Source organism: Artemia franciscana, chromosome 6 (assembly GCF_032884065.1).
Source record: "Artemia franciscana chromosome 6, ASM3288406v1, whole genome shotgun sequence".
Lineage (NCBI taxonomy): Eukaryota > Metazoa > Arthropoda > Branchiopoda > Anostraca > Artemiidae > Artemia > Artemia franciscana.
The window spans coordinates 8,295,938-8,440,116 of NC_088868.1; the positions used below are offsets into that span (position 1 = coordinate 8,295,938).

The window sequence follows — 144,179 nt, forward strand, 5'->3', positions numbered from 1 at the left end:
CTAAGTTGTCATTTTGTTCTTCAGTTATCCTAAAGCCGATACCTTGTCTCATTAGGGCTCCTGTAGCGTCAAAAACATTTTTCACAATTTTTCCTGTTTGTTTCTCCACGTTTTGCTTGCTACAAAACATTAGTTTGACTGCTTTTATCAAGTAAGAAATCCCCACGACGGCTGTTATCGACAAAATGACAAAAATAGAAAAGGTGCTTTTTGTTACTCGTAAGAGAAATGACTTGCCAGTTTTCCTTTCTTCGCTCTTCCTTTTGTACTATTGCCACAGACTTTATATTCCCAAGTTGGCCCACAGACTAAAATTCGTCATAGAACATAGTGACAATTCATCTCCTTGGATAGTTGAACTTTTCAGCAGCCTTGATGAAATATACGTCGTATTCTTTTCATCTACTTTATCCTTTTTTGTATTGTATTGTATCAGATTAACGACGCTTCTTGACTACTAAGGTCCCTGCGTCGGCCCTGCAGTGCATTGCTGCAGCATGATTCGATCTCTGGTCCCGTATTACCAAACTAAGGTCAAACCCACTGCGCCACCACAGGACTCTACGTTATCCTTAAAGGATAACACTCTTCGATGTCAAAAAAAAAATCTTAATCTCCGAAACTTATCACGGACTCGATAGAGGTAGCGGCCTTCTGAAAATGATTCGAAACTTTATACATGTCTTATTCTCTTCATCTACAAAGCATTTTGCCACCCTTAAAGGATAACACTCTTCGATTTCTAAAAAGCTTTAATCTCCAAAACTTATCACGGACTCGATAGAGTTAGCGGCCTTCTAAAAAGGATTCGAAACTTTGAATTTGTTGCTTCCATCATCTTTATGACAAAATCGTGTACAAGATCAAGATAACAAGAGAAAAAACTTGATGAAGAGGAGATCAATCATCGACGCAATCGAGATACTCGAAGCTACGAAGAAACTTTTCGAAAGAATATCGGAGGATGAAATAAACAGTTTCCTTGACCGTGCAAAAGTTTTGCCAGAAAGAGGGACATGAATCCCTACCGACAGGGTTGAGAAGGAAAAAAATCGGGTAGCATAACGATAGTAGCGCTATGATTCTCTAGCTGCAGGCTTGGGAAGTACAATTCTTGTCAGTATATTGAGACTAGCGCCCCAAACTCCCCTAGCGGCAAGGTGGAGAACTAAAATTTCTGGTAGGGATATACAATACTTTTGGTAAATAAGATTTCCTAAAATTCTAAGAATAATACATCATGCAAAATGTAAGAACATATTTTCGATGTAATTTTGTTTTGTGGGAAGTTTGAATGCTATGTAGGTGGGCGTAGAAATAGGTTAAAGGTCAGACACCGTCTAGATGTTGCCTTTCAGGTTAATGGTCAGAACACATGTTTATCGAACTGTTTGATTATCGAATTTGTATTAAATATTGCTTAACTTGACACTGATCATCCATACAACAGTTCCAATTCGTAGCATCTGGTTATGAATACGCTTTTTAATGATAATTTCTGAACTCATACTCACCAACTAGATGAAAAAAAAATCTTTTTTGTAGGATATACAGAATATATAAAGATCAATTACTTGAGTTAATAGGCATTTAATTACTTAGTTAATAAGCATATTTCAGGAAATAATTTAGGCTGGCTCTTTTGCCACTGAATATGCATAAAGTCCTTCCTGTCAATTTAATAGAGCATAATATCATTTAACAGATTTACAAGGCATTAAGTGACTTTCACACTGCGTACATAATTTTTAAGCTAAATTTCATTGGGCATAACACTTGAGAAAAAGCAAGTTCTTTCACAGTAGACTAACGTAAAAACTAACAAAATCAAGGGATCATCGTCTTAAATCATTACAATCTTCACAAGAAAACTAAAATGTTTATAATTAAAAATGGGGAACGGAGTTTCAAGCTCTGAAGATTATGAAACGGTAATTAAAGCGTGAGAGACTTTCTTTGGAAAGTTTATTTATTTATTTTCAAAATCAGTCTGATCCTGAAACTCTGTTCTAATGCTACTTTGTTGTCTTTCCATAACCTAACATTTTTCTACATTTACGCAGCGTAAAGACGTGATGCTGAGCTCTGGTCTACTTGGCACTGCCTAAGTTAGCAGCAAATATGGCCCCGTAAAATTATCTATCGTACCAAGAAACTTTGAAGGGTTAGACGATGAAGGGTGAAAGAACAATAAGTTAACATACTGCATATGTTTTCCAATTTACACACTTCCGACTCATGATTTTCAAGTTACGAAAAAAAAAAATAATATACGCTCTGCTCAAGTCACAACAAATCACGGAAAGGCGATTTAGGTACATTACGTTTATTTTTACTAGTAATTTGCTTTTAGCCCTAAGTCCTTACTTCTATTACTGTAAATGTTTCGTCAATTTACTGGACACTGCCTTAATATAAAAATTATAAACAATTGTGTATAGTAATAACTGATTTTATGTCATTTGAGAATCTATCAAGTAAGCTGTTCAAAGAGTTTTCTTTCGTTTTGGGGCCTTATCTAAGTCTATATCAGATTTATGACACGGTGTTCATTTCTGTCTCTTTAACATTCTTTCCAAATTAGATCTTCTTTTCGTCACATTCTTCGTAATTTTGCTTATCTGCCTTTTGTTTCTTTTTTTTACGACTCAGCTGTTTTTTACAATTTGCATTAAAAAACAAAAATCATTTATTGAGTATAATACAAGATACAAAAAGACGAGGAAAACTTTATCCATTGCATTGTTTTATCCCTGACAGCAATGGAAGGTAAAGATACAAAACATCTAGTAAACATGAGACACTACTGATACTGAAAAAAAGAGCTTAAGCTTTCTTTTTCAGCCACCGACTTATAGTCTGTAAAATAACCTGCCGAGCTTCTTTCAATTCATTTGTATCTTCATCTCTTGATGGGTACATATCAGCGCAGTGTGAAGTATCTAAAAAATTACATAATAAACATTAGCGTCATTTCTATAAATAAATCTTGACAAATTAAAAAAAAAAAAAAACATTGAGAAATATTGTGGGTGTTGTCCAAGAGTAAAGAGAACAGGAGTGTAATTTCGTCAAAACCTTAGAGGGAAGGAAGGGCATAGTTGGAGCATATTCTCCCAAGTCAAGTGAAAATGACAGGGAAAAATTAACCATATAGTACCATAAAGGGAAAGGCATACTAAAGAATAGTCTCCCTGGATAGTTGAATTATGTAGGTCTATCTTCCTTTGACAAGATTTCTGAAGAACCTAAATTCCACTAGGGGGTGTAAATTGGGGTCTAGAGGGATATTTGGCCCACCTCCTACCGTAAAGGAAATTACGACCCTGAAAGAAAAGGAAAAAAATTTCCAAATACATATCATTTGTACAGTTGAACTTTAAAACGGGAAGGGATAATTCCAACTAAACTTCGCTTAACTAAATCGACGTTAAAAATAAAAATAGATTGACTTTATAATAAAAAACAAGTCACAATATATTTGAAGGTTAACATGCATATTAGTGAACAGCTTTAATATTCTAGAGGAGGAGAGGAGGTCTAGAGGAGGCGAGGTAGAATCATATTATTTCACATACGGTAGGTTATCGTTGCGAACTGCTATAGATTGAGGTTGCGATAAAAAAAAACACAAACAATTACAATACGTCTGAAGTTTAAATAGGCTTAATTAAATACTTTTAAGCTTTGACGAGAATACCAAGAAGGAGAGATTTATTCATTATACGTTATAAACCTCATTCCGTAAGTCTTGATTCTTAATATTAAAACACAGTTTCTTCACGGAACTGTGGCGTAATGCACCAAATATATGTCCTGGTGCCACCAGTTTTGCCTAAAAGGTGAATTTGAGCCCTAAAATTGAGCTCTCTCAAAATTTTCATTTGATGCATTTGATGGAAAGAGGATGTTTGTTTCAGGGGATAGATACCCTCAGTTAACTTTTGACTCGTAAAAAGGTAACTAGAACCTTCAATTTCCAATCAAATGAGCCACCTTCGATGTTTATGCGACCACCCCTTACATAAAATCCTTATAGGCTCCAGGACACAGCTTAAAACACTTGCCCCTGGGCTCTGGGGGAATGTGTCCACCCCGGAGTCTTTGTTATCTGATGTGTGAACTATTTAAAAGAACTGTCTATCTCAAAATTTGCATCAAATGGGTTTGGAGAAAAAAGGGCTAGAGGGATCTAGTTGCCCTAGGATCTCTTTTGAATCTTAAAGAGTGAACTAGAACTTTCAATTTTCAACCAAATGAGCCTTCTCCAAAGTTTGTACGAGCATCCCTTCCATAAAAACCAGATATGCCCCCAGAGCATAACTTGAAACACCTGCCCCGGGCTTTGGGGGTTTGCGTTGACACCGGGGTTAGCGTTAACACTGGAGTTTTTAAATTTTTATCCAATGGGTTAGGGGAAAAAGGGTGTGGAGGGGCTACTTTGCCCTCGGATCTCGTTTGGCTCTTCAAAAGTGAACTAGGATATTTCAATATCCATTCAAATGAGCCCTCTCTGAAGTTTATATGAGAATCTGTTCCATGAGAACCATACATGCTCACAGGGCAAAACTTACAACGCCTAGCCCCATGTCCAGGGGGTGTATCGACATTTGACTAAATTTTTCAGACGGGTTTGGGAAAAAAAGAGAGTGGAGGGGGGGGGGGCTAGTTGGCCTCGGATCTCTTTTGACTCTTAAAAAGTAAACTAGAACTTTCAATTTACAATCAAATGAGCCCTCGCTGAAGTTTATACGACCACCCCTTACATAAATAACCTTATACGCCTCCAGGACAAACTTAAAACACTTGCCCCTGGGCTCAGGGGAATGTGTCGACCCCGGGGTTTCCGTTATCTAATGTTTGAACGATTTAAAGAAATGGCTATCTTAAAATTTGTAGGGGGGTGTACAGGGGGTGTATCGACATTTGAGTAAATTTTTCAGACGGGTTCGGGAAAAAAGAGAGTGGGGGGGGGCTAGTTGGCCTTGGATCTCTTTTGAATCTTAAAAAGTGAACTAGAACTTTCAATTTACAATCAAATGAGCCCTCGCTGAACTTTATACGACCACCCCTTACATAAATAACCTTATACGCCTCCAGGGCAAACTTAAAACACTTGCCCCTGGGCTCAGGGGAATGTGTCGACCCCGGGGTTTCCGTTATCTAATGTTTGAACGATTTAAAGAAATGGCTATCTTAAAATTTGTAACGAATGGGTCTGGAGAAACAAGGGCTAGGGTGGCTCTAGTTGCCCTTGGATCTCTCTTGAATCTTAAAAAGTAAACTAGAACTTTCAATTTCCAACCAAATGAGCCTTCTCCAAAGTTTATACGAGGATCCCTTCCATAAGAACCATATATACCCCTAGAGCACAACTTACAATGCCTGCCCCAGGCCCTGGGATTTGCGTTAACACCGGAGTTTTTCTTACCCGATCTTTGAAGTATTTTTAACAAAATGGGTATCTCTAATTTCTTATCGGATTGGCATGGGAAAAAAAAGGCGAAGAGGGGCTACTTTGCTATTGGATCTTGTTTGGCTCTTAGAAAGTGAACTAGAACTTTCAGTTTCCTTTCAAATGAGCCCTCTCTGAAGTTAATACGATAATCCTTTTCATAAGAACCAGATATGCCTCATGGGCATAACTTATTACAGCAGTCCCCAGGTCCTGGGGAGGGGGGCGGGGTGTTTCAACAGCGGGTTTTTCGTTATCTGACCTTTGAACTGTTTTACAAAAAAATTGCTATCTCAAAATTTATATCGGATGAGTTCTGGGGAAAAGGCGTGGGGGGACTAGCTACTCTTCGATTTCTTTCGACTCTTAAAAAATGAACTAGAGCTTTCAATACCAATTCAAATGAGCCCTCTCTGAAGTTTATACGAGTATTATAAGAACCATAAGAACCATATATGCCCACAGGGCATAACCTGCAAGCCTACCACCAGGCCCGGGAGTGTATTGACAGCGGAGATTTTTTTATATGACCTTTAAACCATTTTTAACAAAATAGCGTTCTCAAAATTTTTATCAGACGGGCTCGGGTAAAAAGGGTGTGTGTGGGGGGAGTCTAGTTACATTTGAATCTCTTTTGACTCTTAAAAAGTGAACTAGACCTTTCAATATCCAATCAAATGAGCCCTCTCTGAAGTTTATACGAGCATCCCTTCCATTAAAACCATATATGCCCCTAGGGGACAACTTACAACACCTGCCCCCGGGCACTGTGTTGTTATCTGATCTATGAACTATTTTTAACAAAATGGTTATCTAAAAAATTTTCAGCTGCAATTGGGGAAAAGGAGACGTGGAGCTAGTTGCCCTCTGATCCTTTAGACTCTTAAAAGTTGAACTAGAACTTTTTCCATTTCCAATCAAATGAGCCCTCTCTGAAGTTTATACGACCGTCCCTTCCATAACAACCATATATGCCCCCAAGACAAAACTTGCAATGCTTGCCGACGGACCCTGAGGGATTGCGTCGACACAGGAGTTTTTCTTACCTGATCTTTGAATTATTTTAAAAAATGACTATCTCAAAGTTCTTATCGCATACCAAATGCATCTGATAAAATATTGAGATAGCCATTTTGTTGAAAATAGTTAAAAGATCAAATAACAAAAAATCCAGTATGGACAAACCCTCCAGGGCCCGAGAGGTAGGTACTGTAAGGTATGTCCTGGGGGCGTATATGGTTCTTATGAAAGGGATGCTCGTATAAACTTCAGAGAGGGCTCATTTGATTCGAAATTGAAACTTCTAGTTCATTTTTTAAGAGTCAAAAGAGATCCGAGAGCAACTAGTACCACCCCACCCATCCTTTTCCCCAAGCACATCCGATACAAATTTTGAGATAGCCATTTCGTTAAAAATAGTTGAAAGGTCGAATAAGAAAAACTCCTGTGTCAACGCAAGCCCCCAGAGCCCCCCAGGGCAGGCGTTGTAAGTTATGTTCTGGGGTCATATATGGTTCTTATAGAAGAGATGCTGGTATAAATTTAGGAGAGGGCTCATTTGATTAGAAATTGAACGTTCTAGTTCAATTTTTAAGACTCAAAAGAGGTCGGAGGCAACTAGCCCTCCCTCCACGCCCTAGTTTTCTTCAGACCGATCCGACAAGAACATTGGAATAGCTATTTTTTGTAAATCAGTTCGATGGTAAGATAAAAAAAAAAACTCTGTTGTCAACACTCCCCCCTCCCAGGGCCCGGGTACTGGAGTTGTAAGTTATATCCATGAGCCATATACTGTTCTTATGAAAAGGATGATCGTATAAACTTCAGAGAGGGCTCATTTGATTGGAAACTGAAAGTTCTAGTTCACTTTTTAAGTGTCAAAAGAGATCCGAGGGCAAACTAGCCCCTCCACACCCTTTTTTCCCCAAACCTATCCGATAAAAAATTTTAGATACCCATTTTGTTAAAATAGTTTAAAGATCGGATAAAAAAACCTCCAGGGTCAACACATCCCCTCACAGCCGGGGGGCAAGCGTTTAAAGCTATGCCCCGGAGGCTTATAAGGTATTTATGTAAGGGGTGGTCGTATAAACTTCAAAGATGGCCCATTCGATCAGACATTGAAAGTTCTAGTTCACTTTTTAACAGTCAAAAGAGATCCGAGCCTAACTAGCTCCACGTAGCCCTTTTCCCAAGTCCAAACATCAGATCATGAAAACTCCAGGATCGATAAAACCCACCAGAGCCCCGGGGAAAGTGTTTTAAGTTATGCCGCGGAGGCTTATAAGGTTTTTATGTAAGGGGTGGTCAAATAAACTTCGAAGGTGGCTCATTTGATTGGAAATTGAAGGTTCTAGTTACCTTTTTACGAGTCAAAAGTTAACAGAGGGCATCTATCCCCCCCTGAAACAAACACCCTCTTTCCATCAAATGAAAATTTTGAGAGAGCTAGTTTGTTTGAAATAGTCCAACGATAACATAACAAAACTTCGGTGTCAACATACCCCCCCCCCCCCCCCCGAGCCAAGGGAGGGGCTGTAACTTATGCCGGGACATAAGAGATTTTTATGGAAGAGGTGGTCATATGAGCCTTGGAGGGGACTCAAACGATCAGAAATTGAGAGTTCTAATTCACCTTTTAAGAGTCAAAAGTAATCCAATGGCAACCAGCCCCCCTCCCTCCCAGCCCTTTTCCCCAAATGTGTCCAATCGAATTTTTATACAGCCAGTTTGGTCAAAATAGACCAAAGAAGATATAACACAAACTCCAGGGACAAAACAGGCCTCCCCAGAACCCAGGGGCAAGTGTTGTAAAATGTGCCCTGAGGACATATAAGGTTTTATGAATTTCCGAGAAGGCTTATTCAATTGTAAATCATAATTTTTTGTGCCCTTCTCAAGAGTCAAAATTGATCGGAGGGCAACTAACACCCCCCCGCCCTCCCAAGGCCCTTTTTCCCCAAATGCATCCAGTCAAAGTTTTTAAGATAACTATTTTGTTCAAAATAGTTTAAAGATCAAAAATAAAAACTTCTGGGTCGACACATCCCCCTAGAGCCCAGGCAGGAGTTGTAAGCTATGCCCTGAGGGCAAAGAAGGTTTTATGTAAGGGATGGTTGACTGGTTGTATAAACTTCAGATATGGCCCGTTTGATTGGAAATTGGAAGTTCCAGTTACTTTTTTAAGGGTCACCAAAAGTGATCGGACGGTATCTACCCCCCCCTCCTTCCGCACTTCTTTTCCCCCGAATACATCCGATAAAAATTTTCACTTTTCTTGAAAACACTCCAAAAATGAAATTACTATAAACAAGGGAGTTGAGAAATCCTCCATACCACCCAGGACAAGAATTGTAATTTATGTAAGTTATACGTTCTTAAGAATCGAAGTGATCAAAAAGTAACAAGCCCAACTCCCCCTTTGAATTTATCTCCAAATGCATCTTATCAAAATTTTTAAACAGCCATTTTGTTCAAAATAGTCCTAAATAAAAATTACTATAACTTAGGGGTTGAGAAATCTTCCCTAGCCCCTGAGGCAAGGATTGTAACTTTTGTAAGTTGTCCATTATTAGAGTAAAAGGTTATGTGGAAGAAGCGGTCGTATTAAATTTTGAGGAGGCTCATTCGATCGGAAATTAAAACTTCTAGCTCTTTTTTAAAAGTCAAAAGTGATCAATGGCTAACTAGACCTCGTCCCACTTTCCCAAAGGGCATCCGGTCAAAATTTGAAAATATCCATTTTGTTCAAAATAGTTCAAAGACCAAATAACTACACTTCTGGGGTTGACCCCCCCCCAGCCCCGTAGAAATATCTCTGAGTTACCTAAATCAAAATCTTGTTTTGAAATGAGCAGTTTTTTAAAAACTTGAAACGTTTTGCAAACAAAAAATAGACAAAAATCAATTTAAAAAACTTTCCGAAAGTATTTTTCTCATTTTTTTCCCGAAAGAATTGGGGTTACGTACTTCTAATGAATGGTGTCTACACTACAAACAAGAATATGGCTACTGACAGTTTCCCTAACGGTAAAAGTAATATTCTCTTAATTAAATAACCGATTTACTTAGAATTATCACTCTCCTACTTAAATGGTTACAAAGTTCTGCGAAATTAGTTTACTTTTTTTTTTACTATAGTAACTAGAGAACAGAATTGAAAGACAAGTGCGAATTGGATCAAGGATTAGTTGTTAGCCTGCGGTCGTCTTGAGGGAGTAGGCGTTATGTGCTTCTAATGAATGGTGTCTACACCAAACAAGAATATGGCTACAGACAGTTTCCCTAACGGCAACAGTATCATTCACTTACTTAAATAACCAATTCTCTTACTTAGAATTATCATTCTGTTACTTAGGTGGCCACAAAGTTATATAAAATTAGTTTACCTTTTTTTTTTATTATAATAATTGGGAGAACAGAATTCAAACACAAGTGAGAATTAGATCATGGATTGTTTGTTAGACCGCGGTCGTTTTTACCGCGTTAGGGGTTATGTACTTTTATTGAATGGTGTCTTAAATAAAAACAAGAGCATGGTTACTGACCATTTCTCTATCGGTAAAAGTATAAGGCCTACTGCATATTTGGCGCTTTACTAAAAGGAATTATATTACAAATATTTTCTTTTGTTCTTATTACAACATTGAAAATGAAATTACAGTGAAATCAGAACAGGGTTTACTAGCTCCACTAGGTCCTGCGGCTTTCACTATTTTCGTAGTTTTGGAGATTTCCCCGAAAATCTTGCAAAAAAAGCGGCAAAACGCTTGGGCCTAGAGGCGTCAAAGCTTTAAATCCGGCCTGGGTGAAAAAATATTCAGCTGGTGAGATTTCAGCAATTAAATCCAATGTTCAGTTTAATTTATTAGTTCTCGCCAAATCTATCAATTTATTTTGGAATAGAAAATATTTTGAAATAGGGAATTTTAAAAAACTTGAAACTTTGGTCATCAAAAACGAACAGATATTAATTAAAAAGAATTTCCGAAAAAGAGGTTTTCTAAAGAAAAAGTAAGACCAGAAGAAATAGAAACCTGCAATAACTTAAACTCAAAACAACCTGAAATTACTAGTAAAGAATAAATGAAACCCAAATATAATTTGTGTGATATAATTCGTCTTCAGTAAAGCGCCAATGACGCAGTAGGTTTTAGACTTTTACATTGAAAGAAGTACGCAAAACCCAAACTCTTCTTTGTAGAAATCTTTGTTCGTTTCAAGATGAATTTCATATTCAATTTCATTTTCACTCGTTTTAAGATTCTATTCACTCATTTTCATTTGTAACTATTGTTTCTTTGTTTGCTACGATTGTTTATTTAAATTTATTAGTACCTGTTCATGTTTTTGCCACGATTGTTTATTTAACTTCTGTACGTTTTGGGTTTCATTTATTCTTTAATTGTAATTTCTGACTGTCTAGAGTTTGAGTTATTGTAGGTTTTTATTTCTAACAATCTTAAGTTTAATATGGCTTTATTTTTCCTTATAAAACTTCTTTTTCAGAAAGTATTTTTTATATTAATACTATATAATAGTATACAATACTACACTATACTATATAATACTACAGTACACTATGCAATACACTACAACACATTATACTATCCAATACACTACACTATATAATAATATACAATACTATATAATATAATACTACAATATGATACAATACAATAAAACTATGCAATACAATACAATACATTATCCTATCCAATACACTACACTATATAATATTATACAATGCTATATAATATAATACTACAATACGATACAATACAATACACTGTACAATACAATAGGAATTAGCCTACAAGGAAGGAGTTTGCCTTCAATGATCTTCGGAGTTGGCCTTCTATGAGTGCTACGTTAAAAAAAACTAAAACTATCGGGGATAAATAGTGCTTCTGCTTGTTTTCTTATAACACTCGACAAAAAAAGATTATCTACATTGACAAGTATAGTACTGAGAGATCTAAATTCGCTCCGTTTGTGTCAATAGCTCGGTGCTGGGATGCTCAGAAGGATCTTATTGATAAATTTTGCTCTATCCATTTAATAAAAAGGAAACTTAAATTTCATTTAGTTCAGGATTATTTTTAATTGAGCATCTTTTTAATAAGACAAAGTTATTTGTATAGTCTGTTGCTCTGGGTGAATGTGGGCCTCTCAGCTATCTTCTAGAATTAATTTATATTTAATAATATTGAAGTTTTCAATTTTTTTCAATAATCTTTGCCGTCATTTTCATCTTTATATTGTAGTGTAATTTGCTATTGTATCCTTGTCTAGGCCTAGTTTTTCGAGCTTGTCTCCTCATGGGCCTATGTCATATATATACATGTATGTGTGATTAATAAATAAATGGAACTGAAACTTGAACTAGGTCAAAATAGCTCTGAGTAACTTAACATAGTCTAAATGTGAATAGTTTCAGCAATATAAAGTACATGCAAAGTTTGAAAGACCTACCAACCATAGTTAATATTTAAGGGAAAGGCCATCAGTCTACCATATTTTTTACACCTACACATAATAGTAGTTCACCTACTTTGAGAAAAGACAATTAATTGTGGATACTAGGTTAAGCAATGGAAAAAACTTACTGGGGATAAGTATTGCTTCTACCCGATTTTCTTTTCCAGGACGGACAGATTTTGTGAAACTTAGCACATGCCAAGGGTCAATAGCTCCATTGACAAACAGCACACGTGAAGCTTTAAAGGAAAGACCTCCATAGTTAATGTTTGTAGCCTTTATGCCATCTTTGATTGAACTGTCAGTAAACCTATAAAAAATAATTTCAATAAAATGAAGGCACGAGCCAAAGCGAAAACTATCACTGTTAACAGAGCTTATGGAAGAAATTATCTCAGCCATTGATTTTCCTTGACCAGGTTTGTCATATCCTAACCACATACAAATTGTGCCTTACATTCTGCTCTAGCCCCCCTGGCTCCCCTTACTTTTTTTGTATTTTCCCCAACATGTCACTTGACAATCCAGATAAGCATAAGGAAAAACAGAACTTGCTCAAATAGGAGAGGGGTGGTAGAGGCTGTGGAAAAAATTTAAGGGAAGTGAGAATTAAACGAGAAAAAGTATGGAACGAAGCCGTCAACAAAGTTAAGTGAAATGGGAGCAGCGGAAATATAGAGGGATGGAGAAGACTCCAAAATCAGACAGAAGGGGCAGTTAAAGTTTAAGATTTTTTGTATATAAATTTTCGCGAAAATCAAATATTGATCAAAATTCAATTCTAGCTAAACGAAGGCTATCAAATCTCTAGGCTACAGAACGGTCAAGCGAAAGCAAAAAAAAAAACGAAATTTCACGAAAACGTAAACGATCGCTAACGAAAAGAAGACCGAAACGAAACGTTAACGAAATAAAAACAATCAACAAAATATTTACGTTAACATTTCGTTTAGGTTAACAAAACGAAACGTAAACGTAACGTTAACGAAATGAAAACGAAATCGTTAAAGAAACGAAAACAGTCACCTTAGTTACTATAGCACAACTTTCAGTCAATCATGCTTTAATCAATCTATGTTCATATAAGTCATAGTAGTTGACAAACTACTTGATCATATAGACTAAAATAGCCAACTAATTTCGTTCATAATGGGATATACACTTTGTCCTATCTTCCACATCTATACTTTGGTCTCGTAACCTTTGGTCTAACCTAAATATAAAATATTTTTGCCTATATTTAAGTTCATATACATGCTCAAAAATTTCAGTCAGGAAATTTTTTTATTGTTTAAATGGAAGCAAAACCAGATACTTTCTCATGGCACCAGATATTTCTCTCGGCGGAACTGTTTCTTTGATTCAAGGAAGGTTCAACATTCAAATGGATTTTTTTTAGTACTTTTTCAAATGCTCAAGATCTCATAAGCTGAATAGTTTCATAAAGGTCCAATCCATCTATTAGTGGGAATTTTTCAGCTGTTCTTGAGTAGCTCTAAAATAATATTAGGTTATTTTTCTTTAATTTTGTTTATTATTCTCAGATTTTTTTTTGCCAAAAAATACGTTCTAAGACCATACTGGCTATGCAAGACGTATGAAAACAAGAAAAGAAATAATAAATGAAAAGAAAAAATCAAATAGGTGAAAAACGAGGATTTTGTCAGCCAGTAGTAAAATGTGAAGATGAAAATCAAGCAAATATTTCGACAAGGACCTTCGCCAAGTCGTCCTCAGTGCTGAAGAAGAATAGGAAAGAGGAAAAAAAAAAAAAAAAAAAACAACAACAAAATCTAACCTTCTTAAGTGAACTCTACGAGAGGAGAAAAGACGCTTAAAAGGAGAAAGACACTTAAGAAGGTTTAGATTTTGTTGTTGTTTTTTTTTGTGTTTATTTCCTCTTTTTTATTCTTTTTGAGCACTGATGACGACTTGGCGGAGGTCCTTGTCGAAATATTTGCTTGATTTTCATCTTCATATTTAGCTACTGGCTGACAAAATCCTCGTTTTTCATCTATCTGATTTTTTTCTTTTCATTTATTATTTCCTTTCTTTTTTCATACATTATTTTTGCCAAGACTTTGTCACGCCTCTTGCTTCTATTTGGCCTTTCAGTTAATTACTGGTCTTACATCAGCTAAATATAAGAGTAAAGAATGAAGAGTATGAGAGTCTGGTAAGGGAGGTCACCTCGGAAATGGAAAGTATGGGAATGTGAATTTTGACAGAACTCTATTGGTCAGAACTAGAAAAACTAAAAACCACCTTTAATTTCGCTTTATTATATTAGGATTTCAATGAAGACTAAGTTTTTGAGACCCATAAGTAACAGTCTGAAAACATGCATGTTTTTTGTTTAAAAATTTCAATCCATATTGAAATATTTAGGAATAGGCTAGAATCTACAGCACTGACTATTTAAATTAAGAGGACCGAAACGTCCTATTTGAAAATTGTTGTCTAAATAATTTTGTGTTTTTTTACTTAGCGATATGTGATGTGTTGTTTGCCAAAGCCGGTCCTTATATTTAAGGCCTTGCGTAAGGCAAAAGTTCGAAAAAAAAATGAATAAAATGTAGTTGCTATTTTTTAGGTAGTTAGGTTTCGATGAGTAACTCTAAGGTTTTCCTTGGTAATATTAGAGACAATTCCTAGTTTTTATCCTTGGAGGAAAATATTCAATATTGTTTTATCAGTAGCTTTTAAATTGCATAGGTTTTTTTCTATGGTTAAAATATAAGATGCCTTCTACTAGGTTGACAGGAATATTTTCATCATTTCAGCTATTACAGTTAAGCATAACTAACAATTTTTTTTTATTTATTCATATTTCCTCATGAGAGCAATTAAATGATACACGGGACACACATGAAGGATGGGGGAGGGGGTGGTGGTCTAATTACGCCTACCTAATTTAGCTCAAGAATGTCACTCGTTTGGTAGTTCCAAAAGAATTTTGAAATTTTTTTTAACGTCCTGATATTTTATGTTTACAAATTTTTTAATGTCCTTCCGACTGACCACTTCCAATACCCACAATTCAGGTACCTCCTCCCTTCTCTCTTTTTTTCCATTTATATATTCTACTTGCTTTGATTGGTTTGGTATGTTTTTCTCTTTTTTTGCTTTTTTTTCTCTTTTTTTTACTATATTCATTTATTAATTGATTTTAGCACATAAGCAGATATGTCATTATTTTGCTTTTGTTGTTTTTCGTTTCTTTTCTTTTTTCTATATTCATTTTTTCCGCTTCCTTTATTAATTGATTTTGCTATGTAAGCATATATGTCATTGTTTTGTTTTTAGGTGCTTTTCTTCTATATTAATTGATGTAATGTTTAGTGCCCCACCATCACAGGCCAAAGAACCTTTGTGGGGTCTAATGCTTTGTAATTTTTCTTTATTTTCTCTTAATAAACAGATTGATTGATTGACTGCTTAATAATTCATTTTATAACTTACTTCTTTCCAAAGATGTCTCTGCATTGCTTAGTACTAAATTCCAAACTGAAGTTTTTGCCGAAAGGCTGATTCAAATTATCTGATGTTTGGTAATAGCCAAATTCTGTACAAGTTTGATAGAGCCATTGTCTTCCTAAAAATAACATAATACAATTAAATTTTTACAGTGTTATCGTGTAAGAAAAAAAAAAATCAAATACAGGTCTTAGAACTTCATTAATTAAAAACAACTGTCCAAAATCAAAACTGGTGGAAACTGTAAGTGTTCTGTGTATGGTTTTCAACAATGACAATTTCAATGGTATGCTTTTGTTTCTATATGACACCATTTTCGATGGACTATTGCTTTTTTTCAGAATTTCTGCAAGTTTGTTTTCAAAATAACATTTTACTACTAAGATTAATCGAATAATAATTCTCATTCCTGAATCAGCGAAAAACGGTAATTTTTTCTCACAGTACAGGTTTTTAACTTTAAAACTAAATTTTCTAAGGCTGTTCAATGCAGCATCATTTTTGGCCTTTTTCTTTGCTTATTTTATGTTTACTTTTTTTTTTAATTTGGCGTTTGCTACAACTAAAAACGCTTGACTACATTCGGGTGTCTTTTTCATTAGAAATTGAATTCCCGGTTATTTTTTCCTAATTTTTAGATATTGTAGGCTATGTAGTTGTGAAAGTTTTCACAAACAGTCAGATTTCGCTTCCATTGCCTTTGGTACTTCACATTTTAAGCTTAAAAAAAAAAAAAAAAAAAAAAAAAAAAAAAAAAAAAAAAACCAGCTGTTTTTACCAAAATCTTGTATTTGTCTTTTTGAATTTTTTCATTAAAAAATTTAAAGGGTAAAAATAAAGAAATTAAATTACAAATTAAAACAACTGACTGAAATAAAAAAAAAAACAGAAATTAAAATTTAAAAATAACCATGCTAGGTTTTGGCTCTGGTAAACCTGTAAAATTTATTTTTACCCTTATAGGCACTAGGCAATAAAGTTGCAGTGATAAAGTAAAAATACAAAAATAAAAAATAAAAAAGTAACAAAAATGATGATAGGGCAATTATGGCACTAACACTGTCATGAGGAGTGACCGTGGTTCACTCCTTACTAGGTTACATCTGTTTATTTTTTCATTTCTATCAAAATTAAGGGGTATATAAAATACAAAAATGAAATACATCAGCAAACTTTTAACTCTTGGGTACTAGGGACTATTGTTCACTCCTTACTAGGTTGCATATATTTATTTATTTCTCTCAAAATTGAGGAGTATATAAAATAAAAAAATTAAATACAACAAAAAACTTTTAACTTTTTGGTACTAGGGACTATTGTTCACTCCTTACTAGGTTGCATATATTTATTTATTTCTCTCAAAATTGAGGAGTATATAAAATAAAAAAATTAAATACAACAAAAAACTTTTAACTTTTGGGTACTAGGGACTATTGTTCACTCCTTACTAGGTTGCATATATTTATTTATTTCTCTCAAAATTGAGGAGTATATAAAATAAAAAAATTAAATACAACAAAAAACTTTTAACTTTTTGGTACTAGGGACCATGGTTCACTTCTTACTAGATTGCATCTATTTATTCATTAATTTCCCTCAAAATTGAGGAGTGCTTAAAATACAAAATGGAACACATCAACAAACTTTTAACTTTTGGGTATCAGGGACCGTCTTTCACTCCTTACTAGGTAGCATCTCTTTACTTATTTATTTATTTCCCTCAAAATTGAGGAGTATATAAAATACAAAAATGAGATATATAAACAAACTTTTAACTTTTAGGTATTGGACACCGCGGTTCACTACTTACTAGGTTGCATCTATTTATTTATTTCCCCCAAGTTGAGGACTAAACAAAACACAAAAATGGAATACGTCAACAAACGAAACAAAACAACTGATTTTAAACAAGCAAAATCTAGTAAGGATATTGTTGAAAGGCCTAACTTCCGTGAGCACTTGAGACACCATTGCCTGCAGGTTTATGAATTTTGACTCTTTTTTTTCTCTAAAGTAGTTCTATATATTTTATACATTTGTTGTTTTGCTATGAAATGGAAACCCGAATGCAGTGATGTAGATTAATGCCTATTTTAGAGTGGCAATATAAGCCTAGGTTACTGGGCTTCATTCTTTCTTTGGCTGATTTTTTGTGAATAAATTATGCCTCTACTGAAAAAAAAACAAATGTCAATAAACTGTGTGACATACTAAAAATTTTACTGACACTAACCATAGCTGCAACAAAACTGTATCTGTCAATTGCATAGCAAAGAATAAGCTTTGCTTGAATATTCACAATCAAAATATTCACTGCAAAAAATAGAAGAGAATTCAAATGATTGATATCACATAAACATAACATAAGCAAAGAAAACACAAATTACAAGAATCTACTATTTTGCTCCATAGCCAACATGAGAAAATGCCATAAAACATTTTTACACTTGAAAACAACCATCCCTCATTACATTCAACAGCCGTCTCTCATCGAACCTACACTTTCCATATGCTTCATTTCTTGCAGAAACCATAACATTTTATGATGATTTCTTCAGTTTTGTGAGAAACACAAGTGAAAGCATTGGTGTAACGGTTGTTATAATATCCACATTATTCACAATATGCACAATCAGAATCAGGATGTTCTTGAATTTCCCTCATAGTCTTACCAATAATTATAAACATCTCTTTAAACAAAATTATTACTTGTAAGTTCTCCACTCATCTGGTCTCACAAATTTGTTCGATCTTATTCTTTTACTCCCTGTGATAAGAATACATGCTTGAATAATTTGTTTAAAAATTGCAGAGCGTTTAGGTGAAATTCTAAAGAAATTACTTATTTTTTCGAAGTTCCTAGACAATTTCTTATTACAGGTATGTTGTACAAATGATTCAGGGCTAAGTTTAAGGAGGGATTTGAACAGTGAACACATACTACCCGGGGAACATTTCACGGAGGATAGAAGCGCAACCTTGAAACTGGCCACTCATATATGAAGCTCCATCATAACCTTGTCCCTTAAATATTTTAGTTGCTTTCCATCCCAACTAAAATTTGTATGAATTAAGGTCTGCTATCAACTAATTGTTTCTTTTTGAAAAGTCTATAATTTTATTTCCGTTTTGAAATGATGGACGTCTAATTAACAAACAGGTGAATAGACTTCTATATAAACTCTGAAAAAACAAAACCGTGATTTAAATTAAATTTAACGACCTTAGGGGCCCGAGGTTATAACAGCACGTGACTTACTTGGCAGCAGCCTGGCAATGTTCCCAACTACATTTTCACAAAACAAAATTGTCGTGTGGAGATCGTCACACATTACTTACTTGTTGTGCATTCATTACTCTACATCAATTGGAATAAAACCCAAAATGAATTTGGTTAGGTTTTAAGACAGCTATTTTTTAAATTTTATTTTATAAATGAGTAAATCATTCAGTTTTTATCCTCATCACAATAAGATTTACAAAGTATATTATCCTTTTGATCTATAAGATACTCAAGATCTATAAGAATATTGACCCTACAGGATAATTTCAGGAAGGGGGAATGTCTCCTTGTTATTCCCCCTATTTATCCCCATTTCCCTCATCCTTCAGAGTGGGCACAGCCGAAGAACAACTTTTTTTGCGTTTTCTGGCTCTCCCTACAAGTTATAGGAATGGCAAATATCGCACTTCCGACCTGCTTCGACACGTTTTCAAGTACTTTCAGTTATTCTCAACGCTCAAACATCTGTGACAATTTTAAATCTAGATTAATTTAAATTATTAATTTAAACCATTTTTTAATTTAAATTAATTTATTCCATACCTCCTTCTGAAACAGAGCTGTTCCAACTAGTTTTTCTCATATCCTTCAGCATCTTCGAATATTTGAAATCCAAACACGACTGATTATAAGCTTCAAGGATAATTCTCGTCACATCTTGATATTGTTCATATTCTTTTCCTGGATACAGTGTAAGGGTGTTGCAAATCAAATCGATAGTTAAATTCGTCCCTTTAGCTCCTTCAAATTTCGATTGCCTTTGTTATATTGAACGATACCTTCAAAATTACCAGCCAGAGTCTCAAACAGATTTGAAACATCGTTGGTCTCTTTTAAGTAAATATCGTCACACAGTCTAAAAGATTTGACAAAATTATAAAAAGGAAAACTCACCAAAAAAGACAATATGATACACAATATTTGGTCATCACATGCACCCCTGAAATATAATATTTTGGGCCGAATTTTAATCAAAGCTTCTATGCCCAATTTTTTAAGCTAGTTCGAATGTTCTGGTTCGTATGACAATATGATACGCAATATTTGGTCATCACATGCACCCCTGAAATATAATATTTTGGGCAGAATTTTAATCAAAGCTTCTATGCCCAATTTTTTAAGCTAGTTCAAATGCTCTGGTTCGTATGACAATATGATACGCAATGTTTGGTCGTCACATGCACCCCTGAAATATAATATTTTGGGCAGAATTTTAATCATAGCTTCTATGTCCAATTTTTTAAGCTAGTTCGAATGTTCTGGTTCGTATGACAATATGATACGCAATACTTGGTCGTCACATGCACCCCTGAAATATAATATTTCGGGCAGAATTTTAATCAAAGCTTCTATGCCCAATTTTTTAAGCTAGTTCAAATGCTCTGGTTCGTATGACAATATGATACGCAATGTTTGGTCGTCACATGCACCCCTGAAATATAATATTTTGGGCAGAATTTTAATCATAGCTTCTATGCCCAATTTTTTAAGCTAGTTCGAATGTTCTGGTTCGTATGACAATATGATACGCAATGTTTGTCGTCACATGCACCCCTGAAATATAATATTTTGGGCAGAATTTTAATCAAAGCTTCTACGCCAAAATTTTTTAAGCTAGTTCAAATGCTCTGGTTCGTATGACAATATGATACGCAAGATTTGGTATGTCACATGCACCCCTGAAATATAATATTTTGGGCCGAATTTTAATCAAAGCTTCTATGTCCAATTTTTAAGCTAGTTCGAATGTTCTGGTTCGTATGACAATATGATACGCAATATTTAGTCGTCACATGCACCCCTGAAATATAATATTTTGGGCAGAATTTTAATCAAAGCTTCTATGCCCAATTTTTTAAGCTAGTTCAAATGCTCTGGTTCGTATGACAATATGATGCAATATTTGGTCGTCACATGCACCCCTGAAATATAATATTTTGGGCAGAATTTTAACCATAGCTTCTATGCCCAATTTTTTAAGCTAGTTCAAATGTTCTGGTTCGTATGACAATATGATACGCAATGTTTGGTCGTCACATGCACCCCTGAAATATAATATTTTGGGCAGAATCAAAGCTTCTATGCCCAATTTTTTAAGCTAGTTCAAATGTTCTGGTTCGTATGGTCGGTTACCAAATTATAAAAAGGAAAACTCATCAAAAAAGAAATTGGTAGTTATGCGTGGTTACTATATTCGGAATCACCATAAAATTTTAATTTCTTTTTATGTATGTATTGCTATAAAAATTCCCTTTTTCAGAGTTTCAGCAACTATTAGTTCGTGTGGAGAGCCAATCAGATGGATTTTAACTTTTCTTTCTTTTTACTGGCTGACAATATCAAACAAGAGATTTCAAAATATAATAGGTCAAATATAATATATAGGTTTTAAAAAAGCGGAGTTCCTTGGTTTTCCATAAATAATGAACAGCCTAGTTTGACTGGCTGAAGGAAATACGTCACAGACGTAAACCAATGAAATTGCAGCATTTCTTTTACCTTGAAATTATACGAAAGTAATTTCTAATTTTTTTCTTTGACTGAACCAAGGGGCTAGAGACTGGTGGTTACTCAGATCAGAAACGAATAACATCGCTCTTGTAAAAGAGGAAGAATGCTCTTGTCAGCATTTTAGGAAACGGCCCGTAGCAACTACTTCATGACTGTGAAACTGTCATATATAATCTTAAAATGTTGCATAGTAATAAAACGAAAAGGAGAATTTATTACTATGCGTGGTATCGTCATACAGTCTAAAAGATTTGGCAAAATTATAAATAAAAAGTTTATAATTATAAATTATAAAAAGGCAAACTCATCAAAAAGACAATATGATACACAATATTTAGTCGTCACATGCACCCCTGAAATATAATGTTTTGGGCAGAATTTTAATCAAAGCTTTTATGCCCAATTTTTAAAGCTCGTTCAAATGTTCTGGTTCGTATGAATGAAATAAACTACTTAAAAAGTTAAAAAAAAGCAAATAAAGCAAAAAATAAAGGTCGCTTGACCGATGCCTACAGAGAGAGGCTACGCTGGTGGATACTTCTTTGCTTCACATGTGACCGCAAGTTCTTAGAGGTAATCGTGGATGAGTAACATTGTTGCTTTATGTGCTAGACGGTGCGGGAGGGACTAAATAAGTAAATAAGTTTCTTAAGTTTTAGAAATATTCTTAAAATAGTGAAAGAAGGAACGTGTTTAGGGGAGGGTAAACTTTAAACTAGCCCCCGACCTAAGAATAAAATTCCTTAGGTCCAGTTCGCTAGACGTGACAAAGAGAAATATCGAAAAATAGTACCAGGATTAGGCCAATGTGAAACACAAAAGGCAGTAAACATTTAGAACTTACATTTCCCGAACTAGGGGGCATCAGTTCACGAAAATGTTTAGTTTTTTAAATAGGGGGAAGATATTTTATTACTTTTCTATTTTTTTTTCAATGACAATGTTGAAGAGCATATTCCTCAATACCGAGGAGGGGGGAGACAATGCTCTTCCTCTTCGATTATCATCCCTTTTCCAGACAGGTTCGTTTAATATTATTTAATTTTTGCTTTTTTTTCGGTTTTACAGCTCCCCCTCCAAAAAAATTCATTATAAAGGTATTGAGTAAGATTCTCTGACGAAGTTATTGGCAGACGATATTCCTTATGTCTAGGCATGGAGAAACATATTTTTGACTGTTTTTTACTAATCTTAAAGAGCCCTCAAAACTACTTACTTTAAGTCTTTTCGCAAGGATTTTCTCTCATTGTTTAAAATTCGCTTCTCAATCTCCTTGGTTGCGATATTTATGGCTTGGCTACATTTGTCACCCAATGAAATGCTAACGGACGCCAAATAGTCTGAAGGAGAACAAATCCATTGAAAATCATTCATTTTGGAATACACAAATGCATTTCTGACAAAAACAATACATACTTCAACATGTCGCCGAACCACTAAGATAAAGGAGAAACTAAAAAGGTTGAAAAAAGGACTTTTATAGTTCTGAAGGTCAAATTTTCATGCTCAATTGCTTAGTAAAGTCTGTTGATCTATGTTTTTCAATCAATAGTTTTCATAAGAAATAAAATATGAATTTAATAATTGTTCATTTTTTTTAGTTCACTTCAACTTTATTGGTTTTGGCCCCCTTGAACTTTATGGTTATAAATAAAATGTCAAACAATCAAAACGCATCTCCTTTCACATAGCCCTTAGAACTCCATGAGCCCCTAAGCAAGGCGTCGGCTCTCTCCTCCCTCCTTTCATCAGGCAGCTGATCCTGGTTTGAGTCACAGTATTTTTAGTAGGTGCAACTGAACCGTCAGATGTTTGCTGACAAAAAAAAAAACCCAAAAGCACCAAAGGAAGACTCATCTATGCCCCTATTTAACCAACTGATGGAGATACTAGTGACTCTACTAGTATGTCCACTAGTGACAAATGAAATGTACTAACAGCTACTGAAATAAATATACAAGATACCATGTAGAAATAGGGTATATCTATTATGGTATTTAAATGCATAGATCGGTGGAATTAGGGATAAATGGTAGCCTAGCATGGTTAATTTCGATATGGATGGTAACCCTATTGATAATGTTATTGTAAATAGAAAACTGGCAGGGTCTATAAAAGAGATTAAGGCATAGAAGAGTGCAATTATTAGTGTCAAAAGTTAAGATAACCATCTAGTAGCGTCTAAAGTTAATCTAAATTGGAAATTTATCAAGGATAAGTACCTTCCGGGAAGCTATGACGATGGTAGACTGTAGGATCAGAATTTGAGATAAACTTTCCAGAAAGAGTTGGATACTAAACTGGAGAGTTGAAAATTTGACAATGTAGAAGATGGATGGAACAATTTTAGGAAACAAATCTGTGAAGTTGCTGATGGTGTCTTGAGGAAGAAAGTTAGCAGCTAGGAATATTAGTGAAAATACTTTATGCTTAGTAGAGGAAGAGGGGCTTGGACAAGAAGTATTTGAGTCATATATCCTTTGAAAATAAAAGGAACGTAAGAAAAAGTGGAGAAAGCATTAAAATACGAATAAAGCGGAAGTAAAGTGTAGACCCTGAATAAAATTGCCGAAGATCTGGAAGATGCAGAAGTAAGAGGGCATAGAAGTAAAAAGGAAGAGGAGGAAGGAAGTAAGGAAGAGGGCATAGAAGTAAAACATTGCACTGGCATGTTAATAAATAGAAAGTGAATAGTGAATCTGGACTTATTCCAATTAAAGATGGGTAAAGGGTCAGAATTAGTTATGTGGAAAAGTTGCAGTGAGATGGACAGAAGTTTTTTAGAATGTGCTAAACCATTATAAATTTACAGGAAACGATACAGAATAGAATTAAAAAATTTATGACATTTTGGAAATGAAGGAGGATTTATTTCGTGAGTAAGAATTAGTGACATAACTAAATAGACTAAACATAAAAAGGCCCCAGGTGTTGATGGTGTGGTACATACTATTTTTAAATACAGTGGTTGTTAAGTTAGAGACACATTTCTGAAGAATATGAATACGATTTTTGAATAAAGGGAAGGACCTAGCAATAGAAGAAAGGTGATGAGTGTGAGCGTGGTAATTATAGAAGCATTAGCTTGGTTGCTGTGGCAAGAAAACTACTTAATATGACGATAGTTTTTTGATTTACAGATGCTGTAGATAAAGTTTGGGAGAAAAACTGTTTGGTTTTAGGAAAGTTCTTGAGTCATCAAACCCCCACAGTCCTCAGCTTTACAGATCATGAGCAATCATTTAGTTGAAGCAACAGAAAAGCGTTAACGAACATCTTATCATATCATGGTACGACAAATAAATTTATTAAAAGTAATTATTGCTATCACGAAAATTAACAATGCTGCAATTAAGGTGAGAAGTGAGGTAAGTATCCGATTTCGTGTTAAATCAGGAGTTAAGCAGTTTTGCGCTTTATCACCATTTACAGGGGTCATTTTGATGGACTTAGTCGTATGAAGCACAGCAAAACCTGAGGGAGAGCACGGACACAAATGGGGAAGTAAAACTCTCTCCAAGAGTTAAGAATCCTAGGCTTAGGAAAATGAATGAATTTTTAGAGGTTTTACAAGTTCAGGGTACATGAATAAGTTTGAAAATTAATGCTAAGAAGACTAAGTCATTATAACAAGGGATAAGTAGTGGAGAAGAGTTGAGGTTCAGTAGCAAGAAGATCGATCAAGTGAACAGCTTTAATAATCTAGAACAGCTTTAATAAATAGTAATATTCAATATTAATAAATAATGAATTATTAATTTTATATATATATATATATATATATATATATATATATATATATATATATATATATATATATATATATATATATATATATATATATATATATATATATATATATATATTAATAAATGAATAATATAAAATTATTGACAAATAAATATTATTAATAAATACCATTAATAAATAAGGACAGCTTTAATTTACTATTAGTAAACGTTGTGAGTGCATTGAAGATGTTAAAATTTTGAAGACGTTTGAGGGCTCAGGGTGCGAGAATAGGTTTGAAAACTAACCTTCCCATAGTCCTGAGGGCAATTCGTTCATTGTTTACATAAAGTATTTGTTATTGAGAAAGGTATGCATTTTGAATTTTATATTCCAAAAGACGAAGGGCATTCAGCTGAGTCTTTCAGAGAGTGTTGAGTAGAGTGCTGAACTAAATTAAAACATGTTATCTGTATACAGTTTGTCAAATGGGCATAACTCAGGAATGACTGAGTATATTAACTTGGAACTTCAAGAAATAAAAAGGGAGATGATTAAAAAGGCAATGTTTGCATACTACCACCACTACTACTGCTACCACTACTACTATCACACTAAATTATTTACAATATTGAAGCGAAATTTGGACCTGATCAAAACATGCTATATGCATGTACATTGTCAAAAGAGTGTATCTTGAAAATTGACTTGGGAATTACGTTGCAACTTTCAGAGAATGCTTAAAAGGGTAGATCATCTTACCAAAAGGCAATATATGCACGCTATTACTGATTCTACTTATAGTAGGTGTTTCACCTACAAATAATGAGTAACACCAACAGTAAGTAGGTGTTTTCTCTTTTCCGCTAGTACAAAATACAGAGGACTGTAACTCAGGCCAGCTATCTGCCCAGATACCTGGCTAACTGCCCAATAGCAGACAACCATTCTCAAACTGATGACATTTCTTATTGGCGTAAACAGGTGATAATCGTTCACAGACTTAAACTTAAATCTCGGGTAAACAAGGGGGTAATTTTTGAAAAACAATAATTACAAACTAACCTGGTCAAGAATCAAACTGATAAACGATAGTCTCATATAAAAATCACGGACAGGTAAGTTAAGTAAATTTTATAAGACTTTTCGTAATAATACCGTTTCATTGTCAAAGACAAAACAAAATCCTTACCTTTAAAATTCAGTTTTGCTTGAACAGGTGCACTGGAAGCAATAGCTGCATGGATCAAATGCGGATATTTCAAACGAGCCCAAGCAGCCAGATTGCCAGGATAAGAGCCACCGAAGGCAATCCAACGACTCTTTTTCATTTGAAGTTTCGCTTTCATTTTCGTCACAAAATATGCTAGATCAGACAAAGCTTGTTCGCTACTCAAATATGCCAAGTAAGAAACGTCAAGACTCCTGTGGATAAAACATATCAACGTCGTGAAAAGGGCAACAAGAGATTTGGAGTGAAAGAGAAAGAGAGAGAGAGAGAGGAATAAGAGAGAAAAATACACCATATTACATAGTAAGACATATGGATAGCAACTCCTGTCAGCCATAAATAACTTTCCAAAATTATTCAGTTTTTACTTGGATTTTGTGTAAGATAGTAATAATCAACTTTCTAAAAGTAAGCTTTCTTTTTTTTTTATTTGAAGCAGAGTCACTCATAGATGCACACAGTCAAAATTCTGGTAGAAAGGAGGGAGACAACCAAGTTTCTTTTTCCAGACATGGGAAAAATCGGTTCACTTAACAGATATGTCACCGTGATACACTTTTTCTTATTCTAGAAAAGAATATTCTTTTCTTATTCTTATTACTTTTTATCGAAGCCTGTTTATATATAAATATTTTCAAAATTGTTTACCAATATGTTTTAAAAGTATGTTAGAATTAGGAAGTGATATTCATACACATTCTACGAGACAGTCCGATATAATTCGTCGTCCGCTTACTATTACCCGTAGATCTCAATTCTCTATTCGGCATCTAGGACCCCATGCATGGAATTGTTTACCAACGACTTTGAGAAACATGTATGATTTTCGTGAATTTCGGCGAGAATTATAGCTATTTTGCCTTAATATTTATAGTTTTGATAGTTGAGTGGACCTCAAGTAGAGCCAAGATGTTCCTTTTGTTTTAGGCGATACTGGTCAAGCGGTTTTAGTTTCTTTTTGTTTTGTCTTTTTTTAAGTGTAATTTCGTATCGATTGAAATGCCGGGTAATTGAATTTTTTTCTTCTTCTTTTTTTTCTTTTTTCTTTTCCTTTTCTTTTCTTTTTTATTTTCTTCTTCTTTTTCGTATTGTTTTTATTTGTATGTGTATTGGGTTTGTAAGCCCAAACAAGCTTTGCTTCGGGCCATTTGCTTTTTTGTTTTGTTATTTATGTTAATAAACCCATCTTTCTAAAAAAAAAAAAAAATGAGCAGGTCCCCACAGTTCAAATACCAAAGGGCCAACAATCCCTTATTGTAGCCAGCAGTATTCCCATAGGGTCTTTAAGGGGCCAGATAGGGGTTAAAATATTAGAGCTACTAGCCCCTCGAGACGTCATTACACGCACTTGGCCAATACTATAGCGCACGTGCATAGTACATCTATATAATAGGGAATGTTTTCAGGTGTCTGTTGCGTAATTGGGGTTGAGGGTGACGCAATCTTGCGTGACTGCTTCAGTATTTCTAAGATTATTCTTAAAAAAAACCTTAAGGGCTTCTTTACCCCGGTATTTCTAAGATTATCATTTAAAAACCTTCAGGGGCATGTTTATGTCAAGATCTATAAGATTGTTTTTTAAAAACCTTCAGGGGCTTATTTATGTCAAGATCTATAAGATTGTTTTTTAAAAACCTTCAGGGACATGTTTATGTCAAGATCTATAAGATTGTTTTTTAAAAACCTTCAGGGGCATGTTTATGTCAAGATCTATAAGATTGTTTTTTAAAAACCTTCAGGGGCTTGTTTAATTCAGGATTTATAAGATTGATCTTTAAATAAACCTTCAGAGGGCTTCTTCACCCCAAATTTTCCTTTAAAAACCCTCAGGGATTCTTTACTTCAGGATTATTAAACATATACCAACTGCTTTCGTCTGGGAAATCTAATAATTACATAAATGTATTTTATCAATGATAGAAGTAGATTCATCATACAAAAGAATAGCAAACAAGTATCCTTTTTCGAAAATAAAAATGTGACCCCCCCTCCTAGTTGTAACTCTGAAGTTCAGTGATTACCTAGCATAGTCTATTATACATATGTCTCGTAAAATTCTACTTTAGCTACTTTTTCGCTATGTTAAAACATACTTATGCTATGTCATACGCTACAAACCTACGCTATGTCTACACACTTGCCCTGAAAAGCTATTTAAGGCACGTGCCAAACTTATTTTTATAACCATTTAAATATGCACTTAAATTCTCAGAGGAGTGAATAATGGTAAATTCTTTAAAGCCTTTCTTTGAAAAACTAGTTGCATGACAATTTGAGGTTATGTTGAAATTGGATTCTAGTTATTTGAAAAAAAATATATATATATTACAAGAATTTTGATGATTTGCTTCAGGGCTGGAGCGCCTATGCATGAGCTAGTAGAACTTCAAGAACGAAATATGTATGATAAATGTTTTTTTCATTTACTATATTATAGAGAGAATAAAAAGGCAAGTTCATGTTCTATGATATTCGCTAATTTTCATTCTTCTCTTCCCTTACAATAGTTAATAAAGTTTAAATTCTTCATAGAGCAAAGTGTTACACATCGAATTTTCGAATCGACTCATTCCCCCCTCCCAGTTAAGGTGGGTGGGGAACAATGGGGTGATTTTTGTTTTTTCATTACGGTTTTTACTTTGTTAAAAGTAAAATTTTATTTCTTTTGAGGAAAATCTAGACCAATGTCCGCCACCCATGAAAAACCCAAGAGTATGCGATGCTGGAGCTGGTCCCAGCAAGCATGCTGAACTTGCAACCTCTTGTGTGCTCCTCATCCAAGACAAGAATGCTGCTCCTTTAAGACCTGCGGCCCCTATACATGGCGAAACTGCTGGCACTTCCGCGGCCCCCATGCATGGTGAAGATTCGGGTCTTTCTATGCTCCCCTAGCCTCATTACGAAGATGTTACAGGGCCCTCTGAACCCTCCAACCAAGACAGAGCTGCCAGCTTAAGCTGGCAGCTCACCTCAGGCACTCACCTCACCTCCATCCCAAAAGTCTCTGTCAATTCAACGACAATAGGCATTGTAAACTCAGGCTTTGAAAACCGCCACAGACATTGAGCATTTCATATTACTGTTAAGACAGTCCTCCCTTGCTCGTCCTATAAGTTTGAACACCGCAGCCGTTAAGCTTAATTATGTAAAAAAAAAGAAGTTTTTAAACTGAAAATAAGCAGCGACATTAAAACTTAAAACGAACACAATTTATTTCACAATGAAGGGGCTGTCCCCTCCTCAACGCCCCGCTCTTTATGCTAAATTTTTTAATGTTTTAAAAATTAGAGATGTGAAAAAGAGTCAAACTTTAGCGTAAAGAGCAGGGCGTTGAAGAGCAGACAGCCCCTTTCATATACGGAATAATTCTTGATCGTTTCAAACTTTACGGTCACTCCTTACTTTCAGTTAAAAAACTTTTTTTTTTAATTCAATTTCTGAATGTTTTTGAATTAATACAGGTCTTTATTTTGGCTCATCGTACATGACTAATTAAAACAAAATTTGTATATTAATTTTACCTTCTTTGGTTAAATGGATTTCTCAAAATTTTGACACAGAATCGTGATCTTTCTTTGGACAAAAAATACAAAATTCCACGTTTTCGCAGATAGGAGCTTGAAACCTCTACACTAGGGTTCTCTGATACGCTGAATTTGATGGTGTTGTTTTTATTAAGAGTCTATGACTTTTAGGGGATGTTTCCCCCTTTTTTTCAAAAATAAAGCAAATTTTCTTGGGCTCGTAACTTTTGATGGGTAAGACTAAACTTGATCAAATTTATATATTTAAAAACGGCAAAAAATGTAAAATTCTTTGGTGCATGTATTGGTATTATAAGTCCGTTTTTTAGAGTTTCGGGTACTATTGAGCCGGGTCACTCCTTAGTTAGTCCGTTACCACGAACTATCTGATAGCAATGAGTGATGGACATTTATAGTCTGACATGCAGGTTGCAGATATTCTCGCTGAGGCTTCAACTATGACAAACCTTGTCGTTGGCACAAAAGAAAACAGTCCCGCATTGTTTGGCATTTTACCCCATCTAAGATATTTAGAGACGATATTTAAGGCCTCGTCAACAGATGCATCGAAGTTGTGCAAGTTTGTACGACCAGATCTTTCTGTCAAACATTACAAACTAAATAACAACTCCAATTGTTAGCCTTCTTGTTATTGGCTAATAGCAATACTTTTACTCAAATGCATCCCCTCCGAGCTACAATTAACAGGCTTATGGTCATACAGCCCCCAAATTATGAGAAATACACACAATACTCAGACAAGAGTAGATCAGACAAGGAGACACAGTATAACTCATGACAGCTGTGCGCTCCAACAAATATACCCCTGTCGAACAAGTGACCAGTCTTAATTTTCCTAGCAGCCTAAGTATCCTAACTATCCCGCAGCCCTTAAACTGAATTATCCCTCTCGGTTTTTAACATACCAATACAATATTTTACTATTGTGTCGTTCAGTTCACATTTTTTAAATTCATATTTTAATGCTTTCTCTACTTTCCTTACATTCCTCTTATTTTCATATGATCTCTCACTCAAATACTTCCTGGATAAGACCCTCTTCTTCTCTACTAAACTTAAAGCATCTACACAATTGTTCCCCCCTGTGTTGCTTTCCCGCCCTAAGTCACGCTCTGTAGCTTCCCAAACTATTTTCCTAAAATTACTTAATCTATCTTCTACATTATCCTTTTTGGAAGAAATCTTTTTGGAGTGTGTCCAAGTTCTGCCTTAGAGCTAATATCAATAATTATAACCCTCAAACATTTAAACGTTTTTGTATAAGCTAAACAACCATTTTTGGGCACAGATGAACAAAACTTAAGAAATCAGCTCAAAATTCTAATTCTGAAAATATTTGAGTTTCATTTTTCTAGCTAAACTACTTATTTACCAAAACATTAAAGAATATCTGCCAGAAGCAATTGTTTACACTATTATTTTGTCCAAGAAAAGACAAAACATATATATTGCCGTGAAATTTTCAAACATCTGCAAACTATAGGGATCCTTAAATTCCACAATGCTATATTCTCAAGGGTGATATTTACTTTCAAAAATCCACAATTCTTTTTTGTTTTGAATTGACGAAAAATTAAAAAAAGTTGAATAATATCCGAGATATTCAATTGTGGTACTTTATAGTTTCCATTCTCTGTTTAGAATTTTATGTTAATGATTGCTTCTTTCTCCTTCTATACGGTAAGATACTAAAAAATCACAACATGATAAAGCTTACTGAGTCGGATGGCTTTTTCCATAGAAGCGATGTTCCAAATAAAACAAGTAGGCATTAAACTTCTTAGCAAGATCAATCCAGTTTCCTTGATGCATCCATACAGGGTTAGCTGGCCCCTCTCCACCAATCATAAGAAATACTGGCCCACCTGGTTTATAATGATCGCTGTTTGAAAAGTATCTCTGAAAAAGAGAAAACATTGAAGGCAATTCTATTCCCTTTTTGAAAACGATGAAATATAAATGACAAAATACATGTCAATTTTTAGCTAAAGGCAGACAACACATACTAGGACTAGTCCAGGAGTGTGTCGAACGAGAGGTTTAAAGAAGACGAAAAACGCAGTGCTTCTTGTGAGGATTGATGAAAACCTGTCACCTCAGCATACAATTCCAAGTGGGCATGACCCCCCCCCCTCGTCTCTCTGACTCCCAACAAAATTATCATCCCCAGTTTTGATCCCCAGCCAAAGACAAAATAGACAAACTTATGAAGAGTAAAAATTCTAAAATACTCATTTACGAAGAGAATAGATTCCACTGGAATCAAATTCTTTACTCATCTGCACAAGTAAAATATCTAACATATTTTTGGCTACAAATACGACTTTTAACCAAATCGGAATACATTTTGAAAAAAAAAAAATAAGATCAAAACCATAAGGCATGACCTCAAGATTGGAAATATAATGTTCTACATTCTGAGCTAGTTCAGCTTAAAGCTTGGTTTTACTATGTTTGATGCATCAATACAAACGGGTTACCTCAGCGGCACTACCATTTATGTAGAATATATTTAGCCAAATATCAGAGCTAGACAAAGCTATTACACAGCTAGTACACAAGTTCCAATTACTTGAACTTATATGGAATTTTGCTAAGGCCAATATAATACATTTTTTCACCATTTTTATTTAACCTAGTTTAAATTGGCCCACCTGAGAAGTCTTTAAAAAGTGGAGGGATCTTGTCTAAGCTAAAGTACAGCATTGGCTAAATTTGACATTAGTTATATGATATTGTGACGTATTTAGCAGTTTTTAGCTTTAAACTTGCGGTTTCCTCGAATAGACATACAATAACCAAAGGAAAATAGAAAGACATTTCCTTCAGAAAGAACCCACTATAAAAGAAAAGCAGGCTTTAGACATTATGTTTAAATGTATGTGCATCTAACATATGTTGAGGATTATGAAGGATTAAATAAAAAAAGTAAACATTTTCGATCCTAAATACAATTGCTGAAATCTGCAAAAAAAAATGTAAAACAAAACTATAAACTAGAAATTATCAAGCAAAATTGAGTATACTTGATTATAAGTCCTGATACTAAAAGCTCCAATATGGTTCACCTTAAGGTAAAATGGCAACTAAAAGAGCTTAGCCACAAAGTTTTTAGAGGGCAGAAGGTCGAGGTTAAGCTAAACCTCATTCTATCCCGTCGGAATTGACTTCTCAGTTAGGTTACAATATTTTTGATGGAGTTAAATCAAGTTCAAACTTTAAGTTGATAGGATATAGAAGAACCAACCCTTGCATAGAAGAACCATCCCACATTTACTTAACATATACATATGGCCCTACAACATTCATATAAACATTACTAAGCACGATCAAAAAAAAAAAAGTAATTTGGGGACCCCTTTGATCTAACTCCGTTTTCAGGAACGCTTTATAGTCTTTTACTGGCATTTGCAGTTGTTTGACTTCATATTTTCAATTCCTGGTATCCGATGTTGAAATAATTTATTATTTTCTCATTGATTTCTCAAGCAAGCATCAAACTCTTTCAGATGGTTCATTTTTTAGAAATCATTTCTTAGTCAATCTGAAACCGTTTTTTCTAAACTATTTTTGTTCAAACCATATAAAAGGCCCCAGATATCCAGGAATGTCTATGGATTCCGAGTCTCTGAGGATTAAACTAGAGGACACGTCAATCTCTACCTATATATGCACTTAAAAACTTTCAGTTTTGATTTTACTGAGAAAAGCTACATGAGATTAAAATCCCATATAGCTTTATAGATTTTAATGAGATTAAAATCTTATATAAAAGGCCCCAGATATCCAGGAATGTCTGTGGATTCCGAGTCTCTGAGGATTAGACTAGAGGACACGTCAATCTCTACCTATATATGCACTTAAAAACTTTCAGTTTTGATTTTACTGAGAAAAACTATATGAGATTAAAATCATAGTAAAAAAAAAAAGAAAGGAAAAGTTCAAAACCTATAAAAAATCCCTCAGATCCCTGATCATTTTCCTGCAACTATTTACAAGCTCAAAACTGTGCATTCTCATGTTTTATTGCTAAAAAGTGCTAAAAACTTTCAGTTTTGATTTTACTGAGAAAAGCTATATGAGATTAAAATCATAGTAAAAAAAAAAGAAAGGAAAAGTTCAAAACCTATAAAAAATCCCTCAGATCACTGATCATTTTCCTGCAACTATTTACAAGCTCAAAACTGTGCATTCTCATGTTTTATTGCTAAAAAGTACAAAAATGTATAGCAGAATAAAACCACAACTCTCAAGTAAAATTGAATTGAGCATACTATACCTGATTCCAGGTGGCATTGTGAAAAGCATCAAAATGGTCCAGCCTCTGTTCAAACCATTCATCTTCATTATCTATAGAGTTGGTTTCGACTTCAGAGTAGACACGTCCTCTTCCTCGGTGGAATATCTTCCAAGAATCAACATCCGAACAACAAAATACAATAGCCAGCAGAGCATAAAACAAACTCCTGAAATAATTATAATGAATAATCACAACTATAATAATGCAGGCACTGGCTACTCCAACACCAGAAAATTTTGGGGCTCAGATTGGTCCCTCACCTTGAAATCAATTCTTGGATCTCCAACCATTAAGAGTTAGAGCTTTGTATATCTATGATTATGCTCAAGTCATCTAAGTCTAAGGAACGATTTTCTTATATTTTTCTAACTGCAAAACTTTACCTTTGTTTGCTATTAAAAATTTGAAAAAAAAACTATGAAGCAAGTCTTACACTAAAAAAAAAGAAACTATTCGGATAATATAAAGTTAGTCACTCTGAATAGATGTCCAAATGATGGATCAAACAAAACTATCCAGATAGAACAGAACTACCCAATAGAACACCAGAATGAAAAAAATTTAGTGTGGGTTTGTCTAAAAGGAGGGAAAGAATTCTGTCAAGAAGCTGTTTGAAAGGAGCCTCAAATAAAAAAATTGAACCAGATGTGTTAATTGATTTTTATTTGCCTTATATTCATATGGTGGTAAAAGGGCACATCTGTAGGGAGGGTTTTCCACCTCAGACTGTAAAAAAACATCCAGACCCATCCTATTCTCCCCATATTTTCACTTTTATTCATTAATTCAGTTTTTTTCAAATCGCCCTTGCCCTAAATAACCTTCTCCATATGCTTTATAGCATTAAATATATAAAATGACTCATGTCTGTTATGTGTACTATTATATTTGTTTTGTTTTTGTAATTACTATGTTATTAATTGTTACTGCTGTACATTACGTGTTTTTTATCGTTACTTGTGTTTATATCAGGTGTTATAATTTTGTGTTCAAATGTTTTTTTCTTCTTTTGTTTTTTTTTGCCATGGTCAAAAGAGACTTTTGTTTCGTAATAAAATATGGTTCTACATCACTCGTTAAATTAAAATTATTCAGAGTAATTTTTAATTATTTATAAACAAAGGCAACAAAAATTTAACAGTTTAAGAAAATATACCTATCATTATCATGCCGAAAATTCAATATGCCGAAATAATATTCAAAATGCCGAAAATAAAAATAATAAAATGCCAATAAATTCAATATGCTAAGAATAAAAATATACGCCAAAAATTCAAGAACAGGATAGCTTAAGTTTAAGATCCTTTTTTTATTCTATGACTATAATCCAATGATGGGGCCATAATCAGGGCCCTATTTTTTCCTTTTTCCAATGCCGATTCCAGGATAATCACTCACATTCCCTATCTTGATCTATCATTCCTGGTGACAGCAATAGCTGCAGGCCAGTAGGGAAAAAACCATAGCAAATAGCAACCAAAAACTAAAATAGTGGAGAAATGGCAAGTGATAAAGATTTCCATTCCTAGCTGACTCAGAATTAGTAACAATTGTCTAAATTACTATTAACAATGAAGTACTGTTTTGAAAACAAATCTAAGGAAATTTTGAAAAAAATAGCCTGAAACCCTAAAAAAAAAGCCGTCGGATTGAGACAAAACTGCACTATTTGAATAACCAGGGTTAGTCTAAAAATCAGGTTCAGAAGACTTGCAGTTCCCTGGCTTGAACAAAAGGGAAAATCACTTCTTTTTAATAAGCAGCACTGATGAGTCCTCTTTTTTTTCTTTTTCTGTTCCTTCTCTACTACTAGCTGTCCATTGCAGCATCATAGAGGGCTGTTTAAAGGCTCAGTTCAAAGAATATTGCTATTTCTAGTGCAGTTTGTCAGTACTGAACTATAATATTTAAAATAAAAATTTAACAAGAAAAGCATCTTGATATACAAGATGATGAATGACGTCATCATCATAGGTTTCAACCATAGATGATGCTATAATGTAATTGTGTAATAAAGCAAATTAAAAATAGGATTTGTTCTTTATTAGATCCATCTAAGAAAAGGCTGGCACTCTTTGCTGTGTCTGATTTTTATACATAATATCTCACCATAAGAACTTAACATAGTTGGGGAGGGGGGTCAAAAAGAAATTAAGGAAGTCAAAATGAAGTACAAAGAGTCACAAGTAAGTCATAAGAGGCTAACATAATTTCAAAGATATAAGAAAAAAGTTGGAAGGGACTAAAGGAAGATCATAGCAATTAAAAGAGGTTGGAATGTACAATCGAAAATGAGTTAAGGATGTAAAAAAAAAAAAATTAAGCAAGTCAGAAACAACTATTTAATAAGATATGAAAGGAAGGCGGAAAGGATAAAAGTAATTTGGAAGGTACTAATAATTTCAGTAGACTCAAAAGGAAGCTCCAAACAAAAAAACACAGTTGGGAGGGCCAACAAAGACTAAGGAAGTTTATAGTGCTGAATAAAGTCAGAAAATACTAAGAACGTTGCAAGAGGCTAAAAAACATAAAAGGGATGAGGCAAATATTAAAGGGTCAAGAAACACTAGAGAAAGTCCAAACAGAGTAAATAAAGTAGGAAGGGACTGAAGGAAAATGGCAGAAACAAAATAAAGTCGGTAAGAGAAAGAATGAATATAAAAAAGGATGGTATTTAAGGTAACTAAAGGAGTTCTGAAAGATATAAAGTAGTTAGAAAACACAAATAGAAGCTGAAAGAGGGGGCCTAAATGAGCCAGGGGAAGTCCAAAAAGAGCAGACAAAGCCAGAAGGGACTGAGAAAGTGGAAAGAGGCAAAAGCAAGCTCAAAGGAAGTTAGAACAAACTACAAAAAATCAAAAAGGAAGTTAGAAGGTTCAAAGAGAATGATAAGCGAGTAAAGAAATCTAAACAGGACCAAACAAAGTTGAGGGGGCTAGAAAGGACAATAGGAAGTCGAAACAGAGTAAATAAAGTCGTAAGGGACTAAGAAAGTCACAAGGGGCTAAAGAAACTTTAAAGGAATCAATTAAATTTGGAAAGAATTGGAAATTCAGAAAAAATCAAATGAAGTCAGAAGAGACAAAAGGAAATTAAAAAGAATCAAAGAAAATTGGCTAGCTCAGAAAAGACAAAAGAGAAGTTCCGATGGAATAAAGTCAGAAAGGGATCAGAAAGTAATAAGAAGCTTAAAGGAGTTTAACAGGACCAAAAAAAGTGGTAAGAGTCACAAAGGACTAAAGGGAGTCAGAAAGGATTAAAGTATACAATACAAGAATACAAATAAAATAACCACTCACAATGAATCACGCAGTAAGCTAATGTGTTCTTTATTCATATTTGGTCGTTTAAAAATGTCTACTAGGAATTATCTGTTGCATCATGGACACTAACTTGATCTATATCAACAATTCAGTTTGTTACACAAATCTGCTGGTAATTTAGCCAACAGTTTTCTGTTAGCTTACAACACACAAAAATTCCAGGTAACAATTTTTATCACAACAATGGCAACACTACTCAACCAGAGGTCAAACAAAAAATTAAGCATACTATTATGAACAGAATTCACCATATCAAACAGTTCGTGGTAACGAACTGTAGTAAGGAGCGACCCGGCTCAATAGTAACCAAAACTCTAAAAAATGGAATTTTGATACCAATAGCTATATCAAAAGAATCGCATTTTAATGCTGGTTTTAAATATATAAGTTTCATCAAGTTTAGTCTTACCCATCAAAAGTTACGAGCCTGAGAAAATTTGCGTTATTTTAGAAAATAGGGGGAAACACCCCCTAAAAGTCATAGAATCTTAACGAAAATCACACCATCAGATTCAGCGTATCAGAGAACCCTGTTGTAGAAGTTTCGAGCTCCTATCTACAAAAATGTGGAATTTTGCATTTTTTGCCAGAAGGCAGATCACGGATGCGTGTTTATTTGTTTTTTTGTTTTTTTTTGTTTTTTTTCCCTAGGGGTGATCGTATCGACCCAGTTGTCCTAGAATGTTGCAAGAGGGCTCATTCTAACGGAAATGAAAAGTTCTAGTGCCCTTTTTAAGTGACCAAAAAAATTGGAGGGCACCTAGGCCCCCTCCCACGCTAATTATTTTCCCAAAGTCAACGGATCAAAATTCTGAGATAGCCATTTTATTCAGCGTAGTCGAAAAACCTTATAAGTATGTCTTTGGGGACGACTTACTCCCCCACAGTCCCCGTGGGAGGGGCAACAAGTTACAAACTTTGACCTGTGCTTACATATAGTATTGGTTATTGGGAAGTATACAGGCGTTTTCAGGAGGATTTTTTTGGTTGGGGGGAGGGGTTGAGAAGAGGGGGATATGCTGGGGGAAGTTTCCATCGAGAATTTGCCATGGGAGAAGAAAACTTCCATGAAGGGAGATCAGGATTTACTAGCATTATTTAAAAAAAAATTAAAAAATAAATGTGAAAAAGCTTTTTCAGCTGGAAGTAAGGAACAGCAATAAAACTTAAAACAAACAGAAATTATTACCCATATAAGGGGCTCACCTCCTTATGATACCTAGCTCTTTACACTAAAGTATTTTTAGTAATTTCAACTATTTATTCTACGGCTTTTGTGATTCAGGGGTCATTCTTAATGAATTGGGAAAAAATTTAAGCTTTAGTGTAAAGAGCGAGGTACTGACGATGGGGCGAATCCCCTCATATATGTAATAAAAACATGAGAATACAAAAGTTCTTTACGTAAGCTAATTTATAAGTTACGTAAATCTTTTACCAATAAAAAGATTCGTAAAAAATTAAAAGTTCTAGTTGCCTTTTTAATTAACCAAAAAATCGGAGGGCAACTAGGCTTCGGCCCCGCTCTTTTTTTCTCAAAATCATTCGATCAAAATTATGAGAAAGCCATTTAGCCCCCCCCCCCCAAAAAAATATGCAAATTTCGTTTTGATTATTCCTCTGCGGAGAGCCAAAATCAAAACATGCATTGATTCAAAAACGTTCAGAAATTAAATAAAAAAAACGAGTTTTTTTAACTGAAAGTAAGGAGCGACATTAAAACTTAAAACGCACAGAAATTACTTCGTATATGAAAGAGGCTGCTTCCTCATCAACGCCCCGCTCTTTACGCTAAAGTTTTTTACTGTTTTAAAAAGAAGAATTGAGAGAAAGAGTCAAACTTTAGCGTAAAGAGCGGGGCGTTGATGAGGAAGCAGCCTCTTTCATATACGAAGCAATTTCTGTGCGTTTTAAGTTTTAATGTCGCTCCTTACTTTCAGTTAAAAAAAACTCGTTTTTTTTATTTTACTATACTAATACAGAATAGGTATAATAGTTTAACGATTAAAAGCTCATATGGCACTCGTGACGAGGTCGGAAGAGCCAAGAGCACATATAGTATGAGCTCTAGCAAAACTCTAAGAATCAATAGATTGCTTTAAAAGGGAAATCAGAGGTTTAATGCCGCTCAGAATTTAAAATAAGAGCTCAGAGTCACGAGGTCCTTCTATATATCAAAATTCATTAAGATCCAATCACCCACACATAAGTTAAAAATAACTCGATTTTTCTAAGTTTTCATCTCCCTTCAGCCCCTCAGACGGTCGAATCGAAGAAAACGACCTTATCGAGTTAGGTTAAGCAGCTCCCTGACACGCCTACCAATTTCCATCGCCCTAGCTCGTCCAGAAGCACCAAACTCGCCAAAACACTGTGCACCAAGCCCTAACTCTTCCAAAGAGAGTGAATCCAGTCCGGTTATGTCAAATACGCATCTAGGACATAAGCGTTCTCCAAGATTTCCGGTTTCCCCTTCTAACTCTCCCCAATGTCAACAGATCTGGTCGGGATTTGAAATAAGAGCTCTGAGACACGAGTTCCTTCTAAATATCAAATTTCATTAAGATTCGGTCACCTGTTCTTAAGTTAAAAGTACCTCAATTTTTCCAAATTAACAACCCCCAGCTCTCCAAAAGAGAACGGATCCGTTCCGATGACGTAAATTTCGTATCTATAGCTTGTGCTTATTCTTCCCATCAAGTTTCATCCCGATCTCTCCACTCTAAACGTTTTCCAAGATTTCTGCCCCCCCCCCAAACCCTCTATGTCCCCGGATCCGATTTAAATTGAAAAGGAGCATCTGAGACATAAGATTCTTCACTATATCAAGTTTCATTAAGATCCGATTACCTATTCGTAAGATACCTCGATTTTCACGTTTTCCAAGAATTCCGGTTTCCCCCTCCAACTCCCCCCGATGTCACCGGATCTGGTAGGGATAGGGACACAAGATCCTTCTAAATATCAAATTTCACTAAGATCTAATCACCGTTCGTAAGTTACTAATACCTCATTTTTTCGCAAATTACCCCCCTCCCCAGCTCCATCAAAGAGAGCGGATCTAGTCCGGTTATGTCAGTCACGTAGCTTGGACTTGGGATTATTCCTCCCACCAAGTTTCACCCCCCCCCCCCACTCCCCCAATGTCATCGGATCTGGTCGGGATTCCAAGTAAGAACTCTGAGACAAAATATCCTTCCAAACATGAAATTTTATTTAAGATCCGATCACTCCTTCGTAAGTTAAAAATAACTAATTTTTTCCAATTTTTCAGAAGTAACCCTCCCCCCCAACTCCCCCAAAGAGAGCAGATTTGTTCCGGTTATATCAATCACATATCTAGGACTTGTACTTAGTTCTCCCACCAAGTTTCATCCCGATCCCTCCACTCTAAGCGTTTTCCAAGATTTTAGGTCCCCCCAACTCTCCCCAAAGTCACCAGGTCCGCCAGGATTTAAAATAAGAGCTCTGAGACAAGATATCCTTCCAAACGTCAAATTTCATTAAGATCCAATCACTCCTTTGTAAGTGAAAATAACCCATTTTTCTAATTTTTCAGAATTAACCCCCCCAACTCCCCCCAAGAGAGCGGACCCGTTCCAGCTATATCAATCACGTATCTAGGACTTGTGCTTATTTCCCCACCATGTTTCATCCCGATTTCTCCACTCTAAGCGTTTTCCAAGATTTCAGGTTCCCCTCCCCAACTCCCCCCAATGTCACCAGATCCGGTCGGGATTTAAAATAAGAGCTCTGAGACGCAATTTTCTTGCAAACATCAAATTTAATTAAGATCCGATCACCCGTTCGTAAGCTAAAAATACCTCTTTTTTCTAATTTTTCTGATTTAACTGTTCCTCACTCCCCTCCCCCTGCAGATGGTAAAATCGGGGAAACGATAATGTTTAATTTAATCTGGTCTAATTCCTGATACGCCTGCTAAATTTCACCGTCCTAGCTTACCTGGAAGTGGCTAAAGTAGCAAAACCAGGACAGACAGACAGACCGACAGAATTTGCGATTGCTGTAGGTCACTTGGTAGATACCAAGTGCCATAAAAACTACACACAAATTAGTGATCAGGTTATTTGTTCCATTATTCATGAACAGTTCAAAGAATGGACAAAGGTATAAAGACTACTTGATAGGCTTTCAATTTCAGGTTTAGGAATAACAGTTGAATAAACTTCTTCCTGTATCAACCAGCTTTTTACATGGTATTAGAATTTAAATACCCTGCAATAGACTGGTCAAACAGCAGCCTAAAAAGGTATGATCAGGAATTAAAACACATGCCAATTTTTTTTTTCAAGGCAAATCTTAGTGACAACTTCTTAGTGATGATATTTTGAGAAGTTGCAGATAAGTATTGTTTTTTGCATTTTATAGAACTCTACTAGACAGCATTGCAAGCACTTAGGTATGAACTTAAACTCTCATTTTTATCATTAAACACCAAATCTGAAGAGAGGAAATAAATCATAAATCCAAGAAAAGCTTAAGGTTTGCTATCTGTTTAATTATAATGGACAGGAACCAAATAAAAAATTTCATACACAGTAGAGGACATTTAAACGGGTCCCTAAATTTTGAAGAAATGTACCAGTATGTTGACAATGTATTGCTGGATTGAAACTCGAAACTAGAGAGCATTGACGAAAGGCATGCTCACACAGTTCAAAATACAAATGAGGTTCAAAAAGTAATGAGAAAAGAAACATTTTGTCTGCAAGAGACCCAATAAAGACAAATGAACATTGTGGTGAAAATTTACCAGAAACTGACCCTTCAGAGGACATCACCAAAGTTTCCAAAGCTTCCAGTGCCTGCAATCATGACGGCCATACGACTTGGAGAAAAAAGAAGAAATTCTGTAAACACCAAAACCAGAAATCATTCACTTCTCATCAAGCTTTCTGAATCAGAGTTGGACTTGAAAAGTCGAATCGTTCAGGCCTCTTACAAAAAGAGAGAACGCCTCCGAACATATTTTCGAAATGACATCCCAAAATTTTAAAGACCTGCTGCAGGACTTCAGACCAAATCTAACAGCACAGAAAATGGTACAAACCAAACAGCTCAAACAAAGACTGCAACCTAAGCTAGCAGGTCAAAAACTAAGTAATGAATGACAGACTAAACAAAAGACCATGAGTCGCTGCTTTGCATATGACATTGAGCTTCAAAGCCCACTTGACAAATTTGATCCTCAAAATAGGCTTACTGACAACATCAGGAAGCATATCTAAAAAAATGACAGTATTACTCCAAAATTGACACTTATGTACACAAATGCTGACCAGCTTCTAAACAAACTCGGTCACTACAGGCATTGTCACTACAGAGCAAGCCATCAGTTATATATATTGCAGAAGTCAAACCAAAAAGAAACATAGCAATCCAGGATAGTGAGATCTTTATTCATGGCTACCAGTTTGCAACAGCTAACATACAAAAATCTGGTCAGGGATGTACAAATTATACAATAGATGGTCTTGAAAAGCAGCAAACCCTAAACACATTGGACTATATTACTTAAGGACTTGAGACAATCTTTATAGAGCTCAAACTAAGCATCTCAAGTACAGTCATTGGATGCATACATAATTCACCCTCTAAATCAGCAGAAAACAAGCATGAGTCACTCCAACACCTGAACAAGATACTGAGCGCTGTTGCGCTAACCAGAAATCCCGTATACCTTGCTGGCTATTTTAGCTTCCCTGAAGTTAAATTGGAAACTAAAACACTCATTAACACATCCATTGATCTCACTCCTAAAAGAAAACTTTCTCTCACAACTGATCACAGAGACAAATAGATGCAGAGCAAATAATGCAGATGCATATCAATTGGACACGTGCCGTGGAACAGCGTTACAGCATCCTGGCAGCACTATTTAATGTTGAAAAAGCTTTACCGCATTCGCAGTTAATGCATAAACTCCAACACTATACTTTGCCAAGACAAATACTATCCTGGATAAAATCACTCCTCAGAAATTGAACCCAAAAAGTTAGAGTGGGTGACAGCATCTATAACCCAGCAGGGTGATACAAGGTAGCATAATCAGTCCTCTCCACTTTGTATTCTTCATCATCAAAACCAACAGAAATATAATCAGCATTACCAAAATCTATACAGATGACAATGACTTTAGAGAAAGTTTATATCATCTGAAGATGTAATGAGACTACAAAAAAAAATTGACACCTCAACTGATATCCCCCAAAGCCTAGGTCTCAACTTCAATGCATCAAAACCGAGGTCCTGTGGATAGGGAAGAAAAATATTGCTTCTGATCCCCAACTAACAATAAACCACAAAGTGGGCTGCGGAATACCACTGACACTTGTTGACTCTGAAAGAAATCTGAGCATTATTATTAGGTTGCAATTAAAATTTCATGGGCGCACCCAGAAAAATATTTCCAAAGCATCACAGCTGATCAATGGGATGATCAGACAGGTTCAAGCACTTAGACAACCATATTTTTGTAAAACTCTAAAAGGGGATTGTCAGACCTATAATAGAGCATGGGAATATGATTTGAGGACCCCATTATAAACAGACTGAGCCGCCCTAGAAAGGGTCCAAAGACATGCTGCTAAAATTCATCTTGGTTTGAAAGACTTAACCTATGAAGAACGACTATTTAAACTGAACACACCCACCCTGAAATATAGACAAATGAGATGAGACTATATACAGCTGTACAAAGTAAAGCACAACCTAACTGGATCCATAAAAGATTTCAAAAGAGTAGGAAATTTAATTGTATATAAGATAAGATGTTCACGTGAGCAGTATGGGTCTAAAATAATAAGCAAAATACATAAATCCAACCAAAGGAAGTTCCATGACTTAGTTCAGAACATTATCGGCAAAAAAGTAACCAGAGTTGAAGTGAGAGATGTCAATGGTAAACCCTGTTAGCTAGTGCAATTAATGACTTTTTTGCATCAATTTGTAAAATTCGTCCGCAACTAAGAAAATTGCCACCGAATGATTCAGCTTCAAATATCCCTATACTAGAGATTTGTTCAGTTGCTAAAAAGTTAAAGGCACTTGATTCTCGTAAATCTAGTTATCCTAGTGAGATACCAATTAAATTGATCATTGAGTGTGCTGATCTTTTATCTACTCCTCTAACGGAAGTTTTTAACCAATGTTTTATTGATGGTGTTTTCCCTTGTATTTTTAAACAGGCGTATGAAACGCCAATCCCAAATGCAAGGCACCTAAAGATATAAACCGAGATGAGGCCAATTTCGAAAACCCCAGCTCTCTCAAAAGTATTTGAAAGTTTTATTTTTGATTGTTTATTTGAGGACATAAATGATAATATTGAACCCAAACAATTTGGATTTAGATCCGGGCATAGTACTGTTCATTATTTGGTTGCATTGTTGGATACTATCCTTAAGCACTTAGAAAATAATGGGGCCTATGTTGATGCATTATTTGCAGACATAGTTAAGGCTCTTGATAGTCTCAATCATAATGTAGTTGTGGAAGAAGCAAAAGCTATGGGTGCCCGTCCATTTGTTGTACGAATGCTCACTAGTTTTCTTTTTGAAAGATCTCAGTGTGTCCAACTTCCTGATCATGAGCCATCTGAATTTGTAAATATTTTTTGTGGTTCACCACAAGGGACTAAATTAGGCCCGCTTTCTTTTCTTATTGTTTTTAACCGTATTTTAACAACAATTCGTGAGCGTTTTAAATTTGCTGATGATTTAACTGTTTTATCACTGCGACTAAACCCTCCGACTACTGAACAGTCTGACTTGATCAAAATCTATCATGATCTAAAAGCTGAATTAGGAAAGGTAAAACTGACGGTCAGTGAAACTAAGAGCCCTTATGTGACGTTTTCCTTCCTAAAGGGTAACAACCACTCTTCTCATAATTCCATACTGCCAACAAAGAAAACTGTTAAAATACATGGGATTCTTTTGGACGATGATTCCATATGGAATTCCCACGTTGACTATCTGACTAAAAAAGGCGCCTCGCTTTTACATTCATTTTCCAACCTAAAAAGATTTGGTACACCAACTGAGGTTTTAAAGTCTGTATATTGCAGCTATGTTAGACCTTCCCTTGAGTATGCATGCCCTGCTTGGCATCCGAGATTGACAAAAGATCAAACTGATAGACTTGAGACAATACAAAAAATAGCTGTAGAAATTATACTTGGACAAAACTACTCAACTTACGAGGATACACTGAAACAACTCAATTTGGACTCACTTGATAGTCGTAGACATGGCTTAACATATAGATTTGGACTAAATTGTTTGAATTCCCCAGCTCATTGTCGTCTACTACCCAACCTTTGGAGCCCCCCAACTGAAGGACCAGCTATAAGACTCCGACAAATAAAAAAGAATTGTCCATAGTTACTGACTTGCTCAGCCTATAGTACTGAGAGATATTGCAAATCATTTGTTCCATATTTTACCCGTCATTTTAATAATATTGACGCTACCAATATTTCATGTTTGATTAATATGTGTTTGATTAATGTGATGTTTGTTTAAATTTTCCTGTGAGTGTTTTTGAAGGTATAAATTATTTTTGTCATGACATGCTAATGCTAGCTCCGGCTATTGTAGTGAATAAATATATTCTATTCTATTCTAACCTAGAGAAACTGTCTTTCCAGAAGTATTTTTTCCCTTCAACAATAAATATCACAAGAAGACACCCAGACAAAATGTTCAAACTCATAGCAGTAAATAGATCAAGGGCCAATTTTTGCAGTGTCTGGTCAGTGTTTAATTGGAACTCACTTCCAGAAATCTGAAACCTTTAATCATTTCAAAAATAGCCTGGATCGATTTTGGAGATTACATTTTTACACACATCACTCACAGACTAGGGCAAGGGAGACACTTACCCTTAGTTTAAATTGCAGAATTCAGATAGCCATTGACTCACAGATACAAACATTTTGACGAACCAACTGAAAGACATCTAGAGAGTTCTGAGACATGGATGTTTTACTAATGTCACTGAGAAACCTGTAAATTAAACCTAAACAAATACAATGAGCATTTCTGCAGACATGGTTAGGAGACACACACATATTAAATACCTGATGAAGAAACAGATAATATGAAAGTGTGTACCCCAAAAAGCTGTGACTATTTTAACCCTCAACAAACATAGTGTTTTGGAGAAACAATTTTTGACAAGAGAGACCCAGATGAGGGTGAAACATCTATCCAACACATTACAAACTTGAAATCACTAGCTTAAGAATATGAATATTCAACAACTGCCCTCAAAGAGAAAATGGTAGGAGACAGACTGGTTTGTGGCGTATCATCTGCAAAAGTTAAATAAAAGCTGCTTCAAGCAAGTCCAAATCTGACTCTGTCACAAGCATATCAGTACAAGGGCACATGCACAAACCCAAAATGTGAAATTGGACCATGGTACAACCTAGTTCAAGCCAAGACATATACATAAACAAGAAGTTAGCTTCAACTGAAAAGACCAGAAAACAAACCAGAGTATACAAGCTAAAACTTGTTATTTCGGTGATAGAGAATATTCTCCTCTGCACAACTGCATTACAAGTAGAAGGTGTGAGGCAATTACAACAAGCTAAATCATTTTGCAAAAACGTGCAAAAGCAACAAAAAAAGCTAAGCCTCATAAACCATGGAGCTTGTCAAATCATAGATAATAGGCTCTTCATTGAAGCAATGAGCAATGTTGACATGGTGAACATGGACAACGAACTCTACATGAAACTGACAATTAACAAACAAGTAAAATGACTTTCAAAATTGAGACAGATGCACAAGCAAATATAGTCCCAAAAAGAATTCCAGCACCCTCAAGCCAAAATTTGTTTTAGCTAAGACATTACAAATCCTCAATAGCTTTTGCAGCTAATAAATTCCTACACTTCTGCAATCTTACATGAAATTAAAAAAATAGCATCATTGATACTCAGCCTTTTTTCAGTAAAGGATGCCCCAAAAACAAGCCCTGGTTTCATCACTTGCATGAAACTCAGCCAGCACAAGCTAGTTCCATGAATTAAAATATTAGAATACATGAGTGCATATCCATTATAGAAGAATTCAAAGATTTTGAGATCTTTGAATTCAAAAAATTCAAAGATTTGAGCCAAATGCAGTACTGGCCTGACAAGTGCAAACAGCTGCACAAGACAGCTTTAAGAAGATTCTCAGCAGGATGTTCAGTTCAAAGAGAGAGCCTCCCACTTCGAAAACTGGGTCTATGCCATAGTTGTTGTTGAGAAACCTGCATCATCCCCTTTAATTATGGCCATCAAATAACCCCATTACCCAAAGTCAGCATTTGACAAGGAGGCTTTAAACATACCAGGTTCAAGCACTTTAAAAAATATTTATGCCTGCCATGGTTGTTCGATGCTTGAGCTGGATGATGAATCACCTATATTGACAACACTCAACACACTTTTGACTTTGACTTAGCGCTCTTGCTCAGCAGGGTTGACAGCGTAAAGGGAACTGGTTGACAGCGCCGTCAGTCTTCTCCGAGTAGCCCTATCCAGGGCTAAGGATAGGGCATCATTTGGTTGATGTTGCAATTGAGCAGGCATTGTTTTATTACATCAGCCCATCTAGTACGTGGCCTTCCTCGAGGGAGTTTCCAGCCATTTTCCGAGGGATTGAAGTCCAAGATGATCCTTGTGGGAGTACTTAGCAGGATAGGTGGACAGAGTAGGTGGCCGTACCACCTTAAAGAGCAGGCTTCTACTTAGGTAGAGAGGTTCCCCAGCTTGGAGGTCTTTAGGATCTCAGTATTGCGGATCTTGTCATACTATTTTGAGCCTTTGACTTGACATAGGTTTCTAGCTTAAACAGCACTGGCCCTTCTTTGCTGTGTCTGGGTTATTGGTCATGTCTCAAATGAGTACAACATGATGCTTGAGACTGTAGCGTTTTGAATTCAGGCTTTGATATGGCAGTTCATTTCTGGTTTGTGGAAGACTGCTCTCAGGAGTTGACTGAATACAGAGCTTGCCTTGGCTGATCTGGCTGAGATTTCGGCGTCAAGTGTGCCACTTGAGGATATAACTGATCCAAGACATTAATCCAAATTAAATCCAAGTGGATACCATTTGGGTTAATTTTTATGCACATAACAAATAGATGTTGCATGAAAGAAGCCATCAAAGGTATTAAAGGCTTTTTAGTCATAGAAGATAATATTGTCATTTCCTATTGAATTGAAGAAGAGTCTAATGCTAACAAGTGTAGCAATCACCTAACTGGCAGAGATTCATTTAGCTTCAGCTACAAAAATGTGTGACAGCAGATCCTGATTTGGACACAATGTTCAAAAATGATACACATTGATCCACAAAAATCCAGACACCAAAGGGAATGTATGTCTTACACTATCTACTAAAGATGAGCTTATAACCCTCTTGAAATGATAAAGTACCTGACAAGGTACATATCAAGTCTCTCTTGACTCAATCTACCACTTGGACAACTGGAAGACCAATGTGATTTCAGCAGCAAGAGACAACACAACTTAGAGCGAATTTGCATAAAAAGAATCAATCATTTGAAAGTTTGCTGACACAGGAAGAAACTTTCCTTAGTCATAGAAATCCATGTTAACTAAAATAAAAAAAATGGACAAGTATGTTATATCTTAGTAGGCAGGATTGGAAAAGCCTTATATACTAAGTTAATAGCAAAAGCTTCAGTAATAACTCATCATACACTACATATTATGTTTCATTCACTCAGCTATATCAAAAATGTTTTGACAAGCAATTAAATTTAAAATTTTATAGGCTAGTCATGTACAGGTAATACAAGCACAGTAAAATTTTAGTCTAGCTACTTCTTGATTTCTTTTAAAGGGGTTAGGCTAGGAAAATGAAACTTTCAGGGACAGGTCAACAGACTAAAGCATGTCCTGGGAGAACTCTTTCTCCCTCTAGAGCAAAGTGTATTTTCATAACATTTAAATATCTTTGTGTTATGAAAGGGAAATCTTGAATAACTGCTTAAATGAAGAACAAGAAAACTGTTCCCAGCTTCACAACTTTGCCCAATCCATATTTATGAAGTTTAAAAGATCTGCAAATGCATTTCCTAAACTCAGAAAAAAATCATTCATATGGCTTGAAATTCTACTGAAATAACAAGAATTTCACCGTCAGAAAAAAGAACTAAAACCAAAGAAAAGGCAACTGATAAATAAACGTTAAGGTAAATTGTTTTGCCAAATTTCAGTAGATAGGCTTACAGACTTGTCAGATAGGCAAATTTCAAAGAATTAGAAATCTAAATAGGGTTAACATGGAAGCTTGGCAACACCTTCCCAGAGTATGTTTTTGACCCTGGATTCATCACTAAAAGCTTCATTTTCCTAACATAACCCCTTCCAAAGATAGTAAAAAGGAGCTAAACTAGAATTTTACCATTTAGTAACATGCAGAAAAATTATTGTTAGAAAATCTTGAAAGCAATTCCACTGTACTTTATGCTCAGTGATTATATAATTCCCATGCATTTTACCATACCTCACTCTTGTTTCAGTAAATATTTTGCAGTTCATATCATTGAACCACAAATAAAGTGAACATACCACTAGAAGGCATTTTTATACTCTTACTGAACAGGGCAAAACCCAGTTTCCAATTTGGCCAATGCTTCCACTTTTCTATTTCAATTTTTCCTGTTTTTTTTTATCAATTTTCCTTAAAAATCCCTGTCTCTAGGTCTGATTTCTCCCTAGAAAAAATTGATACTTTGCCTATATTTCCATACAATTCACACGAAAAAAACATAATGCAGCATCAAATTGTTATTTTTTATTTCAGATACTGGTACATATAACATGTTTTACTTAATAAGTGAGAAAAGTGTGACATTCTTGACACTATTTCGGATGTCTGTTTTGATTAATTTTAGGAGATCAAACAAATGTATAGCTTGTATATTGCTAAAAGGCCAAGAGAAGATCAATGATATGCACTTCTGCAATTCTGGGCACTTGATTTCGCCACTGCAGGTCTTCAGACTAAATATGTTCATCCAGTACTGCTCAACTCACTGGTCTTCAACTTGGGCATCTGCCAAATGAAGCTCAGTGACATAAGTCATTGCCTGTGACCTCCTTTCTACGTCCGTTTTCTGAAGGCAACGCTTTTCTCTTAGAACAGGAAATCCCGCAAATAGTGGCCTTAGAGATTTTGGCTTCAAATTTCTTGCATTTCTTGATTCAACCAGGCGCCAAAGTGTCATAAATGTCGCCTTCAAACTTGAAATGGTCTTGGATCTGCTTAATTAGGACTACATAATATTTTCAACAAGACTGGTGAAAGCGATCAATATTATTGCTTGCCTCTTGAGCATCTACGTGTTCTTGCATTGAAGCTGTTGCAGCTATTTCCACTTATGTTGGGTGTAAGGACAGGTACTCACCTGAAGGGTAAGAATCCAGTTCAATACATAAACCAACACTGCAAATATAGTCCAGCTTCATGAAGTTAGACGCAACATCATCTACAAGTTTGCTGACACTTACCTTTAGGGAGAGAAGAAGTGGAAGCCAAGATTAAAAATTGAATTTGTTGGAGAGGCCAAGAGAGTAGTCAACGGATTCAGGGTATGGCTTTGTCAACTTGATTTGCAATGCTGACAAGATAAGGTCACTGGTTGCAGTTGGGTTGTCAAATGTGGTTTCTATGAAATACTGAGTAAGAGCAATACAATATTCAACAGGCTTCCTCATACAGGTCTGAAGGGACAACCAAAGAATTGAGAGTGCTTTTCAATGACAGAATTCCTGAAATTCAGCATACTTATCTTCATGGAAGTGCTTCTGGAAAAGTAGGCATAGACATTTCATGACAGGTTTTCTAGTGTCTTGGGAAGTGACAAAAATGCAGAGGATGAGCATAAGTGAATAAGATGGCATGAGCAGTTCCCATTCAAGATACAGGGCAGCATGGCTTTCATTAGTGTTGAAGCAGATCTGTTGACTCCAAATATGACTTAAGTAGTATCTGCACAAAATCCAACAATATTTTGCCAGGGAATCGAGTTTTCTTTTTCAATGACTTGTTTGATGCAGTTAGTCAGACCCTTAAATGATCCATCACTATGTTTAACAATGTCCAATACTTCAAAATGAAGTTTTAGATCTTTCTCACTAAAAAATACTACAATAATAGCTAGTTGCTTATTAATAGTATAATCAGTGGTCTCAACAATTATCACAGAGAAAAAAGGAGCTTTGAGGAACTCAAGTAACTGGTTGCATAGTACCAAAGAAAAATTTTATTGCAAATATCTGTAGCTTTCTGTTGACCCAGAGTGACCCCTTCTAGGACCTGGTCTTTTGGGAATAATATTCTTAGGAGAGGGAATGAATTGTCTGCAAGATTTAATGGCAGATTATGTTCTGCCAAAAATATACAGATGCGCTGTACAATTTCTTTGGAATTGCTGGCTAGAGTCAGAATTTTTTCAATGCTGCCACTGCCAACTTTTGTCTCATTTTCATTGCTTGATTTTATATGCTGCTTTGGCAGAGCATGCCTGGTCAACTCTGATTTCCCACTATATTCACACATCAAACAGAAACTACAGTGTGGTACATAAGTATTTTCCTTTGACTTGTTTGACACTCTTTTCTCTATCCAATTTTTATACATTGGTAACTGAAGCAACTTATCAACAAACAAGGGGTTGGATTTTTCTTTTGGGAATTCTTAAAATCGTTACTCTACCCCAGATTTCTCTAAAAATCGTTACTTTACCCCAGATTTCCCTTTATCCCTAGGTTCAAAATAAGTATCCCTAAAAGAAGAGATTTCTCCCTAAAATAGGGTAATCTCCCTAGAAGTGGAAGCCCTGAATTTAGCAGAACTATGTAAAACTACAATCTTCACACCTTGTTCCCAAAAAGGAATTGAGAAGAATTGTATAAATAAAAAAAACCTAAATATCATAGTTACGGATCAATATTATTATCAGTATTTATTATTAAAATTATTTAAGATCAAACACTTGAAACCATTAGTTTCTTGACTTACCTACAAGGACCTTGTTTTGGAAATACCAATTATCCTATTTTGATGTATATATATATCTAAGCAATGTCTCCATTTTATTCACATATAAACTGATTAGAAAGCTGATAGTCTTCTGGTTCTAAAAATGCAACTTTTATTGATTGATATTTACAGAGGCGCCATTTAGGGGGGGGGGGCAAATGCCCACCCCAGATTTTTCAGGGGGCCCAAGCTTCCACCACAAAGGGGCCTTTGCCAGCCATAATAATCCATTTTGTCCAACATAATCCATTCTGTCCAATTGATTTGAAATTACTGCACGCCTTCACCAACGTATTGTTTACTTAAATAAGAAAGTTTCTCACTGAAGAGGGCCAGCCTTTAGTCTGGTTGAATTTTCCACTTTCAGTTTAATCACTTAACCTCCTTGATTATGATCTTTGATGTTATAATTAATCTTAAAGGTCAGTGTGGCTGAGTTCCACATTGGGTTACAGTACATTTCCATGCAACACACAGGGTGCTGAAAATGAGTATTTATTTCGAATGTTCAATCAATGTGCTGTCAAAACTTACATTTTTTCTTACGTGAAAGTTGGGGGGCCCCAAATCGAGCTCATGCCCACCCAAAGATTTGGCCCAAATGGCATCTCTGGATATTTGTTCTATAAATCATAAATATTAGGGGAGATGTGGGTACCCTAAGACATGTTCAGGTTTATGACAGATATCTGGAGAATGATTTGCTCGGAGTACATGATTTTACTACTTCAAAATAGAGCTGAATGGGCTTTCTCCCAGATTTTTGGCATATTATTCCCTTGATAAATTTTTTTGGTACCAACAATTTTCCTAACCCCCTTCAATTATAACCCAGCTCTAAATGGGTACCTGGAGAAATCTGGGGAAGGTAAACAGGAAGGGTGTGCAAAAGCAGAGGATGGTTGACCCCCAATCCCCCATTGCCCTTCCTGGCTGAAGAAATGAGGATCAGCACTGCTTGTAGGGACTGTGAAGTCCAATGTTGTAGTCTTTACCTTACCTTCTATTGTCCCAGAGTACCTAAACCCTCAGTTATTTATTTATTAATACCAAATATGGTAAGCTTTCAAGCTTGTCACAATAAACATAATAAACAGAAGTTATGACAATACTGACAACATAATACACACATACAAATCAATGAAAATAACGACTACAACAAACACTGACAAATAATACTATAAATTATTTAAAAATGATTTACTTTGAAAATTTGTTTCTGCTAGTCTTGTTTTGAATCTGTTTATGTCATCTGTTAGAAATGTTTTAGGTAGAAGGTCATTCCATGGCTTCCACACCCTGCTGTAAAATGAATGTTGGCCCATTTTCCTTTTTGAAAGTGAGGGGTAAAATTTATGTGGGTGATAATGGGTCCTGTTAGTGTCATTAAATGTGAAGAACTGTGATGTACTCTGGGACATCCCAGAGAGTACTCTGGCACACAGAGCTCTTTTTACCAAATATCATTTATTGGAAACCTACAATGTACATTGATTACAATAAACATATAAAACAGAAGCTTGTAACATTATTCACTCAACAGCATGCTGTGAAAGGTCAATGTCAAAGGTCAGAGATTTTACTGCAAGTTTTGTGCAACCACTCAGATTAGGTTTTGTCAGGCATAAGGCAATTCTGCTTACCATCACAAAGGCCCCATCCTTTGTCTCTTGAAAAATGAACTTCCAAGTTGGGAGCTTTTATTTCAGGAAGTTCACATTATATACTTCCATTTCAATCTCCAAGACCTCAGCAGCATAATATTTAGAACTATTTTTTAGTAGCATATAGAACTGCTACAAAATCACCAGATTTTATCTCCTTGGTAGTTTTTCTTTTTTTACAGCCTCTTTCAAATCACTCATGTGTAATCAATCATAAATGTCTGCATAGAAATCATCAGAAGCAACATCATTACTGCTGTCACTAAAATGTAAAGTCACTTTTCTTATCTTCTTTTCCTGGGTTTGCATTCCTTTTTTCTTTTCCTTTGCTTCTTCTTTGATTTTTTCTCTTGAGATATATTTGTCTTTCTGCTTCAAAAATGCCATCTTTAACAGTGGTTGTAGTCAAAATCTTGGATTGGCCAGTTCTTTTTCCTTCTTTTTTATGTCTGAGTGACAACTTGATGTTCAGGAATAGGAAGTATCTGACTTAGGAGACCACAAACAGAATTATCAGTCTTCTGAGCCCCAGGCACTGATGGCCTGTCTGATGAGCTGCTCTCTACACCTGCACAGCTCTGGTGTTCATGCTTGCCCCCATAAGAGCTTTTGAATCACTGCAATTGCTACAGATACCATTTGAATTATGATCTGACATATATCACCTAATTCTATCTTTCAGCTTGACCTTTGGCTGGTGTTGCCTGATGTAGACATGAGGGTACCCTGGGAAACAATGGACAAAAGTATGCCAGGGTACCCAGAAACATATGTCCCAGAGAACCCAAGCAGGAACCTTTTTACAAAGGTTCAATTTTGTATGACTAGAACATAATGTAAACCAATCACTGAACAGTGTTCTGTAGCCAAAAGAACACAACTTCTGATGAGAACACACTGAATATCATACAACAAACCATTCAGAAGTTATGTTATGAAAACTATATCCTCTTTCTTACACAAAGAACAAAGAAAAACTTCTCACCTAAAATCTCTGAAAAAAAAATGTATGATGTCTTCAGGAAAACACACGGTATACTACCTAATGGATGGTATAATGGATGTAAGGCAGACTTTTGGATAAATTTTCTTCACAAAGGTACAATGTCCCACCTCCCCTAAATATTTATTTTCTCTTTACAATTGCTTTTCAAAATAGAGACCATATTTTTAATTTATGCTGACAAATTATTGTTGGAAATTTCACCAAGAAGGCAAGGCTCTTGTCACTACCCTCAGATTGCATCATTTTGAAGTAAAATAGGGGTGGTCCAAAGACCCATCTCAATTTTTCTGGAATTCCAAAGAGAAGTGGTTTTTTCCTAAAAAGAGGTCTTTTATCCTATAATAATTACTTTTCTCACAGATTCAGTTTTAAGCTTTTTTAGACCCTTGAAATGATATTTGCCTTCTATATTTTATGGTATAAAAAGGTCAAAACATTGGTTTCAAAGTTACTATTTCATTATAAATGTATTTTGTTGAAGTTATATAATCTATAAGCATTGATTTATCACAGTTAAGTTGAATATTTGATTCAAAACAATTTCTCCATTTTTCTACAAACCATGTTTCTTCTGTCAGCTTTGGTATCATCATAGCCTAAAGGTGAAACAGCAGTTTTTAAGCAGCCTCACAGAATAAGAAGAAAACATAGTGGATTATTTTGAATTTGTTTATTCAGCTTTATCTTGACAAATCAATGTTTGTGAATTATACAGCTTTTGCAAATGGAGTGATATTGAATTATTAAGTTTGAAACACATGTTATACCCAAGTTTTATATCCAAAAAATATAGATTGAAATTGTTATTTTCAACAGTCCTAAAAGGGCTTAGGATTGACTTTGCAAGAAAAGTAAGATTATATTCATAAAGAAATTAAAAAGGAGACATTGAGTAGTATGTTCACTTTATTTGTAAGCCAATAATATGAACTGTGTAGTGTTTGCCCTTGTTTCAATCTTTCATAGCCTAAATAAATGGAACCAATGCTGATAAAATCATGAAACAGAAATACACATAAACAATATAAAATTTAGGCTATATATTTGCTTATTAAGGGGGCTATAATATAGTGGAGTCAATTCCAAACATTGTTAAATAGTCTAAACTACAATATTTCTAGCTGTAATGAAATAGCCTAACAATGGTGTTTTAAAAAAATTTTCTTCTCAATAGCCCTAATTATTGGCTTATGCTCAAAAATTTCAATTCACTATCAAGCCACACTCCAAGAAACTTAACATTAGAAGCAACTTGAAAAATATAATGAAGCCTACTTTATGCAGCACATGATATTCTAATTTAATTTCTGCAGTGCATAGATACCACAAATTTCAATTTAGTATCAAAAGAATCTTAACATTAGAAGCAACTTGAAATAATATAATGAAGCCTACTTTATCCAGTCCATGATCTTTTAATTTAATTTCTGCAATGCATAAATACCAACTTTCAAATTGTTGACATCATTTCAGCAGTTTCAGCTAAGCGCCGAAAAACTTCCGAAGTTGTAGTTGTTAGTCGTGAAACAATAAACATTACCCAAAGAAGGATCTTAGTAATATCTGCTTTCCCAACCTTAAAGTGTTAAATGTCTTATTCTCACTCTTTAAACCCCTGCTAGCTCTATGAAAGGGTATGGGTGCGTACATTCCCCGGAAAATAATCTCCTTGGGAAAAAACTTGCACAAAAAGGGTGAAAATTAAAACAAAAACAAATCTTTATTAAGTCCCACATGGTAACTACAATGACATCAGGTTGTGGGAGGCTTTGGTGTTTTCACAGAAAAATTTACGAAGCGACACTTTTGTATCTTCCCCTGGGGGGGGGCATATTAAAACTCTGTGAGTGATACCAGAAATCATTACCCTTGAAATTCTGCTGGAAGAGCTAAAAAAAGAAGATTAATAAATATGTCAGCTTAAATATTTTGCCAGTTTTTTTCAGCTTTTTTTTCTATCAAGTGTTTTGCATTGTATTCAATAAAGTTTTCTAATTGAGGTGGGTTAATTTTAGTGCAGTTATTTGTTTCATAACAACAAGAGAACTAAACTAAAGACATTAAATAGATGATGCAGGGCTGCTAGCGTCGTGTTCTACGAAATCTAGATTTTCGGTCCAACTACAATTTTTTTCAACTGTGCTCACAATCATTGTGTCATTGCAATTGGGAAAATCAAGTGTTTGTCACTCTAGAAATTATCATCTCTTCAAAGAGCTATTGTCTTTTTTTTGCTTCTTAGGCAATTTGTTGTGTAGTATCTTTAAATTTTTATATATCCCTTTTAGAGAAGTAGTTGGAGCATACACCTTTGTCAGTAGCCAAGTTTTCGTCGTCTAATAAACAGAATCCTTTCTTCCTCAGCTCCTTGGACAGTTCAAAATATGTGTATTTTTGTATCGTTTTGTTGCTAAGTTTCTTTATGTGCATGTTACTCTCAAGCAGCTTCAACAGAATATTATTGGCTGCATCATATTTTTATTTAGAAACTTCATAATTTATCTTGTTCCAGTTTAAACTTGTCTGGAAACTAGTGTCCATATGAGGCGCAGTCCATTGATTCCCATTTTGAAATAGTAAGTATGATGACTAAACTACTGCTACTACTACTACTACTAATAATAATAACTCACTGCAGCACCAAGCCGCCTGAGGCCAACACAGCTACACACGCTCCTCCTCCAACCTAATCTATTTAAAACCTCCCTCTTTACAACCTCCCAGGAAGTTCCCATTTCCTTAAATCTTTATTTATGACATCCTCCCAACCCAAACAAGGATGACCTACTTTCCGTGTAACCCCAAAAGGTTGGCCAAAAAGGACAATCTTTGGTAATCTGTTATCCTTCGTCCGTAGAGCATGGCCTAGCCATCTCAACCTTTCTTTCATTATAGCCCTAGAAAGCGGGATTGAACCACAGTTTTTGTACAATCTATTGTTTGAAATACGGTAAGTCAGCCAGGTACCCAGAACAATCCGTAGGCAATTTCTTTGGAAAACATCTAGTAAATGTTCATCTGCTTTTCAGAGCGCCCATGCTTCAGAGCCATATTTTACCACTGTCATAACTGTAGCTTCCAATATTATTATCTTGGTTTGCAGACTTATATATCTATTCATCCAAACTTATTTTAACTGTGAAAAACACCCTGAGCCTTAGCTATTTTACTTTTAACATCTTCACTACTCCCACCATCTTTACTAATAATACTACCGAGGTAACTGAAGCTCCCAACCTGATCAATTCTTTTTTTACCTAATGTCACCTGTTCATCTGCCAAAATATTTTCAAAATTACTTCCTGTCAACCTGAATTATCTAAAATTGGATTCAGTGACACTTGCGAATCCAGCACCTAGAAAAAATTCGGTTGTTAGATTCAGCGATAATTTCTAGCTAAATAATGAGATTGTACATTTAGATTTCTTCTCAGAATTTAATTGGTTTATTAGCAATAGTCCATTTAGTTCAGAAAAACAGGATTTCCATCATCTAATATGGGAATTTCTTTCAGGGATGTCGAATATTTTATTAAGTCCAATAGTTTGAAAAGACTTAGCTGTCACAAAGTCTTTGGAATTGCTTTGTATTGTTGAGAATCGGGACTCTTAAGTTTCTCTATGTTTTGTTTTTGTATCCTTGATCCCAAAGGATTGAATTTTGATTGAAAGTTAAAAATATTTGAAAATGGTCTATTAAGAGATCAAATAGTTTTTTTTATGACCTCTTTCTAACTTAAAACATAGCGTTCCATTACTTATCCAACAAGTAGGATAAGTAAAAAGGCGATAGGAATTTACGATCGATTTTTTCAAGTTGCAATCAAAATCCTCATAAGCAATAGGCCAAAACTTTAAAGCTTTTTCTCATACATACGCTTTGTTGAGAAGAAATAGTTGGAAATCACCTTTGGTACAGAAAAAGGATAGGTTAGTTGGCTGATTCACTTTTTCCTCCTAGGGCATTATTTTAGAGTTTGGACTCGTTTCATAAAAGCCATGGGATAGAATTTTTTGAGACTTCTTGGTACCTTGGAAAGTAGTTGAGTGAATAGGATTATCAGGAATTAATCCAATTCTTAAAATGTAATCTGGGATGTTATTCCCAGGCTACTAAATGTACCCTTCTCTTATTTCAATGGCTTGAAGATTGCATCAATGATAAATATGTATCTATCTTAGGTGAATTCAGACCAAAAATATTTTTATTTTATGTTGAGTTATTAATCTCTCACTTTTGCTTTAGTTCTAAAAATGCAATTTCAATTGATAGGCTATATAGCCATGAAAAATTTATAATTTGGGCCAAATATTTGCACATTAGGGTTGAGGGATTAGAACATTATAAATTAGGCCTACTCTCAGGAATTCAATAAGTATTTTAGGATTAGAATTTCATATTTTTTTATTTTTACAAAGTTTCTTTGCACAGCCTCTAATATATAGCATAGGAAGTTGTTATAAAGCTACATCTCTAGCTTTTTGTTATTAATGGGGCTAGAAAGATCAAATTAAATGACCTGGGTTATCTGTAGTTTATTAAACAAATATAAGGAAGGGTAGATCCTATTGCAAAGACTTAGGCTAGCTAATCAAGGCTGTGTGATTAGTTGATTGAAATGCTTAAAAGTTTTAATGGCCTATTAGAGGCTTAGTATATGCTTATAGGCCTGAGTAGAGTATTATTTGATGGGTCCCTTGCTATCTTGAGAAGTATTTATTTATGAGGCTAGAAAAATCACATTGAAGGCCTGGGTTATCTATGTAGGCTATTTATTAAACAAATGTAAAGAAGGGTAGATCCCCTTGCAACACCCCAGACTAGATTATCAAGGTTATGTTTTTTTTAGTTGATGGAAATGCTAGAAATGTAAAGCATCCTATTAGAGGCTTAGGATTTGCTTACAGGCCAGTGTAGTGTGTTATTTGATGGGTTCATTGCTATCCCAAGAAGTAATTGCTTTGAATGAATTGTAGGCCTAAAATATGCCCTGGGAAATCATTATAAAGCTACATCTCCTGCCTTTTGATATTTGTGGGACTAGAAAGTTCACATTGACAACTGAAGTTATCTCTATTCTATTAAACAAATGTATCCCCTTAGTTTTGGTTTTCACTTTCTTTTTATTGGCTATAGCTTTTGGAAATATTAGTTCTTATCTCACAAGCAGGATTTAAAGCTGTATTAAGACTTTTTCCACAAGTTTAAGAAACCATTTATACATTTTGACACCATAATGCTCAGTATTGAGCAAATAAGGCTAAAAAACTTTGCTTTTGCCTCATTTGAGTAATACCATATTGTTGATATATTTCAGGTTTTATTTAAAAACCTCAAATATGATCAAAGTTCCTTTTAGGTCAACACCCTTTTAAGGGCTAAAGACTACAGATAGCCATTTAAAAATACTATCCAGGAGATCCCAGAAGATCTGAATGCAATCCTGACAATTTCATTCACTAACTTAGAGCTACTTCCCAAGATGGGCAGTTTGTCTAGAATTTACTGTGGCTATTATGTGATTCTAGGATGGGAAAAAAAAAAAAATCATTTTTTGATGGTTTTGCAAAATAAGACACTAGAAATTTAAAATGTGGCATTTTAAATTTCTCAATTTTTACTTTAGTTTCAAGAGAATAAAATTTTGCAAATTAATCTATATTGTCTGGCTTCCTTTTCTCTGGCCCTTGTTCTATTTTCTTATTATTATTAATAAAAAAACTATAGCAAGGTACAAAAGATGTCTCAGATAATTTTTATTGGTTACTGGCACATACAATACACAAACAATAGGGGCCACATTTTGTTGTAAGGGATTGTCCATTGTGAGGAGTTTTGCCAAATTTCAGGATTGAATAATAGCAAACCTAGTAAAAATTTGATCTTCTATACGAGTCCTTCAATTTTAATAGACTGTTGGTGAAACTAGCTTATCTTTGCTTAATGATAAAAACTGTATTGTTTGGTGCCAGTGATTAGCACATTATCAAATTGCAAAATTAACTACTAGTTTGGATATTTTCAATTGTTGAAGTTAAAGCTGCAATATTTCGTTAATATTACTTACTATTTTTGTAAACAGGGGCATCAATTGACAAAATGTAGGTGTAAGTAGACTACATACATTTTTTAAAATTCAGTAGAGTTTTTTTCTTTCATTGACCTTGTCAGATAAAAGTACCATTAAAAGTATAAAAAATAGCAAAAAGTTTATTTTCAAAATTGATGGGGATACAAAGATGTAGGGGTTGGTATGCAAAATGCAGTTTTTCAAAATATACAGGGAGGGCCATATTCCAGAAGAGCTGCTTGTGAGCAAAAGGAGAATTAGAGGAATTGGAATGTTTTTTTTCCAATTCTGAGCTGAACCCAGTGTCTTATTGTGCAAAACCATCAAAAAATGATTTATTTTTCCCCATCAACTCACCATGAAGGTACAAGTATCATGTATGCAATCCAGAAGTCTGAGATCACTGAATACTATAATAAAACCAAAGGCATTGTTGAAACATTTGACCCAGCTGTGTAGTTCAATGTCAATGGATTGTAAGACCAAAATTTAGCCCATGTACATGTATTATAGGCTGATCAACATTGAGTGTATCAATAGTTATGGCATCTACTCCTTCACTATCTCTAAATCTGGAGAAAAACCATATTCATGAAAGGCTTTGTGAATTTTTTGTCCAAAGAGTTGGCTTAGCTGAGTATGGCCCTCTGTTTAGAAAGCTCAACATAGCAGTGCTTGATCAGACTCAATGTCTGTCAAACAACAGAGTTGGCAGATGAAATACATTTAATGACATCGGTTGAAGAGAAAAGAATGACCTGTAGCCTTTGCTTAGCATGTATTTGTCAAATGAGTACCAATTTTTGTAACCACTGCAAAATGCCTTTCTGCAGTGAACACCATCTAAAATCATCCATACCATAGGACTCCAAGAAACAACACCAACTTCTTGTGCTGCTTAAGACATTATTTGGACATCTCATTTTGATAATAAGTCAATGTTTCTTCAAGTAATAATTCTTACAAAAGCCTGCCATCTATGTAACTTATTTGGAAGCTTACTTTTCTAGGGTTAATGAAGTATAGAAAGACATCTGTAAAACTTTCTTAATGCTTCCTTGTATAAAAGAATGATGAATAAAAAGTAAGCTGTATTGATTTGTTGATGATTTTTTTTTAATAGAAGTAATTCTCACAAAAAATAATCCACAAGAGAAGTTTTTAAAAGAAAAGTAAAGAGCTATATTAAACGAAAAATGAACAGAAATAAAGTCAAATAATGTTTCATATGAATGGCAGTGTACATAATGCCTTTTGATTTGTTAGATATCCACAGTAGTTATAGCAGTAATAGTTTGAAAAGTAGCTGGAATAGTAGCAGTGATAGAATTTATGTAGTGTGTCTTTGTAGATCCAACACTACCCTCAATATGCCCTGGAACCCTTATTGTGCACTCAAGGTGTTTATTTAAGACTTGAAGATTTTCTTGGAAAATTAATTATACTTCCCTTTGATAACCTAAATACACATAGTGTGTTTTGTATTTAGTTCAGCATCTCCCTCAATATTTCTATAAAATTTCACCTTAATACCCTTTTCCTTTTGTAGTAGTAGTAGTATGCAAATAATTTCCTTTTCTTATTTTCACTTGCCCTCTAACATTTCTTAAATTAAAACTTTCAACTTACTCTAATGCTCAATGCTCTAAGCAATTTCTGAGTTATTATTGGTCCGCCCTTTTGGCAACATGCATGGACCTTCTGTGTTTTGATTTAGTTCAAATTCCCTCTTAAACTTCCCTGAAACTTCCACCTTAAATTCATTATCCTTTGTGGTAGCAGGTGTAATAGTAGTAACTAGATATTGCCTTTTGGTTAGTTCCACATTCATCTTAACACACCCTGAAATTTTCAACTTCATACCCTAAGCCACAGGGCTACAACTAAGGGGGTGGGGTGGGAATCCCCAAATTTCCAAGGTGTTGGTGCTTGTGCAGCCCCGTTGGAATTTAGCATATGTTTTTAGTTCAATTTAGATTATGTGTCTGAATTTGTTGGCAAACCTCACAATTCTGTTTGTACATACTTTATATCCATCCCCCAAACTCAAAAATTTTAGCAGCACCTTGCTAAACTGTTCATGAGATATTGTTGATACACCCTTTTGACAACCCACATGCACAACCCATACCCACATGATTTAGTCCCCCCCCCAAAAAAAAGAAAAAAACTGTTCCCTGACAGTTTTACATGAATTCCCTTAGCTTTGCATACTACTATTAGTAGTATGAACATAGTATCTTTTTGTTTTTCAACAACCCTCTCAACATACACTGACAATTTCAATTTTGAACCCATAGCAGTTTCTGGGCTATTTTGCTACTATTGACAAACTTCATGCATATAGAATGTTTTGATATAATTCAGCAGCATCTCTGTATTTCTTGTAATTTTCACCTTAATATCCTTAGCTTTAGTTATAATAGTAGCAGCAGTAGTAATAGTAACAAAAACCATTGTAATAGTAGCATGCAAAAACCTTTGGGTTAGTGCTACATCCCCCACAACAGGTTAGGTGGTTTGCCCTGGAAAAATCCTCTGACCCAGCAGAAAATCTCTCTAAGCCAGAGGAAATGCAATAGCTTTGCCAATAGTAAATAGTAATAGGCCTAGAATTTGATATACTAATATTTATGTATTTATTTATTTTTCCAAGAGGCACCTCATATGGAAGGGGTGATCATTTTAAGACTTAGTGCCCTTTTCAAGATGTAGCCTGCTTTTCAACTGGTTGCTACAGAATGAGTTGTTACCAACTACAGTGTTAAAACATTCTGGTGTGACAGCCCTTGTGTTTCATCAGTCGTTTTAAAGAATTGTGATGAAAGGTACTTTAGCATAAAGAGTGAGGTTTTGAGGTGGGTGCCCTCATGTACAGACTATTTCTGTTCGTTTTAAGTTTTAATATTACTTCTGACTTTCAGTTGAAAAAAGTTTTCTTTTTTATTTCAAATCTGATTGTTTTTCATATAGATAACTTTGAAGAGCACACTGCCTTTCCATGACAAAAGTATGACAATTCAAAATAGGGATGAAACCTTTTAATTGACAGTGAACAGATATAAAATTTTTAACTTGATATTTCGAACACATATACAGTGTTCATCATCAGCAGTAAAACTTTTTATTTTTCAAATCATGATTTTTCAAATCATCCCCATGCCTAACCAAGATAGGATGTGGGGTATGAGCCCAATAAACACACAATTTATTGGTGTAAAGTGGATGAACAATAATTACCAATTGGTTAGTAGCTTCCTGCTTTTTCAGTTTTCTGCTTGAGCATTCAAATATGGGACTAGTCAAAATTTTCGATGAAGTGTAGTTTGTTGAATAAGTTCTTCATAATAATTTTACTATAGAAATGGGAGATGGTGGACAGTGGTATGTATTATTGTTCATAGGATTGAAGTTCTGCATGATATGTTTTATATGTGGCTGAAGCCATCATGGTCTCTGCAATAGTGTTCTCTAATGTTTAATTACATTATGCACACACTTTTAATTTTGTGTTTGGGGGAATTTTCTGATGGTGGGGAGGGAGAGGCTCCCCCTTTCAACTTAATATTCTTAGTAATTCCTTAAATATTGACCTTTGACAACCTGCTTGCAGATAGTATGTTTTAATTAGGTAAGCTTCCCTGACAAAATTTCCTAGAATTTTCATCTTAATATCTTTTTTAGTATTAGATGTAGTCCTAGCAGTAGTAGCAGCTGTAGGAGTATCAGTGTGCATACATTGTCTTTTGGTTAGTTGGGCATCATGCTCTGAAACTTCCAACTGAATAATGTACTATAAGCTTTGCCTAAGGTATTGCTGATATGCCCTTAGGCAAACTCATAGGCCCAGTAGGAGTAGAAAATAAGCCACATCATAGCTTCTTGTGTAAGAAAGGGGTTTTGAATTAGAATCAAGTAGTTGGTGTATCAAGCCATGGCTAATTGTAGAAAAAACCAAGACAGATAGTCTGAGTGAGTGAAAGGCAAATCTGGCATAAACTTTTTTTTTTAGGATTGTATATAAATGATGTCATTTAGTTTTGTCCAAGATGTGGGGGGGGGGACTGTAATTCTCTTGAATGCAGTTTTCAACCATGATCATTCTATTGGTTTACTTTCATTTCTATCTGACTCCATATGAAGGGATTTCAGACTCTTGTCAAATTACAATAAATTCGTTCCTGAAATAAAATTTAGTTTTTAAGACTAATCAAAATAATATTTACAATTCCCTAATCCACTAAAAACAACAACTTTTTATTACAAGATAGTTTTTTTTGTCAAAATACAGTAAAAAAAATGTGATGTCGTTTAAAAATTGTATTGGAGCCAGGAGTAAGACTTAAAATCATAGACTACAGTAATACCTAACATTAGTTTTGAAAATTATCTAGAAACAATCATAAATGCTTACATATTTCATTCTTAAAGGTTGCTTCACTTACCCCCTCTCCTCGTGAGATAAGTTTGCCAGGGGATGTCAGGATTTTCTTTTTTTTAAAGACTATTACTTTAGTTGATGTTAATTCATGACTTAATTGTATAATTGTAAGTGGAAACTGCACACAAGCCACATGATACCCTTGTGATGCTCTACTACCTCCACTTCCTTTATGTCTTAAGGTGTACCATTATTTTTACATGTCCTTCTTTTTGGTTTCAGTATAAGTATGCACTTTTCTCTTTTTTGTGTGTGTGTGTGTGCCCTGTAAATTATCCTAAGCAGAACAGTAGGTCCTCGTAAGTAAAGCGCAAAAGTAGCTTCAATGTATTTTTTCTTTTATCTCCAGCCCACTCTATATGGAAGACTTTGTGGACAGAAACTTTAGAGGGGCTCATTCAATTGGAAATTAGTGTCTTTTCTAGTACCTTTTAAAAAAACAAAAGTGAGGGGATGGTGGCCAACCCCTATTGCCCTTTTTATATGTCCTTCCTTAATGCTGCTGAAAATCTTGAGATACACATTTTGTTAAAAATGTTTGAATCCTCAAATAATTATTCCTCCAGAGATGGATGACTCTTTACAGCTCTTGGGGGACAAGGGTTTTAAATTACGCAATTTGTCAGTTGTATATTTATGTTATTCATTATATTGAATGGAGGGAATAATTGATTCTGACATGGCAAAAAATGCTCAATGTATTAGGAGGAAACTTCAGGGAATGTTGAGCTAAGTAGGAGGATACTACATCCATAGCAGTTATCAAAAAGGTGTATCTGCAACATCTTAGTAATGACTAAAGGCATTAAGTTGGGATTCTCCAAACCATTTCTACTACTGAGGCTACTATCATCACTGATACTACTGCTAGTGCTGTGGCTGTACCTTGGATTGTAACTGTGACTGCTTTTATCTGCAGCTGCTTACAACTGTTAATACTTGTGGCTACTTACAACTGTAATTTGCAACCACTTGCAACTATGACATTTTTGGTCTGTCAATGTGGCTTTTTGTAAGTGCAACCACTGTGACTGCAACTGCTACTATCTGTAAGTGCATCTACTTATGACTGCAGCTATGATTAATTTGTGATGTGACTAATTAAGACTTTGAGTGGAACTTATTTAGGACTTCAAGTGTGAATACTTCTGACTTTGACTACCAGGAACTGAGACTTCTTCCTTCTGTGACTGCAACTGCTACTATCTGTAACTGCATCTACTTATGACTGCAGCTATGATTAATTTGTGATGTGACAAATTAAGACTTTGAGTGGAACTTATTTAGGACTTCAAGTGTGAATACTTCTGACTTTGACTACCAGGAACTGAGACTTCTTCCTTCTGTGACTGCAACTGCTACTATCTGTAACTGCATCTACTTATGACTGTAGCTATGATTAATTTGTGATGTGACTAATTAAGACTTTGAGTGGAACTTATTTAGGACTTCAAGTGTGAATACTTCTGACTTTGACTACCAGGAACTGAGACTTCTTCCTTCTGTGACTGCAACTGCTACTATCTGTAACTGCATCTACTTATGACTGTAGCTATGATTAATTTGTGATGTGACTAATTAAGACTTTGAGTGGAACTTATTTAGGACTTCAAGTGTGAATACTTCTGACTTTGACTACCAGGAACTGAGACTTCTTCCCTCTGTGACTGCAACCGCTATTAAAAGTAATTGTAACTGTAATTGTAAATACCTGTGATTTCAACAAGGCTACTTGGAATAACACTTATTACTGTGATTGCAACTATGACTGAAATTGTCAATGTTACTGCCTCTATTGTTTCTACTGCTACAACTATTGAACTAAATAAAAAGTGTTTAAATGCACCTAGATTAACTAAATGGTATAGAATATATATAATATAATATATAATATAATTAATATATAATTAATAATATATATATAATATAATATATATGAAAAAGAATGGGGTATTAAGTTGAAACTTTCTAATAGCCAATAAGCAGACGTTACAACAAATAATCAAGTAAAATTTATGATTAACTGAAATCACCACAAGCAGGAGTAGGGCTAACGCCCCTTAAGCCTTACCCAACACCATAACGTCTCTACCACTGTACTGAAAACAAAGTATACATATTTATTTCCCTTTACAAACAGTTTATAGTAACAAACTGTAGTAAGGAGTGACCTGGCTCAATAGTAATCAAAACTCTAAAAACGGAATTTTGATACCAATATGTACACGAAAAGAAATGGATTTTTATGCTGATTATAGATATATATGGCTAATCAAGTTTAATATTACCTGTCAAAAGTTACCAGACTGAGGAAATTTGCGTTATTTTCGAAAAAAGGGGGAAACACCCTCTAAAAAATCATAGAATCCTAATGAAAGTCATACCGTCAAATTCAGCATATCAGAGAACCCTACTGAAGGGGTTTCAAGCTTCTATCTGGAAAAAGTGGAATTTTTTATTTTTTGCCAGAAGAAAGATCATGGATGCGGGTTTATTTGTTTTCTTGTTTTGTTTTCTCTAGAGGTAATCGTATCGGTCCAGTGGTCCTATAGTGTCGCGAGAGGGTCATGTTAACGGAAATTAAAAGTTCTATTGCCCTTTTTAAGTGACAAAACATTGGAGGGTAAATAGGCCCCCTCCCCCGCCCCTTTTTTCTAAAAATCATCCTATCAAAACTTTTTAGAAAACCATTTAGTCAAAAAAAGTATATGCAAATTTCTTTTTAATTATTCATCTATGTTGACCCAAAATTAAAACTACATTAATTAAAAAATGTTCAGAAATCAAATAAAATACAAGTTTTTTCAACTCAAAGTAAGTTGCAACGTTAAACTTAAAGCGAACAGAAATTATTACGTATATGAGGGGGGATCGTCCCCTCCTCAATACTTCGCTCTTTACGCTAAATTATTTTTAGTAATTTCAAAAGAGGTATTTATTTTAATTAAACGGCCCTTGTGATTCAGGGGTCATTCTGAACCATTCGGAACAAAATTCAAGCTTTAGTGTAAAGAGTGAGGTGTTGAAAAGGGGGCGAACCCCCTAATATACGCAATAATAAGCTACGAATGTAGAAGTGTGTTATACAAGTTAATTTGTAAGTTATGTATATTTTTTTACTAATAAAAACGTTTGGAAATAGAATTAATAGTTGTAGTGGCCTTTTTAAGTAACACAAAATTGGAGGGCAACTACAGCCCTTCCCTCGCGTTATTTCTTAAAATCGTGCAATCAAAACTTTGAGAAAGCCATTTAGTCCAAAAAAAAGTAAAATTAATCTGCAAATTTCCTTCTAATTATTCATGCACAGTGAGCCAAAATCAAAACCTGCATTAATTCAAAAACTGAATAATTTCTGTTCGTTTTAAGTTATAATGTCCCTTTTTACTTTCAGTTAAAAAAACTTGATTTTTTAAATTTTAATGATGGTATCAAATCTAGAATTGCCCATAACTATCCCTAATGAATATAATATAGTTTTTTTTTTGTAATCTTGGCTGCTTATGGTGGGTTGCATTGTTTTTTGGTTATGTTTTGACAAATAAAAACACAACTCAAAATAAAAATTATCTAAGTAGAGCTTTTTTGGATAAAATTGTTTCAAAGTTGATTAAAAGTCGTTTTAAGTAAAGTTGTTGAAGTTAAGTGATAATTTTGTCTTTAGAAGGCTTAGCGGGATGCTAACCTAATTCCTGTTTGTGCCATTTCGTTTAAGTTTTAACTTGATGTTTTTGGTAATGTTTATTTGTATTTTATTTCATTTACTGGTTGATAGTAATATGTTTGTTCTCTGCTGGAATTATTATTTGAATATTCTTCTTCTTGTTCTTGCTTAATGCATCTCTTTATTATTTTTTTTTTGAAAAACTTCTTTTGTGGAAAACTATTTGTCTTTCTTTGATTAATTTTACAAGCATAGGGATAACATCGCTAAAAGATGTGTGATTTTAACAAAAAGTAGCAACATACTTGTTGCACTACATACAAAACATACTTGTTTACTTTGAAACAAGTACCCGTACATAAGCCCTGGATAAAAATCATCAAGCACTCACTATAAAATATATGAAATTTTTCCTTTTTCCTGCTAGTTTGTGCATGCATGTTGGTTTTTTCTTCTCCTTTTCACCCGAAAGAAATTGCATCAAACCAGTGGTCATGGAATATTGCAAATAGACTTGTTTGAAAAATATTTAAAGCATCAGGGTCGTGTCAAGTAAAAAAAAAAAAAAAAAACACTAAAAAAAACAATACACACAGAAGATCTAAACAATGCGCAAGGACGTATTCGTCCCTAAACATTTATTTAGTCCCTGTAAAGTGAAACAATTAAAATTGAAAAGTCAGTTATAGGCTTCAAGGGGTTGAGTTGATTCACTCATTCTTTCTCTCCTTTATGGAATATATTTTTTCTTATTATTTTTGGTTTGTTTATTTTCTCCAAGAGCTGACACAGATATAGATCTAGTTATCATAGAGCCATGTTTATTACAGTCAATTTTCAAAATGATCACAAAAGATTAAATATTTTATGGAAAAAGTAGAATTAAGGGCTCTAGTGGTTACCAAGACTTAAAACATCACGTGTTGAATTATGTTGATTAAGTTTATTGTTTATTGCTCTATAATTTGTTTGCAAATAGGATAAGTATGATATTTTCTAGGTTTTTGTCTGACTTAGTTCTTACTGAAATATAGAAGACTGTGTTCAAGCTTATTAATTACTTAGGATCTGAAGATTGCAAATTACGAGAAGCTGGTGTTTGGGTGAGAGGATTTATCTGTGGATTTAAACTGATCGCAAAAAAATGGACAGAGCTGGCCTACCTGAACATTTGTATATCAAGCAAGGTAATTAATAACTTCTGTAAAAAGCCGTCTATTTATAAAAGAATGTTCATTTGTCCATGCTTAAAAGCTCACTATTAAAAAAATTAAATAATTATCAGTAAAAAATTTACATTTTTATCAACTATACTTTTCCTCCAAACATAAGTAAACTAGTCAAAATAAAAGAAATAGTTCATACTATTTGGTATATAAAATATCTGATGTGCTCATCTGATTGTATATAAGCTACATTAATCAGGGTTGAAACTAAAATAGCTCATAATTAGCTAGAAACAGAGCCCCCAAACTTCCTTTCCTTCCGTAAGAGAGAGAATGGATAAATTCTTATCTTTTCAAAGAACACACAAGACAAAAAGAAGTGTTTTTCTGCCTTTTTTTTTAATTTTCATGTATGTTTCTGATATTTCTCTTTATAAGTTAAAGCTTGTCTTTTTCAGGATGTTGTTGATTTTAGTAATTCAACAAATTTTCTATAAGCATCAAAGGTTAATGAAAAACAAACAAATTCTTTTACTAGAATTTGTTGTTAGAAATAAATGGCCAAAGATTATCAATAAAACTTTTGAAAGAGGAAAGCTTTAGGTGTCTTTGTTAAAGTCTAATTTGGCCTATCCATAAGAAACGTAATGATAATGACTGTGATATTGATGGAGGCGTCAGCTTTATATCTATTGGAAGCAAATTACCTTGTACAGTTATAATACTAGACTAAGAGATGCTGTAGATTAAGTTTAAGACAAGAACAGTGTGGTTTTAGGGAGAGGAAAGTTTATTTTGACCAGAATTTCCCTCTTGTGTTAATAATTGAAACGTTTCTTCAGGATCAGACCACTTTAGGCATACTCGATATAAACCAGGCTTTCAATTCAACAGATGTAAAGCCCATTCCAGGTAAGTACATTATAGTGATTAGTGCCATGTATAAAAATAATAGCGAATGACTTAAGTTGGACAAGAAGGACTGGTAGTTTGTTTGGTCTTGAACAGTCGTTCCCAACCGATTTGGGCCATGCCCCACCAAGGCATTCCTAAACTCCTGATGCACCTTTCATGATATTTAAATTATTCAAATTATTTTCTTATTCAAGTTTTCCCTTGTATTCTCCTGAAGGAAGCTTAAAAGGCCATTAACTTGGTATCTCTTTTGGAATCGTCCTCTGGGCATATTTTGTACTAATGAAAAATATTGACTGAACACAACTCCTTTTATACAAATTATAACGTTATTGTGATACTATGTTGTATCTTTTGTGTTCTTTAAATGCATTTAAATGTGACGTGGTTCACATGAAAAAGTTCTTTTTTTTTCAAAATTAAGGCTTTAGAGCATAGTTAGCCAAAGGATGCTCGTTCTGCCCATGACCCACCAAAATATTGCCATGCTCCACTGGTGGTACTCCATGTTGGAAATCATAGGTATAGAATCAAGAATATAGCAGGGTTATGTTGTATTCCAGTTTGTATGTATGGTTTGATTAACTTTGTGCTAAGGAAAGGGTTTGGGAAAACATGGAATCGTATTAGAAAGTAAAACTTTCCCAGACTTGGGTATGTGGTTGATTTCATAAAATTAAAATAAAGAAGTTAGCAAAATGAACAAACTTGCCGAGGTTTTGAGCTAATGTTGGAAATAATGGTAATAACAGTTAGCAAAATGAACGAATTTGTGGAGGTTTTGAGCTAATGCTAGAAATAATGGTAATAACAGTAGTCAAGCATTTTTATTAAATATGGGTACTCAAATGGACTCGTTTGACTGACTAAATATCAAACAAGTCCTCTCGAGGGCAATAGTGAAAGAAAGGTCAAGATGGGTAGATTGGGTTTTATATATGAAGGGTTTCAGTTTACCAAAGGTTAGATTTTTAAGGTGTCCATCTGGTGCCAATCGAAAGGTAGGTTGTCCACTTAACGAGACGAGATCAGGCCATAAGGAAGGACTTTGAAGTAAGATATTTCTAAGAGGGCCTAAACAGCAAAGTTTTTAATAGTTTAGGATGGAGGAGGAACATCTGCAGCTGTTTTTGTCTCAGATGATATTGTGCTGGTATGAGTTATTAGTTGTAATAATGGATTTTATGGGTTACTAAATGGTTAAAAAATTTGGAGTATTTTCTAATAAATTTGGAGAATTTATCCGTGGGACGTCCAAAGTATGATCAGAGGTTTCATGAAAGTGTTGTTGCTTGACCACATTTGATCCTCCTGATCTAAGATAGGATTTACCCCTATTTTATCATCATTGCCTAAAATCTTGTTTTGAAAGAAATTATCGAAAGTCTTTGCTTCCAATGTGGCTATACTTGTAAATGATTTCTGAGACAGCAATGGCTAGGCATGACAAGATGAAGACAATATATGTGTAAAGAAGAAAAACGAGGATATTTCCGATGTGAAAAGACAAACTGTATAAATATGTGGCTGAGGAATATTTGGATATTAAAAATATTTTCTTTTTTTACTCCTTTATAAATATCCTTTTCTCATCTTGACTGAATTCCTAATTCTCTTTCAGAAGTGGAAGATATATTACCAAGTGATTCTCAGGAGCATTTTGTAAGTACAAGTCCAAGTTTATCATCCAGACAGGGAGACAATATTTTGGCTACCCCTGATGCATCCGTTAAGCTTGAACACAATTCTGACCCTCTTCATCTGGAATCAAGTGCTAGCAGTAACACAGGTATGTTTCAGGTTTTTCTGCAATTTTTTTCATGGACATTGCAATAGAGCTGCCTAAGTAAAAAGCTTAGTGGTTCCATGTATATTGTTTTTGTATTTTTTACCAAGGCACTTTGTATCGGAAGGAGCTGTCCTAGAATTCTGGCAGGAGCTCATTCGATGGGAAATGAAGAATCCTATTGCCCTTTAAGAGTCAAAATTGATTAGAGGGCAAATTTATTTTTGTTGTGATTTTTCTATGTTGTCTCGGCATGACGAGTCTTGAAAAAAAAAAATCAATGATCATCATCTGAGGAATAAGTTTATAGGAGGGTTATTGAATACAAAACATTTATTTTTTTTTTTAAACAGCGTTCTTTATGTATTTTTGTTCACCTTGTAGTAACTAGATTCACTTGCTCTAGGTACAAATTCTGGCTGTTCTTAGCCTAGCTAAGAACAGCTAGCTAATTTAACAGCCATTTAACGTAATTTAACAGGCATTATTTCAATCTGTCTTCCACTAAGGATGATCCCAGTTCCCCTGGGGGTCAGTGTGGCTAAAGGGCAAGAGCGAAGCCTCTGTAAACACTTTGTGTAAAAGTTATGGCGAAGACTTCTTCCCTCTTGGGCTTGAATGAAGTATGTACATACCAGACATTATGGGTCTAGAAGCATCTGAGTGCATTTCTTTGTCTCCCTCTGTGATGACCCTACGTGGTTGGCACTAATGCACTTGGTGCAGGATTCCTGAATCCTATATCCAAAGAATGTGTCGAGTATAATTTCATTTTTATTAAAAGAAATAAAAATGTTTGAATAGCTGAAACTGTCACGATTTTAATCATATTTCTTTTATATCTACTCCATTTTTATGGCTTTCACCAACTTTTCTTCCCTTAGTTTCTGTTAAAGTGTGGAGACGGAAAATAATCTTCTTCGGAAATAAGCGATTTGCCAGTTTTCTGACGAATATCCAAGTTTCTGACCATTTGTCGCCATCTTACATTTACTATGTGCCTTAGAAACGTTTTTGAACTCTAAAATTTTTTTTGTCTTTATTGGCGTATCTCCAAAACTCGCTTGTACATAACACAACCAACATAGTGTCGATGCTGAGTAGTCCCAGTCTTAAGGGGAGAGAGAACTTTTTGACCTCCAAACTGATTTAACATTGTTAAAAGTGGTGTTTGCCATTCTAATTCCACATACTTCCGGGCAGTTAATTTTATGTAAACGCTTGCCTAATATCTAATAGCTGAGAAGCTGTTTTTCATTATTAAAACCTCTATTCAGGTTTTGTGCATATGCTGAACTCCCACTGAGTGTAAAAAGCAGGAGATTGAGGAGTTTAGGTTTAATGATTGCTTTTCACTTTATTTTGCTACAACAAGTATTTTGTTAGTTTTGTAAGTTCTTATATCACCTCAAAGTTACTACTACTTATACTACTCTTTGAAGGATAATAAAAAAAACAGTTTTCACTAAAGAAGTTTTTTGAAGAAAAGTAAAGAGCTGCATTAAACGAAAGACTAAAAAAAGTAATTTAAGCATTAAATGGACATACCTCACTGTGTTTTTGAAAATTAAAAAATATTCTGATACTTTAAATTTACATTTAAGTCAGTCCTTTTCCCATATTCTTTGACCGGTTTCCCCCCTGTTTGAAGATTAATAAAAAAAATAGTTTTCACAAAAGAAGTTTTTTAAAGAAAAGTAAAGAGCTGCATTAAACGAAAGACGAACACAAATAAAGTAAAAAAAATAATTCAAGCGTTAAATGGACATACATCACTGTATTTTCGGAAATTAAAAAATATTCTGACGCTTTAAATTTACATTTAAGTAAGTCCTTTCGCCATATTCTTTGACCGGTTTCTCCCTTTTTGAAGGTTAATAAAAAAAAAGTTTTCACTAAAGAAGTTCTTCTTTTTTTAATAAAGTAAAGAGCTGCATTAAACGAAAGACGAACACAAATGAAGTAAAAAAAAATAATTCAAGCGTTAAACGGACATACATCACTGTATTTTTGAAAATTGAAAAATATTCTGATACTTTAAATTTACATTTAAGTAAGCCCTTTCCCCATATTCTTTGACCGGTTTCCCCCCTGTTTGAAGGTCAGTAAAAAAAACAACAAAAAAAAACAGTTTTCACAAAAGAAGTTTTCTAAAGAAAAGTAAAGAACTGTATTAAACGAAAAACGAGTACAAATAAGTAAAAAAAATAATTCAGTGTTAAATGGACATACATCAGTGTCAATAAATAAATGAAAACTTGCGGAGTAATTGCAGCAAGTAAATAATCAAGTCCAAATAAAACGAGCTCAAATTACCGTAAATAGGTGTAGAGCTAACATCTACGCCTTCTAAAAACTAAAAGTCATTTGTGCTTGGGAGCTGTGTTCACACCAGCTCATGAAAAATTCATGGCAGGCATATTGTCAAAAGGATTTGCTGCTCATGACGCTTCGCGTCGCTCGCGCTGCTACCTTTTGATGAATAAGTCACGTTACGTAAAAACGTGTGTCATCGATGGGGTGACTTTTTTCTCTCCTGGATGATGCAAGATTCTGTCTCCTTTGGGATGCCGGGTGCGTGGAGGTTTTCAGCACTTCTGGCCTCGTCGTTGCAATTTAGATTCGACCAAGAAACATGACTTGTGGAAACCAAAATGCTTCCGCTGCCGGTTAACTAAGGCGCTTCTCTCTGGCTAAGGCGTTACTTCACTTTCGGGAGCTAAATTAAGTTTAAACTCATTTTTCTTATTAACTCTACGTTTCTTTTTTTTTTAGTCTCCCGGTTTTGCTGAACGATAAACTGAGTTTGGAGCTCAGTTTGAGTGCGTGGTTTGCCGTTTAACTCTTTGTCTGTAGATTGGAATATGAAATCTGGTCAAAATTCGTCGAAGCGCTAGAAGACGTGGTTTATCTTAGAGATTTAAGCTAAACTAAGAAAAGTCAATTCTCTATAGTCGTTAAACAGTTAGCAACGGAAAAATCTAAACGATGAAAACGAATGCGGCTAGTGTTTGACTTCCAATGTACATCAAGAATGGTTTTTCAGCTAAAAAACAAAACAAAAACACAGTCTGATCAAGAAAGTATTTTTTGGCCCCCTTTTGTTTTCACATCCAACGTTGATCACGCCTCATAACTGAGATATCCAAATTATGTTGGGCTGGGATATATTGATTCACTCTAATGAATGCCGAAACCGTTTCTGGATCCCACTTCTTTTTTCAATGGTGCTTTATTTAACCTCACGGGTGAAAATTGTCTCCGTTGCTACAAAGGATTGCAGCTCTTGAACCAAGCTCTGAATATGGTTGGTCACATGGTCAGTGCCATCCAGGTGAAACAAAAGCTTGTCACCAGAATCGTTTCTGCCGATGATTTCTGCACAGAATCTCAGATAAAAACGGACACACTTATTTTAGACAAAGGTCAACTTCCTCGTGTTGCAGCTCTTGAACCAAGCTCTGAATATGGTTAGTCACCGCTACCAGGATCAGTGCAATCCAGGTGAACCAAAAGCTTGTCACCAGAATCATTCCTGCCGATGATTTCTGTACAGAATCTCAGATAAAAACGGACACATTTATTTTAGACAAAGGTCAACTTCCTCGTGTTGCAGCTCTTGAACCAAGCTCTGAATATGGTTAGTCACCGCCACCAGGATCAGTGCAATCCAGGTGAACCAAAAGCTTGTCACCAGAATCATTCCTGCCGATGATTGCTGCACAGAATCTCAGATAAAAACGGACACACTTATTTTAGACAAAGGTCAACTTCCTCGTGTTGCAGCTCTTGAACCAAGCTCTGAATATGGTTAGTCACCGCCACCAGGATCAGTGCAATCCAGGTGAACCAAAAGCTTGTCACCAGAATCATTCCTGCCAATGATTGCTGCACAGAATCTCAGATAAAAACGGACACACTTATTTTGGACAAAGGTCAACTTCCTCGTGTTGCAGCTCTTGAACCAAGCTCTGAATATGGTTAGTCACCGCCACCAGGATCAGTGCAATCCAGGTGAACCAAAAGCTTGTCACCAGAATCATTCCTGCCGATGATTTCTGCACAGAATGTCAGATAAAAACGGACACACTTATTTTAGACAAAGGTAACTTCCTCGTGTTCGATCGTGTGAAACTTAGTACAAAGTAGGCGTTTTTATATGATCTGAAATTGTTAGGAAATCTATATAATTTCATGTAGGGTATTGCACACTTTCTTAAGAATCAAGTCATCTTCCATATTTTTGCTGTGGAATTCTGGATTTATCCTGTTTACAATCGGTTACATACACCTAAAAAGAGGTGATGTAGCCGAAGTTTAAGAATTCCATTTCTAATGGACACTCGTTACAGTTGGAACATTGTCAGCGAGTATGCTCTGCAAATAAATCTTTACGGTATTTCACAGTTCTAGCAACCTCTTCACCCCTTTCTTCATTGAAAGCTAGGATGTCTTAGACGGATAGAAAATAGAGTGTCCGCCAACTTTGACTAATTTCCGGCACCCAGCAAATTCATGTTTTCTTTTGGGGTTGTATGAAACGAAGTTGTAAATTTCTTGTGGAGACTGCACCATTTAGGGACTTAGGATATTGCAAGCAGCGGCCAGACACAGAGTGAATTAGTGGTAAATTCGTCCAGAAATAGCAAACCATTGTATATCAAACAGTTCGTGGTAACGAACTGTAGTAAGGAGCGACCCGGCTCAATAGTAACCAAAACTCTAAAAAACGGAATTTTGATACCAATAGTTACATCAAAAGAATTGCATTTTAATGCTGATTTTAAATATATAAGTTTCATCAAGTTTAATCCTACCCATCATAAGTTACGAATTTGCCCTACCAGAAAATTTGCCCTATTTTAGGAAATAGGGGGAAACACCCCCTAAAAGTAATAGAATCTTAATGAAAATCACAACATCAGATTCAGCGTATTAGAGAACCGTACTTTACAAGTTCCAAGCTCCTATATACAAAAATATGGAATTTTGTATTGTATGCCAGAAGACAAATCACGGATGCGTGTTTATTTGTTTTTTGTTTTATTTTTTTTTTCCAGGGGTGATCGTATCGACCCAGCGGTCCTAGAATTTTGCGAGAGGGCTCATTCGAAAGGAAATTAAAAGTTATAGTGCCCTTTTTAAGTGACCAAAAAAATTGGAGGGCACCTAGGCCCCCTCCCACGCTCATTTTTTCCAAAAGTCGTCGGATCAAAATTCTGAGATAGCCATTTTATTCAGCATAGTCGAAAAACCTTTTAACTATGTCTTTGGGGACGGCTTACTCCCCCACAGTCCCCGTGGGAGGGCTGCAAGTTACAAATTTTGACCAGTGTTTGCATATAGTAATGGTTTTTGGGGAGTGTACAGACGTTTTCAGGGGGATTTTTCGGTTTGGAGGGGGGTTGAGAAGAGGAGGTTATGTGGGGTTACTTTCCATGGAGGAATTTGTCATGGGGGAAGAAGATTTCCAAAAAGGGGGCGCAGCATTTTCTAGCATTATTTAAAAAAAAACAATGAAAAAATAAATATGCAAAAGTTTTTTCAACTGAAAGTAAGTAGTAGCGTTAAAAATCAAAACGAACAGAAAATATTACGCATGTAAGGGGTTCACCTCCTCCTAATGCCTCACTCTTTACGCTAAAGCATTTTTAGTAATTTCAACTATTTATTCTACGGCCTTTGTGATTCAGAGGACAAAATTTAAGCTTTAGCGTAAAGAACGAGGTATTGACGAGTGGGTGAACCCTCTCATATACATAATAAAAACGTACGAATATAGAAGTTTGTTACGTAAGCTAATTCGTAAGTTACATATATCTTTTACTAATGAAAACATTCGTAAAAAACTAAAAGTTCTAGTTGCCTTTTTAAGTACCCAAAAAATTGGAGGGAAACTGGGCCTCCTCCCTCCTTTTTTCTCAAAATCATTCGATCAAAACTACGGGAAAGCCATTCAGCCAAATAAATAAATATGCAAATTTCGCTTTAATTATTCATCTGCGGAGAGCCGAAATCAAAACATGGACTAACTAAAAAACGTTCAGAAATTAAATAAAAAAACAAGTTTCTTAACTGTAAGTAAGGAGCGACATTAAAGCTTAAAACGAACAGAAATTACCCCGTATATCAAAGGGGCTGTTCCCTCTTCAACGCCCTGCTCTTTACGCTAAAGTGTTTACTTTTTAAAAATTAGAGTTGAGAGAAAGAGTCAAACTTTAGCGCCAAGACCAAGACGTTGAAGAGGGAACAGCCCCTTTCATATAGGGGGTAATTTCTGTTCGTTTTAAGTTTTAATGTCGCTCCTTATTTTCAGTTAAAGAACTTGTTTTTTTTATTTATCCTTTTTAGAAAGGAAACCAGCCCTTCTTGCTTGTCAAGCATCACTCTTGCATTCTCCGAAGCAAAGCTAATGAGGTTGGTTGAAGGAATGTCTTGATCCTGCGTTTCCTTATAGATAAGGATTTTGAAACTTTGGGCTGAATTGTTTTCATTCAATCTAAGGTTGTCATATTTGAAAAAAAAATGAAGGGGAAGGACTCGATTGGTGAATTTTTAGAACAAAATATGTAAGAACAAAAAGAGAAACATTTTTAGATTGCCAATTTATGTGTTCATTTTTTATAGTTTTGTTCAACTTTTGAATTATTTATCCCTAGCCTTCTTTAATTGTTTCACATCGTCATTGGCTATATCCAAAACTACTAAAACATTTGGTAAAATTCTAGTTAATCGACTTCTTGCTATCTCAGAAAGGGTTTAGGTTAGGAAAATGAAACTTTCAGGGATGAATCTACAGACTAAAGTATGTCCTGAGAAGGTATTTTGAAGCAACTACCTCCACTCCTTCTCCTTCTAGAGGGCCCTGACCTTTAATGACCTTTAAAAATCTGTGTGTTATAAAAGTGAATCCTTGCGAAATAGATCTTCTGGTTAATTGAAGTACAACAAAATTGTTTTCAGCTTCATAACTTTGCTCAATTCCATTTCATAAGGTTTTAAAGATATGCAAATACATTTCCTAAATTATGAAAAAAAAATATTCATATGGATCAAAATTCTACTGAAATAACAGGAAGTGTATTTTCAAAACTAAAAGCATAGAAAAAGCAACTAGTAACTGAAAATTAAGGTAAAACGTTGTTTTGTCAATAATTTCAATAGGTATAGACCTGTCATGTAGGCGAATTTCAGGGCCCTCTAGAGAGAGAAAGAGTGGAGGTGGGTACTTTAAAATACCTTCCTGGAACATATTTTAGCCTGTAGACCCATCCCTGAAAGTTTCATTTTCCTAACCTAAACCCTTTCCGAGATAGCAAGAAGTCAATTAACTAGAATTTTACCAAACATTTAATTCTTACTTTGCAATATACAGCAAGCATAAATTAATCATTTTTCCTTTTTTCATTTTATCTCTTTCCCATTTCTCATTTCAATTGTTATGATAATGTTTTTTTTACATGGCTTTGACCTTATATGAGACCAATTGAGCGGCGGCTGTGGATGATTTGTCAAAAACCCAAACTAAATTATATAAATGAACATAGAATTAGCAATCTAAAAGTTTCTCACTTTTTGTTCTAGGGTGTCTCCTGAAGAATCGCTATTCTAGACCTTTACAGAACGAGCCTTGGGGAGCATATACTAAAACCTTTGTGGATCTCATAAATTAAAGTATACTGCAGCCTAGATTACATTAAGAAACCTTTATACAGCGAAAGTGTTGCCGATTCATGGGGGACATGAGTATATGTGTGCTGAAGGTTTTTTCTTAATCTCTTAAGCTGTATTCCATTTTCTTCGTGTCCCTTCTGCAAAGGGCACAAGGGATAACAGTGAAGCAGTATAGCTTTACAGTACAGAAGATGAATATTTACAATTTATCTTAGCCAGGGCAAGAACTAGGACACATTTTGTGTATGTTTTTTTGCATGGTAGAAAGAAATCACATGCTGGAACGTTTGAATTCGATATCCTTCTTCACTGGGCTGACGAAGACATTTGCGAGCCCAATCTGTTTCGGGCAGTACATAAATATTTTTGCTGTTTCACCAGTGACGACAATTTTGTCCTGAATGAAAAAAAGTAAAAGTCGCGATTCCTAAGCAAAATCTATGATTTCGCATAAAATCCATTTTTAAAGAAGTAAGTCCATGGCAATTTCTGGCATTTTGAATATCGATGGCAGGATTTGAAAAATCCATGTAACATGGATAAATTACGGCGCTGGCAACCCTGATTGACAGGTGCTTTCGGAACATTCCTTGGCAGTTTCAATTTCCCCTAGCCTCTGTAACATATCATAGTAGCACAATTTTGACAGTCTTAGATATACATAGTGCCTCTTGACTTAGCCTAACGGCCCTTCAGCATGCCCTGAAAGTTTTAATTTAATTCTACTAGCCGTTCAAAGGATATCACAAATATGCCTTTTTGACGACATTCAATGCACTTAGTGTCTTTTCATTTAGTTTAACACCCTCAACAACCTACCCTGAAAGTTTCAACTTAATACTCTCAGCTGTTTCTGGTATATTACGGGTAAGTCTTTGCTACAGTATGGATACACACGATGTCTGTTGATTTGTTTTTACATTCCGTTTAATTTCTCCTGGCAATTTCAACTTAAGGTTATTCTCCCAGGTTGAAAGCCAATTCTATTTTCCTATAGCAATGAAATGCGTATTAACAACAGACACGAGCTCATTCTCTGATGAAAAAACTACTCTGGCTTCATTGGAAGCTTTAACATGAATAGGCCCGACAAATTTGCATTTTTTTAGAGCCTGATAAAAAATGTAATTAGTGGGAACAAATCTAGTTTTTAAAAGTAGTAATAAAACTATTTTTAAAAGACGTAGAGCATTGTAAAGTAGCCTCTCGATTTGCCACAAGATTCCAAATTTTTTTGCCGTGATTTTTTTTTTCTTTATTATTATTATCAGTTTTCTTTAAAATTGGCCATTTAAGATATGCTTCTATATTTATAAGGGTTGCCCTAATCATACAGCTTTGATTTTTGTGTCTTTTTGTAGATCTTATACCGATAAATAATCCCAAAGATTCTTAATTTTGTTGTTATAAGATATGATTTTCAGCAATAATTTTTAATATCCAAGATTTCTATATTTCTCATTAGCTTAAGTTGGCCAGTTAGCTTAAGTCAACAGTCTTCAGATATTCTGGCACACCTCTCAAGGAGCAATTAAGCCAATGAGAAAGGAGGAAGTCTCGTTACGTATTTCAATGCTATAGGAAATAGCATTGGCTTTCAACCAGGGAGAATCGCTTTAATATGCTACCTTATTCTTGAGACTTTGCATATATGCCGCTTTAACAACCTGGATGTTCTTAAGCTCTTTTGATTTTGTTCAATTATAGTAGCAGTTGCATTAATTGTAGAAGTAGCAGTCGCAATCATTTGATGTAGTTCCAAAAGTATTAATGGGAGTTGTTGCCAGCATTTAGAGTCATATTAGGAGTCGTAAGTAGTCTCAGTGGCAGTTGCAAGTAGTCTCAGTGGCAGTCGCAAGTAGTCTCAGTGGCAGTCGGAAGTAGTCTCAGTGGCAGTCGCAAGTAGTCTCAGTTATAGGTAGTTGCTAGCTGTTGCAGTCACAAATAGTCACAGTTGCCTTCACAAGTGGTCACAGTTAAAGTAGTGTCATTTACAGTCGCAAGTAGTGCCAGTAGAAGTAGTATTAGTAACCATTAATGTTTCAACTTCATGCCCTTAGACCTCCTAACATATTACAGATTCTTCTTTTGGCATCTTGATGCGAATTTTGATGTGGTGATCTTGTGATGTAGTTCCAAATTACCATCAGCATTCCATGAAATTTAGCATGGAATCCCTAGCCTTTTCGGACGCACCCAGGATCAATCATTCTCCAATTGTCCAGTAATAAATAATATATGAAAATAATGGGCAAATTGCATGATTGACAGCCCTTTCTGCTGGCCCTTGAGTGTCTTGTCATCCCTAGAGGGATAGTTATTGAACCTTTTGATTATTTGAACAAAATGGATATCTAAAAATTTCGATTAGTATTGAAGTGGGAGGGAAGCTAAAAGTTACGAGGGGGAGGGGAACTTCGTTTTCTCCTAATCACTTTTTACTTGAAAAAAAATGGCTACAATTTTCTATTTCTTATCAAATTAGTCGCGTTTGAGGTCTCTATGACAAATCCTTCTATGCGACTGGACAGAAAAAGTCAATAACACAGAGAACCCTTTACCCTCTGCTATCTGAACCCTCTGCCTTGATTATTGTAAATTTTACTGTTCTTAATATGTAGGGGAAATTTGATGAATTCACAATATTTTGAATTAGTATCGAAAAGAGATTCTTCAACATATATGCTCTTATAAAAATTCTGAGATTTAGAATTTTAAACTACCAATGGCTCAACTTTAGATACAGTTTTGTACCCATGGCTCAAGTTTAGATACAGTTTTGTAACCACGAACCGTCTTCCAGGTTCTTGCGTTTTAGCTGTGCAAATGACACGATGTGTAAGAAATCAGAGGATCTGGATTCATATCAATCAATCTCTTTGGCGAGACATCTCTTCAGAGGGCCTAAATTGCCAACTAGTGGCAGCACAAATTTACGTTTTTCTTCTTCATGGCACATTTATCTGGTGCTGTAAGCTTGTGTTTCTAAAAGCAGATTGGTACCCATCGTTGGTCGAATGGATCTAAAATGACACGATGTGTAAGAAACCAGAGGATCTGGATTTATATCAATCAATCTCTTTGGCGAGAATCTCTTCAGAGGGCCTAAATTGCCAACTAGTGGCAGCACAAATTTACGTTTTTCTTCTTCATGGCTCATTTATCTGGTGCTGTAAGCTTGTGTTTCTAAAAGCAGATTGGTACCCATCGTTGGTCGAATGGATCTAAAATGACACGATGTGTAAGAAACCAGAGGTTCTGGATTTATATCAATCAATCTCTTTGGCGAGAATCTCTTCAGAGGGCCTAAATTGCCAACTAGTGGCAGCACAAATTTACGTTTTTCTTCTTCATGGCTCATTTATCTGGTGCTGTAAGCTTGTGTTTCTAAAAGCAGATTGGTACCCATCGTTGGTCGAATGGATCTAAAATGACACGATGTGTAAGAAACCAGAGGATCTGGATTTATATCAATCAATCTCTTTGGCGAGAATCTCTTCAGAGGGCCTAAATTGCCAACTAGTGGCAACACAAATTTACGTTTTTCTTCTTCATGGTACATTTATCTGGTGCTGTAAGCTTGTGTTTCTAAAAGCAGATTGGTACCCATCGTTGGTCGAATGGATCTAAAATGACACGATGTGTAAGAAACCAGAGGATCTGGATTTATATCAATCAATCTCTTTGGCGAGAATCTCTTCAGAGGGCCTAAATTGCCAACTAGTGGCAGCACAAATTTACGTTTTTCTTCTTCATGGCACATTTATCTGGTGCTGTAAGCTTGTGTTTCTAAAAGCAGATTGGTACCCATCGTTGGTCGAATGGATCTAAAATGACACGATGTGTAAGAAACCAGAGGATCTGGATTTATATCAATCAATCTCTTTGGCGAGAATCTCTTCAGAGGGCCTAAATTGCCAACTAGTGGCAGCACAAATTTACGTTTTTCTTCTTCATGGCTCATTTATCTGGTGCTGTAAGCTTGTGTTTCTAAAAGCAGATTGGTACCCATCGTTGGTCGAATGGATCTAAAATGACACGATGTGTAAGAAACCAGAGGATCTGGATTTATATCAATCAATCTCTTTGGCGAGATTCTCTTCAGAGGGCCTAAATTGCCAACTAGTGGCAGCACAAATTTACGTTTTTCTTCTTCATGGCACATTTATCTGGTGCTGTAAGCTTGTGTTTCTAAAAGCAGATTGGTACCCATCGTTGGTCGAATGGATCTATGATTAAGCATCGAGCAACCGCCCATTACCAATAGAACGAAACTGATAAATTATGACAGCTGTAATTGCGATTTCTAAACAATAAACTGTATAATTGTAAATCAATATAATATAATTGTATAAATTATATAATTATATTATAATTATAATTATATAATTTATATATAATTATATAATTATAATTATACAATTATGTAATTGTATAATTGTAAATCAATGTAATATAATTGTATAATTGTAAATCATACATATGATACATAAAATACAATATAATACATATACAATATGTACATATATTATAATTGTAATATGTACATTATCCGCTGAGATACTTTTCACTTATCCAAAAAGAAGAAACTTGTTTCTCTTACGTCTTGCTCGGATACAATGAGACGAGGGGAAAAATTTCATCCCATTCTTCAGTTTGCAAAAGGACTTCAACCGCTACCAGAGAAGCCATATAAATGTAGGTAGTGCGAGAGATGTTTTGTTAAAAAGAATTATTTAGCAAGTCACCTGAAATATCACACCAGCGAAAAGCTATTTCAGTGTGAACTATGCAAAAATAGCTTCTCACATAGGTCGTGCTTAATCATCAATATGAGGATTCATACTGGTGAAAAACCCTTCGTTTGCGAGATATGTAAAAAAAAAGTTTTACCCAACTGCAGAATTTGACCATTCATATGAGGATTCATACTGGTAAGAAACCATACAAGTGTGTGGTATGTAAGAAAAGCTTCATTCGAATGCAGAGTTTAACCCTACACATGAAAACTCATACTTGTGAAAAGCCATATAAGAGTGAGATATGTCTGAAAAAATTTATTCGCATGCAAAAATTAACCATACATATGAGAAACCATACAAATGTGAGGCATGTAAGAAAAGCTTCATTAAAATGCAGAGTTTAACCCTACACATGAAAACTCATGCTGGTGCAAAGCCATGTAAATGTGAGATATGTCTGAAAAAATTTATTCACCTGCAAAACTTACTATACATTTGAGAAACCATACTGATGGACCATACAAGTGTGAAATATGTATGGAAAGCTTTATTCATTTACAGAGTTTAAATATGCATATGAGAAGTCATTCTGGTGAGAAGCCATTTAAATGTGAGCTATGTAAGAAAAGTTTTGTTCAAAAGCCAAGTTTATCTAAACATTTAAAAAGGCATAGTTATGAACAACCATATGAGTGTCAATTATGTAGTAACACGACTAATCACATAAGATACTGCTGTGATAAACAATCATAACAGCAAATATGTCACTTTTTTAAGTTTTTGATCGCTGTTGTGAAGAGAAAAAAAAATTTCATTTTGCTGTTGTTAACAACGTCTTTTGTTTAGAAAATTTTCAAAATTTTCTCAAGATCTTATAATTTTTTAACTTTCCCAAAATTTGTTTTATTTACGAAATTATTTTTTACATTTACAAAATTTATTTACACAATTTATTTCCCAACATCTTACATGTATAAACGTCAGGGTTGCCTTTGCACAGAACCATCAGCATTTTCTTTGCAGAAATTTAGAATTTGTAAGTTTTGAACCTTAAACATATAGAAGCACTTCGTTAAATATATAATAAGCAAGACCCAATTAATTATACTGCCTGAATTCTCAGTGCACTCGTAAATCCAGATGAAATGTATGTATAAGTCCTTATACTTAAGGTATTGGTAAATTTCTATTAAAATTTCCGAATTTATTTCATAGTACCTCTTAGCCAAATGCACTCTTAGAACTAGTATTCCAACTATTTCATTTGCAATTCAACACTGTTTGTGTATATAGTAGTTGTAACCGGTAGTTTTATCCTAGCCCCTGTCCTCGTAATGGCTGGACATAAGCCATAGACTCTACATAGGCTAAAAAAAAGTCTGAGGATTTTGTTTTTGTCCTTAGTCAGGTCTGTAAAGCAAAATAAAAAAAGCTTCGATAAATTTGCCCCCAGATATTCTTAAACTGGAAAATAGAATACTAAAAAAAAAACAACAAGAAAATGTGTTTTTATGTTTTCAATAGGAAGGAAATATCTTATATCTGTCTTCTATGAATGCTCCTACATAATAAAGAAAAACAATCCAATTAAATATTTTCGGTACACGAAGATATAAAGTATTCCAGTAAATGAAGAAAGGAAAGATATATTGTGAACATCTAAAATATTCACAATATTACCCGTTTGTAAAAGTTTTTTTTTTAGACCAGATGAATATTTATTACTCAATATGTCCTATAAATATCTTGATTTTAATTATTCCAATTGTCAACTTAATTCTTTCAATTCAAAATTTTCTTTATTTTATATCATTTAGATCTTTACAAAAAAGAAGATTCCCTAAATAATCTTAAATAGCTTGATTTCATTTGAAGCCTAAAATTTATAAAGTTATCACAATTCCAGATCTGACCTTCAGTATAGGACTGCAATATAGGGTAGAAACTGCAAACGTACCGAGAAGCAGATTTTTAGCTTCTAATCTTTACTTGTTGAAACCATCGATTTGTGCCGATAACGGCTTGGGATCAACTGGGGTGAACCCGTTGTATATTGTGTATGGGGTTGAGTTAAATGAAGATTGAGTTGGAAACACGCTGGGTTTTTTTTATCATCCGTTACTGGTGAGGCCCAATCGTAAATCTGGTAGATCATTTTTTCGCCATATAACTTATAATATATAACTTAAAATAAAAACTTATAATTAAAAAAAACTTATAATCGTACCAACGATCTACTTTTGTATCATAATAATTTGAATTTTGGAATACCCCTAATATGTTTACTACCCCTAATTACTATGTTGCAATTTTGTGTAAGATATGCCTACATTATTCAAATGTGGATATATTCTAATGTGTAAATGCTTGGCCTCTCATACCATAGAACAGCACTATAAAGAATTATTAGATTTTATTAACTAAAAAAAACAGCTTGTTTTCTTAATTGAATGCAAGGTATAATACCAAGACGTGAAACGAACAGAAATTATTCTGTAAATGGGGGGGGGGGGTTTAAAGTGAAACTATTGTAGACTTAATTATATCTTATGTATAGAACAGCCCTGTAACAAATTATTATATTTTATTAACTTTAACAACAACAAGTTTCCTCAGCTAAAAGTAAGGTAGAACACTAAAATGTGGAACGAACAAGACCTATTGTGTACATGGGGGTATCAAAAGTAAAACAGTTTTAGATTTAAATACTTCTTATGCATAGAACAGCAGTATAATAAATTATTATATTTTATTAACTTTAACAGTAGCAAGTTGCCTCAGCTGAAAGAAAGGTTCAGCACTAAAACTTGAAGCGAACAAAATTATTGTGTGCATGGGGGGGGGGTATCTAAAGTAAACAGTTTTAGATTTAAATACTTCTTACGTATAGAACAGTGCTGTAACAAATTGTTATATCTTATTATCTTTAACAACAGCAAGTCTCCTCAGCTGAAAGTGAGGTGAAGCACTAAAACGTGAAACGAACAAAAATTATTGTGTTCATGTGGGGGGGGGGGTATCAAAAGTAAAACAGTTTGAGATTTAACTACTTCTTATGCATAGAATTTCTTCATGAACATTTTGTTTGATTCCTAGGTCATTGCTAATTAGAATTCTTTTGTCAAATAGTAAAGAATGGTAGAGTTATTGAAAATGTGGCTGCTGAAAGATGAATGAAAAGATGTTGAAATTGTTATCAGAATTTAATGCTTTTGCTATACTTTCTTAGTTCGTTCCTAAATTTTGATGAGTTCTAACGATGTAATAATTTACACAGCTGAATGTTATTTGATGTACCGCTCTCGGCCGAGTAATAGGGGGGGGGGGAGGGAGGGTCTTATCCTTACCAACTTCGAAAGATTCATGACAGTCAAATTGACTTTCAAAATAATAGAGAATTTATTCTAAAACAAACTTTTTTTTCAGTTTTGAAGTAATTTTTGCAATCTAAGGGAGGTAAACCATGTTTGTGGGTTTATTCAAATCATCTACAGGTATAAGACTTAGGCTTGGGGGGGGCGGAAATCTTAGAAAACGCTTAAAGTGGAGAGATCAGATGGAACTTGGTGGGAAGAGTAAGCACAAGTCCAAGGTACGTAACTGACATAAGTGGACCGGATCCGCTCTATTTGGTGGAGTTGGGGGGGGGGGAGTAATTCGGAAAAGTTAGAAAAAATTAGGTATTTGTAACTTACGAACGGGTGATCAAATCTTAATGAAATTTGAAATTTAGAAGGATCTTGTGCATTAGAGCTCTTGTTTTAAATCCCGAACAGATCTGGTGACATTATGGGGAGTTGGAGGGGGAAACCGGAATTCTTGGAAAACGTGAAAATTGAGGTATCTTCATCTCACGAATGGTTGATTGGATCTTAATGAAACTTGATAAATAGAAGGATCTTGTGTCTCAGATTCTCCATTTTCAATTCGAATTGGATCCGGGGACATAGAGGTTGGAGGGAGAAACAGAAGTCTTGGAAACTGGAAATCTTGGAAAACGCTTAGAGTGGAGAGATCGGGATGAAACTTAATAGAAACAATAACTACAAGTTATAGATACGTGATTGACACAATTGGAACAGATCAGTTTTCTTTGGGGGAGCTGGGGGGTGTTAATTTGAAAAAATTAAAAAAAACTGAGGCATTTTTAATTTAAGAACGGGTGACCGGATCTTAATGAAATTTAATATTTAGCAGGAACTCATGTCTCAGAGCACTTATTAAAAATCCCGAACAGATCTGCTGGCATTGGGGGGAGTTGGAGGGGGAACCGGAAATCTTGGAAAACACTTAAGAGTGGAGAGGTCGGGATGAAACTTGGTGGGTAGAATAAGAAAATGCCGTAGATACGTGATTGACATAACCGGACTGGATCCGCTCTCTCTGGGGGATTTAGGGGGTGGGTTCAGTGCTTTTGCGAGTTTGGTGCTTCTGGACGTGCTAGGACGATGAAAATTGGTAGGCGTGTCAGGGAGCTGCACGAATTGACTTGGTAAAGTCGCTTTCCCCGATTTGACCGTCTGGGGGGGGGGCTAAAGGGAGAGGAAAAATTAGAAAAAATGAGGTATTTTTAACTTATGAGTGAGTGATCGGATCTTAATGAATTTTGATATTTAGAAGGACAACGTGACTCAGAGCTCTTATTTTAAATCCCGACTATTGATTCTTAGAGTTTTTGCTAGAGCTCATACTATATGAGCTCTTGACTCTTCCCGCCGCGTCACAAGTGCCCTATGAGCACTTAGGTCTTGTTCACTGTTGTTTTTGTCCTCGTTTTTCTCTTCTTGGTAATTTCTTTGTTTTGTCATAATTAGACTATTAATTTGAAATAACATATGACAATTATCAATTCTTTAATGAATTCGAAAATTTTTCGAATTATTAATTTTTCAATAGTTAAATATTAATTATTTAATTTTTTATTGGGGAGGAGGGGGAATTTAGTGAGAAATAATCAATTATGGACGGCAGTGTTGAAAAGAATATAATTTTACTCTCTGTCACAGAGAGAAAAATGTCTGTCACAGCATGGTTGCCTAATTTGAATTTTACGTCAAAAAGCACTAATATATATATATATATATATATATATATATATATATATATATATATATATATATATATATATATATATATATATATATATATATATATATATATATATATATATATATATATATATATATATATATATATATATATATATATATATATATATATATATATATATATATATATATATATGATCGAAAGAACTTGACGCTCACGTCAAACATAATTCATTGTACAAAATACTTAAAAAAGAGTCAACACTAAAAATTAAAATTAAAAAGGCAACAATAAAATTAATGAAAGTACATAAAAAATATGACGAGTCAAGACTTAGTAAAAAAGTCAAAAAGAAAAAAATAAATAGATAACAATAAAATTAACGACAAATTTTCCTGGGTCTTATATAACTAAAAAATGTCGGAACAAAACTCTTCCGATATCTTTCATGTTTACCGGGAATGGGAGTCAGCTTGGGGTCTTTTTGGGATTTTATACGTGACGGTCTATTACGGGCGGAAAGGTATGGTCCGGGGATGATGGAACGTAATTGAGGAACAGACGGGGTCTTGGTACCAAAACGAAGGCATAGAAGGTTCCTTCTCTCGGCCAACGTGGTGAGCTTGAACTTACCTATTAGATAATGACATGGAACATTCCCTTCACCATCTATGATTTTAAGTGCTCGTTTGTGGAAATTTTCTGAAAAGTATTTTCAGAGCATAAATATGCTCTGAAAAAAGACCGAAATGTTGCACTGGACAAGCAAACTCCAGTGTTGGTCGAATAAAAGAACAATAAAGTTGGAGAAGATCCTTAGGGGGGGGGGAGAATTTTAACAAAAGCTCTAGAAGGGGAATCTTGTTTTATGATATTTTGAACATGGACATCCCACTTCAAGTCAGCAGTAATTGTCACCCCAAGTAGTACCCAAGTAGTAAACCAAAAAAGGCTAGTGAAAGAAGGGGGTGATTTTAACAAATTAATTTGGACAAATTAAGTATTGGACATGAATTTATATTATTAAGTTGTATCTAAGTGAAAATAGAGTCTTCAGCGAAAAAAAGTTTTTTTTTTATTAAAATCGGACGTCTGTTTCTTTATTGAATTTTTTTTTAAATTATGGTTCTGTTCAGGAAAATGATTTTCCTGTAAGCTGGGTCTGACTTTAATAAAGAATTTTTTTATTTTTTTTATTTTTCATTCCTCTTGAATTTTTACTAAGCATAAAATAAAATACAGGTGTCGATATGTTGGTCCATTTTTGATGAGATTGGGGATATTTGTGGTATAATTGAAATAAGGGTTTTCTTTTTCAAAAGAAATGAGGCTTTTGTTGCATTCCTGGCAGAAAAGAAACAAAATGAATTTTCAAAAAATCTAAAGGATGAACCGTACTTTGTTGATTTCAGTTCATGTTCGTTTAATGTTTCATTTATTCACCTCAGTAGTGTCTGTTTTCAGATTTTACATACCATATGAATTTATTTTTGTTGGTTTTACATTGATTTAAAAAAAATAAAAACGTTATGTTTGTTTAATATTTCGCATAATTTTGATATGTATTGATTGTGAAATATTCTACACTTTCTCTATTTTTTACGTAGTAACATGTTGGGTTGTAATTAAGCTGTAATTTATGTTGAATAACTAAGTCAACATTACCGGTCCACCATTTTTTTGTAATAATCTAATATTAGTTTTACAAAATGATTTGGGTTGGATGGGAATGGTTAGGTTTAATTATACAAATATACATTCTGCCTAAATTGTTATTTTCAATGAGGCCGGAGCAATATAAACCCCTTTAGGAATAACTTCAACGTTAAAGCATAACTTCCTTCATTTTACTCAAATAGTATTTTCATGTTCTGTTTCCCCATAAAGATTGGTGTTCTTGAATAAATTCATATTCTGTGCGTATATCAAATAGTAGGCTACCATTTTTCTTTTTGAAAAACTTCGTATATTTTTTAATTATCGCAAATTACAATAATACAGATTGGCTACTGAGAGGTAGTCTTGGGCTGATATCCATGATAGCAAAGCCATCATTTCAATAGGCCTGTAAATTTTCTTCTGCTCCCAAGGGGAGGGGAGAGGTAGATTCTCGGCATAGTAAATAGAATTTTAGACTTGAAAATTTTTTTACGTACTTACCTGTAATTGACTGACTAACTTTAAGATCTCTTTGGTACGTTTTGCAAGGAAATGTAAAAAAAAATTGAAAGTACTGAGGTCCACTTAAATTCTAGCAGTCAAGTACCTATACTACCTCAGGGGGCTTCCCCGAAAAGTGTTAGACTGCTGACTCGGACTCTTCTGTTTCTGATTGGCTTCAAAGTTAGGTAGTCTGAGTATATCATAACACTGACTGGTAAAAGATATATTCCATCTCTACTATTCCGTTAGAATAGTAGAAGACCTCAAATAAAGGATGAGAGATTGTTGTTCCTTACAAATAAGAAGTTAAGCTGAGTAATACTTAGTTTCAGGGAAGAAGATTGAGATGCTTTTCTCGTATAGGAAATAATGTTAAACATATAATTTTTTCTGTCTTATTTTTTGTAGTTCATTGCCCTTTTTATTTTTATTTTCATTACTGAATTCTTGGAAGAAAATCCTAAGCTTCAAATCGAGCTGATAGACTGGAGTTATTTGGAAATTTCCAATATTACGAGTGAAGATACACAAAACAAATTAGCAAGATAAGCATTTTAATGAATTTATAAATCTTGTTACTTCTGGTAACCTTTTATATCTGGCCTTGTACTAGCTGATGCATGAAAAATTACTCAGATGTACATCTTTGTGAAATCCATTTATAAGTGGAGATGACTAAAGAAGTTTCCAGATTGGTAGCATTAAAAATCCTAGACACAGCTTTCTAAACTTTAGTGAACAGGTTGCTTGCTGTGACTTTTAACTTCTAAGCACTTTATAATTTTTATGAATGGGACCGTGCTGGACATGGACGTCTGGATATACTCGTGTTACACATAAAATTCTATCTAGACCCGCATATGAATGCCGCCTTAATGATTTTGGAATGCTAAGACTTGGTTCTCATTCTAGATACGGAGATCACTGCACCGGTTTCACAGAACTCTCATCAAGAATATGGAACGTCTTGTACGACTGACTTCGCTTGTGCATTTGTGAAAGTGGAGATTGATAGCAGCCATGGAGCTGAATTCCGGCCTGAAACTAGTGAAATTGAGGAAACCTACATCCGAGGGGGAGAAATTGTTTCTCTCGTGCACCGTTCTAATGATTTGAAGCCCAAAACTCTTAAAAATCGAAATCTTAAGTTGCAGAAATCACCCCAACTGCCGCTAGAAAGACCATATAAATGCGATATGTGCCAGAAATCTTTCGCTCAGAAGAACCATTTGACAAGTCACTTGAAATTCCACACCAGAGAGAAGCAGTTCCAGTGTGAGTTGTGTAAAAATTACTTCTCTCGCAGGTCAAACTTAAATGTTCATATGAGAACTCATACTGGTGAAAAACCATATGTGTGTGAGATATGTGGGAAAGGATTTACTCAAACTTATAATTTAACTATTCATATGAGAAGCCACACTGGTGAAAAACCATTCAAGTGTGAGCTGTGTAACAAAAGCTTTACTAAGTTACAAAGCTTAACTATACATATGAGAACTCATACTGGTGAAAGACCATACACGTGTGAGATATGTGGAAGAGGCTTTATTCAAATGCCGACTTTAATTATACACAGGAGAACTCATTCTGGTGAAAGACCATACAAATGTCAGATATGTATGAAAAGCTTTATTCATATGCAAAGTTTATCTTTACATATGGGAACTCATACTGGTGTGAAGCCTTATGAGTGTAAGGTTTGCAAGAAGAAATTTGCTCAGAGGCCAAGTTTGATTAAACATTTTAGAACTCATGATATTGACATTCCTACAAAAGTCAACTATCCAGCTACATGACTTACCACTTAATATATTACTGCAAGAAACGTTGGTAGTAGGGTAGTAGGTAGTAGTAGGGTAGTCAGCTTTAATCACCCTGCTGGTCTTTATGATTGTCTATATTTTTTATCTGATATATATGTTTTTCATTTTCTCTTTTTCGCTTGCCAGTCCATCAATAGTGTATTAGTTGAAATTGAATGGCATTAAACAATTGTATTAAGAATTTTCGCATATATTGGTTTGAGCTGTCCAGTTTTTTTTTTTTTTTTTTTTTTTTTTTTTTTTTTTTTCGACTAGCAAACTTAAATAAATTATCTCAAAAAATGCTCCGAATTAACGCTAGAAGTAGTGTTAAAAAAATGTATTATAAACACTCGTGTATTCATTAAGAACGTGGTTTCCCCTGATAAATATTACTAGTTCCCCGGCATTTAGTTTGGTTTTGTAATTGAGTAATTGAAGGAAATCGCATAAATGCATATATTTTATATTAGTATTAAAGTTTAATATTTAGTACTAGTATTTGCTACAGAATAAGAGTAATAAAAGTATGAAACAAATAAATGAGCAGTATCAAAATAAATAATATACTAATGTACAAAAAATTACAGAAACTCTGATATTGGCTGCATATACAATATATTACAAAAGAAATTCAAGTGAAAAAAATATAAAAGTAAATAAGAAAATAATATGAAACTTAGTTTAAAATAGTGAAAACATTATAGTGCAAAAGTAAAAAGAGTGGAAATGACAAAATTAAATAGGGTAAAGGCAAATATTGTGCTGTAGCATAGTATTAAAAATAAAACATAAAATAAATTGAGTAAATAGTGTATAAAAGTAATTAAATAAATAGCACAGTAAATTACATACTATAAAATTAAGATTTTTTCTATTCTTTTTGTTGTTGTGTAAAATTAGGGTTTTTTAAATAGTAGTAAATCATAATGATAATTAAACAGAGAGTATTTGCAATAATTTGTTACCTAAAAGTTAAATCTTAGGGTAAATGCTGAATTTGATCTAAAAGTTTACGCTTTCTGTGATTTCACGACAAGGCTACAGTTGCTTCTTTAAGCAAAAAGACCAAATGTGTGCATTAGTTTCACAACTATCCATTCTTGCAGCCAAAGCCGTTGTGTTTCACAAATCTTTTCGTAGAGTTCGATCTAAAGTTCTTTAAAAACAAGGAACAATTTTATTATTACTTGGATTTACAGCTAATTTTATGCATACTTTTTGTTTTAATAAATAGTATAAAAATTTTAAAGTCTGGAAAGTGAATTTTTGAAAATGAGCTTCATAAGATGCTTCAATGCAAATTTTAGCTATTGACTGATTAGGAAATCGTTGGCAAATCTGTAGGAAGCTTAATAAAAATAAATGACCTATAATAAATAATCTACCCCAAACTTGCACAGGGAACTTGAACCATAAGAAAATAGTATTTGCCTTTTTTGCACTATCTGGTCTTTAAGCAGTTTTTGTTTGTTTATTTGTCTTCCAATTGATGCTGTTTTTCGTTGCTGTCAAGCTATACCATTTTTTGTCTGTATGTATGTCTCAGCTCAAAAATAAAATAATTTTTTATGCAAAATTTGTATACTAGTCAGTGTTGTAACATGTGCTTAGACTTTACACCTTTACTACAAGCATGAAATATTTTTGAATAGTTTATTAGTTGATATTCGTTCTGTCTTCTCAGATCTAGGCTGTTTTCATTAACAGAATGCAGGGAATAATCTTTTCTTCTTCTTTTTTTTTATAAATTAGTTTTATTCTCGTCTTGTGATAAGATAGAAGGCAAATTTCTTTATTAGGGTTGTTTTTGACCGACGAAAAAAATGTCTTATTTTTCCCACTCTTCTTATCCCTTGTCTTGGAATTCTGTTTAAATAGCCGGATCTGCTGATAACAATTATGTTCTTATCTGAAAAAAAGTCCTTTTTCTTTATACATGAAAGTTTTGTTAATGGTAGGTAGATAGGTTTTATTTTATCCACAATATAAACATAAATAAAATAACACCACTAATAAATTATTACAGCAAAAAGTCCTAAGGACTTGCGTTACAAATTCATGTTATGACTCGTATCTTATAAATAAATATCTAAACATAAGATTATCCACCTAGCCTATCTATAAAATCAACAACATATATTCATGAACACAATACAACAAAATAATCCTATTAAATATTAATTACCGGTTTTAGCCCCCACCCAACCCCACAAAACTGCGAAAAAAATGAAACATAATTCTAGTGAAGTTACAACCCAAGCCAATCGAGATCAGGCGTTCATTATATCTATTAAATTCGTCATTTAATAGACACACACACAAATTTTATAACTCTCCAAATCCTACGAGGGCTACCTTCTGCTTTGCTAGAACACTGCCTTTCCATGACAAAAATATAACAGTTCAAAATAGCGATGAAACCTTTTAATTGACAGTGAAACAAATATAAAATTTTTTAACTGGATATTTTGAACACATACACAGTGTCCGTCATCAGCAGTGAAACTAAAAGACAATAATAAAAACAAACAAAATTTTACCTAATAAACTAAAATAAAAGGTTTCATCCTGTTTCATTTTGAACTGTTAAATTTTCTGGTTTTCTAAAATGCTCACTCATGAATTCTACCTTAGCTTTAGGGAATAAACTATTCAACGTATTAATATATGCGTTACAAAATATCTTGGGTCACAAACAAAAAATAATAACGCTATATAATGCGTCAAAGTGGACGTAAAATATAAGAAAAAAATTCAATAAATGTTTTGTGACACAAAGCAATACCATTCTACAATATAATAGCCAGCTACCGCCCAATTAATGAACAGTCTGATCTTCGAATACATAAACTGTTAAATGTGAAACAATTATTTCTCTTTCAGTTTGTTCCCGGATAATATCTAAGCATTAGTATGGGCACTGTCCCTAGTAGCCCCTAGTAGCTAGTAGCTCTCCATATACCTAAGCATTTAGCTAAGCTAATGCTTAGCTTTTTTTTTTTTTCTTCTAAGCATTAGCTAGATGATACGCACGAACCGCCACGCAAATTCGTTTGTACCTTTTTTTGTGTTAGTTTGTTATTTAGCATAGTGAAGCAACGCAAATTAGCTGTTAGCTACGATGTTGTTTTAAATAAACCTATCTCTCTCTCTCTCTCTCTCTCTCTCTCTCTCTCTCTCTCTCTCTCCTCTCTCTCTCTCTCTCTCTCTCTCTCTCTCTCTCTCTCTCTCTCTCTCTCTCTCTCTCGATCATGTTTAACTTTATTTTGGCTGTGTTTTGTCAGAGCTTTGGACTTATTGAATCTTGTCTCAAGTCAAATAATGTAAGGGTTTCTAATCTATATGATGGGAGAAATAAATTGTAACTATGGAATATCCAATATCCCCTGCCCCCCCCCCACCATTGGGCTGTAGAGAGATATGTATATTGCACCTTGTTTAAACTGGAACCCCATAAGGATAATGTATTGGCATAGTTATAGAACCAAAGTGGCATTTTAGATATTTTTCCCTCATCGTTTGTTGCACAAAAGAAGGAAAATAATAAGTTGTTTATACTGACTTCATGAAAAAAATTAATCTTTCCTCGAAAAGGGGTCAGTAGAGCTTCAGACGTTTATTTAAATTTTTTAGATAAACTTATTTGTTCATTTTTCTTTAGAATTTTAACTTTCTGCTTACAAAAAAAAGACTCAGCCTGAGTAAAATTTGACTTTAAGCTGCTAGATTTTGGTGTTTTTACCAACTTAAAAAATGTGCACAATTGTGCATTTTCCTCTTCAGCATTCCGTTTGTAGTATATTATCATTTTCCTACATACATCATTTAACAGAGAAGCGCAACTGTAGATCACGTTCTTGCACTTAAGTTCATTTTGAGAATTTCGGTAATATAAGTATACATATAAGTTCATATATAAGTTAACCATTGCAAATTCAAAACAAGTTAATAAAGTATTATTAAAATAATTTAAACAACACTTTCGCGTTGAAAAACCGATGAAATTCGCAAATTATAGGAAACATTTAATAAACTATGGAGTTGATTGTAAGAGCATCGATATTTGAGGAATCTCCATGAGACCCGTATATACATGCCTCCTGTAAACATTTACACGACTTAAATAACACAATACAATTTTAACGTTTTAATCGGCTTTTGCATGCTGGTCTAGTAAGACTTTCTTCACTAAACATATATTTCTAGCCATGTATATCCTTGTACTTGAATGTCTAGGCAAATATATGTGGGAAAGGTATATTCTTAACGAACCGATTTTGTCTTTTAAGTACTGGCTATTAATAGTGACCAAAGTATCTTATTGATAAGTGGAAATTGTATTCAAAGCTCAGAATTGAACACTCTATGACTGGATTCTTAGCTGTTATTCGTTGCATCCATATGCTTTGTTTTTCATGTAAATGAGAACTACCTTTAGATTGCTTGAGAACTACGTTTATATGGCTTGGACATACACGTGTCCAAATATTTCTAGCCATGTATATCCTGGTACTTGAATGTCTAGGCAAATATATGTGGGAAAGGTCTATTCTTAACGAACCGATTTTGTCTTTTAACCACTGGCTATTAATAGTGACCAAAGTATCTTATTGATAAGTGGAAATTGTATTCAAAGCTCAGAATTCAACACTCTATGACTGGATTTTTAGCTGTCATTCGTTGCATCCATACGCTGGGTTTTTTACGTAAATGAGAACTACCTTTATATGGCTTGGACATACACGTGTTTAGACATATGTCTCATTAGGCACACATGTGAATGTTGCATTTGTGATTTTGGAATGTTAAGGCTTGGTTCTCATTCTAGATTTGAAGATCACATCACTGGCTTTAAATAAGTCCCATCAAGAATATGGATTGCCGCAAACGACTGAAAATCAGAGTATAGTTGTGAAGGAAGAGACCGTTATCTACTATGAAGCTGGATTGGAGGTTAAGACTTATCCGTTCGACGAAAATGCTATGGGAGACTCATGTACCCAAGAAGAAGAAATTATTCCTCTCATGCAATGCTCAGTTGACATGAATCCAGAGGAAATTGAAATTTCAATTTCTCTGTCTGAGCAAGTGCCTCAACCGCTACCTGAGAAACCATATAAATGTGAACTCTGTGGGAAAGGTTTCACTCAAAATAACTATTTGAAAAGTCATATGAAATTCCACACCAAAGAAAAGCAATTTCAGTGTGAGATTTGCAAAAATTTCTTTTCTCGCAAATCAAATTTAACGACACATCTGAGGACTCACACTGGAGAAAAACCGTACGTGTGTGAGATATGTGGTAAAAGGTTTAGTCAAACGCATAATTTAACGATTCATATGAGAGTTCATACGGGTGAAAAACCATTTAAATGTGAAGTATGTGAAAAAAACTTCAAAAAAATGCAAAGTTTAACTATTCATATGAGAAGTCATACCGGTGAAAAGCCGTTCAAGTGTGAGATATGCATGAAAGAGTTTATTCACATGCAAAGCCTAATTATACACATGAGAACTCATACTGGTGAGAAGCCGTTTGAGTGTTCATTATGTAAGAGAAGGTTTTCTCAGAAGCAGCATTTATCTTTGCATGTAAAACATTACTGTGACGGACAACCATAGTTACAGTGTTGTCAATTCTAATTATTTTGGATAATATTATGAAGGAAAAATGTTTTTTTTTTGTATGAAATCTCTATACAACTTCTTTAAAAGACCATTTAACAGTTCGTGAATGAATGATAAGCTGGCTTTTTCCAGAAAATAGAGTTTTCTTATTAATTTTTCTAAAATTAAAATTTTTCTAATTCTAATAAGGAACATTTGTGAAATTTAGGTTATTAAATTTCCTGCCAATATCTGTATATGCTATTTAAGTCTGTCAAACGCATTTTATGTGCGATTGCGCAGCCTTAAACCTATATGTAATCGTAAAACCGCTCATAAAGAACGCTGTTGACCTTAGTTGGCCTATTTAGAAGCTGACCAGTAAAGACGGCCTTTTTATAAGATTTGGTAGTCGTGGCTTCTAGAAATCTGCTGAATGATATTCGCGAAACGACAGAATTTTTCTATATTAGGAAAGTTAATTCAGAGTCGTTGTTTAAAGACTAAGTATTTCAAACAATAGTTTTTTTTACCGAATTTAAATTAATATGCTTGAGGCTTTAAGGCTACACAAAAATTTACAAAGTTCCATCGTTTTCTTTATTTGAATATTATTAAGTTTTTTTTATATAATGAAAAATTTTGTTTGACTGATACAGTTCAGTTTGCTATCACCACCTAAGTAAATATAGTTCTAAACTGAAAACGAGAGTGAAAATACACTAGCGAAAGATGAAGAAAAGATTAACCCGGTGTTGTTACTGTTTAGTTTTATACCACTGCTGAAATGAATGCAGGTCTAAGATAAGAATGATAATCCTGCACTAAGAGAGGAGGGAATGTTACCCTACTAGTGGCTACTATTCAGCTAGCTATTACTACTGAAATAAATGTGACTCTTCAAACATTATAAAAATATCTGTAAAAATAATTTTCTTAGACTCACTGTCTTTCCATTTACCAGTTGAATAAAATGGAAAAATAATTAAAGGGTGAAATTTTGTATAAACAGTGAAACATGGAAACAAAAAAAGTACCAGAGAGAAACTGGACTAAAGAGTTCAAATACACAAACTGAAATCTCAAGAACTATTTTTTAAACAAAAAAAAAAACTTTTCGGACCCACTGGTTTGTAAAACCTAATTTTGATTGGTTTATGTAGCTTTTTTTCGTAGTTTTATTGATATCTTATAAAACAAAAGAATAAAAAAAAAGTATCTATCATCTTATTGCAATACCAACCCTTTTAAGGCTAACACAACTACGCACGTTCTTCTACCCCAATCTAATCGAAATTCACTCTTCAAATTTAACTTTTCTTCTTTTTTATTTCCTCTATCCAGCCCATTCTGGGACTTCCTGTTTTTATTTCCCCCAATATAGATGGCAAAAATAGCAATCCTTGGCAAAAGAACGATTATTGTGCTTTAGATTTGATTTATTTTTCTTCCTTTGTTCTTTCTGTTTTTTCTTTGTTTTTTTTTGTATCTTGTCATCTTTTTATGTTTGTATGTTTTGCTGTTAAATCTAGTCTTTGTATGTTTTGCTTCTTTTCTTTTTTTTCTTTTTTTTACAGTTTTAATTGACAGTTTTATTCGTAAACTAGATGTCTCTTGTCTTTTTTTTGTCGAATTAAGAAAATGGTATATTGTATTTGTCACGGTTAAAGGTCGTATTTAAGATTTCACACTTCTTAAACAATTGTCAAAACAGGGTGCTATGCTACTTCCAAAGGGACAATCAGTGGATCAATGACTCCTTATCTAGATATCAGGTTCTCCTTTTGATAGCAGCGTTCTCCTTTTGATAGCAGCTTAGCAACCGTTTTTTTGGTCTTTATCTTAAAAAATATGGAAGGTTCAGACACATTTTTCAGGTTTAATGGTGACAATATGCCTCCTTTTCTTTTTTACTTTCACAGTAGTTTTGTGGTGTCTATGCAATTTTTTCCTATTTCCTTCAGTTTAAGCTGCATTTTATTCTGAATTGAGAATTTACACATAAGTTTTAGGCAAAAATCCGGCTTTATTTCAGTATTAAAACTAAATAAAAAAAAAGTTCTTTTAACTGAAAGTAAGGAGTAATATTAAAACTTAAAACGAACATATGTGAAAGTAGCTGTTCCCTCCTCAACGTCCCGCTCTTTACGCTAAAATTTGACTCTTTCTCTCAACTCTACTTTTTAAAACAGTAAAGGCTCGTAACTTTTGATGAGTAAGTCTAAACTTAATGAAACTTATATATATATATTTAAAATTAGTATTAAAATGGAATTCTTTTGATGTAACTATTGTTATGAAAATTCCGTTTTTTAGAGTTTCGGTTACTATCGAGCCGGGTGGCTTTTACTACAGTTCGTCACCACGAACTGTTTGATTAAACGTTTGGTTTAATACTTAAATATAGTCTTTCTTGAAATTGCAGTTCTCTTTTTGAACTTGGTTCTCTTGGTAGTTTGCTCCAGTTTCGACCCCAAAATGGTTTTAGACCCTTCCTAAATAATTCTCATTTGTTACTTATATTATATTTTACAATATTTATTGGTATACTTAATTCCTTTTTTTTGGGGGGGGGGGGGTCATTAAACCATGTGGCTAAAAATGTTTGCTTTCCTAAGCAAAATAGTAGTATCTTCTGTTCTCTACCCTTCTTACTTTTCTTCTAAAGTATCGAGGGTATAAAAACAATTACCCTCTAGGCCGTGTTCACACCTGAAACTCTTTTTTTCTTAAAAATTGTCTTTGATTTAAAATTATAAGGTTTGTAGGGTATTGCCAAATTCGTTGTCAGTATTGCTACTCTGAGCTGTGAAAATATTGAGCAAAACTGATTATTTGAATTTTACACCACTTTTGTTTGCAAAATTCAAACATTACCAAACTATTGATTCCTAAAGGCCACTAAATCTGAAAAGGAAAGCTAAAACTTCATAAGCTACTTGTTGTAAAACGTTCTTAGATCGTTTATTTTTGGCAAGTTTTCTTTTCCTTAGTTTGGCGCCCTTTTAGTTTGTGAAGTTCAAGATTCTCAATCTGATGACCCAAAGACCACTGCATCTGAACAGGAAAGCTACAATTCTTAAGCTGCTTGTTGTAAAATACTTTTAGCTCATTTTTTTGGCAAGCTTTCTTTTCCTTAGTTTGGTGTTAGCTAATACCAAAAAATGCGTAGTTTCATTTGGAGTTTTTGTTCATTAAACTTTAATAATACCCGATTTTTTCCTCTCTCTTGATGTTTGTGTGGTTGTCTAAACTTCTGCTTAACCGATGCAGACTACTAAATGTAATTTTCGCTGTCCCTGGCACTTTAGTAAATTTTTTTTTTCATTTTCGGAAACATTGTAGCTGCTTTACTTATTGCGTGATACCTTAAGGCACGCCACTAATCCCAGAAACCAGAAATTGCCAAACCAGCTTAAAATGCATTACCAACGATATTTGTTCTAGAAGTAGATGTATTTTGAAGAATATTTGTAAATGCTAATGGAAATTGTCCTCTGATTATATTTTTGGTATGTAATTCAGTGAAGTGTCTATTCGTTAAATATTTGGTACTTGGTGTGACCTTTGTAGACGCGTAGAATTGATTTGCACATTCTTGTTGACTTTTAATAAATGCTTTGACTCAGCGTATTGGATAAATAAGCTCCTGCCCATGGCTGAAGTTTGCTTTAGTCATTTCGTTTTTAGTTGAAACAAGTTATTGTCAGTAATTTTAATGTATTTGCTTCCTATTTTGTTTTGTATTTTTAATTTGTGTCTTTTTATACTTCATTTTGGTCCTTTGTGTGTTCTTATAGACAAAGAACTGAATAAAGATGACTTTGAGATTGAAAGTGGATAGTACTAATCTAGACTACCCGAAAGATATATTTTTAAGGTTTAATATTTTTTCTATTAGTGATGATGAAAAGGTGACGCTGGGTAACGAAAAGATTGATCAGCTGGGCATCTTCATTTACCTTGGTAGTATTATTAGTAAAGACGGTTGGTGTTAAAAGTAGAATAGCCTAGGCTCACGGTGGTTTTAAATTAAAAAAATAGTTTGGAAGAATAGGAAATAAGTCTGCAAACCAAGGCTAGAATATTGGAAGCTACAGTGATGACAGTGGTCAAGTATTGCTCAGAAGCATGGGCGCTCTGAAAACTGGATGAAGACTTGCTAGATGTTTTCCAGAGAGATTGCCTAAGGATTGTTCTGGGTGACCGTATTTAAAAAAGTAGGCTGAACAAAAAATGGGGTTCAATCGCACTTTCTAGGCCAATAATGAAAGAAAGGTTAAAATGGCTAGGGCACGTTGTGCAGATGAAGGATGACAGATTACGAAGTTTGTCCTTTTCGACCAACCGTCTAAGACTAAACGGAAAGCAGGTCGTCCTTGTGACGATTAAAGAAAGGTTTAAAGGAAATGGGAACTTTCGTATTCGTTCAATGAAATAGCTATCGTAGGACTCAAAATGAACGCTAAATTACGCTACTTTTAAAATCACAAAATGGTCACTAGTTAAATGCACTTACGAAATATGATAAAGAGGAGTTTGCGAATCTGTTCGTACGGCACTTGACTGGTTCTAGTTTGTTGTAATGCCTAGTATGTCTGCTGATTGATGCGGATGCGGGAAGTATGGATCGGTGCTTCTCGTTTCTTAATAGTGATTTCCCATATTTCATTATTAGCTGATGCCTTCGATCGGATAAGGTGGACTACTAGTAGCTGCTGAAACTGGGTCCGAGTATTATCCTAGTAGCGTGTTTTTGAACATGTTGTAGTTCATCTGCAATGTAAGCTACGTTCTGAGTTTGGGGACCCCAAACAGGACAGCAATACTCGAGGAAAGGCTTCATGTAGGTTGTATACGCCAGCAGGGGCTGACGATCAGAGAAGCCTAGCCTGCACATGCTTGTTAAACTCTGGATTGAGTGGTGACCTTTGTGCACAATATTGTCTACATTGAGCTTAAAGGAGCAGTCACTTGTAAATGTTACGCCTAGGATTGTTGCAGAGGGAATAATCGGAAACAGATTATCTGGGATAGTGATATCTCGATTGAATGGATTAAATCGTAAAACTTTTGATTTCTGTTCATTCACTTGTACACTTTTCGACGTACACTCGTTGATGAAGTCTGTGAAGAAATTTGGGTCAGACTGCTGCTTTGCTACTGCATTTTCGACTATATATTTGAGAAGTGCAGACAAGCCATTAACAAGCTTGAAACGCTCTTCAGATTATGCAAGGCTAAGGTGTCTTGACTTTCGGTATAACACAGATATATGCAGCTTTCCACATCTTTGGAAATGATTGTTCTGAGAAACATTGGTTTCTCACCGGTGCGATAGGCTTGGCTAAGAAAGGTGAGTACTCTTTCTGTAATTTCACATGGAGTTAAACTGGGTATGAGGCCCAGTTGTTACGTAGTCCAATTGCATAATGAACTGCCATTTCTGACCTGCACGCTTGCCACGCCATTTCTTTTTCCTTTTTGGCTTCAGCTGAATAGTAGTGACACCTTTGTAAGGTTTGTACAATTGGTATGCAATGAAAATTTCTATAGTAGATGGCGCCAATGGTTCGGATTTTTAACTCTTACTTTTGAGAATGCTTTTTAGGCTAACATCTACTTCTTCTGCTGCCATTTTTAGATATTTTTGTAGCAGCACAGTCACCGCATAAGTGGTTGAAATTATTGTCGCTCTAAAATAGGTATACCTAAAAAAAAACAAGCTAAATTAAAGCAGCATTGTATTCTGGGAGGGTGTAAAAATGGAGGCTTTAAATAGATTGGGATGGAGTAGGAGTGGTCGTAGCTGTGTTTGCTTCAGGTGGCTTGGTGCTACCGTGAGTTGTTAACAATAGTAGGAGTAATATTCTTTCCATGAACTGTACTTTTAAGCTTTTCTAAGACAGCCTCAAAAATATATATTTCCGAAGAATCTAGTACATTTTTCTGAGTCGTAGAGTTTTTGTCTTACAGTTTGCATTGGTTGTGCCGTTCTTTTTGAAAATTTTCTAAGCTTAGTTCTTACTCACCTCTCCATAAAACAATTGCAAACCACTGACCACACAATCTCTGGAGGAATGTTCGATCGATGGTAAGCATTAGCTCTGTAAGTGCTGCAGTGACTTTGACTAGTGGGTGATATTAAGGCGATTATACCCTTTGGAACAAAACTTCTGTTCCACGTTTACCGCTTGTTATGGAAATGTAGTATCTTAGAAATTAGATTCAGGTGCAAGAAGAAACGTTTAAGCAGATACACTCATCACCATTTTTTAGGTCTCTGTATCCACGGAGTTCTTGTTTGAATTGTAACGGCACTGAACGGTTTCTTTTGGTTTTGAGCCTCCCATAATGCCGCTGATTTGTTAATATGGAGTTGATTTGCCCAAGAAGTAAAACAAAACCTCGTATTGCACCTGTTCTGAGATACCAAATTAAATGTAACATTTAAAAACAAAACTGCCATTGTTGAATGGGTTTTCTAAATCCCACGAGGCCTAGTAGCATTTAGGCTGATGACTAGTAATTTTGAAACCCAGTTTTTCATGTTATTACCCAAGGAAGGTGTGACGTTTCCTCATATATTCAGTTTAGCTCAATGGTGATCTGAGATATAGTTTTAGGTATATTTCGAGGATGGGAATTTAAAGACCCTTCTCTTCCACAGACAGCTGTGAAATGCCACCTTACACTAAACAGGTATAACAGCTGATATTCTTATTGTTATTGCAAAATTAGGATAAAGGAAAAATACTGAACTATTTCCGAATTTAACTGTTATTTTTACTCAAATTACTCTAATTTTGTATTCAAATTGTTCAAGTCTCGTTAAAGAAATCCTGTTAAATTAGGTTTACAGATGACACACCGTGGTCTAGGTTGGATCTGTTGTGAACCCTAGGGTAGCATATGTCACTGCTCAAATGACGAGAATTTCTCCTTATACAGAAGTTTATGCATTTATATTGGATACCGATCAGACACTTTTCGGAGGTCACATCTCACTTTCTACTTAGTATCTTCTAAATCCGATAAAACCTTGCATCAGACTTGGACTCACAAAAGGCGCAATTAGCACACTCTTAATAAACTTACCCTCCAAGTCTTGTTAAGATCTTAAAACTACTTCTGGTAGATCTTTTGTTGACAGGAATTTTGGAACTGGCCTCTCACAGCTGAGGCCAGATAGAATTTGGACTAAAAATTTACGACGTGGATATTAACTCTCAGCCAACTTTTGTTCAATCTAGAGATTCTATCTACGTAGATATTCTAACTACGGTTGCGCCACCTCCCGTCCAATTCTCCACAGAAATGGGATCATACTGTATCCCAGAAAGGCAAAAGTACGACGCCAGTTGTTAGTTATAACCAAGTTTGATCAAAATATGAGAAACTCCACTCGCAGATGTCCTGGTAAGTTCCGTTTGTTTCTTAGTTTCAGGATTTTACAGGCTTCGAGACTGGTATCTAAGAGCTGTGACTTAGCGTTTCGGACTTTAAGGGTTTAAAATTCCATAAGCCCTAGGTGAGATCAGTGACACTTCAGAGTTGCTTGAGTTTGCTTTTTTTTTTCTTGCTATGATAAAATATTCTGAAATATCTAGAATTTCAAATTCCAGGATGAACTTTGAAAAGAAAATCCCTGATTTTTCACAGAAATTAACCTAAGAAAGGGTTTTCAAATGAAAGTAAAGGGCGACATAATTGCAGTAAAACTAAAGCTTATTTGAATTGAAGGTTGAGACATCAACTTGCTATTTTTAATACCCAGGAATGTTTCACACTGCTCCATTTTCAGACAAAAAGGTTGTTTTTGTGTATTCCGTCAAATTTCATCGCTTTTTTGTTATTGCTACTTTTTTGCAATAAGTTAATGCGTCTTAATGGTTCGTCAACTGCCTCGAATTATTTCTCGTTATTTAAAAACCGTCCATTATTTTGAATTGAAACCTTTTTCTAACTATTCCAAGGGAAAATCTGATATACTAATCTTACTTGTTGGAACTCGTCCTTTAGTATTTGACCCAAAACTGAGAGCCATTTAAAGAACGATTTGATTCTAAGGCCTGAGGGGCATTTCCAGGGGAATGTAAATCCAAAGTCAGAATTAAATTTTTAATTAGATAGAGCAAGTCTAGGCTGATACAGGGTAGTCTTTTTCACATTTTTAGGCTTCTACGAGTTAATTTAGCCTATTCTTATACTGTTTAAACACACCATACTAATTTCTGCGGCTCAACAACTGTAACGAACCATTCCTGTGTAAACATTTTGCGATTTTTCAGCATCCGTTACGTACTAGCCGTTTTGCGTTACATGAAAAATCGTATCAGCATGAGCCAAGGACAAATAAGGACTTGTAGTTTTGGTGTTCAAGAAGATCAATAAAGTAATATTGATAGCATGTCTGTATTTCATCTTTGTATTTTTTACAGCCTATTAATGAGATAATAATTCACCGAACACTATCCTGCTAGAAAAAAAATAGTCGCAAGCAAACATTTGACAATTCTATTTGATATGCTGCCTCTATCTCCCCCCTCCAGAAAAAAAAAAGGTCATAATAATTATTATAATTTTCCAAGAAGGCATCCATGGTTTTTCCTCATGGTTCAAACTGTTTTTCCTCAGAGTGAATTATTTCATATGATTTCAAAGGGTCCAGACAAGTGAATATTTTCTCACATATTTCACGCTGATGGGGCTTTTCCCCAGGGTGGATTTTGTAATGTTATTTCAAATAGTTCAAACGATAAAATCTTTTCTAACAGTTTTCCCGTTGATGGGGCTTTTCCCCAGAGTGAATTAGCTGATGTAATCTAAGACGGTCCAAACGAGAGAATCTTTTCTCACGCATGTCACACTGATGAAGCTTTTCCCCAGTGAATGTTTTAATGTGATTTCAAATAGTCCTAATGAGAGAATCGTTTCTTAACAATTTCACACTGATGGGGCTGTTTCCCAGAGTGAATTAGTTGACGTGATTTAAAACGGTCCAAACGAGAGAATCTTTTCTCACACATTTTACACGAAATGAGGATTTTCTTATGTGATTTCAAGTAGTTCAAACGAGAGAATCTTTCCTCACAAAATTCAAATTGATGAGCTTTTCTCCAGAGTGAATTGGTTGATGTGATCTAAAAAGGTCCAAATTACGGAATCTTTTCTCACAATCTTTACACTCATGCGGTTCTTTCCCAAAGAGTACTTTTTGATGTAATTTCTTTGTAAAGACGTCTTCGTTTATATTAAAGCTGCTAACTTGTGAGAATCTCCTCTTATATTTATTACACCCTGGGAATATTTTCTTCATGCAGGTTGCAACCTCTGCACTCATTCTTGTAGACCAAAAAGGGGATTTTGACATCTAAAATAGAAAGAACGTAATATCTGCCACACTTCACAAGTAAAGAAAAAAGACTAAATTGGCGAAAAACGCCAATCACAAAAAAAACATCCAAACACCCTGTATAAACATTTAAATATATTGTTTTTAATCCAAACAATTATTCATACTAATTGAATCATACTTGCCATATCTAGAACCAACGATCCGCCTAAATCCACATTTTAAAGATGGGTGTATTAACTTTGGAGTGGAGGATATGATTACAAATTGAGTTTTGTGCCCTTTAAAAGAGCAAAAAGTGATTAGCGGAAAACCATTCCGTTTTTACAAATGTTTGTTACCTAGCATCAAAGACATTTAGTCAATATTTTGAGACAGCCATTGGTTCAGAACACATGGAAGATCCAACATACATATTTATAAATCACGACCATGCTTGTGGAATTATTTGGTTGTTGTAGATGTTATGACTAATTAAAATCCACTGCTCAAGATACTATTCGTTTTCTACCGATTTCTAATCGTTTTCTATGGTGTATTAATTTTTTCTGACAGTTTGTGGTAACAAACTGCAATTAAGGAGATAATCGACCCAATAATGCCTTAACTTCTAAAAAATAGGTTTTTTTTTTTAATATTAGATAGAACATTAGAGGAGATGGTGATTCTAAACTTTCAAAATTCATTAAGTTTAATGTTACTCTTAGAAAGCTATGAGCCTGAGAAGATTTGCCTGATTTTGGAAGAAGGGGGTAACACCCCCTAAAATTCAGACAATCTTAAGAAGAACATAATCATTAGATTCATCAGATAAGAAAACTTTAATGCGGACGTTTCAGGCTCCTATCTACAAAAATACTGAATTTCGCCAGAAGTAAGATCATGGACCCGTGTTTTATATATATATATATATATAAACACGTATAAAACACATATATATATATATATTTCTCAGGGGTAGTCGTATCAAATAGAAGGTCTTAAAAGATCGAGAGAGGGCTTATCCGAACTAAAATCAAAAGTTTCAATACTCTTTTTAAGCCGTCCAAAAGATTGGGCAGCTAGCCTCCCTTCCATGTCCTTTCTTTCCCTACACCCATCTGATCAAAATTTTATATAGCCATTTGACTCAGCATAGTTGAAAGATCTATTAGATATGTCTCTAAAAATGACATAGTCATTGGGGAAATGCCTGAAAATTACGCAATTTTTCCAATTATTACACATAATATTTGTTATTATTGGGATTGCTGGTCAATATGTTTCTTGTAATTCAAAGTGCCTATTTAAGGATGGTTTGAGGTCCGGGAATGATGGTGGTGATTCTGAAGATCTCAGAGTTTTCCATCTTAACTGCCAGGGTTTGAATTCATCTTTTAATTTTATAAGCGAGATATGTGAACTTTCCATTTTTCAGGTTATTGATCTCACAGAAACATGGCTAAATGAGCATAACTCTGCTCTCTTGGATATTCCAGGGTATACATTTTATCATAGGAATCGTCAATTTCGTCAACATGGAGGTATTGGAGCTTATATACGGAGCGATATCGAGGTTTTGGTAAGAAGTGATCTAGTGCTGTTTCACGAGATGTTATTTGAGCCACTTATCCTTCAGCTCAGGCTTAAGCCAAAAGATGTTTAAGTTGTTGTACTATATAGACCACCATCTGGGTCTATACTGGCCTTTTTGGATGTTTTGGAGGAACAGTTGGATAAACTACCTACTGGTTCGCACCCATTCTTTATGCTTGGGGACTTTAATATTGACCTTAATAATATGAATTCGAATACTCCTATAGATTTCCTACAGCTTTGCATGTCATATAGGTTATTTCCGATTATCAATATTTGTACGCGTGTTACCACTTTAACGGCAAAGCTACTTGATAATATTCTTTCTAATTCTAAATTTTCAGATCCAGGGGTTATTGTTACTGATGTTTCTGACCATTTTGGGATTTCGGCAAGTTTTAAAGTATGTTTCCCGAGGCAGCAAGGTCCTAGACTGAAAATGAGTATGTTACCTGGGCTCAACCAGGGTAACTTAGAAAAGTTTAAACAAGAGATTTCTAATGTTGATTGGAATAATAAAGTTGAAAATCTAGATGATATAAATATAAGTTTTCAAAGATTTTATGATACATTGATCTCTATTTTGAGTAAAACTTGTGTAGTGAATCGGACAAGGTCAAGGAAAAAGATGCCCAAAAAGCTGTGGGTGTCACCTAGTCTTCTGCGGTGCATAAATAAGAAAGACCAGTTATATAGGGATTCAATAAGGAATGAAAACGATCCAGTTTGCACAAGATTTTATAAAAATTATAGAAATGCTCTTAATAAACTTTTGAGAAACGCGAAGAAAAAATATTTTGAGTGTAAATTTAAAGATGCTTGTGGTAACCCAGCTAAAACTTGGAAAATTATTAAAAGTGTTATATCTTCAACAGATCCGGTTCTGCCTGATGAAGTTACTACAAGTGATGGGTTAAAATCGAATGAGCCTGCTGTAATTTGTAATGCCCTTTCGGAACATTTTGCAACTGTTGGGGCTTGATTTTCTCGTACTACAGTAGCTTCTGATAATGATCCTCCGCTTGAGACTTTTATGGATACTTCTGTCGATGTATAAATGTATCTAAGACCTGTCACTCATGATGAAGTTCGTAAGATTATCTTTGAGATGAAAAGTTCTTCGGCTGGGAGTGATTCCATCAACCTTCTTGTTTTAAAAGCCGTGTTTCCAAGCATTTCACATATATTAACGTCCCTTATTAATGCTTGCTTTAAGCAAGGGAAGTTCCCCAATTGTCTTAAAATTGCAAGAATAACTCCTGTGTTTAAGGGTGGTAATAAGAATGATCTGGGGAATTATAGACCAATTTCATTATTACCTGTTGTTTCACGAGTTTTAGAAAAATGTATGAATATTAGAATTTATGAGCATTTGGAGCGTCATAAACTTCTACATACAAATCAGTTTGGTTTCAGGAAGGGCAGAACAACAGAAATGGCGATTTCATTTATTACTACTATAATTAATGATGCTCTTGATAAAAATCTTAGGGTAGCTGGTGTTTTTTTTTTACTTAATTAAGGCGTTTGACACTGTTGACCACCAAATATTACTTAAAAAATGTGAATTTTATGGATTAAGGGGTGCTACATTGGGTTTGCTTTGCAGTTATCTTCAAAATAGACAGCAGCATGCCAATTTACAAGGATTTTTGTCTAGTAAAAATGTTGTTAATTGGGGGGTTCCCCAAGGATCCGTACTGGGTCCGACTCTGTTTTTAATTTTTATTAATGATCTACCGCATGTTGTGAAAGCTCTGCCCAGAATTGACGACTTTGTTGACAATGGTCCGAGTAAGACCCAGCTTACTATGCCCTTATTCGCTGATGATACAACCTTGGTGTGTGTTGCCCCTACAGAAGAACTACTCAATTCAACGATAAATGCAGCAATGAGCAGGATATGTACATGGCTTCAAATAAACCACCTTGACCTGAATATAGATAAGTCAAATTTTGTTATTTTCTTTCGATCTCCGAATTTTTATCCTTGGTTTACAGAAATAATTTCGGAGCGGGGAATTATTAAACGAACAAGATTCACCAAATACCTCGGAATCAATGTTGATGAAACCCTATCATTTAGAGATCATGTGAAGTCAGTTTCGAAAATATTGTCACGTAACTTAGGTATCATACGCAAATTAAAACATATTTTCCCCCAAATGTTCTACGATTGTTATATTTTTCCCCGATTCACCCTTACATTTTGTATTGCTCGTCGATTTGGCTGGGTACTTTCCCTTCGATAGTTCGTCCAATCCGTGTGATCCAGAATAATGCTATCCGGATTTTTTGTGGTGTTGGGAATCAGGAGTCTTTGAGGTCTATGTATAGAGATATAAATATAATGCCTGCAGCTGGATTACGTGATTTTTATATATAGGTATTACAGAGGTAGCCTTCCTGATTGTTTTACAGGAATATTTTGTGAGAGGTCTGATGTTCACCACCACATTACTCGGATACGAGGTAATACTGAGGTTCCTCGATTAGTTTCAAGTAGGTCTTCTTTTTCACTTATTTACAGAGCTTCAAAACTTTGGAATAAACTGAGTATAGATATCAAGGAAATAGGTAGCCTTGACCAGTTTAAGTCTGATTTACGTGTGGAGTTGCTCGGTAGGTACGCTTTTGAAACAGATTAACTAGAATAAATTTTACATAGCTTATTCGTTTGTAATATTTATGTATTTTTTTGTTGTTGTCTTGGGGTCACGCAAGGGAGTGTATTGTTTATGTTTTTCTTTGTTTTTTTGTTGATTTCGGTATATGGTCTCATTCTCCATATTTTCTTATTCTCCATATTGTATCTTTATTTTCTTTGAATTTAGCACAGCCTCGCAAGCTTCGCTTATATTGTGCTATTGATTAAGAAATGTTTATTTCTAATAAAATTGTTCTACTACTACTACTACTATTGGGAAACATACCCAAATTTTTGCAGGTGGAATTTTCGGCAGGAGGGGGAGATAATTATTCACGGAAAGGACTTCCATGGAGTGGGAAGTTGCCAGGTAAAATTCTGCACAAAGGAGGGAGAGGGAAGGGGTTTTCGACAATCTTGTAGATTAGTCTCAGGGACATTAGTTTCAGTTATGGCAAAATTGCTGTTGAATCAAATTCACTTTTAACCCGAAAGTCCATATTCGTTGCTTGGACGAGAGAATCAGCATCAACTGGCATTTCATCTTCTTTGAATGAATAAAAAGGTTATAACAATAAACGCAAGGTTTATGGGAACAACTGAGACATTTTGCACTTACATATTAGACAATAAATAAAAAATAAAAAAAACAATGAATAAACGAACAACACATAAACATGCAGAAGTTAAACATCTGTCTTCTGGCGAAATATACCAAAATTCTACATTTTTGTACATAGGAACTTCAAACTTGTACCATAGGTGTCTATGGTATGCTGAATACGATTGCATGATTTTCATTTAAGATTCCTGGAAATATAGGGGTATAACCCTCCTATTTCAAATTCAGGCAAATTTGGGTAATTTTGATGGGTAACACTAAACTTGATGAATTTCATACATTTAGAATCAGCATAATAAGCTGATTCTTTTGATGTATCTACTGTTATTAAAATTCCGTTTTTAAAAGTTTGGGTTACTATTGAGCCGCGTCGCTCCCTGCTTACAGTTCGCTACCACAAAGTATTTGACATGACTAAGCCATCGTTATTAATTTTTTTTTTCGTAAAGTTATAGATCAAGGGACCAAATAAGTTACAGTCGGTCAAACAATTGACCAAGAACAATAAAAAAACAATAAAAATAGCAAACAATAACAATAAAAACAAAAAAACAAAACAAACGTTTTCAACCGAAAATTAGAAGCAACATCAAAACTTAAAACGAACAGAAATTATTACGTATATGACGGGGGTTGTCCCCTAACAAAATTTTAAGAAAGAAAAACGGGTTTAATTTAGACGAGGGTAAAATAAGGGAGGGTTGTTCACTCCTCAATACCTCGCTCTTCATGCTAAAGTTTTTTAGTATAAGCTTCTTATTGTTCTAATTAAACGCCCTTGTGTTTCAGGATTTGCTCTGTTCTGCTTCTGTTCTGTTGCATTTCCAGGAATTGGGACAAAATCCAAACTTAGCCTAAAGAGTGAGGTATTAAGGAGGAGTTTACCCCACTCATATGCGTAATACTTTCTGGTTATTTTAAGTTTTAATGTTACTCCTTTCTTTCAGTAGAAATAATTTGCTTTGACATTCCATTTCTGATCGTCTTTTGAACAATACCCTAAAATTCGGCTCCACCTCCACTGAAAAATACCACCCTCCCACGGAAAGATCTTCTAGACATTTCACTCAGTAGTATGCTATTAGTGCTTCCGACAACTCCTCTATCGCTTTTACACTAGAGCCATTTTTCATCAAGATTTGTTCCTTCAAGGCGTTCTCCAAGACGCTGGCCAATAATGGAGAACCCTACAGGTAAAATTTACTGTGTCTGGTTCCCTGAGTTTGGGTCGCTGGGTCACTGAGTCTGGGTGACTGAGTCTCCAGCCCATAATTGGGAACCCCAAATGTACACAATTTAATCCTAAGGCCTTTGGAGGAGCAATGAGCTCTGAACAAACCCGGTAATGACGATTTATACGCATTTGAAGAGTAGTTTCAAGTAATCTTTGAGTCAATATGGCCTGGGATTTAAAGGTCTAAAGTTTACATATAGTAATGTTGAATCTATTGTTATCAAAGAACTTTGTCAAGGATGTAGTTTTTTGCAAAATTAAATGTCTAGTGTCTACATGATTACAAGTGCCCATGGCAATGCGTTGTTTATTATTACGTAATCTTGAAAGAACATGGTTTAGGGATTTTTTTTTTTAACCTCTAAGCAGTTACCTTTGAAATTATGAAATATTTGTCAGTCCAGTATGTTAATCAGTCAGTATGAACAGTCCTAGTATCTACTTAAAAAAAAAAAAAAAATCCGGCTTGCAGCGGTAGCTAGCAGCCTAGCAGAGACGACCACGTCCCATACTAATAAATATAATAGCCCGTAACACCTAAAAATAGTGCCAGATCGAAACAGAAAGTACACTATTAGAACCGTCATGTCCAAAACTCCTTTACAGGAAAGCGCTGGTTACCAGTTTGTGCATTATTCGTCTCTTGGCATGAAGAACAAAGAAAATATATTGGCTTGAAAAACAAAAAAGTAGCTTGAGCTATGATATCAATGGTGTGTTTTTTTCGTTCTTTTTTTTTCCTCCTCAGCTAGCTGGGGGCTGAAAAATCATACAGAGCTGTTTAATGGTTCAAATAAAGGAAATATAGTATAAGAAACTAGCTGTTGGGGTGGCACTTTGCTCCACCCCAACACCTAGGTGGTGGGGGCACTTCGCCCCCCCGCGCGCGTAAGTCGTTACGCGCCATATTAGTTACGCGCCATTGTGGTTGTGTCCCTGTGTCCCGGTCGTCATTTATATTCCCTGTGTCCCGGTGTACCAGTCTGTAATTTCTCTTTGAGTGTCCCGGTCGTCATTTGTGTCCCGGTCTGTAATTTCATCAGTTTACAAACATGACGTCAGTCGACAAACAACTTCATGACGACATACAGCTCAATCCTTATAATGACGTCAGTCAACACACACACAAACAACTTATTTTTATATATATAGTTGATAGATACATAATGGATCGGTTTTAACAAACATGATCCGCATAGTTAATGAGCATGGCTGTCCTTCAAGGAAAAGCAGTGGCGGTTCTGGTCTCTTCAATTTACTTATGATTACAGTAAATATTATTATATAAGTAATATTTATATAATAATAATAATAATAATATAATAATATAAGTAACTTGCTGCCAACTAAAACTCTATTTTAATAAAGATAACATTTTAAAAACTATAAAATGATTTAAATGTTAGATTGTTTATTTCAAACTTGTACCCTTAAAATTTCTGCACTCGGGGAAGTGCCCTTCAACCCTTTATCTTTAAAACCACCTGTGGGGAAAGGGGTATTAGAAAGCTTATGAAAAATACAAGCCTAAATGTGTTTTAAATATATCTGAAAATTCTGGTGATTTTACAAGAGATCTAAAGCCGAACTGGCCAGCCATGACAAAAAACAAAGAAATGAATGTAAACACGAGAAACAGGTTTATGGCTAGTAAATGAACACGAAGAGGAACAGAAAAAATATTTTCAAGTAACAATCTTAAACGACTGGCAGCATCAGTAGCTTTGCATAAAATTATTTTGCAATAATATATTCTAGTTCATTTGTTATTTTAAACTTTTAATCCAGTTACTTTCGTGGTTTCATGAAGACAGCTGTAATCCGGAGACGGACCCCCTATTGCCCCCCAATAAAAATGCTGGAGCTACGTCCCTAACCTTCCTTTACAGCAGCATGATAAACAAAAATAATTCCACCCACGTTTATCCAGTCAAGCAACAAATACACAATTAGTATTCTCTACCAAATGGCTCCTCCATGTGGCACAAAATCTTCAGACTGATTAATTAAAAAATAATTAAATCGATCTTCAAACTAGAACAAATCCTGGAAAGTTATTTATAGTATATTTACTGTAAATCATGGTAAATATACAATATGAATATCACAGAATTCAAGAATTTATTTTACAAACAAGACTTATGTGAATATATATGTGTAGAGTTTTATTATCTACTACTATTACAGCAACTCTCTGACGTTTGTAGTAAATTATTTGAAAGCAAAAGAAATAATGTAAAAATTAAGGAATTTCTTGATTTCACTTTATTTTCCCACTTTTGGAGCTTGGCAACGTTATTTTGTTAGCCAATGGAAAGACAGCACTCAATTTTGATTGTAACTGTCAAGGAGACTATTGAGCTATGGTTAAGTTAAATATAAACAAAAGGTGGCTTAATTTAAAATAACAGTCAGTGAATATTACAGCATGCAGGTTTCATCCCCCCATTCCAGAATCTTTTGAAGTCACTTTCAAAGGGATCTAGTTTTACATCCCCTTTAGTGTGGGAAATATACTTTTTATATACACAATGGTTTAAAGAGAGAAATTTTACAATTTGGCTTCCCAGGGACATTAATAGCCTTTGTGCTATGGTAACCCAATACTGGTGGTATATAGCCAGATTTCTAAATACTTACAGATACTTACTTTTCGGTTACTTCAAACTTACTAAACTTAAAAAAAATTTACTAAACTTACTTCGAACTTAATAAACCTAGTAAGGTTACTTCAAACTTACTAGGTACTAACTTTTCAGTTACTTTCAAAAGTCAAATGAAACGTATATGTTGCCACAGTATTATTTGGAGTAGGACACAACAAAAACCCTATGTTTTTGACTGTCATATTCTCGAATTATTATTGTTTTTTTTGTACCATGTATACCATGTGTGTATACCATGTGTACCATGTATACCGTCTTACATATGTCTCTATATCTTGCAAGAGTTCCTTATGCTTTTCAATGTAACGAGATTCTCAACAATCTTGAGAACATTTTTCCAGCTCTCTTGTTTTGCTTAGCAACAGTCTAGGCAAAAACTGAAGGTCTCTGTTCTGCTCTAAATTCTGCGATATTTGAGATTTCCGATTTCTTTGTGATCAATTAAAAATCGCCTGAATAGTGTATGCTCCATAGAAATCTGTGATGATAGTATTTAATTCTAATATGGATTTACATTAATAAAGTTCCACCCTCCCACTTGTAGTCGTGGGAAAAACACTATTCTTAACGTTCTCTCTGCCCATCTTTACTTGAGTTTGGTGTAAGACAACACACATACAGTACTTGCCTCATTTTCTATGTTGTGTTAAGGGCGACACTTGGTAAGACATGGGCACAATGTTTACTGTCCAGACCAGATTTGGAAAAGCGCGATATTTTTCATCTAGACATCAATTGATCACCTTTTTATCCGAAATTCCACAAAATGAGTTTTTTATAACAAAATTATAACATAAATTTACGCAAATAATATCAACTATATGTCTTAGATTCGTTCAATGTTCTTCAATTTTTTTAAATTTCTCGATGTTTCATACCTAAATATTTGATTATTTATTCGAAAAATTCGAATAAATATTCGAAAAATCAAATATTTAGGTATGAAACATCGAGAAATTTAAAAAAATTGAAGAACATTGAACGAATCTAAGACGTATAGTTGATATTATAGCGAAAATCATATTCCTATACCACAAGCCATACTTCAGAAGAAGAATCATTTGTTTTATCGACAAACAAAATTCTTCTCAACTATCTTGTTCGCCCCCTCCCCTTCAGATGGTCGAATCGAGGAAAAGACTATCTCCATTTTAATCTAGTCTGGTCCCTGATGTGCCTGCCAAGTTTCCTCGCCTTAGCTTATCTAGAAGTGCCCAAACTAGTAAACCCCCCCCCCCCAATTCCCCCAAAGAGAGTGGATCCGATCCGGTTATGTCAATAACATGTCTAGGACATGTGCTTGCCCTTCCCATCAAGTTTCAACCTGATCTCTAGACTCTAAACGTTTTCCATGATTTACGGTTTCCCCCTCCAACTTCTCCCGATGTCACCGGATCTGGTCGGTATTTGAAATAAGAGCTCTGACACACGAGATCCTTCTAAATATTAAATTTTACTGTGATCTTATCACCCGTTTGTAAGTTAAATATACATCATTTTTTCTAATTTTCCCGAATTACCCCCCCCCCTCTAACTCCCAAAAAATAGGTGGTCCGGTCTCGTTATGTCAATCACGTATCTAGGACTTGTGTTCATTCTTCCCACCAAGTATCATCACGAACTCTCCACTTTAAAAGTTTTCCAATATTTCAGGTACACTCCTCCAACTCCCCCCAATGTCACTGGATCCAGTCAGGATTTAAAATAAGAGCTCTGACACACGATATCCTTCTAAATATCAAATTTCATTAAGATCCGATCACCCTTTCGTAAGTTAAAAATACCTCATTTTTCTAATTTTTCCAAATCACCCATCCCCCCACTCTCCCCCAGATGATCAAATCGGAGAAACGACTACTTCGAATTTAATCTGGCTTGATCCCTGATATGCCTGCCAAATTGTATCGTCTTAGCTTATCTAGAAGTACCCAAACTGCCAAAACCAGGACAGACACACCGACAGAATTTGTGATCACTATATGTCACTTGGTAAATGCCAAGTGCCATAAAAAATAAATTTACCATATCTACCTATTAAAATTCAAAATATACGGACAAATTTATAGAAATATTAATTTTTCAGATGTATTTCAGATAACGTTTGCAACAAAAAAAACTTCGTACGGTCCTGTCTTTGATGCAATTTCAGATGTTCCACACTAAACAATTTATTCGTGCAAATTTCACACACATGGGGCTTTTCCCCGGTATTTTTTTTTTAATTGCAAATTGCCCAAACGAGAGAATCTTTTCTCAAAAATTTCAAACTCATAGAACTTTTCTCCAGGGTTAATTTTTTGATACGATTTAAAATAGACCAACTAAAAGAAATTATTCTTACAAATTTCAGTTACAACCCACACTCATGGTGTTTTTCCTAAGATTAATTTTTTTATGCTGTTTCATATAGTCCAAATTATCCAATAACAGACGTTTTCTCAAAAATTTTATACTGATGGGGCTTTTACTCAGTAGATTTATGATGCAATTTAAATTGTCCGAACGACTGAATTTTTTCTTACAAATTTCACACTCATGGTGTTTTTTCTCAGAGTGAATTTTTTGATGCCGCTTAAAATGATCTAAACGAGAGAATCTTCTGTCACACATTTCACCCTGAAAGGGCTTTTCCCTAGAGTCAATTATTTGATATGATTTAAAATGACCCAAAAGATAGAATCTTTTATCGTCTATTTCACACTAAAGGAGCTTTTTCCCAGAGTGGATTTTTTTAATACGATTTAAAATGGTCCAAACGGGAGAATCTTTTCTTAAAAATTTCACACTGATTGGGCTTTTCCCCACAATGAATCATTTGATGTGATTTAAAACGGTCCAAACGGGAATATCTTTTCTTACAAATTTCTCACTGATGGGGTTTTTACCCAGAGTGAATTTTTTGATGTGTTTTCAAATGATCCAAACGAGAGAACCTTCTGTCACACGCTTCACACTGATGGGGCTTTTCCCCAGAGTGGATCTTTTGATGTGTTTTCAAATGATACAAACGAGAGAATTTTTTTGTACAAATTTCACACTCATGGTTTTTCTCCTCAGAGTGAATTTTTTGATGTAATTTAAAATGATCCAAACGAGAGAATCTTCTGTCACACGCTTCACACTGATGGGGCTTTTCACCGGAGTGAATTAATTGATGCGTTTTCAATTTATCCAAACGAGAGAATTTTTTCTTGCAAATTTCACACTCATGGGGCTTTTCACCAGAGTGAATTAATTGATGCGTTTTCAATTTATCCAAACGAGAGAATATTTTCTTGCAAATCTCACACTCATGGGGCTTTTTGCCAGAGTGAATTAATTGATGCGTTTTCAAGCTATCCAAACGAGAGAATATTTTCTTGCAAATCTCACACTCATGGGGCTTTTCGCCAGAGTGAATTAATTGATGCGTTTTCAAATTATCCAAACGAGAGAATTTTTTCTCACAGATTTCACACTCATGGTGTTTTTCCTCAAAGTATACTTTCCGATGCGATATGAAACAGTCAAAACGAGATAATCTTTTCTCACAAATTTCACACTGATGGGACTTTTCTTCAGAATGGATTTTTTGATGTAATTGAAAATGGTCCAAACGAACAATTTTTTTCTCACCAATTTCACACCGATGGGGCTTTTCACAAGAATGAATAGCAGACTCTGTAGACTCATTCTTGTAAACTAAAAAAAGGATTTTAACATTTAGAATACAAAGAACATCAGTCCATCATAGTCCACAAGTAAGATAAAAAGGCCAACTTTTCGATAAATGCCAATAACAAACATATAATTATTCATATTAATTGAACTATACCTGCAATGTCTAAAACCAACGATGCGCCTAAATGCACAATCTAAAAAAATCTATTGTTTTTTAAAAAAGACTATCCAACTTTTAATATCATATACCATAAGTAATGAGCCGTAAACCTTCAATGGACTATTCATAAATTATTTTTTTATAGCTTCATTTGGAAGGGGGGATCGCATTAACTTTTCAGAGGGGGATTTAATTACAGATTCAGGTGTTGACTAATTTTTAAGAAATAAGAGTGATTGACACGAAACCATTCCCTTTTTATGCATCTTTTTGTTACCTAGCACTCGATGAACATTTTGAAATCGCCATTGATTAAGAACATTCGAAAGACGAAACAAATATATTAATAAACTTTAATCAAGCTTGCGATAGTATTTGGTTGATGAGTTGCTGCGGTTGTTATGGCCAATTAAAATCCGCTGCTCGAAATACTATGCGTTATCTATCGTTTATTATAACAAACAGCAAGTAGAGAGCGATTCGGCCCAGCAATACACTAAGTTTTGAAAATCAGGATTTTTATAACCAGGCATGGAAAAAATTCCAAAGCTGCCAGTAGCAAAATTCGGGGACAGTCAAAGCATTGGTACTTTCAGACAAAATCTGCCAACGAATTTCATTAGGCCAAGAAAACTGCCGAGTAGCATTGCTACTACGCTACCCCACTTTTCCCACGGAGGTTTGTAACGCTGGATACGTCAAAACCAATTGCCTTTTTATACGGATTTCAAACATTCAAAATTCGTTAAGCCTTGAAAAAAGGGACCCCCCCCCCCTAAATTCGGACGATCTTAGGAGAGATCTTACCATCAGATTCATCATACCAAAAAACTATACTGTGGACATTTCAAGCTTCTACCTAAGAAAAACACAGAACTTTGTATTTTTGCCAGAAGAAAGATCATGGATCCATGTTTACATATTTTCTTTTCCCAGGTGTGATCGTATCAAACAGATGGTCTCAAAGATCGAGAGAGGGCTTATTCAACCTAAATTCAGAAGTTCCCATACTCTGTTAAAGCGACTAAAAAGATTAGAGGGCAACTAGCCCCCTCCCATGTCCTTTCCCCTAGAGACATCTGATAATAATAGTGAGATAGCGATTTGATTCAGCATAGTTGAGAGGTCTATTAACTATGACATTGAAGATGACACGACTGCCCATAGTCCCTTTGGAAACGATTGGAAATTACGCCATTTGCCAAATATAATATTTGTTATTGGGAAACATACTGAAGTTTTATAGACGGGGTACGAGGGGAGGGGGAGACTATTCATGGAGGGAATTTTCTATGCAGAAAAAAGTTTCCAGGTGAAATATTAGTCAGGGGAGGGAGAGGGAGAGAATGGTTTTCCCAGCTAAATATGAAAAATGGTCAGAAATTAAATAAATATCAAAAAAAAGTTTTTCTTTTAAAATGAAAAAGCAACATTAAAATATTAATGAACAAAAGAACCAGCCCAATATGATGTAGTTATGTCCCTTCCTCTTCCCTCGCCTTTTACGCTAAAGCTCGACTTTTTGTCTCAATTCTTTAAAAAAAAAACTGCTCAAGCATTAGGTCTGTTGAAATTGAATTACAATTATCTCTAAGGAACTTTAAGACATTAGCGTAAACAGCAAGGGGTGAGAAAGAAGTTGAGCAAGAATTAAACTATGGTATAATGAGGGGAAAAAAGACAAAATTCCTTTCACCTGTCTTCTTCAAATTTTCTGAGTTAATGTACTAGATCAAACTAATAATCATTAATAAATCATTAATTTTTAATTTATCGAGGCATAATTTTCGACGATGTTCTATACATAATTTTTAATAGATAACCCTTTTTGCAAAGCTGTGAAAAAAATGGTGAATAAAAAAGAAACTCAAAAAAGAAATGAACATCAAAATTAATATTCAACTAGGGAATGAGAAGTACACAATAAATTAAATTTTGTACAAACACCTCGCCGAGCCGACTTTAGCATTAGAATAAAAAGAGCTAAGAGCTCATATGGCACTTGTGACGAGGTCGGAAGAGCCAAGAGCTCATATGGCATGAGCTCTAGCAAAATTATAAGAATCAATGGATTAATTTAAAAGGAAAATCAAAGGCTTAATGCCGGTCGGGATTTAAAATAAGAGCTCTGAGACACGAGGTCATTCTAATTTCTGAATATAAAATTCATTAAGATCCGATCACCCACTCGTAAGTTAAAAATAAATTATTTTTTATAATTTTTCCTCTCCCTTCAGCCCCCCCCAGATTGACGAATCGGGGAAAACGACTTTATCAAGTCAATTTGTGCTGGTCCCTGACACGCCTACCAATTTTCATCGTCCTAGCACGTCCAGAACCACCGAATTCGCCAAAGCACTGGACCCCCCCCTAACTTCCGCGGAGAGAGTGGATCCAGTCCAGTTACGTCAATCACTTATCTACTGTATTTGCTTATTCTACCAACCAAGTTTCATTCCGATTTCTTCACTCTAAGCGTTTTCTAAGATTTAAGGTCCCCCCTCCTCCAACTCCTCCTAATGTCATAGGATCCGTCCGAGATTTAAAATGAGATCTCCAACACACAATATACTTTTAAATATCAAATTTCATTAAGATCCGATCACCCACTAGTAAGTCAAAAATACCTCTATTTTTCTAATTCTTCCGAATTAACACCCCCTCCAACTCCCCCAAGGAGAGCGGATTCAGTCCGGTTATATCAATCACGTATCTAGGACTTCTGCTTATTCTTCCTACCAAGTTTCATCCTGATCTCTCAACTCTAAGCGTTTTCCAAAATTTTAATCCTTTAATCCTGAACTAACCCTCCCCCCCACAAATCCTCCAAAGAGAGCGAATCCGTACCGGTAAAGTCAATCACGTATCTCGAACTTATTTTCCCACCAAGTTTCATCCCGATCCCTCCACCCTAAGCGTTTTCCAAGATTTTAGGTTCCCCCTCCAACTCCCGCCAATGTCACCGGAACCGGGAGAGCTCTGAGACACAATATCCTTCTAAATATCAAGCTTCATTCAGATCCGATCACCCGTTCGTAAGTCAAAAATACCTCATTTATTCAAATTTTTCCGAATTAACCGTCCCCCACTTCCCCCCCCCCCCCAGATGATCGAATCGGGGAAACAACTATTTCTAATTTAATCTGGTCTAGTCCCTGATATGCCTGCTAAATTTCATCGTCCTAGCTTATCTGGAAGTGCCTAAAATAGCGAAATCGGGACCGACCGACAAAATTTGTGTTAGAAAATTATCACATTATTTCTTTTTGGCTTCAATATTTACAAAATTAACTTGATTTCGACCCTCTTGTAAATTAGTCTCAGGAATTTCGATATCAGGCTTCAGTTGTGTCCAAATGGCTGTTGAATCAAATTCATTTTCAAACGGAATTTCAATATTCGTTACTTGGACATGAAAATCAGCATTAACTGGCATTTTATTTTCTTCTAATTCTGGAAAAATGTCATCGCAATAAACAAAAACGATACGGGAACAACACGATTGAGTAAAGAACAACACGGCTCAATACTAACCAAAACTAAAAAACGGAGTTTTGATATTAATATACGTACAATAATTTGGCTGATAATTCTGATTCAAAATATATAAGATTCATTAAGTTTAGTGTTAACAATCAAAATTGAAGAGTCTGAAAAAATTTGCCTGATTTTTGAAAAAGAGAAAACACCCTTTAGAGGTCAAGCAATCTTAATGAAAATCATACCATCAAATTCAGCGTATCTGATAACCCTGATGCAGAAGTTTCAAGCTCCCATCTGCAAAAATAAGAATTTCCTCTTTTTCCAGAAGAAAGATCTCGGCTTTGAGCTTATTTTTTGTTTTTGTTTTTCCATTGATGATCACATCGAACCCATGGTAATAGAATATCGGGAAAGGATTCATTCGAACGGAAATTAAAAGTTCTAGCGCCCTTTTTCAGCAACCAAAAAGATTGAAGGGCAACCAGCCCCTTCTCACTCCCCTTTTTTCCTCAAAGGCGACCGAACTAAATTTTCAAAATTTTGAGACAGCCATTTTGTTTAGCATAGTTGAAAAGCCCAGTACCTATTCCTTTGGGGATAACATGACCCTACCCCCCCCCCCAAAGCCTCTGGGGAAAGGTCTGTAATTCAAGAAAATTTTCAGGGAGCAGGGATTTTCTGCTGTGGGGACTTTCCACGGGGAGGGTTTTTCATGAGGGGAAAGTATCCAGATGATAAACTCTCCAGGAGATATTTTACACTGAAAAAAATTTGTCAAAATTCTTACACGAAATTACTTTTATTTTGTCTTACTTTCTCTTTGCCGACTCAATTTTACATGTGAAGATATTCAGAGGAATTGCAAGGGGGAAGCTTTTACCGGGGTGAAATTGTCTAGAGTATCATTCCGTAAGGGGGGGGGGGGATTTTCCACGAAGGAAATTCTCCATGGGGGAGTTTTTCATGGGACAAATTTTCCAGAAGGAACTTTCTGCGTAATCAACGTTCTACTAGGGGGTGAGGCGGGGTGATATTTGCAGGAAAACTTTTCCACGGAGGAGGGGATTTCTAGAATGACCTTAAAACAAACAGTAATTAAAATCTTTTTAAATGGCAGCAGAATCACCTGCTAAACGTTTTCGGGGAAGAATTTTAAGCAAGAATAGAATTATCTGAGGGGTGATTTCCCCGACGGAGGGGTAGGGATATTTTCAATGAAAAGAACTTTCCATGGAGGAATTTTTCATGGGGGGAAGAATTCTCCATAGAGAGGAAACCGGATTTTCCGGTATTATTTAAAAACAATCAGAAATTAAATAAAAAAGCAAGTTTCTTTCAACTGAAAGTAAGGAGCAGCAGGAAAACTTAAAATGAACAGAAATTACTATGTATACGAAAGGGGTTGTTCCTTTCTCAAGGCCTCGCTCTTTACGCTAAGGTTTGACTTTTTGCCTCAATTCTTTAAGAACAAATCCTGAAACACTGGGAATGTTAAATTAGAATAGCAAGCTTTCTTTTTATCAAGTCTATAAAAATATTTATAGGAGGGGGCAACCCCTTTCATATACGTGATAATTTCTGTTCATTTTTAGTTTCGATGTTGCTCCGTACTTTCAGTTGAAAAAACTTGCGGTATCTAATTTTCAAAAAGAGCAAGTCAATGTTCCTATGCAGCCCTCAATGCATGGAAGTCTTTAGATCAAATCCAAAAACTTGTGAAACACCGAACCAAGATGAAAGATTTGATATTTTGCATTTTCGTCTACCTCTCACCCCCTTCAAAAAAATTTTTCCACAAAATGGAAATAGAAACCAGCTAGGCTTACCAATTCTATTATTTGCACTTGCGCAAAATTGAAAGACCGTTATTCTCAAGAAGCGAAGAATTTGCTATCTAGATGCATGTACATATGAAATAGGCTTATCTAAGGCGAAAAATATTAGGAAAAATATTAAATTTCATATAGAATTGTTAAAAAAGACAAGTCAAATAAATAAAATCCCTCTTTTCCACACGAAAATCAAAATAAAAACTCGAGCCAGGAAAAAAAAACGAAAAAAAAAACTACCTGAAAGCGGCAAGTAAGTAAAAATTCTTCAACTGGATCAAATGAAAACGATATTAGAATAGGAAGATTTTGATTTTTTACGCTACGGTAAGTGTTTCTGCCTAAGCGTGTTATCTAATTTATCTATTAATTAATAATAGATAAATTAATAATTAATAGATTATCAATAGGATTTTGAAAGTCCTTCACTACAGTGATTGAGACCAATGATTTAAAAATGAAAATTTGATTATAGCAATGAAAAGTGTAGCCAGTCTTTTTTAAAGCCTAATTTAAGCCAGCAAAATTTTTTTATGCCTGTTTAATAAACCAGCTTCACATTCCATTTATTTTATCGCAAATGGCAGTTTCTACTACAACAAGTCTTGTCGCAAAAATCCCCTAGACACAGGGAGATTCCACAAATTCAATCGTTATCTTTTTTAAATATTTTCAATTTTAGATATGTGATCTTTGGTGAGCATTGACTTTAATCTGGACATCGATATTCATTCGAGGGTTAAATGCAAGAGCAATAAAAGTTCTTAGTGCACTTAAAAAGTTCTAAAAAGTTCACTACTTCTGTAAGTCTTAGGGATATTATAGCCTACTGAGAAGGTCAAATATTAGGCCATACTGTCTGTAAAACTTTTGACAAGCTTAGAATTGGAAAGAAATTTCATGCCAATTGCACTTTTTAATTTCATCTAGATGGCTCTAAATGGTTCTAAAAGTTGTTGTAAGAAGTGTTCAAAAAAGTTCTCAAGTTAGTAAAAACGTTGAACTAAAAAAAGAAAATACAAAGCAACATGTACAAAGATACAAAGGATGAAAAGGACACACAGAACACGTCAATACAAAGAATATGTCTAGAAATAAAAGCATTATAATACACCCATTTAACTTTCGCCTAAACCCACAATCTAAAAACAACATTTTTTCAGTCATAGTATTAAATTAGCAATGTCACTTGCCTAGAATAAGGGGGCGTTAGTCACATTACTTATTTATTCGTTTTTACTGCTTCATACCAAAGGAGTGGTGGCTGATCCCTCTGCACTGCTCGAAGCACTAATCTGTTTATATTTAACACAAGTGCTGTTGTGGCCTTGAGAAAGTATGAGCGGAGATAGGCCCATTCCTGTTTCTGGAAGTTTCTGTTTGTTTCCAAATCTCAAATACAAATCAATTTCTGCTCGTCCAACAATTTAATTCTTATTAATCCTTGGAAACGGCTCAATACTTCACGGGTGTATACTAAATAGCCCAAAACAAAAGACAGTGCCTGATTAAAAACCAGACAGATAAAAACATGATATTCATTTTATACAATTACAAATGCAAATACAATATACAATACAAATTATCCAAATTTGTTAATATTCGAAAGCTAAAAAAATGGATTTAATAGAGCCAGAACAATTATTCGACTTTACTCATTTTGTAATGGCCATACAAGAATTAATGTCTATTAAACATTGTTAGAACCATCTTTAACATAATATTTGTATTTTTCAATGTCTTAGGCTTTAATTTGACTCTATAATATTATGAATCAATGTGCAAATTTGTATGACAATGTCTATGGCTGTGATTTTTATATGTTTAGTACTTATTATTTTATAATGACAAGAACTGCCGCTGATCGGCATGACCGATCAGCGTTTGGTAAGTCAAGGGTAAGTCAAGCGTTTGGTAAGTCAAGCGTTTTGGTGAATCAAGGCATTTGGTATTAAAATCGTTTATGTTAAAAGTACCTTCATTTTGACCATCCATTAGCTTTGTCTCAGGAAAATCCAGGTTCCACTGTTTCAAAATGACAGTTGAATCAAACTCCATTTTAATTGGTACACTATTATTCCTATCTTGGATAAAGGAATCAGCACTAGCTGGGATTTCATCTTCTTCAAATTCTGAAAAATATGTACACAATAAATAAGATGTATCTGGGCACTCCAGGGAAATATTACCCATAAATACGTTTACATAGCTCAGATGAATACTGCTTTCCAACACTTCAAAAGCAAGGTAGTCATTAGTTAAAAGATACAACCAAAATCTTTATTGTGCCAACTAAAGCAGGCAAATTAACCTTTTATCTTTGTTTTAATTGACCTTTTTTTCAAACATTCACAGTTTTAGATATCTTATCTTTGGTAAGACATAGATGTCAAGCACGAAAAGCGTGTTCAGGAGAGGGTCAAACATTGATTCCATTGCAGCTGAAACCTTATGTGACTGATCCCCTTGCATCTGACCCAGATCATAACTAAACCTTTGAGTAACTGAACCCGTGCAAAACTTAAACTTGTCTAACTGAGCCCTTGTGCGACTCAAATCCCGTACAACTGAACCCCTGTCAAAGTCAACTCTGTGCAACCGATCCCTTGGGTAACCCAGCCCCCGTGTAACTGAATCCCATTCAACAAAACCCACATGCAACTCACCCCCTTTAACTGAACCCTCGTGCAACTTAACCCCGGTTTAACTTAATCCTCATTAAACTGAACACCAATGCAACTAAATACTGACTAAACTTAGTACCCGTGCAACTTAACACCATTCAAATAATCAACCCCCGTGTAGCTCAACCCTGGTACAACTCAATTCCCCCTCAATTTCCACCCCCATTCAGCTCATCTTTCGTGCCATTCAAGTCTCACTTAACGTAAATCTAATTCAACTCAATCTCTGTTTAACCCAAACCTCTTTCACTCAACCTTCATTCAAATCAACCTTCGTGTAGTTCAACCCTCGCGCAACTCAATTCCTCATCTTTCAACCCCCATTCAGCTCATCTTCCGTGCAATTCAACTTTCACTTAACACAAATCTAATTCAACTCACCCTCCGTTTAAACCAAACCTGTCTCACTCAGCCTTCATTCAGATCAACCTCCGTGTAGCTCAACCCTGGTACAACTCAATTCCCCTTCTATTTCTACCCCCATTCAGCCCAACTTCCGTGCAATTCAACTCTCACTTAACACAAATCTAATTCAACTCGACCTCCATTTAACCCAAACCTGTCTCACTCAACCTTCATTCAAATCAACCGGATTCAGCTCAACCTTATTCAAACCAACAAAATAACGAGAAAATATAATTTCGCCCGTTTCATTGGAGGCGACAAAACTGACAAAAAAAAATGGAATCTATTGTGTTTTTTACTTTATTTTAAACCGCTTCAGTGAAAAAACCACCCCGCCCTCCCCGGCTAAGAAACAACAAATTTATCCTCTTATACTGTGTATTTGAAAATAAGCAAACAATTGTCATGGGTAGGGCCCGAACACATTTGGAGGCCATGGTTGCAGGAACAGTTGTACCATAATATAGAAAAAATACGGCCAATAGTAGCCAAAATCATAAAAACACTTTGAAAACACTGTCTCGTAAGAAAAGCGCCGTTAACGCTGATTCAAGAATGATAATTTTTTAAAAAGGTTGAAATGCTGATAAGTTTCCCTTTTTCGGTTTTATTTCTCCACTAGAATACCGGCAATAGACTATCATAGAGAGCTGTTTAATGTCACCTATCAAGAATAATAGGAGCTATCAAGAATGATCCTATCAAGAAAGAACCTATCAAGAATGATAGGTATTATTTAAATTCAATGTCATTTAATATCATATTATTTAAATTTAATAAGACGTTAAATTTAACGTCTGTTTAATGTCATTTGTACGCTAATATTCACATTTACACACTTTTTTTTATACATTTGTCATGATCACACCATCATAAAATGCCTTATGACATTTTCCTTGCAAGTCACCCTTCCATTGCAAGCGGAAAACAAAAAGAGTTTTACAAAAAAACGATCGAGTGAAAAAATTAATTAAAATACAAAGCGGATTTATTAATTATAGAGAATATTTATTTTCCTTTCAACAGTAAAACTTGTTACGCAAAAAAAGTTTCTTAAATTACGAAAAAATCTTTGACACTATCTACTTTTACTGTCTTTTTCCCAGCACTAGCCGGTCACTGAGACATCGTAGGGGCGCTGGATTAGGTAACCATCTAAAGTTTTCGGAATTAATGTTTTATTTCCCCTGCCCCATAAAGGCGTGCATTAACTGGCGACTGGTTTCGATGGTACATAGCATAATTTACCCTACAGTTTATCTAGTATTCTAATCCTTTTAAAAGCTATTAATAATCTTAGAGCTACGGCCCAAATTCAACGACCCTCCCTCCTCCCCATTCACACATTTAAAACAAATTAATTGATATATTTGATTAAGCACGAGGAAAGAAATTTTAATCTGGTTCTTTAGACGGAAACTAGATAACCACTCAATTGAATGGAGCAGTTACTAACTTTCAGATGCGCGAAAAAATGTAGGCATGCTCCTGAAAAGGAACCCTTTTCATTGGCTGTCAGTGACAAAAATTAGTTGCAATCACGCCTCTGTTGGTTCCTTTTCTTTCGTCTAAATTAGTTGAGCTTGCCCAAATAAGTAACATAAGTTAGTAACTGCGAAGGAAGCGAAAAAAAGTTTTTAACTTCCAATATTTGGCCTTGGGTTGAGCTCAGTATAAAAGGTCTTGATTTAAATAGGGATTGTCTTTCAAAACGGTTAGTTTAAGGAGGGTTGAGTTATGTTAATTTAAAGGGGGTTCAGTTGAAAGAGATTAAGTTGTAAGTGGGTTATGTCACATGTCGGCCCAGATAGCCAAAGGCTCAATAGCACCAGAGTTCACTTAGGGTGTAGGTATCACGAGGATTCAGTTGAATGGGAGCTCAGTTACACAGAACCCAGTTATATACGGGTTTATTTGCACCTTCGGTCAGCTACACGAGGGTTCAGTTATATGGGTTCAATTACTCAGGATTAAGTTAAACAACAGTTGAGTTAAATGCACACATCAGCACCTATATTGCAAACTTGTGAATCCAAAGGATATATATTATATAAAGTTGGATCATTGTGCCCTCACAACACCAAGAGAAATGCGTCTAAGATATATAGTAGACATCAAGTAGGGTGATACAATATCATGAGATGAGTAAACAGAATTTTAACACGATTAATAGACGTATTTAAAGCAGTGAGCCAAAATTAAGGCATCTAAGTAACAGCAGAAATCAACTTTATACAAAAGGGGTAATGATATATATCTGTTACCATAATCGTTATCCAAGCAATCAGCAAAAAGCTATGTGAAGATAACATCGATCAATCTGTCATTTTAGAATAAAACTTCCCCATTGATTAACTAGCCTACGAAGAAGAAAATTTTCAGATAGACAAGGTACTTCTGCAAAAGAAAAAAAAATCCCCAAGGATTGTAATAATCACCAGCCATCACAACACTTGCCCACTCAAATATACACCTGTGCAACATGCAGACCAAGTTTCAATGAGATCCGTCAATAAACTTTATGAGTGATCTTAAAAAATTTGAATAGCACCTGAATTTTGCAGACAATAGACTTGCCCCATTTAAAATATCAACATTTGCAAAGCAACTACAAATTTCAAATTATGAATGATAACTAGGTCTTCTAAAAGTATAGGCATGATTAATTGTGCATGATTAAAAATGCAAAATTCTTTAGCCAAAACCTAAAGGAGGTACATCTAATTTCAAAATTTTGCAAAAAAAAAAAGTACTTTAGATCAATAATCTCAATACACTAACCAATTTTCATTCAAATATTTGTACTAGGATATAAAGAAGGTTTTTTTTTCAATGTTTCCAGTCTTCCTAGCTTTGATGAATCATAGAAAACTCAGTGGGATATACAACAAATAGACATAATTCCACTACAGAAATATTGTAATTTCTAACAGTTTTTTAAGGAAGTGCCAGGTCTGCATTTTCATTTTGAGTACAAACAACAACATAAAACAACATATTTGGCTATATTTATAGCCCACAAACAACAACATATTTAGAAACAATCATGTGTCTAAAAAAGTATCTTTACATCTGTTTAACAGGATCAGAAAAATACTGGGACACTAGCATCAAAGTGGCTCCCAATTTTTATCTTACTTTGCTATTTTCCCAAACTTTTGTTCAACTGTTAAAAAAACCCTTAAAACATAATTAGCCTACTGTTGACGTCTTTGCAGCATCCAAAATCTTTCATTTTAATATCTCTCAGGTAACTAAAATTGTCCACGTACCTGATTTTGTCGTTCCCTAACATTCTCACATCTTCCCCTTTCTTTATTCCTTTTCTAAGCAATTTAGTCTTCTTAAAAATTTGTTTTCAAACGTTCTCTTTCATTGTGTCATGCCTACCAGAATTTCAAAAATTATAAAATCATTTTAACTGTTAAATCATTTATTTGAAATTTAGCGCCCCTAAAATTTCTGTGCTCGGGGCAAGTACTCTATCCCTCTCCTAAAATCGTTCGTACCTAAGTTCAAATAGCTAATTAAGCAAAAAGGGAAGATGGGGTACTAGTCAGAGACGTAGAATTGATGTTTTCTTTGAAAATCGAGGCAAATTGTAAAACCATGAAATTTCGGAGGTTTTAATTAAGATCAGATGTTTACAAGTAAGCTAGTAGACCAAATTACAATAGGAAAAAAAGAGAAAAATTAAACAAATAAAGAAATCTTTCTACATTAAATTATTCTGAATTTACACTGAATTTTGTATTAAAATGAATTTCAAACATAGTTAAATTATATGCACTGCTCTTATGTGTTGCTTGCTGTAAGAGGTACGGAAGCTTACTATGTGACAATTTAAGTAGTTAAACTGCTTTATTATACTCATTTACTATTGGAACCACCTACCTAGCTTTTAGCTGTTTTTTTTTGTTCTTTCTTTTCTGCTTGTCTTCCTAAAAATTTAGCTCAATCATCTGCATAATTTACATTTCATGTCCTGATTTCTTTCCATGTTCTACCATAGATCTTGCCATGTTTCTTAAGACAAAGTCAATCGAAATCACCCATATAGAGGGATGTCACACAACCCTTAACTCATGATTCAACACCAAACCAACAGCTAACTTAACTTAATACCTAAATCAGGGCAATAGTATTCCCTCATAAAGCACTAATCTATTTAATATACTAACCTGTTAATAATCTATTATACTGAGGATAATTGAAGCTTGATTGTTCGGACATTTATCAATTACAAATCCAGGAGTAAATATAGGACTTAAGTCCCTTACTTTCCTAAAACGTAACTATTCTTATCTAAAAAAAACTTTTTTAGACTACTTAAGATTTGGATTAATAACTGAGAAGTGCCAGAATGAACAAACCAATATTTGATTTGTAATTTTTTTTTTAGATCAAAAATAAGCTCAAGTAGTTTGAAAACATACATCCATCAACAAGTATAGATGATTCCTGTTTAAGAAGGCCAGATCTAAATTTGAAATCTGCAGACACTCCCAGAAAAATGGCCAAAGGATTGTCATCAAGTTTAAGTGGGAAAAAAGGATTTGTACTTTCCCAAAACGCTTCATTGCCCACTTAAGAAAGACCAAGAAAACAAATTGATTTGCAAAAATAATATTACTCCAGGAGTCATCATACTAGCTGAGAAACAAGACATTAGTTTTCATTAATTTTACTTTCTGTGACAGTTTGAGCTTTAGATGGGTATTGATAAATGCTTTCTCGAATTGGTTAGCATCCTTACTTGCCTGTTAGAAAGGCAACAAAAAAAATTCAAAAAATTTCTTCCAGTCCCCTTTTTTAACTTCTCAAAAAAATTTATGAGGACCTTCACTATTAAGAAGTTTGAACAACAAAGAATCAAATACAAGATTGAAGTTCTCCTCAATCAAGTATATATTTCATGAATATATAGTAGCGTAAAAGCAATAGTAGGTTATTTGCATTTATAATGTAATTTGTTTGATAATGGTAAATATGAATAGAAAAATGAAGAATCCAATTTTATTTAAAAAAAATATCATTGGGATAACTAGAACTCACAACAGCCTACAGGCAACATGCCATACAAGGAGTGAGCATCAGCAAGTATGTGAGAGCCTCCATTAATTATTTCTTGTAATTTTCTGGGATGAACAAGTCTGTAAAACCATTGATTGACAAACAGATATTATCAATTAGGAGACCTAGCAAAACAGGTTATCCCATATGATAAACAATATGAAATGTTTCTTTAATCTTCAAAAGTTTAATTTCCAGGTTTAAGGGAGGGTGTATTGAAAGGATTTTAGTTTTTTTGAACTCATGCCAAAAGTACAGCCTAAGCAAAGTATAGACTAGCAAATAAATTGACACTTCAGCCATTCATTACATGTACAAAACTACAGCATTACTATATTACCTTCCTTGATAGCAGCATGATCAAGGAAGCTAGTTCCATCCATGTTCAACCTGTTAAGCAACAAATACACGATTAGTATTCTCTACCAAATTGCTCTTCCGTGTAGCTCAAAATCTTCAGACTGAATAATTAACAAATCATTCAATCAATCTTCAAGCAAGGACAAAACCTAGAAGAAAAGTAGAGTAAATATCACACAATTCTGAAATCTGTCTTAGAAACAATATGTATGTTTCTTTTGAATAGATATTTTCTTTTCAATTGTTTTTAATTTCTTATTTGTTTTTATTGGGGCTCAATTATACACGCACATTGTATAATGGGTTACAAATAGTTTATCATCATTATATAGAAAGATAATTAATCAAACACATAATTCTCATTAAGAATAGAAAGTTCCACCCTCAAGAGTTTGAATTTAAATTCATCACTTGATGCTTCAATAGTCTTGATGTAACTTCATCTAATTGTCAGAATGTTTTGTTTAATAGTGAATGAACTGAATGTTCTGTAAAGATCACAGTAAGAAAATAAAGTGCAAAACATCAAAATGATAAAAAAAAGTTACATAAAAAGAACATTCAGCTTTAGGCTAAGAAAAGTAAAAAACGATCAAGGAAATTTCCAGTGTATCATTAATTGGTTCATAATAAGTAGTAATTAATGATGTACTGAGAATTTCTAATACAAGTATGCGAAGTATTTGCTGCATTTACTGCTACTAGTTGAGTCCTATGTTCCTACCTCTATTTTCTACCTCAGAATGAATAAATGAATGCAGTTAATACCCATTAACGAAAAAAGATGGAGTACAAAAAAGAAGAAAAAAAAAAAAAACAAAAAAAAACATAAGACCCTAATTCTTCTGAGACAAACAAAACAAAAGCACAACAGCCAAAAACAAATGCCGACTACTGTAGTAAAACCTTGACCCATTGTTTTGACTAGACAGGTCAATTATATCAATCAATTTGTAACAGAAAAACTTGTTCAGGGTTGACAACACTGTACGGGCATGTAACATATCTATCACTTGTCCATGGTGGTAAATGCATCAGAGACTTTGCATACTTGTAGTAGAGTTCATGCAATTTTAATTTATCTGTAGCTGTAAAAATGTGCCAAAATGACCTAGAATACAGATAATGAGGCAAAACCATAGCTTTATACACCTGGGCCAACAGACAACAGTCAAACTTCCCCTTTTGTGCCACTATACAGCAATATTTAAAAGAAGACCCCTTCCGAAATGAGAATCACCAAGTGTGATGCTCCAACCAGCATCATAGATGTCAAATTACAAAGAAGTACTTCAGACTTTTATGTATTAAACTGGAGTCCAATATAGTCACAAACTTGTTGTAACTTGATAAACTTATCTTCTAGCCCACACAGAAAGCAGTTCAGATTTAGTACATCATCCACATAACCAATCTAAGACAAATCAATACCACAGATTATAAATCATGAGCGACTTTGATTGTGGCTTTACAATACTGTTATTAAATGCCGCTGGTGATGAAATAGCACCTTATCTTAGCCCTTCTTTACCAGGAGAGGGGAATTTTCATGCCAAGAAAAAAAATTATATATAAGATGCTAGTACACTCATTAGCAAATAGTGGAAGCCTAAGTTTTATTGACCCTATTTTATTTGTAGTATTAAAGCTAATCATCTTGTAGTATTAAGGCCCAAAACTATTTTCTCCTATCATAGGAAATCTTTAATAGCTGCTATGATTTAGGTGATTGTGAGTCAGTTTTTTAGGACTCCCAAGATAAAAAGTAAAATAAAATGTTGGTTTCTCTTTTAGCTATGGATGTACTATATGGGAAAGTAATTTTGTAACATGTTTCAAAAGAGTACATAAACTTCAGAATAGAACTATAAAATTATTATCAGAATTTTATGATTCTGATGAGGTTCCTGCTCATGAGCATTTTAAAAAGAATAAGCTAATGGATACATCCCAAATTCAAGATTACCAAGTTTTGATTTTTTTTAGAATAAATATTTAAATTGACTGCTCACTCCTGCTTTTGAAAATCTTTTTACTTTATTAAAGACCATCATGATCATAATACAAGAAAAGCTGATAACTTAACTCATGAGTTTAGGAGTACTACTTGGGCAGCTTTTGTGATTTGCCATTATGGTCCCCAGGTTTGGAATATTGTGCTCAAGGGTATGAAAAATGTGCCTAGTCTTCTGGCTTTCAAGCAGTGCTGCAACAAGTACTCCAAATTTTTACTTAAGTATCAAGTATTACTTACTCATTCTTTTTTTACTTAAGTATCAAGTAATAAGTACTCACCCAATTCTTACTTAAGTATCAAGTAAATGCCAAAATTTACTTAAGTAGTACTTCAAGTACTTGAAGTATTACTATGTATTCTATTACTATGTATTTTGACATAGCTTTTATATATATATATATATATATATATATATATATATATATATATATATATATATATATATATATATATATATATATATATATATTATATATTATATATATATATATATATATTATATATATATATATATATATATATATATATATATATAAATATATAATATATATATATATATATATATATATATATATATATATATATATATATATTTATATATATATATATATATATATATATATATATATATATATATATATATATATATATATATATATATATATATATATATATATATATATATATGAAATCAAGCCCATACAACCTTTTTGTTAAAGCCATTCTGAAGGCTTCTTAGCCCTTTCCCTTGCCTATAACATGTCCCCCCCCCCGCCATTCCTCTCCTGAAAATCTTAATCAAGAACCAGACTTTCAATTTTGTCGTTTTTAACCATTTTCTTTGTTTGGCAACGCACCCAACCAAGTCCAAAAATAATCTGAACCGATTTTCAACACAACAGCTTGAAAGGCAAAAGACTGTCAAAACAATTAAGTGCAGTCAAAAAAACTCTTGACTGGATCAGACAGATCACATGACAGGATTACTAGAGTACATGTATAGTTAAGCTTCTGGTGATTAGTGTTCAGTCAAATCTGGCGCGTTTGAAGAAATACAGGGTTATTTTGAAACGTTGGGAAGTGGTTGAAAAAACCGGAAAAATAGAAAAACAAACTTAGGATTAGCTTTAAAACAGATAAAAGGCAATAAAGTAGTCCATTCTTCAAAAAGCAAAAACCTTAGCAAAAAAAAACAAAAAAACAACACAAATTTAAAAGTAAGGAGTCAATTGAATCAGTTGCAGACTTTTTTAATTAGAGAAATCAAAGCTCAATAAAAAAGAGCAGCAAAAATTCACACTTTCGGCATCTAGCTGAAGGTCACTGGCTGTCAGCGTGCTGAAAGAAAAGAACAGTACGAAAATGAAGTCTTGATTCATATGACTTCAGCTTTGCTGCACATATCAAAACGTGATTAAAAGTGCAAATGCTAGTCTACTGACTTTAAACTATATGCTTAGGTTCAGTGCGAACACAGAGAGCATCAAGTATGCATACATAAAGTACGTCCGCCCCATTCTGGAATATACTTGCCCTGTTTGGGCGCCCTTAGCACTTAGAACAGTGTATCTTTGTCAGGAGCTTAAATTGGTTCAGAAGTGAGTGGCATCGATCATCTTGGGCCGCCGTGACATCCCCTACGAAAAGGTTCTGAAAGTGCTTGGACTGTCGTCACTCCAAAATCGGTATGAAACACTGATAATGAGTTTTGAAAAGTTCTTGCTTTCTAAATCTTAGCACCGTGACATTCTACTTGATCAACCTCTACCATCAAGAACGAGAAAGCAAATAAGTTAGCTCCCGTTAAAGCAAGAACAAACTGATATGATAATTTTTCGTCCCCGTTTTCGTCGATATGTACAATAAGAGTCAATGTTTACAGTTTGATTTATATTTACAAGTGTAGCTTAATTTTGTATATGTTTTAAAGAAACGCAAATCATCGGTAGCTGTCAAGTTCTGCTATTGAACCTGCCTACTACTACTTCGGTGACATTTATCACCCTCGGCGCCTTTGCAAGGAAACTGCCTCAAGTTTTCAAGTTACATTTCAGACGCGCAATGAAAATGTATGGCATCTACATCCTACATGTCTGGTTTTCAATCAAGCAAGCCGCATGCTGTGTAGTCAATTCAGATGGTCAGTAAAATTCCTTACAAACGTATATTGGTAAATCACTGGCCTGCAGCAAGCCCGCTGATTCAGACGCATTCCATACGGTTGGTCAAACTGCAGAAGTTGCAACTTATCTATTTCTAGGAGCAGTTTTCACACCACGAAGTGGCAAAAACCATGAAATTAAGTCGAAAATCTCCCGAGAAAAAAGTAGTTTTTCTCTGGGGATGGAATATTCGGTTAAAGGTTGGCTTCAGTATGGCTTATTTTGGAAAAGGATTATTTCTAGTGTTTGGGCAAGCCATGGGTAGAATTAAAAATCATGAAATTATGAGACCCAGACTTAAAAAATCTTACAGCTTCACTACAGCTTTTCAATTCTGAAAATGGATATTTTTTGCTTCTGATTTTCCAGATTATGGGTAAACTGTATGAAAGATAATAAGCCTTATTCTAGAAATTGGGAATCTACTGACTGAATCCTTTTTGACAAAGACAGTCTAATTTTATTGACACATCCCAGGTAATCCCCTGTTTCCAGTAGTGCCAGGTCTTTATTGAAAGCTGGCCTGTAGGTATTTCTTTAGTACATGTATCTGTTTTTCAGAAACTAAACACATCCCCGTGGTTGATACTTGAGCCAAGCGAATCAGGAGCTCTTCTTCACGTTTAAACCCACCTATTTGTATAAAATAATGTAAGAGTTCAACACCACAATAGCCCCTCTGTCAACTGAGAAATCTTTAACACTGAAAAATTTTAATGCAGAAGGAATAAAAAGTTGGTACATAACATTCAAATTTTTAGGCTCCTATTAGCTTTGAGAAGAACCAGGCTTTCGAACCTGTGATCTGCCAAGGAGCTACGCCTTGGACAGAGAATCACTCTCCCTTCGAAAAAAGACGCTCCACTGGCGCTGATGTAGGTGGTATGCAGTTGAACTTCCGAAAAACCAACTCCACCATAGGATAGTGTCTCAAAACTGACACATCTTGTATAGAGTCACTTAGATAACGCAAGACTTCAACTCTTGTTGTTTTCATTTCATCCGACTGAATGGTGGCTTCCTCTTCGTCAGACATTTCAAAGAAATTATGTGGAGATCTCAGTAACTTAAATCCAACTATGTCTTTGCTGGTACTCCAACCAGTTATTTAATTCCAACCAGTGCCTTTGTATACTTGACAGATAGCTGGAGCTTTTAAAGCTTTCTTTCCAGTGACCGAACGGTAGGGAAAACTATCCTGAAGAAAGCTTTGTCTTCTACCTGGAGCATGTCAAGGGCTATTGTTATATGTTCCAGTACAGAGACATATTCACTTAGAAAGTCTATCTAATTTTGCTTAAATCTTGGCTTCTTTAGTACGTCGCAAACTGTGGTCAGATTTCCAGCTTGTTGGCATTCAAGAATTCTAATCAGTACATCATAATCAGAGTTCCATCTTGTAGCATTAGGGCGAATCAACTTTTTCTCAAAAACCTCCATGACAAGATCGTTATTCTTTGAGCTGTGGCTTAATGAATTCCACACTGACTGACACTTTGCTCTGATGTGTAACAGTGCTCTCCTGAAGTTAAGGTCTTTTTCTAAGGCGTGCTAATCAGTTGTTGCCAACAGGTTCAGCGTGTGGCTGCAACAGCGAAAATGCTGTTGCAAATACATCTCCAGCTCGTACTCAGACCCTTAACCTGGATACTTATGAACATGGTCACTGTTGTCACTCGTAGTTTCCGTTCCTGGTTTATTGTCAGAAGCTAAAGTGTGATTCACACTGCCACTATCTTCACATACAAGGGAAAAAGTTGTGGTAGCAGATTCACTTATGTTGACTGATGGTAACACTAAACCAACACGTCCATAAGTGTCAAAAATTTCGTGGCTTTCCCTCTTGAAAATCAATGTCTGTATCCGAGTCACCTTCTTCAATCTGTGGCTCAATGACAAGCTTTGCATTTTGTTTGAATGCTTTCACAAAATTTGATGCATTGTCCCTCACAATAGCTCTCACTTTTCCTAAATTGGTGTCTAAACCGTACTCTCGAAAAATGCTGAAGACCATTTCAGTTATTCTGTCAAACGTATGTGAACCTGTAAATCTTCTAACAGCAAGAATCATTGGCAAAAAATGATTGTTACCATCTAAGAAATGAGCAGTAACACCCATGAAACTCTGATTGCTGCTAGACCAGATATCGCAAGTCATTGTGACGTAATCGGTTTTCTCCAAAATCTCAGTAATTCTTTTCTTTGTATCGAACAGCGATTGGTCGATCTTTTTTGCTAACGTCTCTCTAGACATTATTGGGCCAACATACGGATTGAGGCCTCAAATCATGCTTTTGAAAGCTTCACTATTCACAGTGCTTAGTGGTCGCATATCCGTCACAACATAATCCATGATCAACTGGTTAGCTTGTTCTTTCGTGCATCTTAGCTTCTTTCCAAAGAATTCCCCTTTTACAGTTTCATTTTCAGTTTCGTCTGATACATTTTCCAGAATTTCACTTTGTTTTTGCTTCCCTGATTTTCTTGAAATTTGTAGCTATAAACTCAGTGTATGCGGTGGGATGACCTGTCTGAAAATAAAAGATTCTATAGAGCAAGAACAACAGGTCCGGTGAATTCAAGCGGGATCCAATGCGGTGGTATTGTCTCAAATTCATTCCTACACATTCAGGTATTCAGACGAATTTGACTTCAGATTCGTTACTCCATCCATAAGTTATAGGTCCTACTAAATTGAAGGAAAAGTCAACTTTCTTAAAACTTGAGACCGCCGCCCTTGCCCTGTTTGAAATAGGGTTTGTGATATTAGAATTCGGTATAATCCCTAATCTTAGGCATCTTTGGTCTAGCTTTCATTTGGATCCGTTGCTCCATTTGCAAGTGATACTAAATTAAACAAATACCTCAATTTTTCAGAACTTAAAAACCACTCCCTCTCGTTTTATTTGTGCTAGGGTTTTCATCTCAAAACTAGATGCGTCTCATGGTTTTGGGCATCCTTGGTTCAATTTTCATTGATATCCATCATTCCATTTGCAAGTTGCACTGAATTAAATGAAAAACTCACCTAGCCCCCTATCCTTCGTCCTAATTAGGCTAGGGTCTCCTTCTCCAAGTACCATGAGTCTTATGGTATTTGGTATCTTTGACTTAACTTTCATTGAGATCCATTGCTTCATTCGCAAGTTAAACTGAGTTAAACGAAAAATAATTTTTTTACCACTTAGAGCCACCTCCCCCTCTTCCTATTTGAGCTAAGGTCTTCATCTTCAATCTTAATGTGTCTTATGGTCTTGGGCACCTATAGTTCAATTTTAATCCAAATCCAACTGGCGGTTCTCTTGATTTCGCTATAATCGATTGCACAGACGGACGGACGGATCCCAAAAACCTATCTTGATGGATTTTTTCCACCATCCAAAACTTGACAAGATGACAAAAATTAAACACTAATGGACTACAGTATTTAGGCAACATTTAGCGCAAAACAAGGAATGTTAGCTCACTGACGACCAGTGAACCGTGAAATAATAATAAAAAAAATATTATATAACTTTTAAATAAAATTAAACTGAGTGATAATCATACTACAATTTTTCTGTCATAAACAATTACCTTATTTCACATTCAAAATAGGACATGGAGCTATATGTGAGTTTACTCTAAATCCAGAGGCAGACTTTGGCAGTTCAGACATAATGAGGATTGATTTTATCTTAAATTTTTGTCCACAAAATTTCTTGTGAGTCACAGCTTTAGTTGAACACCACCAATTCTCCATTAAGAGGTCATTATCAGATTTTTTTTGAGAAGAGCTGAAACCCACCCACTCTCCTACTGAAGGATCCTGTCTGCCGCAAGAAAGAATTTGATAAGACAGGGTGTGCAAATATTCGTTATGTTAAAGCAACTAAGGATAGTGTTATGGTATTGGTACCATGTCAAGATGCATCGAAGCTCAGTTGTGATCTAAAGGTTAATTTTCCTGAAAGCCTAATAACTTCCAAGCCTCGGCGATTTTTTGGAATTATCAGGAGTGTGGACATTGATTTTGATGTTAGTGCCTACGCATTGGACTTTCCGGGTATAATCGAGTTTAACC

The 144,179-nt window shown here is 34.7% G+C and overlaps 3 protein-coding genes across 10 annotated transcripts in view; 1 reads left to right on the forward strand and 2 right to left on the reverse strand.

Annotated features, from left to right (window-relative positions):
* Window positions 1-2,671: 2,671 nt before the first annotated feature.
* On the reverse strand, window positions 2,672-56,578 carry LOC136027999 (thymus-specific serine protease-like). The gene is given in 10 exon segments (XM_065705525.1): window positions 2,672-2,942; window positions 12,064-12,245; window positions 15,398-15,530; window positions 19,239-19,445; window positions 19,448-19,551; window positions 22,423-22,546; window positions 26,128-26,360; window positions 31,429-31,610; window positions 33,991-34,177; window positions 56,494-56,578. Coding segments are annotated over 10 exon segments (1,482 nt in total). The 5' UTR covers window positions 56,508-56,578; the 3' UTR covers window positions 2,672-2,826.
* A 2,342-nt stretch (window positions 56,579-58,920) lies between these two features.
* On the forward strand, window positions 58,921-104,020 carry LOC136028003 (zinc finger protein 239-like). Of its 2 annotated transcripts, none has more exons than XM_065705542.1 (4): window positions 58,921-59,028; window positions 70,275-70,461; window positions 72,977-73,144; window positions 99,406-104,020. In XM_065705542.1, the coding sequence occupies exons 2-4, from the start codon at window positions 70,419-70,421 to the stop codon at window positions 100,197-100,199; spliced, it is 1,005 nt and encodes a 334-aa protein (XP_065561614.1). In that variant the 5' UTR covers window positions 58,921-59,028; window positions 70,275-70,418; the 3' UTR covers window positions 100,200-104,020. The 2 variants fall into 2 exon arrangements, with proteins under 2 accessions (XP_065561614.1, XP_065561613.1); XM_065705541.1 differs by lacking the exon at window positions 99,406-104,020 and adding an exon at window positions 93,682-94,837.
* A 16,334-nt stretch (window positions 104,021-120,354) lies between these two features.
* LOC136028001 (zinc finger protein 239-like) overlaps window positions 120,355-144,179 on the reverse strand; it is a 79,528-nt gene continuing 55,703 nt past the window's right edge. For 6 of the 7 annotated variants that reach the window (XM_065705536.1, XM_065705534.1, XM_065705533.1 and 3 more), the window contains exons 2-5: window positions 135,918-136,086; window positions 129,392-129,547; window positions 125,393-125,556; window positions 120,355-121,962 (exon numbers count right to left, since the gene is read on the reverse strand). In XM_065705536.1, the coding sequence (XP_065561608.1) occupies window positions 121,165-121,962; window positions 125,393-125,556; window positions 129,392-129,547; window positions 135,918-135,960 (1,161 nt within the window). In that variant the 5' untranslated portion in view covers window positions 135,961-136,086 and the 3' untranslated portion in view covers window positions 120,355-121,164. Of the gene's footprint in view, window positions 121,965-125,392; window positions 125,557-129,391; window positions 129,548-135,917; window positions 136,087-144,179 lie in introns of all 7 variants that reach the window. The other variant, XM_065705540.1, reaches the window with a different exon arrangement.

Excerpts from the sequence above, each read along its gene's own strand:
- LOC136028003 (XM_065705541.1), top strand. The coding sequence starts at position 70,419 with ATGGACAGAGCTGGCCTACCTGAACATTTGTATATCAAGCAAG. Across the intron at positions 70,462-72,976 it reads ACATTTGTATATCAAGCAAG|AAGTGGAAGATATATTACCA; the intron begins GTAATTAATAAC and ends ATTCTCTTTCAG. Across the intron at positions 73,145-93,681 it reads AAGTGCTAGCAGTAACACAG|ATACGGAGATCACTGCACCG; the intron begins GTATGTTTCAGG and ends TTCTCATTCTAG.